This window comes from Neopelma chrysocephalum, unplaced genomic scaffold (assembly GCF_003984885.1).
Source record: "Neopelma chrysocephalum unplaced genomic scaffold, ASM398488v2 Primary Assembly neopelma1_24, whole genome shotgun sequence".
Lineage (NCBI taxonomy): Eukaryota > Metazoa > Chordata > Aves > Passeriformes > Pipridae > Neopelma > Neopelma chrysocephalum.
In genome coordinates, this window is record NW_020897693.1 from 42343629 (window position 1) to 42487807 (window position 144179).

A 144179-nucleotide genomic window follows, 5' to 3' on the forward strand; every position below is an offset into this window, starting at 1 on the left:
GCTCTTTGTGAACTGTGACCTTTTCTATCATCTCCTATTTGGTATGAAGAAGTCAAATCCCATTTTTTATTCAACTTTTGTGATAATTTCCATTTGTACTGCCAGAAAAATACTTTATTTTTCACTCCCTATTCACTGACTCACAAACCTATTTTAAGATAATCTCTCTAATTACTCTTTTAAAGTCTCTCTTGAGCATAAAACACCCCAAAAAACCTATTTCACAATTCAACTACTCCTTATAGTGTTGAAGGAGCTAAGCAGGGGGACTTATAGTTTTTCATACTAGAGTATCAATTAGCAGGCTCTGCTCCAGTAAGAAGAGAGGGAAATGGTCTTATTTCATTTGGAGTATGATGACCACATGACTATGACATGGGGTATAATGACCACTGATTCCACATGACCACTCTGGGGGAAATGCTAAAAGAATGATTCACTCTGCTCCTTCCCACCAGTTGTGCAAGATGCTGAAGTTATCACCTTTGAGGGAATTGTAAACCTTGACATCACAGCCCACAAGCAGAAACATCCTGGGAAGAAAAGGCTTCCATTCCATATATGCCATTCAGCTTCAAGTAAAACTAGGGAAGGAGCACTGCCCCCTTTCAGAGTAGACCTTTAGAGGCAAAAGGGCTTTTTCCAAGGAGAATGAGAAATGTGTTGCCCATGCAGCATTGTCTGAAAAGCATGAGACCAGAGTACACTTGTATTGTCAAGGTATTTGTTTCTGTCCTCTTCTGGCCTCAAGTGCATGTAAACATAGCAACCAATAAAAATTTGTACTCCAATGAATTTTTTTTCTGGATTTTTATAGCATGTCATTCCAATGGACCTTCTATTGCTCCTTCATTTTCAATTCTGTAAGATAAACAAAAAGAGATTTACTATGTCTATGGGATTTCACCACCCAGGCAGGCAGTCACTCAGTGCTTGTGAGGCTCATTATAGTATTTACTCAGTTTGGTCCTTGTTTGAGCTTTAACTGATATTTTGGCATGATCCTGGGTCATTTTATAATGAAATTCTTTGTTCACGAGGCTTTTGAGAAACAGTGGAAAATGAAGCTAAAAGAAGCAAAAGAGGAATCATTAGGAAATATTCAGTGAATCTCTGTTTAGCTAGATTTGTTTTGATTTTTTTTTTTTTTACCACAGAAATCTTATTTCTGCAATGGCATATTTACCCTGTAACCAAATGGCTGGATTCACCAAACAGTACTCATAACTAGTGGTGCTTTGAAAGTTTTACTAGCTAATAGTATTTCTGGTGAAAGGCATAGAAACTGATTTTCTTTAAGTCTGCAGTTTTAGGAATTCTAGTTTTCTAAATTGCTTTTCTAAGTTGTTTCTGTTATTTTGCTGAGGCCCTTGCATATGTTTCAGATCAGTTCCAGATCAAACTGTCTCATTTTTGGACATACAAGGAAATTAATAAACTCTCTATTTCCTTGGTGCAACTGAGAATTCTTGCCCTCAGCCCTTACAACATGTGGTTCAATGGCTGAGTCAGAGAGCCGGCCCATGTTTAGCTTATATTTAATTTACTTTCCTTCTGTAATAGCACAGGGAATGCAAGAGATAGGGATGTAGATGGAAAAGCAACAGGCATTCAGAGTTTTTATTTAAGATAGCTGATTTTTTTTTTAAGTTTGGAATTGTTGATATCATCCAACTTATTTAAAAGTTATGAGAGGACTTTCATATGACTTACTTTCCATTTACAACCCTCCCAGACTACGAAAAATCCTCTACACCAAACAGCTTGCAAGATGGAAAATTAAATTGTTCGAAATTGGTTCTGTCAAGGAGAAGGAATCCTGATACTGCTTTCTCACTTTCACATCCATATGCACATGTGGGCCTCAGCAGGGTTGTAGGTGGGGTAGCAGCAACACTGGGAAATCTGCATCTCAAGCTTGACCTACTGCCATCTGCTGTTTTGGGGAGGAACCTGATTCTTCCATCTGAACTGCTTCATCAGGGTCAGCTTGACCACTTTCTGGACTTTCACAACACATTTACAACAGTACAGCTATAGATTTGTTTAGGTCTTAAGGCAAATGTCCAGGATTGCAGACTGTCTCTCACAGAAGAGAATAGATAGTGCTCTGTTTATGGCACTTTGTTCTTGAATGAGAGTTGAACAAAGGGCAATGTAAATGCATTGTATGTGACTGAATGTCACAGACCCTGCAGAGATTTAGAAAGAATGGCTGTATTCCTATATCAGACAGAAATTGTGGATTTCTATTTCCTTTTTCAGAGCATTATTTAAATGCTATCTGCAGAACAGACAATCAATACATATCTATAGCTCCCATTGACTTCCACACAGCACGTAGGTATGCAAAATTTTAATGTAAATGTGATGTACTTGCCTAAAGGCTCACAGATTCACAAATGAGGACTAACAAGTTTCATGGAAAACATTAACAGACCTATAAGGAGTTACAGTTTTAAAAGACTAAAAACCTGATGTGTCCCTTTGACACAAGCTGCCCCAGCACTGCCTGTACTGGCACATCTTCAAAGAAATATAGCTGGCAAGAAAATTCACTTGACTGTGGATATAATAGCTATTGGCTAAGCCAGAAGTTTTCCCAAGGGTTCACGAGAAATTCTTTGCTTGAATTCTCAACCACCAAGGAGCTCCAGGTGTTACTGGAAATAACACATGCCAAGTGGGGTAGCAGTACCTGGTTCTCCAAGCAAGGAAGTCAAGTGCATTGGTCTTTTCCACAGTCTTATGGAATTCCTTTAACACACATAGACCTGAGATCTCCAGATGCAATTCCTTCCTTGCAAGGCAGTTGTGAAGGAGATACCTTAGCAAACTGGGGGGTACTGCAACCCTGCAGAAGAGAGGGACTTGAGAGATCCAGAACAGAAAATGACTCCAACCTAACAAGCTGTTGTAATAAACTTTTAACACATGATTTTATGTTAGCCAAGGGCAACTCATGGTGGGGTTTTTTTTCAAACTCTTTCTGATTTGGGGTTATTTATGGTTATTATTTCAATAGGTGCATTTCAAATAAATCAAGAGAGTTTACAGTAACTTTCAAGTGCAATATGTTGTTTTTCAAATATGATAGCTTGCTGCTTACAACATTCCCTGTTGATTCTAAAAAACCATGAAATTGCTGGATGTCAGGTCAGACTGTTTGGAAATACAAAACATAAGCACTGCTCAGATAACTTCCATCCCCACTTATGGCTGACTGTAGGCAGTGCTGGGTCAGGTTTCCTGTGACTTCAGCAACGGCATTGCTGCCTCTGAGCACTTCAGAAATGCCTTCTCAGCTAGGGCCTTGACACTAAAAGTAGCAGAGATAGATGATTAATGAAGGCATAGAGAGACCTGGCTGTCAAAATCTATGCAAAATGGAGGCAAAAGCTTGCAAAGTTAATGCAGTCTAGTTTTAATTGTCAATATGCTTACAGATGCTGTATGCCCAATATTCCAGTACAGTAGGGGTAGATGCTACTGTTTCAGTTAACAAAAGAAATCATCAAGGATCAAAATCCCTATCCTTAAGATTTTAGCTAGTTACCTGCAGGTGTTATTCTGGTGGAGGACAAGGCAAGGCTAGTTATCCCCTGATAACACAGGGGCACAACACATGGACAGTCCACTCTATGTGCTGGCTCAAAGTTTTCTTTCCTTTGGGTCAGTATGTCTTAAGTGCGAGGAGTATCGGGATGTTGGAGTGTGGCCAAGGGTTCCTTGTCTTCTTCAGAGAGATTTTACTCTCTCACCCCTCTTCTTTCCATGTTGCTCCAGAAAACATGAAGGCTCAGCAGTCTGCTGGTGTTATCTTGGCCCAGGGTGATTTGTTTTCCTCTTGGTAGAATTTCAGTTTCAGCCAGAGCTGATTCAGGATATCTACAGCTGGGCCACTGTGTTGCCTTTGGTTTTATGGCAGACTTTCCAAACATCTGTAAACCTTTCACTTTTTCTGTTAAATCATCATGTTCTTGCTATACTCCCCCTAGCTCCACCATGGAGCTAAAATTACTGAGCAAATCAGCTCAACAGTCCTGTTCTCTTCCAAGTCTTTAAACCCCTTTCCAAAACCCATATAAATCTCCAACAAAGTCTTTGGATTTAACTGCTTATTTGAGAAATCACTGGTCTGCCTTTTAAAACTTCTTTTTTGAGTGGTTTTTCTTATTTGCAGTTGCAGGGAAGTTACAAAAGCATAGCTGGGACCCATCTTCTCAGCTGAAATAATTTTTCTACCCTCAAAGAACTGCTTTTAGGAACTGAGCAAACTTGCACTATTTTCCATAAGAAAATCTCACAGTTCTGATAAGGAGATAATTAAGAATTTTTACAAAGGTTTCTATTTCAGATACTTACTACTAAACAGCAAAACTGGAGTTGTTCCTGGGTTTCATTTTCCAGAACTGGGCAGAGCGGGAGGGAAGCAATGAGGCAATATGAACAGTTTCCTATTTACTCTTATTCTTGCCTTCCCTCTAACATGTCTCAAGTAGCACACAGTTAACTGCTCCCCTAAGCCTCACCACTCCCAAAGCAGGGGAGCAGTGACTGGGCAAGCTGTATTAGTAGCTGTGGATGAAAAGACTTGTAGCTTGGCAGCCCAGTGCTGTGCAACGCTGAAATCCTTGGCTTGGCTCCGACAGCAGAGGTTTGCCCCTTCAAGCAGTGCTGAAACAATTGATTTTATTTTCCTGGGAGATAAAATGAGCTAGACAGGTATAGGTGACTCAGATTTTCCATGGAGCATTGCTGGGTTTCTGTCTTTAAACTCTGGAGACAAGGGGTTGATTATAGAGAAAATATTTTTCATTAAGCAAGTCTTTGGGTCTGTGTGAATAGGTTGGCTAGAGGTTGGGGTTTTTTTGCCCATAGGACAGGGAAAAGATCTGTGCTTGCTCACATGAAAGGCTCTATTGTCTTTCACTGCAAATACACACACTATGGTTTTCTCTCAGCCGTATGACCTGTCAGGGCTCTCCCAAACCAAACCACAATGGGAGAAGGATTTAGCAGCTCTGACCCAGTCTATGCAGAAGCCACAGCCCTCCAGCAGTGCCAGGGAGCCCCAGGCTTGCTCAGGGGATTGTTTAATTCCAGCTTTTCCTAGGGAGGAGAGCAGAGCTGAGGCTGGAAACCTCAGAGGTGGAGTTGGGGCGGGAGGGAGTGGCGCTCAGCTCAGGCTGTGTTTGAGGAGAGCCCTCCAGCTCTTGATGCTGAGAGGACACTGCGAAGGGAGCCTAACCAGAGCTCCTGGCAGTTCATTAGCACCATCAAAGTGTTCTACCCATTCATTAAATTGCATTATCCATAGTGAACCTCACATGAGGATGGGGTTTCTGTGTACTGGGTGTCTGTGCAGAGGTGCTACCAGAGGGGGCTGCAGGGTGGCCTCTGTGAGAAGAGGTCAGGGCTGTCCTGTGTTGAAAAGGGCCAGTTCCAGATGGCTCTAGCAGACCCACCACAGAATACACCTGAGCCCCTCAGCCAAGATGGTGGCACCTCTGGGAAAGCATATTTGAGAAAAGGGGAAAAAACATTGTGTGGCAGCTCTGAGAGAGAGAACTCAAAAAACAAGTGAGAGAAGCAGCCCCACAGACAGTCAGGTCAATGCAGAAGGAAGCGAAGGAGGTGCTCCAGGTGCTGGAGCACAGATTCCCCTGCAGTCCCTGGAGAAGACCCTGGTGAGGCAGGATGTTCCCCTGCAGCCCATGGACAACTGTGGTGGAGCAGAAACCCACACCGCTTGCTGCCCTGGAGGGGCATGAGAGCAAGTGGATGGGTCCTAGAAGGAAGCTGCAGCTTATGGAGAGCCAGCTCTGGAGACAGTCCTGGCAGTAACTGCAGCCCCATGGAGACGAGTCCATGCTGGACCAGTCTGCTCATGATAGATTGTATCCTGTAGGAAAGACCCATGCCCGAGCATTCATGGACTGTTGGATATGGAAGAGACATCATGCTGGAGCAGGGGAAGACTGGGAGGAAGGAGCAGCAGACACAAAGCTTTGTAAACTGACTGCAATTCCCATACCCTCATGCCCCCTTTCCTCTGCTACTCAGAGGAAGTAAAGGAGTTGGAGTGAAATTGAGCCTGGGAAGAAGGAAGCAGATTGGGGGGAAGGTGTTTTTAATTATATCTTTGTTTATTACTATCCTACTCTATTTTTAATTGCCAATTAATTAATTAAATTTAATACTGCAACACAGCTCTCCATCACATGGTGCTGCTGGTAACACTGGCTTCTGCCTACTCAGCACTCAGGAACGTGTCCAAGTCACCTTTCTGTACCCTCAACATCAGCTTAACGGTGAGAAACCTCTTGGAAGCACTGATCAGCCTGAGCTTGCTGAAGCAAGTGGAGGTGAACAGGATCAGCTGGCAGGTGGACAATGGAGACATGACCCCCAAACAAAACTCTCTGTTTGGGTTTTGCCAAATCCTGTTCTCCTAGGGATCCCATGCTTTACTGTGCATGCACAAGACTATTAAGGATGATAATCTGAACTAAGATATTCAACTTTCATAGACACAAAAGCTAAATTCTTGCTCTACCAGAAAAGTTTGGCCCCTTATTCTGGAGCAACAATTGAGGAATGAGGAACGGAGCGAGGGTTGGAGTAACAATTGAGGAATGAGAAATGGAGCGAGGGTTGGAGCTGGTAGGAGGCAGTTGCCAAGCTGGAAGAAAGAGGTTTATTCTTTACCAAGGAGCATCCACCACCTAGGAGAGGGAAAGTTTAATAGGTCTATGTCTCTGTTTTCCTTCTTACCCATTGAGCCCTGGAAGGTGAAGGAGACTTCTGCTGGGATTCACAGTGGAATGAAAAGGAAGGAAAGGATGGTTTTTCAGCTGAAAGGGATAGATTTGGGGTTTGTGAGCTGAGAGCTGAAGATGGGAATGGGAAGCATTGGGAGTTTCTCAGCCAGCAATAGGAAGCTGTATCTGCATACAAAAAACCCTGACAGCAGTGATAAGTGCATGGAAAATGTCTGTTGAAGATCCCATAGCTGCCTCTTTGGCCTGAGTAATTTTGTAAAAGTGGTCTACTCATGTTTGTACCCAACTGTCTGTTTTGAAGTAAAGAAAAACTTGACATAATATTTATTTATTTATTAATTCAGTATCAGATCAATTCTAGTCCCATCTTACAAAGAAATTCCTGGGGTGCACACAAGCTTTCTTCTCTGCACTGGAGGGTACAAGTGCTCTGGCCTAGTCTTCCCTAGCAGTTGGGTTGACAATTTTCCCCATGAAGAGCATGTTGTGGGTGGTTTTGTCAATAATCATGATCAGGAAGGGCCTGTTGAAATGGATGCGAGGTGGAGGAGGAAACGGTAGAGAGAATGGTGTTATTTCTAGCATGGTCACTGCAGAAGCCTCTGTGCCATTCTCTCTAACATCGACCGTGGCCTTGTGAATTGCCTGGAAGGAAAGCAAAAATTATTATGTAGGTAGACAAGACAGGGAACCAGCCGGGGAAAAAATTGCTTGCCTTAACACTGTGAGAAGGTAATCTTTAAAAGAAATCACAGAAATAAATGTAGAACTTGTGTGAAAAAATACTAACATCCAGCCCTTCCAAGACAAGCAAAGTCTGCTCTGAGTTCAGGGAGAATTCTCTTCAACACTCTGTTGGAGTCAAACTTGGCTGCTTGCAAAGACTGAGCAACATAGAGGATATTTATTGTTCTGTTGTTTCTCAGAGTAAGATTTTGTCCTTAGTATTGAACATGGAATTAAGTTTTCATTTTGCATCAATTTCTGTGTATGCAAAAAAAATTCTTTACTGCAAAGGCACAATAGTGACAAGCTTTATAGTTTTTCTTTCTGTAACATAGCCCACAGATAAGACTTTACAGGGCTTTCTATGGGAAGTATAGCAAATTCATATTTAGGAATTCACGTGATCTTATTTTATTGTCTTTGGTCAGCCCTCTGCTTTCTTCCTTCATTGTCCATAGCACATCTAAAATTTCCTCTCATGAGTCCCTGCTACTCTTCCTCTATTTACCTGTCCTGTATCTATAATCTAGATGTCCATATGTAGACATTATTCATTATGAGGAATTACCAAGTCATTAAACAATATATACTGGAAGGACCTGTAGAGGCCATTGAATGCAACACTGTGTCACCTCTCACACTAGATACACTGTATCTAATCCAGTCAGGATTTGAATATTTCCAAGGATGGAAATTTCACAGACTCTCTAAGTAACCCATACTAGTTTTTGATCACCTTCGTGGTGAATTTTTTTACATATCTGATCAGAATGTCCTATTTTCTATCTTGTGTGTGTTGCCCCTTGTCATATCACTGTGCAAGATTGTGTATCCACCTTCTCTGCACCCTCCTAACAGGTATCTGTAGCCAGTGCCAAGAACCCCCTCTTCACCTTCCTTTCTTTGGACTGAGCAACTCTAGGTCTTCCAGCCTCTCCTCATACATCCAGTGCTCCAGCCACATAGCCATCCTACTCACCCTCCACTGGACTCACTCTGCTCCCATGTGTTCACATGTCCCTTGTGTTGGGGAGCCCCAAACTGGATGTTTAGTACTCCAGAGGTAGTTTCACAAGTGCAGAATAGAGGGGAAGGATCACTTCCCTCAGGACACAAAGCATATATCCCGTAGGACACTGGAGAAATAATTTTGTTTATCTGTATATTCGTTTCTTGTTTGTGAAATGGGGTTATCCTGGTGCCACAAGTCTGTTGTCCATATAAATTCTGAAGTGCTCAGATAACAAAAGCTATATACATAATACCATCTCTGTTTGCATACTTACTTTGGAAACCTTCAGAAGGGTTTCTTCTGCCACTCCAGAGAGGTCAGCCTGGTCACTGAACACCTCTGTCATACCCATTTTCTCAAACAAGCTCTTAACATCATAGGAGCCAGAGACAGAGAATTTTGGAAGGTCCAGGTAGATTTTTCTTTCCAAAAATAAATGAAAAATGTGAGTTTGTTATTGCAAGATTCCTTGATGCGATAGCTGTGGCAGGTATACACCCATCCCAAATACCTGTCGAGCTAAGGCTTGGCTTCCTAAGAGCGAGATAAATCCCATGTTAGAGAAGCAGAAACCGAGGTACCTATCCCACCAACCACAGCCTGATCAGTGGTGCAGGGACAGAGTTATAGTTTAGGAAAGCGACTGGCTGGAAAGTATCATCCAGACTGAAGAAAAATAAATTGTATTTTCTTTTGAACTGGATTCTTCCTACTGAAGGCAAGTTCCTGAGGGCAATGTACCCATGTGCAGGATCCTCACAACTGGTAGCACTCTCACTGCTGTGACTGAGGGGGCTGAGGAGAGGGTTGCCTTTAGTTATGAAATCACGATACCTTGCCTGAGTTAAAGAAACTAAGCAATGCTTGTTCCTTAAAGCTGTGCTTAGCAATTCATTGTCACATCCTAAGCTTTACCTTTCCCAGATGAGTAGTTTTGGCCTGTTCAATATTTAAGCAAGGCCACAATTAAAATATTACCTTTTTTTAAGTGATTCCATCCAGTTGGACACTGTTTCTTTCAGTAGAGCATCTTCCACCTGTTTCATTTTCCCTTCTTCAGGCAGGACAAACAATGAAGTAACATTTCCTGTGTATGGAATTTCTACTACCCAGCAAGACAAATTTTCATCCCTGTGAATATTAAAGGCTTTCTCTTGATGCATCATTTTGACCTTAACAGAATTGTTGGCATCCAAGAAGAAGTCACGATCTCTCGTGTTCAAATTGTTGAAAGGTTTTTCCCAGGAACCTTTTGACAATAGAATGAGTACAGAATTCAAAAAAGAGACTAATAAAGGCATGTAACATTAGTTGATGCTTAAAATGTTGTAATTTAACAGTAGAGGCAGCAACAAGCCTATCTCAGTTTAAGGATGCTTTGGAAAGAAACTTTACATCCTTTCAATGGTTTTAATAAAAATCACACAAGAAAATATAGGTGGAGGGTTGCCATAGAAAAGAGATGAGCCTCTACCTGTTAAAGCAATGGTAAATTTTTCACGGACTCCAACCTTGCAAGTGTCATCCATGTTTGACCATGTTTTGCATAGCCAGTTGAAAGGCACAGAAACCTGTGGTTTTCAACACATGATCATAAGTTCCCAAGCTCGTATTTTCTGAATATTTTCAGCTCTGAACCTGGCTTAAAATTGATATGACATTAATCAGTTCTTTTATTTTTTTCTTTTTTTTCCTCATATAGAAAATGATTTTTCATACCTGGCTTTCAAATATTTAGCTATATAATTTAAAAATAGAAAGATGTGTTTTAAATTAAATGATAGGATAGGTTCACAATTTGAAAAAAATTACTTTTCTTAGAACTTCCAGAGCTTATGTGTATAACTGCTACTCATGTTTGTCACTCACCTTTAAAGAAAATGTAGTTAACAAGAACCATCATGGTGGCCGGATCAAGACTCTTAACTAAATCAACAATTTTGCCATGTGTTTTTCTTTCCAGGTACTTATTGATTTCCTTTATAGCCTCTGGAGAATTTTGAAAGTTACTAGAAATAGCTTCAGAATAATAAAAATTTGTGACATCATCCAAAAATTTTTCAAGAAGTTTCAGTCGATTGTCTATGAACAGGGCATTGCCCATGTTCAACTGGACTTCTCGATGAGGGTCATTCAGCAGCTGCAGGACATGCTGAAATCCTTCATGTATCTCCTGCTCCTCCATCTCTGTCTGCTTGAAGAAAAGGCCTTTGTGTAGCTCTCTGAGTGTGTTTGATCTGGCCCCCAGGGACAGCATTGCAAAGGCAGTGGAGATGCTCAAAGGAGAGAAGAAAATGTTCTTGTTGCCTGCCTCCTCTCTGACCTGCTTGTAAAACCTAAATGCAAAGTTAGCATTGCTGGAGGCTATCTTGACATGAGGCAGGTTTTCTCCTTCAGCCTGGGACTGGTCTTCTGGGGAATGGAGTATTTGTTGCTCCTGCTGCTGACCCTGGACTTGAAGTCCAAGAAGTAACAAACACAAATACAATGCAGACTTCATTGTCCTTCTGAAGAGTTCTGTTAAGAAAGAACAGAGCAACTTTTAGATCTAGAGAATTTTTTCTTTCCTACATAAAATGTTTTTGTGTTCTAGATACTGAGTTTCGGATGCCAGTTGTTAAAATTACTTTTCTATTTAGAAATACCCTTCTACTTGGTCTCCTGGATAGTCTATGTCTAGTAATTTCTCTTAGTTTGTGACCAATGAGCAAAGGAAGAATGATAGTAATGTGGCATTGCCAGGGAAGAATCAATCTTGTGTAGGCTTTTATGAGGTATTATGTGTGAAGTAGTTCTTGCCTCTGACCAGCATGGCCTCAGTGCACTCCCTAACTGCCTTGGGGTGCATGACTGAGTTCATCTGTGGGCACCCATGTATGTGGTAAGCACTTTGGCAGAGGGACCAACTTTTGCTGATATGTTTCTCTACTACCCATGGTCTTGTTATGACTTTAGTTTTCAAACACTGCAGAGATACAGTTAGTTATAGCTGTGAATAAAATCCACCTCAATGCTCATCCCTTAAACTCTTCATGTCTTTCTGCCTCTTTCATAGCAGCTCTGACTCAAGACCTATATTATTATTTCAAGATATTACCTTCAATGTATCAGCAAATCGAGGATAAATTGAAAAAGTTTATTGGCTCTCTGTGTTGCACATAAACTATCCATAAGGCTGCAAAGCCCAAGACTCGAGAGCTTAGGAAGAGCTACAGTGGAATCTGCCTTGTTGTGAATGTGTAATTTGATGACATTTTCTCTTCCTTTAACTGACTTAAGCAAATTCTACACAACCCCACAGTCTCTCTTCTGCCCTTTTCAGGGAAAGAACCATGAAATATACTGGAGAAGAATGTTCTCCATAGAGTTCCTCACCTAAATTATCTCAAATGACAGAAACTCAAATCCATGAAGTAGGCAGTGGCCTGCAGGGAAATAGAGATGGTCTGAATATTGTTCATAGCAGATATATACTCATCCTGGAGCATGGGATTCTGCCCCCAAATCTGCCTCAGGCTGTGTGTCTAATGCCAGGTTTAGGTCTTGTATCAAAGTTTTCATGGGGAGTTGTTAATTCCAGGTTCCCCCTTTCCTGGCTGCCCATTATGAAACACTGGAGATACAAGCTGTGGAAGGGTTGAGTATGGGAGTTGTCCTCAGCATGTGTAAAATTCTGGATAAAAACATCAGCTTGGGAAAAAAAGCATTCTAAATACTGGTAATTCATTTTGGTCTGGTAAGCACTCTTTTCCCCCAATCTGCTTTTGAGATTGATTGATTTATCCTTCCGGCCTCTTGACTGCAAGTCACCTGGTCTTTAAGCACACTAGAGAGAAATGATGCAACTATCTTTAGCCCTGTATCAGCCTAGAATAGTCAGAACACTGAGATTACAACTAAATTTACTTCTTTAGGCATCTTGGTATTGACTGTTGAGTATTCATGTCCCAATCATCCTGTCACTATAGCTATGAGATAGATCACTAAATGAATCCTGCTTCAAACATCCTGAACATGCTTTCAGACTTCAAAATAATTTCCAATTACTGTACGAAATAAATTAATCTCAGAATTAAATACTGCGCATTAAATAGCAGGGATCACACACAACATAAATTCAAAGACTTCTAACAAAGTACAATATGGTACTTACCATGCTGGACCGACCTTTCACAGTGCTTCCTATTCTTGATTTGCTTTTAATATTAAGTTCATGTCCACTGGTAAATATTAAACAGGGCAAATAAGATTTATTTGCAAAGCAAAGGTTGAGTAAGCTATTTTTTTTCTGAATATCAATCACTGTAAGTCCTTTGTTTCCCGTTACACAGGCAGAATGATGCCAGCACCTAGGGCTCTAAAGGGAGAGAAAGACCATGGACTTTGTTACTCTTGGGCTTGAACTGAACTGTCGGTAAAAGAGCTTTGCAAGATGGTTAATGTGTCACTGACAGCTCATCTCAAATTATACTGATGTATTTTCCATAATATCTTCCCAGATGAAGATATTGGTGTTATAGACCTACTTGACACTACCAAAGCTTTTCAAAATAGCTGTTATAAGTTTTATAAAAATCACTTCAATAAAATAGGGGAAAAGATTAATAATAGTAGGTAGACTGCAAGGCCAGAATTTTGCTCTCAAATTGAATCGTAGCTTGAATTTCTTTTTCCATCAAACTCAAGTAGTTAAGACTGCAGATCAAACCCCTTAATAAGGTGCAACAGTACAAGAACTTAGACATGACACATGTAACTCCCAGAATTAAAATAAATGATAGAAAATGAAAAGTGGTGTGCCCTCCTGAGTGTCAGTGAGGTTAAAACCCAGCCCGACCAGCACCTTAGCCTGGCTGGTGGCTTTGGAGACCAGGGCCAGCAGAGCAAAGGCAGCAGAGATTCTGACCAGGGAGAAGAAAACACTCTTGCCAGTTTCTTGGGCAGTCAGTGTGTGTTCCTGAGGACTATCCATTTGCAGGACCCAAAAGAATCTCCGCTGTGGGGTTGCTGCTCCTGTGGTGCTTAGTTTTCTTACACTACTTGTGGCCACTGGACTGTTGACAGTCAGGGACAACAGGCTCACACGCAGGAAAGGAGCATTGCATGTATTATGCATTTATGTATAAAGAAAAAGCAGAATCAATTCAAAGTTTCTTGATCTAATTGTAAGTAGATTTCATATCTGGGTACCATTCCGGAAACAACTCCTAAATTCATCCATCTGGCCCTTTGAGAACCTCTATAGCTTTATCAGATTATAGCAACATTTGTCTTTCTGACTCGCCAGTAAAATAACTTCTAAAAATTTTTAGCAATCAAAAAATATGAGTTTGCCTTTAGTCTGGCACTGTCTTTGAGATTAAATTAATCACCTGGGATCTGGTTATATCTGTCTGACTCCACACTAGTTTGGCAGTGGTATTACTGCAGCCATGGTCTGCTGTATTTAACATCACTGTCAGATTTGAGGAGTGAGGAGCTATGCACTTTATCACCTCCATCTCTGCCTGCCTCTGCACAGTTGGAAGGACAGCTGCGTGACATTGGCTTTGGGTGCTGAGTCTTTCTCAAGAAGGGGTCCACCTGCCAAGGGAGAATCTCCAATGGCCTTTTTCTGCCAGTTCATTCCAGTTTGAAGTGTAAGGCTGCACCTAGCAAGCAGCTAGGTCTCTGAACTAGTGACATACTTTCTGGATCGTAGCAAAAAGCTTGGTTTCAATATTTTTAAGGAATGGATATAGATGATGGACAGTGCCTATGCTTTCACAGTAAGTTCTATCACATTTTAAATTGCCTTTGAGTTCATTTATATTACAATGTAGTAGAATTAAACTTGTGCTTCATGATAGTTTCTATGTGCTCATCAGTGAAATGTTAAAGGTATCTACATCATCACAGCATTGCTGTATCATCTGAGGACCAGCATAAATTCCTAATGAGGAGCAACCTTTTGAAAATAAGCATGCACAGTTACTGTGACAACAAATGCACAGGACTATTTAGAAGAAACCACCAAAACGCATCTATGCTAAGGACATGGGAGTTTCAGACGCATGCCACCATCTGTGATTCTTCCAAACAAGTGCTAAGCATGCTTTTGGAGTTAGCACAAGCCAGGGGGTATTTCCAATAAGCAGCTTGGATGACTTGCAGGATTAGAGTTAAGCAATGTGGATATAAGCAGTGATGAGCCATTTGACCTCATGGTCAGAGAACAGATCTTGGAGCACTTTATTTACTAACATAGATGTAAACTCCGGAAATATGATTAATCTCAATGTTTGTTTTATTCCTTCCAGGTATTCGTACCCTATTGCTTCTGAACTTCTATTTGGAGAAACTTCTATTTACAAGAAATACATTCTCAAGTCTATAACACAATTTTAGTAATACTTTTTGTGTATTTAGCTGACTAGAGTATTCCCCAGCTCTAATTTAGCCACTGCTTCCACTTAGGATGTTTAGGTAGCATTTCTTACTTAAAGGGGGACTCAAAGAAGCCAAGACATTGTGGATGGATGCCACCAGCTGTGAATGTCATAAAGGGGAGTATAGCAAAAGACTTGACCCTCAAAGGAAGCGCCTAGGCATGGTCTGAAAGTGACTGACTCTCCCAAGGTGTGGTTTGCAGCTATGCCTTCCTTTTACTGGAAACCCTACCAATGTCAGAAGCTAGAGTTGCTTCAGCTGTTACCTACTCAACAGTGTATTTTGCAGAGAATTCGTTTGGATTTATCCACCAAACCCATTCTCCATCTGTGGAAGGGCAGGCCTGTATTTCCATCTTCCTGGCAAAAATCCTTGCCAGAATTTCAGGTCCGATGCTAGCTCTCTTTTTGCAAGGGTTGGCCTGACCAGCCTGGAGTTTAGGATGTTGGAGGTGTGAGACTGTCTGCCTTCAGGAAAGGGGTACGTCTGACCATGAATGTTCCCGAATATCCTGTACTCAAGGCAGATTCTCTAACTGCACAGACTGGTGTGGGTAGGTAACAGTTACCTTGGAGAGATTGAACTCTAGAGAGTAGCTCCTTCTTTGGTACTAATTGCCCTATTATCAAATTGACCTCATGACACTATCGACTCAAATTTCTGATTAAAAAAATTAAATTCCTGTTCACCTGTTTCATTATATTTAAAGAAATTGAATCAGGTCCAACACACTGAGAAGAGTGGTTTTTTAACCTCAGTCCATGCTGCTATACCCCTGAGCAGTGTTAAATGTGTTTATCACTCTTAAGCATCTGCGTTTGATCCCACAGGATGGAACAGGGAGGGAGTCAAGCTGACATCACACCAGACTGGCTGTGTTTCTGTCAGCATCCATCTCTTGTCTTGCTCAATATCTTCTCAAGTGCCAAGTCTTGGATTTGGATTTTGACACTGCCTTGGATTCATAAGGCTGCGTTAGGAAAGGTGTGTCAAATTGACACAGACATCCTCAGAGAGGGGAGAAATCATTTTCTCGTGGAAATAGAACATGACTTTTTTCATCAATAACATTCACAGGGAAGAGAAGAACTAAAGTATTCCTGAGTGGACTATGTTTGTATTTTAAATTTCCACGTCAGCCCTTCAGCACCAGGGCCTGGTGAGAACCAGCAGCAGCTGGAGCAAACCTCAGCACTTTCTTTCCTTCCTACCCACAAATCAGACATGGCCTCTTAATTCATACTTTATTTATTTACAGTGTTTTAAACTGATTGTCTCGGCTGAATATTACCTTGCTTTTCAAACACAGCACTTATCACTAAAAGGCTGATTTACAAAATTCTTCATAATTCACTAACAGATGTATGTCAGTTGTTACTTTCTACAGAAGGAGAAAGCAAGAACAGTGTTTTTAAGAAAGACACACTCTTACCTGACTTCTTTGGAAAAAGAAAATTGTTAGTAGCTGTTTTGATATAATTTTAAACACAAGGAATGATAATTTTATAAAATACAATTCAAATCAATCAGACCAGTCACTGACCAGTCATTTTTCAGTTGGATTTACAATTTTTCCCATGAAGAGGATGCTCTGAGTATATTGATCAACAATCAACAGCAAAAATGGACGGCTGAACTTAATAACAGGAGGAACAGAATGAGGAAGAAAATCTATGCCAGTGACTGCCGCAGCCTCTGTGCCATTCTCATGAACCTTCAACAGGGCCTTGTGAGCAGCCTACAATAAAATACAGCAAGAATTAATGTATGTGGAGGATGCGCTGTGAAATGATTCAAAGTAACACTAAGTTAATTCAACTACTACCTTTCACAAAAACTGCTGGTGGGCCAGGAACCAGGAAGGAGGGCACTACAGCTCATGGTGGGTTTTTCAGCAATGGTGTCTCAATAAGCAAGTATTCTCACATTCAGTGTTCCTCACCACAAGCATATACAACACAGACCTTACCCACTGCACACCTTGTGGAATTAACTGAATACTCAAGCAAATTCACAAGGAATGACAGTTTCAAAGGGAAAGGAAGTCAGGCTCCAGAACCACTCTGTATGTATTGCTAACAGCACATGCAATACAGTTTAGCCAGTAGACTACAACCTTGATACCAATTTTTTTATTAAATTATTTTTGAGTATTTTTAATATTTTTCTTTTGCTAGCCCCAAGATGTTAGAACATTGTAAGTGCTACTTTCAGAATGGCTGTAAGAATACTAGTCTTTGTCTTCACATTATGTTCAGTAAATGGGATGTTTTCCTCAAGTCTGGTCCATCTTACATTATTAGCATTCATCAGAGCCTTCGATAGTAACATCAGTTTTTAAATCCTTTAAAATTATACAATGAATCTTGGAAAAAGGCTGCTTTTTCTGGTAGATATGCTGATACAAGACATCCCCAACAGTTATCCATGGACACTTCTTTCACATGCAGAAAATGCACTGTGTTCTGTTTCCGGTAAAGTGCTAAACCCACCTCTCCACCCCCCGGTCACCTTTGCTTGTCAGACAAAAGATAGATCTTATCTCCACATCCTGGAGAAGTCTGAGAGAGTTTACAGTGACTTTATCAGCTAAATGTTCTATTCCTGAGTATCAGCCAGCCCTAGCAATAAGTAAAATTTCACAACTTAGCTTAGGGTAAAGCACTCAGGTGTTAAGGAATCCAGAGGCTATTGTTTCTACTGACAAACTTACTTTTGAAACCTTCACATCAAGATTTCCTGTGATTCCAGACAGATCAGCCTGATCAGAAAACACATCAGTTACACCCAGATTCATTAAGATCTTCTTTAAGTCATAGGTGCCCGAAACTGACAGTTTTGGAATATGCACTTCTATCCTCCTGTTAATTCAAAATAAAATTATGGTAGTTATTGCAATCAAAGCATGCCTTGGACTGAAGATTCCCAACTTGTTGGTGGTTCTTCTGTGCTAAAATGTTAGTCTTTCAATCTAAAAGAGATGGCAAGAAAAAGAAGATGGGAAGATGATAGTCTGGAGCATAAGGAAAGTATGGAAGGAGAAAAATATCAGTTGGGCTTTCTTGTATGATTCTGCAACACAGTCACACGGTAAGACAACAAGCAGTGGTGCTGCCAGCATTTTTGGGACTAAATTTGCATTCCTTTTATAACCTTGATGGTTTTTCTTTTGGAATTCACTCTCCATTCCCTCTGAGGGATCTGGCTGCTCTGCATTATGTTAATGTGCTTAAGACAAGAGAAATGAAGACACTTAATATCAACTAGAAAATATATGGGGAAAAAAATTTAATTTTCCACCTCACAGACCTCTTCCCTTACCACAAGGTAATGTTGATTCTAATTTCTGCTGAAAGTATCAAATCATCAAATCACTTGGTCTGACCCTTTACACTTATTCCATTGCTTAAACCTCCCATTAACAGTACAGGCTTGTAACTGTAAAACCTGATCATAGTATTCAGACTTTGGACTCTGACTACCTCGAATCATCAAATCAAAATTCTATATTTACCGTCTTTGAAGTGATTTTTCCCATTTAGACACTGTGTCTTTTGTCAGGCCACGTTCCAACAGTTTCATTTTTCCTTCACTGGGCAGGATAAACAGTGCTGCAACATCTCCCTTGTAAGGAATCTGCACCACCTCGCAAGACAACTTCCTGTCAGAGTATGCTTTATAAAATCCATCTCGAGTCATCATCTTCACTTCAACTGAGGTCTTCGCATTCACATGGAAATAATCCTTGCGGGTCCCCCTAATACTGAAAGGATTTTCCCAGTAGGCTTAAAACCAAAAGAGAAATAATGCAATTGAATACTTACTTCAAGGAGGATATCTTAGTAAAGTCTAGACTAACGTACACTAGATAAACCCGTATCTGAACATTTACTTGAAGATAAAACGTGTTACGAGTTTACTAAAGGTCTTGTTCCCTGTCATCTTTGCTGTACTATGTTCAGCAACAACTAAATATCTCAGGTTAAATTTTGTAGGGACTTGTACAACACCTTTCTAAGTCAGATGAATTACATGAAGTAACTTCCTCATATTACCTTATGTTTTATTTGAAGCAAATGAAAGCTGACCAGGATCCAATGAGTTACTGTCTGTTTTCAGAATATTGCTTGTAAAGCAAGTTTCACAGCAGATGTCTGCCCTTTAAAAGGTAACATGTTAAGCTCCTTACATGCTTTTTCATGTTCCTCATGTTGTAGCACTAAGGAAAAGCTTAAATGCCAGAGCAACCCGAACTTTTGGTCCTGAACATAACTGCATTATGGTAAATGGAACAGGGCTTCCAGGTCTTTGATCTTCAAAGTGGTTTTCTCTTGATGTTTATTGAACTGAATTTTCTATGATATTTTATTTTGTATTAAAACAGATCACTCGCGAAACAAATAGACAGGGATTACAGCTTGCCATTCTGTAAGTATGTTCTTTTTAATATTGACTAGAAATAAACTAAATTTGAAAAATAAATAATGGAATGTTAACTCCACAGTATTCTGATTGCTTTATAACCTTTCCTCATTGCCCTCCAGAAAAGAAATATACTCTGGTACGGTACTCAGACTAGGCGCCTGAGACTAGGGCATCCAAATTTAATTTAAGAACTTGAAATAAAATCTGTTTTGCTGAAAGTTCATCTATTTCTAAACATTCTTTTCTGAGTGGAAATTCCATGTGCGTCCTGCATGCTGCTACAAATGGATATAACATCTAAGAAGTTAATCATTGCCAAAGTAATGCATTCACAAATACCTCTTGGAATATATATAATGTGATGACAAGTTGTAAAACATTTAGACTTCAACTCTAGAGGTACCTACCCATTTTAGACAAGGACTGTAAATAAATTAAATTTTTTTATAATTTTTGTTAATTAGCATTTTTAGAATTTAGTTTTCTACTTCATACAGCATGTGAAAAGATTTTAATTTTAAAAATAATAAGTAGTTGAAGTCTGATGGAAAAATTTAACTATGCATGAATCTGTTGTGCTCTGGCAATTCCCTTTATTGAAGATTGCAAATAAATGGACTTTTATTCTTAGAAGTCTAGGCATATGGTAGAAAAACTTAGGCATGGAAGACATTTCAAAGTGTGAGAACTTTCAATATTTTTTCATGATAGCCTCCTCTAAACACTTGCCTTTCTTTTAAAAATTATTCAAAAATAATTTGGCATATTTGTTTTAGTGCGGGTGAAGCAGGTGCTGCAGTAAGTAGCATCTATGTAACTTACCTTTAAAATAAATATAGTTAACAATTACCATTAGGGTGTTTGGATCAAGTTCTTCAAGTATTTGCTTTATATTCCCATGGGTTTTATTCTTTACATGATCATTGATCTCTTTTTTAGCTTCAGTGGAATTCTGGAAGTTACTAGAAACAACTTTTCCTCTGTACAGCTTTTTGATGTCCTTCAGAAATGTTTTCAGTGGCTTCAGGTGATTGTCCATGAACAGGGTGTTCCCCATACTCAGCTGCACCTGGTTGCCAGGGCGGTTCAGCAAGAGGAGGAGATGACGAAAGCCATCATGTATCTCCTCCTCCCGAGTGTGGGTGAGGTTAAAGGCCAGTCCTTCCAGCACCTGAGCCTGGCTGGTGGCTCTGGAGCCCAGGGCCAGAAGGGCAAAGGCAGCAGAGATGCTGACTGGGGAAAAGAAAATGTTCTTGCCAGGTTCTTGGATGGTTGCTTGCCTGTAAAACCGAAAGGCAAAGTCTGTGTTGCTGGGGACTATCCGCTGGCAGGACTCAAGAGGATCTCCCTCATGGGAATGTTGCTCCTGGGGTTCAGTTGCATTGGGCTGGTCACTGTGGTGGTCAGTCTCAGTCAGGCTGTGAACACTGAGGTGAAGCAAGGCCACCAGAAAGCAGAGTGGGAGGGTGGCCTTCATCTTTCTTCACAGCTACTGCATGGACAAAGAGTAAAATGGTCTTGGATGCTGGAGGTCAGCTGTACTGACATCTCATCTTTTGTTTCTATCTGCTACTGCCTTCAACTGGTAATCACTGTTATCTCCTGACCTGCTCCTTTGCTATGGAAGCGTTTTTTTAAATCATTTGCTTCTGAGTTTATCTGTAATTCCTATCCATTCTGTTGCCACCTACTTCAGTTCTGCTTTACTCCAGCTACAAAAGTTCCTTGTTACTGGAGAAAGAAACGGGGAGAAAGAAAGAAACAAGTGACTATTAAAGAAAAATAAGAGTTAGAGAGGGAGAACAAGAGAAAAGGCTTTTTTTTTCTTTTGTCTCTGTGTAAATCCATTTTATAGCAAGGCAGCACAACAGAAGCATTGTGATTAATTCTTTTATGTTCATCTCTTAAGAACTCTTGGGATTATTATGTTATTTGGGATTGAATGAGGCTTATGTTAAATGACGGTTCAATGTCAATGGAAAACAATATGAGATTGCAGCATTCAAAAGTGATATTTTCTCTTTTTCCTGACTCATTTAAGCATACAAACTGACTAATCATGAGAGCTGGTAAAATTTTTCTGCTTCAATACCTGATTAGGTTAAAATATGTTTGCTTACTTTAAATGACCACTCATGTAACATGTTCCAGATGGGGGATACACACAGGAAGGAACACATCTGGTCATGGGACGGTGAGGTCACTGGTGTGGGCTTGGCCTCTCCTGTCTTTCCAAGCTTGGTATCAGCAGGAAAGTCTCCTTTTGTAAGGTAAATGGGCCTATAGCCAGAGTAGTGCTCAGCAGTGAGGTGGGATCATGGCATCTTGGACATTTGGAGTGACTGGGCCTGATTTTTTGTTTGTTTGCTTACTGCTTTCTCTTTTACCAGTTAGACCCAGAACATGCTGGGATGATTTGTAGTATCTAAGATGCTTAACGTGTCAGAAAACAGGTAAGAGCTATTTCCATTAAAAAGATTGTACCAATGACAAGAAAAGTAACTCCAAATAGCCTTCACCTAATGTACTACTTGAAACGGAACAGCTGCAGGGCAGATGATCGTGAGTTACCTGCTCACCCCTGAATCAGTGGTAAAGGCACTCAAAGCCATGGGTTCAGCAGAGCAGATGAGAGGTTTACTGGTACTTTCCCCACCCTATGTCAGCACTCTGACCACTAAAGTTTGGGTGAAAAGGAGCCAGCTTGTCCTTCTGCAGCTTTGCTCTATGTGATCTGAGTAAATTGGGATTTACAGGGGAAGCTGGCATAGCAAAATCAACTTGTGAATTCTGTTTGGACCACTGTGGTGCAAGTCATTTACTCCTTCACTTCAGTTTTGGTTATCTGGTTGTAAGCTTTAGGGAAAATTAGTAAAGGTAAATAAGATTGACAGTTAAGAAGTCATAATACTTCCCCATTGTTATTTAAACAGATTTCTTCTAGATGTTTTTGAGCTATTTGGGAAAAATAGCAGTTATACTTGTGGAGCTGTTATAATATATCCCCAGAATTTACTATTCAATATTTCTCGAAATTAAGTTCACTTGTCATTTGAGTGCTTAGAAACCAGGTTTCATCCTTGAAAGCAGATGTGCTTTATGACTCACTTAGCTAAAGGCCAGATAGCTGCATCAAAATCATTAAGTTAAAGATAACTGGGTACTTACATTACATTCAGAAGGCTCTTGCTCTCATAGGTGTTGTGCTGTTTCTTGCTGCTTTAGTCATACTGCTCTTTTCCTCTGTTAAACATTAAATGGCTTCAAATACATATTACCTAGAAGCACAAAGGTGAATGCTGACGAAGCTAGTTTTCTTGGATGTTATATGCATCTGTCCACATTTCCTCACTCCAAACAGAGAGCAAAGACCATGGGGCCTAGCTGGTCAGTAGAGTGGAGTGTTACATCCAAAAGAGTAAGCAAATATTTATTGGAAATGAAATTTTGGTGCCAAGAGCAGCTACTTTGCCCTATATGCTACCTGAGATGGATATAACTGTTCATCTGGAGACACAATTTTGCCCAGCACTAAGCTCTGAAGACCAGGGTGAGGGAGCTGCAAGGAGCACTTGTGCTCAGCCATGCGCTACCCAAACTACTGGACTCCACTTATGTGTCAACATGTCTTTTATTTCTGCACAGCAGAGACCCCACTGGTCACCATTCAGAAGCCAGTGAGTTGTCTTGGCCTCATAAACATTTACACTTCTGTTAAACATTACATGCATTAAAAAATAGTTATCTGAAGACACAGATAAATGCTGATGTAGACATGCAGAGAAGGTAGAAGTCAGTGATCGCAGGGCCAGCTGGCTTTTATGTTTGCTGTCCCCAACATGCATAATTGCCATCTGCAAACACACTTTGAAGAGGAGAGGTCCATGGCCATGGGCAGTCATACTACCGCATACACCTTTCTAGCTTATTGCCAGCTAGTGAGACAAATGCTAAAACATCTCGTGAGGTGTGTTATGGCCTGCACCGGGGCTTTAGTTTTTTGATCATGCAGCTTGGGGATCTGTTACAACATGCTAAACCAAGCTAACTTCTTCTTTTATGGAAAGAGCAGAAAAGGTAATTGATGTGAAACTTGTTTTTTCTCCCCAAATGAACTTGGCAGCAGTTCAGAAACAGTCTCACACTCTGAGGCTTTCTTTGAGCCTTGGTTTAGTCGCAACAGAAGAGGAAGCCTGGGCAGTGGAGTCCACTGTGCAGCTGCAGGGCCAGCTGAAGTGGAAAGTAACAGGAGAGAGACTCAGTGCTGTAAAGAATTATATGCAAGGGTTGGGGCTGATCCTGGATTCCCTGCATGACTCTGAGGTGAACAAAAACATGCTTCAATACAGTGAGAAAACTGTGTCAGAGACACAAACACAAATGTTTTTGCTGTTCAGACATTCATCTGTATTAGTCTCTTGTTGAAAGTCAACATGGATCGATTCTGAAACTCTTTAAAAATCTGCCTCTCTTTGCTTCATTTATCTTATTTCTCAAGAGGTGGTGGCTTGAAGAAGAGGTTCATTGTCCTACCAGGGAGGTCAGCGGAGGTTCTACAAGCCAACAGCTGGTCCACCACAGGGCCTGTTTCTGGAGAGAGTAACCTGCAAAAGGTGCTTAGCAGTGTACTTTGTTTTACACCCTAGTTCCTTCCTAAACATGTGACTGTACTGGTGCTATTTGACTCCAGCACTTCTGTTACAAGCTGCCTAGCTCCTTTCATCAGCAAATGCTCAGCATGCCTTGCAGGCAGCCCTGGCCATGCCCCCTGAATGCATCATTCTATAGAAACATTTTCTAGGACTGTTACAAAATTCCTCTTGTTTTGGACACTGAAAGAAAATCAGTAGCACTGCCTCAAAGCAGCAAAGTGTCAGTCTTGGCTGGGGAAGGACCTGGACCAAATGTTTGCAGAGCAGTCACAGCCACCCCACTCCAGATCTATAAGATGCACATTATAAAACATATTTCTAGTACAGATGTATTGGCTGCCCCAAGGCTGTCTTCATGTTCCATTCAAAAAGATGGTATATGTATTGCCAAAATTCACCACTGCTTACTCTGGCACCAAACTCTAGCTGAGAGGATGCAGTCATTGTTGGGGAGTTGGGGGTGGTGGCTCTGGAGCAGACTCAGTGTTAGGTTGAAGAACTTACCTAAAGTATGTCTTGAAGATATACTTGGTTGCAGTCAGGTTTTCCCATTAATTTCCGTTCTTACAACAGGACTGAAAGGTCTGCCTGCCCCTGACCTTCAATTCAGCAAGGGAAGGAAAATGCATGGAAGGTAAGCCATGGTCAGCCTTGTAGTGGTTCACATAAGAATTTTCCCTGCATTTATTTTCCTAAAAATACCTTTTTTAACTCTCTTATACCATTTGACAGAGCCCACTGCTCATTTATACTGTAGATGGAGATTAATGAGGAGCTTGTTACTCTAATGAGTTTTTAATAATTTGCATAATATGAGAGGTAAACATATCCATTTCAAGCAATGGTAATAGAAGCTGCAGATGATGAATGGCATTGTCAAATTACTCAGAAGAAACACAGATCTATGATTCCCATTTAATCTATGGAAAACTGGGGTTCATATGTCACTCAAACATAATGTAGCAGAAGTTCAGTATTTGACTGCCACTAAAACCATTACTTCAGGATAAAAATTTGGTATTTCATAATTTGAAAGTGTATTCAAGATTTTCCTTAGTTTTCTTTTAATAGTTACCTATGTAAAGACACTCCCAACTAGAGGAGTGCAGTGAGAAACACAACTCGGTTATAAAGAGGTGTTCAAAATAGTTGTGTTACCATTTCCATATTACTAAGCCTTGGAAATAATAGCTCAGCTCTAAAGCCTCAGGAAAGAAAGGAGATATTTCCTTTCCATGTATTGTATTTATTGATTTCAAGGAAAACTGTAGAATTTATGTACTAAATACACAGTTTTCTGTATCATGTGGAAAGCGAACTCCTCAAACCAGAACGGCTGGAAACAGATTTTCTAAATCCATGTTTATGAACCAAACCAAAAATGTCTTAGTAATCATCTGTACTTCATGACTACATTTGGCAGATGTTTGAAAGAAATGTTAAGGTGTTTGATATTTGCTGGCCAAGTTATGTTTTTATGCAGGACCCCAGCTGTTACTAAAAGAGCGTAATTTTAAAACTCTAACTTTAAAAATCCTAGTTATGCTAGCAGAACGTTTGTCCATGAAAAAGTGTTACTGATCCTAAGCAGTTGTTATTTAATCTTTTTTTTTTTTTTTTAAGTAGGAATGATTGGTTTAAAAGAGGCTTTTTAAAAACAGCAACCTAAAATCTTACGTAAGACATGCACACACAGGCTCTGGATGCACTAAATGTCTCTCACTGGCTTGTTTCATTTTTCTCTAAAGGAACACAATTTTGCTCTTAGTTCTAATATAAACACAGTTCATGTGCAAGGTCATTCTGATCTGGTGTATTGTGTTTATACTTCCAAGGCAGAAAACCATGTGAATTTTCATAATCAATATTAAAGAAAACTCTAGCCTCATGTTTTCACTTGGTTAGGACTGTAAGCATTGCTGATTTCTGTAAGCAGTTACACAGTGGCTATTTAATGAGCCATGCCTAACAAAGTAATAAGGTTTAATTAGCCCAGCTTAATCTGACAGTATGCTGCTGGCACATTATTTGTTTGTACAGCTGGCTAGTGATGCATGTATGCATATAAAATAAAGGTCATTCCTTGAAGTTTTTCTTTGTTTTTCAAATATTGTGTAGTTGAATTTCATGTTGTCTTCTCATACAGACTCTGCTTCTCCCATACAATGTAAAAACAGGTCTCGGTCAATAAGATTAACATATTCTTCATTTTGAATTTTGATAGAGGCTACTTTCAAGTTTAGCATTGGCAATGCCTATACGAATTTCATATTTCTGTTGCTTGATCATGGCAAAAATTTGGGTCACACGAGAAACCAAAACCTGTGTGGACAAGATCCTAATCTTGTATTACCTCCAACATGTACCACTGTTTCAGGGTGCAAAAGCTCCAAGTAAAGCACATAGATAGACTGCTTAAGGCAGGATTAGATCTACACAGAGATAGTAATTGATTAATGTTTATAGCATCTTCATTTATACTTTAAAAATAAGATTGTTTTGTTCACATGTCAATGTCCACCATGCCTTACATGGATTTTCAAACCTGAAACTATGAGCCAAGGTTTCCTTTTTTTCTGTTCTTTGTTTTCTGGTTTGTTTTTTTTTACTACAGAGAGCAACTTACAGTTGCAATCAATGATAACCACTAAATATTGAGAGGACAAGAACTAAATCTATATTCATCAGCCCTGGCTAGTGCACTCTCTGTGTTCTTCCCAGCAAAATTCAGCAGGTCTTTGTGAAAGTCCTGTAAAGAAAGTGGGGGAAGTTCATAGGAACGGAGACTGGATGGCAGAAGTGTAAAGGGAAGTCCCTGATGCAGTGACTCCTGGAGCGATTGCATCTGAGGAAACCCAGAGCAGTGACTCTCAATCTACTTAGTGGAGAGCAGAGCACTGGAAATGCCAGAAAGAGACTGAAGTGGAAAAGCAAGAGAGAGGCAGTCTGTGCTTCTCTAACAAAACACATGCATCCACTCAATAATAAAATCTTGTTCAACTTCTGTCCAGCCATGTTATCCAATGGTTTCTTGGAGCAACCTTATAATCAATATGGCAGAGAAACATTAAAACTTTGGGATCATAATCAGTCATTAAAACATTATATTTCTAAATACTGTCCTCTATACAACATATTTTGCTTTTCAGGAGAACATAGCCAACAAGTGTGCCAGTATGTTTTCCCCACAGGTTTGAACTGCATAGCTGCTTTCCAGGAGATGTGTAGGTAATTTCCAGCTCTCGAACTGTACTATTTAGTGGAGTGTCCAGTTAGTATGTGGGAGTGAAACCTAATCACACAATGGAGTTGTTATTTGCTGGCTGTCATTTACAAGAAAGCGAGGAATCGAACTGACATCTGAGTGAGAAAGCATCATGAAAATCACCCATCTCTGCACAGAAAGCCATCAATATTTGTCACAGAGGTTAACTTTATGCTAGTTCAGATCTATGAACTCGAAGTCCAGTGTGAAAACAATGAGGGGAAAAAAGGGGTTTTAATTAATGTCTTTGAAGTAGTTTCTAAAGAAAGATTGGAACACCCCTAAAATCCACAGAGTGCCAAAAATAATTCTTTGTTTTTGCCCACAGAAATGAGATACAAGGCTTAGGTCTCAGTGGTTAGTTCAGCGTTGCCAAACTCCATGAATACTGAAGTGTTTAGAGAGGCTGTTTTCCCTTTAAACTTCTTCTGACCTTTCATCATCTTCCCCCACCCAAATTCCATCTCCATCCAAAGCACACATATCACATCCAACTGGAGTGCCTTGAAAAGAAAATGGAGTTGGATTTCTTGGGGGATCAGGGGAAGAACATTTGGGGAATCAGTCAGTAAAAAAGAAACTAGATAAACGTAGTCTTTACTGTTAAAAAACAGAAATAGAGGACTTATGTGACCACTTTTACTGCCTCTAAACAAATTTGTTCTTTTCATTTTCCTGTGTTAAATTAAAATGTATATCTGTAGTGCCTTCATCTGTACAGCAATACAACTACAAAAAAGATACTTTTTTTAAAGAAACAAGTACTAAAACTACCTGTGTTTACCCCAGCTGTGCTTTTGTCCTCTGTCTTTTTCCTGATTTCTTTTTTTTAGTAAAGAAAGTGAATTATTTAAGGAACCGCCACGTTATATTATCCAAAAACTGGCCAAAAAGTGAGTCATCTTAGATTGGAATAGCTCTGAGTTTCATTTATGATTCATAGGACTGTATTGAATGAGTTGGATGACTGAACTAAACATTGGGTTTAAATCTAGCATACCAGATCTACATAACTGAAAAGAGAGAGGTAGTCATCATCTCAGTGAGCTTGGAAGGGAGCAGTCTTTGAGCAGATACTGGGGCCGCAATTAGAACAGATGTAAATATGTCTCAGGAAAGAAACTCCTTTTGCTGCGATGCTCTACAATTTCTACATGGCTTGGTGCAGAGAGAGCCTCATACTCCCAAAATAAGGAAGAAGGAGCAAGAAGTGACTGTGTCACATCAGCTGCCGTCTCCTACACGTGAGCTTGCCTTGGGGAAGAAAGATCACAAGCCAATCCCAAAGACTCAAGGACATGCAAGAGTCAAAAACTTGAAGACTTATATATCCACCAAAGTACCTAAACAAAAGACTATGCAAATAAATCCTTCTGGACAAAATGTCCAGCACACAGCTGGATAAACATGTCATGAAGCAGGTGCCCAATTGGCTCACTGGTTGAGCACAGAGGGTAATACTGATTGGGGTAACATCAGATCAGTGACCTGTCACCAGTGGGGTTCCACGAGGCTCCATCTGTGCTCTTCAACATCTTCATAAATGACTTGGACATAGGACTGAAAGGGATACTAAGCAAATTTGCAGATGACACAAAACCCAGAGGAGCTGTTGACTCCCTCGAAGACAGGGAGGACCTGCAGAAAGACCTTGACAAATGAGAGGACTGGGTATATTCTTGTTCTGTGAAAGTGCCACATAAAATAACACAGGTAGTCAAGATGAGAATCTGCCAGTGATGTCACTGCACTGGCTAGTATGGCATACTCCCCAGGAGGAAGCAATGGCATGAGCACTACCCCTTTAGACTCCATCCCCTGTGACCTTAAGTTTAAAGATTGTCTCACCAAACTGGCCTGCTGTCAAAAATTCTCTTGCTCATTTTAGACAGGCTAAAATCATTAAAGTACAACCTATTGACATAAAAGCCAAAACCTTCTCGATGGTATCAACCATGAAGCCAGACATTGATCTGCACTGTGTGCCTGCTTCTGGCTGTCCCCATTTCTCTGACCAGTAGGATAGATAAGAAGATTACTTGGGCGCTCATATTTTTCACCTGCCTCATCAGGGCATCATAGTCTTCTTCGATCCTGGCCTTTTCTTACCTTGAGGTATCATTTGTATCCATGTGAAAAAGAGTAGGAGTCCATGTTCTTGACAAGCTGGGGTACCCTCTCTACAACATCATGAATCTTAGCCCCTACTAGGTAGCATACTCCTTGTCAGGCTGGCAGGTGGGTACCTCAGTGCCCCTTAATAGAGAGTCACCCACTATGATCACTCAAAGTTTCTTTTTATGGTAACCACTGTGCAGTGCTGGTGCAGGTTCTCCTTGTTGGCCTTGCCTGTGCACATCTAAAGCCTTTGAAGCATATCTGTTTTTGGTCTTGGATGATGGAGAGTGGACATTGGATTGGAGCCCTGCTTTTCTGGGTTATCAGGATCCAAGGCGACTCAAGCTCAGTGGTATCCATTGTAGGTGTACAGTTCTGAAGCCATGCTATCTATCTCTGTTTCAGCCCCTCTGATATTGATACTGATACTGATATTGATACTGATACTGGCTCTTGAAATTCATCCACCTACCACAACAGGTCATCAACCTGTGCACGCTTTGTGCAGGTAGCCTTTTCTCCAGTGGAAGTATCTGGACATCACTGCAAGCTACCACCTGTACTGACATCTCCTTCCGTACCAGTTCCATCTAGGTGGAAGCAACAGCCTTTTCAGTGGCTGTATAAATAGACACACTGGGTTTTGCTCTGAGGCGAGTGCCCACCATTATGGCAGAGACCTGAAGCACTTAGCACTTACTTGAGCTGTGGGTCTACTTGAAGATTTCAGCACCCTCTCCGCACACCTTGCCTTCAACTGCTGCGCCACATCCTTCTGATGCACCATGCCCTGTTTGCTGTGCTCCCTAGAGCCATTTAAATGTCCTGCGGATGCTCCTGGCAATGCCCCCTCCTTGCCAGATTGGCTTGATAGAGGTTCCAGGTCCTGATGGGGCTCTGAACTGCTGCTTCAGGGTCCCTGAGCACACGTGATTATGCTGCTTATTTTCTTTGATTTACTTCAAGCATGCTATTTCCCTCTCTGCCCCAATACTTGTTCCTTCTTTATGATCTTAAACATTACTCAAAGTTGCTGCTGGTTTTCTTCTAGTGTCTGTTGAACTTCACATAGTTTGTAAATGGCAGTTAAATCTACCTCCACCATGGATTAATCTGGGTTTCAGAGCTTCTCATTTATGTTTTTAGCCTTTGTTCTGCTTCTAGTTCCTAGTTATGACAACGAATACAGTTTACTGCTATTTCTGCACTGCTTGTTTTCCTTTTCTCCTTATTTCAGAGAGCTGCTCAGTGTGTGCTGTTCCAAAGCTTCTGCCATGTTGGCAATTCTTCCTTTCTGGCTGTTAAGCTAAAACAGCCTTCACAGAAGATTTCACCCCTACATAACAGATTTCCCTTAGCGTCCGCATAGGCTGCAGCTCCTGCATGTGTATGGTTGCATGCATTGCCATATCAGATTTGTGTGTAGGCACCAATGCAGGTTGGGTTAGAAGGTGTCCTTTGCACTTTATCCCTCATGCGGTTCATCAGACCGGCTCCATTCTCCAGCAATGTCACTGCATTGAAGTGGCCCATCAAAGTACTTGCATGCAGCAGCAGCAACTCTGGAAGAGCTAGGATGAAAGTCATTCCTTGGCTGCACTGAGGCTTCTTGGTTACAAAATTCACAGTCAGAGAGCCAACCAAGAAACAAAAATCCAGGAAAGAAGAAGCAAAAAACCAGCAGATTGAAAGAAGAAACACTGTCTTGAGCAAACCATGATTGCAATGGATTTGTGACAACCTTAATGCCGACAGTTTTGGGGGGGTTGTGCAATCCTTCTGTGCTTATTATTTACTATAAAAATTTGTTGCATTTTTCAAGTGAGGGGCATGACCAGATTTTTGCCAAATTAGAAAGAAAACCAAGGCAATTCATGTATGGTTCCTACTCCCATCTGAAGATGATTCCCTACCATGATATTTTTCAATTGTCCAGTTCTTAAATCAGCTTGATTTTTCTCTACCCACTTTCACATGCGTTAAGCAACAAGGTTACCTCTCAAAGTGAGATGTGGTCGGTAAAATACCATCTGGATATTTTTTTCCTACTAACAGACGAAGACTATTGATCTGAGGTCCGTGAGGAACAACAAACATAGTCTCTTGATATTTGCCTACAAAATCATTTGTCATTGCAAAGTTGGACTTTGGCAACTAGTCCTGAGTTAGCCCTGAGATTTGCAAAGAACTTTTAAATTGTCTTCTTTAGAATCAGTTTATCTGTATTAGACCAAGTCCTAATATGTCCAGAGATATAAAGCTAACTGTTTGTTACTAAATACTGAACATAATAAATATAGTTATGAGTAAGAAACTTTTGTCATTGGTTTATGTGATTTTCAGGAGGACTTTGAATGTCAAGTGTTACGTCTGCAGATAGACATGGAATGTTTTTTCTATTCCTTATTGATATTCTTACAGCAACAATTAATTTATATTGATAGCATTAACTTAATGTCAAAGAAAATAAAAAACAAAACAAAAAAATTGTATTTTAGAAATATTCACCATAATTTTTAAATTATATTTTTCACAGATATCTTAAGAAACTAAGATCTAAAAAGTTGCCATTTATATTTTTTCCACCAGTTCGAGTTATATAAAAAAAGACTTAATCTATAATCTAAATACTCTCATTGCCTTTCTATATTTTAGTAAGATGTGCTAAGGATGTTGACTAAAAAACTAAAAAAAAATACTAAAATAATTTTAAATATTTACTGCTTTGTGTTTCTTTCCTTTCATAACCATGTAACTATCTAGTGTAGTTGGAGTCAGGAAACCTTAGGTGGAAAGGTACAAATATCAATTCATGATCTGTTTTTACTCTATAATAATAATAATCCACTGCTAACATTTAGAAAGGTGACTTCTCAAATATTTTCTGATTTTTTTATGTGTGTTTATGATAGCTTAAAGCAGGTTAACAGTCCCTAGGAAAGCTCTGCTCTCCCTACTGAGGAAATACAAACTCTCTGGAGCTATAATTTTTCATTCTTGTCACAGTCTGACAAGTCTATCTGGAAAGTGTGATAGAGAAGGCAGCATTAGTAGAAGAAAAGAGAAATGACAGTGACAACAAATCCATAAAAAGAAAACTGGTCCTATGTCATGGACTGCTCCATCAGACTTTTATCTCAAGGCATTGGCAATAGCTATATTAGCAAGATAAAACAGAAATCTCTGTGCTGCTATGGCTTCCTTCTCTAGTAGAATAAACATTATCTGTAAAGCAAAAGCAACCTTCTTATCTCCATGAAGAAGGCTACCACTGAGGCGGAGACAGAAGAAGGCAAGCTAAAACAGCTACGTTCATCAACTCTTTACACTGGTGTGTCCTCCAGTGTCCCAGTCACTGATCCCGCAGTTTCATGCCATACTTCGTTATAAAACCTGAAGAAATTAATGAAAATTCACTCCAATATTAAGGGGATCTGTATTTAAGAATAGTCATCAAAGGTTAGTGGATTAAACAGACAGGTCTTACACCTTGTACCTTCTTTTCCCTCTTTCCCTTCTCCTCCTCTCACAGGCAGAAGCTGTGATTGTACAGCAACAGCTACATCATCTGGAGACTTTGAAAAATCTGAATATCCCACAGGAGCATGTCAGAAAAGACATCCTACAAAACCGGTGAAAAGTTACTTGTATTTCATTAACACTACAAGCTATACTCAGCTGTAGGCTGGAGCAAATGTGACTTTTGGACAAGGAAAAATTGTTTTTATGTTTTAAGGGGTGATCATGTTTATAAGGGTAATGGTTGAAAGATGAGCACTACTACATAGTGGTATGCATACATAAGTGTTTCACGAGATCACAGGAATTTAGCCAGCGATGTGCAGAAGTCTTGTCAATCAGTCATTTTTCCTAGGGTTTACAATTTTCCCAACGAAGAGGACAGTGTGGGTGAGTTTATCCAGAATCACCAGGAGAAAGGGCCTGTTGAATCTGACTCGAGGCGGACGAGGAAAATCACCAGATCTCCAGGTAACCTCCTTCACTGTGACCCCTGTTGCTTCAGTGCCATTCTCATGAACATTCAGCACGGCTTTGTGAATCACCTGCAAGGAACAAAGCAAAAGAACCTCCAGCTGACAACACAGCCAGAAGAGAGCAGTTTGTCACCCTCTTCACTCTTGGCAAAGGGAAACCTGCCTGGAGCGAGATCCAGCAGCAGCAGCCTCTGGGAAGGTCATCACCAGTTGCTCCCCTCCCCAGGGCAGTGCAAACAGCCATCAATGCATGTGCAGAGAGTAACCCTCAAACTGCAGGCAGCCAAGGAGCAGTCAAGATGACTGATGGCAAGAAACTCTGGAAGGAAAGAAACCTGGTAATTTAGCCTAGACTCAATTTTGTCTTTGGCAGCTTCATGTATTATTGTGAATTTACCCTGTCATCTAGCTGAAAAAAATAACTTTTTGAGAACACTAGAAGGAGAGGGATAACAGCCTTTTGCCCTCTGTAGGAGGAATTAGAGGAAATTTTACCAAAGCTAATGTGCTACATTTAGATAATTTTGTTTAGTAGCCAAAAGAACATTTAATTATATGTATGTCTTCTTCCTTGTCCTGGAACCATGCATTTCTCCAGGTTTATGAATGATAGGGCTTGCTTTGCCTCCAGACTGGCAGCTGCTGATGATTGAGCGATGCTTCAGAGAGACTAGGATAAGCTTTTCGTGGAATATTAACGCCAGGTTCCTCGGAACAGACAAATATTGTGGTTGCTTTCACATGCTTACTTACTTTTGAAAGCATCAGTCCAGGCTCCTCAGTAATCCCAGACAGATCAGCTTGGTCAGTGAACAGATCGATCATACCCATTTGTTTGACTATCCTTTTCACATCATAGGTACCAGAAATAGAAAATTTTGGAATGTGCAGATGTATTTTTCTGTAACAAACAACACAAATAGGGACAAATTTTCATCTAGGTAACAATCCTCAATGGCTTCAGTATATTGACACTCTAACTAAATAGTCTTCTTTCAGGGTCCAGATACCAGTTACGATCAGGTTAGCTACTTAATGTGGAGGGTTGGAGCAGAATGAGCCTGTTAACTGCTGCCTTCACGGTGGGATTCAAGGAGTGGGGGGGAAGACACAGCTGTGCCAACTCAATGACAGACAGAGCTACTACTGCCAAGTAGGAGTGTTTTTTCAAAAGATCATATCTAGCTACCCTAAGGCTGTTCAAATATACAACAGGGCCTGGGCCACCACAGAAATAGCTGCAGTAATGGTGAATTAGTCTGCTTTTACACACAATGCCCACAACATACTAACATCCAATAGGTTCTCTATCGTAGTTTCCCAATGCTTGTATGAAACAAGCTTCTGTTAACTTCATCATGTTGCTAAGTAACTTTTGGTTGAACCAGGAACTTAACCCAAGATAGATCCCCAGTTCAATGCCCTATTTTTTCACTAGTCATAGCTCTTTTTCATTTTCCAACTAAGAAAAGAGAAGTCCACACAGAGGAACCGTAAGTGTACAGAGTTCAGCAGAATAACCTGGCCTTTATCGTTTTGTCTTGGTGAGATAAACACTACTAATCTGTGGCGTGGTCACCTCTTACCTTAACAAAAAAAATCTTACCTGTCTTGGAGGAACTTTTCCCATTTAGATACAGTCTTTTTCAAGAGAGCATCTTCCACCTGCTTCATCTTCCCTTCATCAGGCAAAATAAATAATGCCGCAACATCTCCTTTGTAAGATATCTGAACCAGCCAACAGGACAGCTCTTCATCAAAGTAATTTCTGTAGTAACCCTTTCGATACATCATGTCAACTTTTACAGATGTTTTCTGATCCACAAAAAAATCCTCCTGTCTTGTATATAATGTACTGAAGGGTTTCTCCCACTGAGCTTATAACAAAAAGAAAATTTATTCAGTGGAATACAAAGAGGAATGGTCACAGTGAATAAAACAGGATCCAGTCCCACAGCCTTCCTTCAATTAGAGCAAATTTTTTTTCATGTTACTGCATCCTCAGATGTTATAGCATTGTATCTTTTTTTTTTTAAGTGCTTAGAGACAATTACAGACATAATACTGAAAGCACTGTCTTTCACTAGAGCATGAGTCTGTGATCACATTAAAGAATTTACAAAACTCAAGAAAGATACTTGTATTAAAAATTCACTAAACATTATTACTGTCAACAAACATACATGGGTTTATAGCAATACTTTCAAGATACTGAAAATGATTTCCTCAATTTAAAATATTTAAACTCCAGTTTTTTTCTCTTAAGTTTTCATTCCCTGCAATAAGCATTAAATATCTAAGCTACAACCTTTGCACCCTTTGATATTTCTTACCTCTAAAGAAGACATAGTTAACGAGGACCATTGCAGTGAGAGGATCAAGATTTTCCACTAACTTAACAATTTTCCCATTTGTCTTTTCCTCAATATAACTGTTGATCTGATTCTCAGCGCCAACAGAGTTGTTAAAGTCAGAAGAAAAGACTTCAGATTCATAAAAGTGTTTGACATCATCCAAGAACTTCTGTACTGGTTTTAGAGTTTCTTCTATAAAAAGGGCATTTCCCAGGCTCAGCTGGAACTCGCTGTCTGAACGGTTCAGCATGTGGAGGAGTTGGCAAAAATTGTCATGGATTTCCAACTCCTGAGTCTTTTTCAGGTTAAAGGTAAGCCCTTCCAGAATCTGTGTCAGTGTCACTGACTTGGCACCGAGTGCCAGCATTGCAAAGGAAGCAGAGATGCTTATGGGTGAAAAGAAAATATTTTGATCCATTGCTTCGGACGCAACCAACTTGTAAAATGAAAATGCAAAGTCAGTATTGCTGAAAACTAGTTTGACAAAGGTTTTGTTCTTAACTGGATAAGCTCCTTCCCACTGAGAACTATGTCCTGGATAATATGTCCCTTTAGTGCCATCCTGCTTACTGCGGTAGGGAGGGCGCTGATGACACTGGGCAACAGTATACAAAGCAGCCAGTAATAAACACAAGGAGAAGGTGGGCTTCATTTTCCTTTTAGCTGTTTCTGGAAAAGAAATAGATGTACAAAATATGGCATGGAAATTAATCTGTTCATGCTTCGGCAAAGTAAAATGAGGCTCTCAGAACATACTTTGTTTTCTGAAGTCCCACACACTTATAATTCACATTCCTGATGCATGTCAGTGTTTCCTAGAAAGAATATGACTGCTAATACACTATACATAGCCTAGTTCTCTCTCAAAAGAGGTAATTTTAAACTTCTAAAAGTTTATTAAATTTATTGTTAGCATATTAGTAGTCCTAGGCTAAGACTGTTTTTTTAAAAAAATTTGCAAATAACTGGAAGCTTATGATGTTTTCCCCAGAGTAACTGGTAGGAGTTGGTTTTGTACTCAGTACTGCAGGATGGTTACTGCAGCCCTGTTAGCCTTCCTCAATTCATCAAATAATTAGAAAATGAAATCTGTGTTAAACAAAAATGTGACATAAACATAGATCATACTGTCTAGCACGAAAATTTCAAAATACTCTTACAGTTTCTTCAAAGATGAAACACTAGATCAATGTGGTAAGAAAGTCTATAGGCATCTGTATTGTTTCCACACCAAATTTTTATTTAATTATGTGAAGTGCCTTCTCACTATCTGTTCTCTCTGGCCTTTGAAATGTTTCGACTTTTCCATAACAGTTATATCCCCTTCTTTAGGTGTACAAAGGTGCCCTTCCCAGGCAAAAATGTAACTCCCCAAAAATAAAATGTCCAAATAATCCAAGGGAAAACTAGAAGGGTACTTACAGTGCTACGAAAAAGATCTTGATGCATCCATCTAGTCTTGTCTGCTCCTTCTTCTCTTCAGTGCCATTGAACAGCATTACACAGAGCACTCCCATTAATCATTAATTAGTTCAAACAAAAATTGCCAGTGAGGATGCACAACAAGCAGTAATGACATGGATATTTTGGACAATTTGTCCAAACCAAACACATGCCAACGTTGCTGGGTGAGGGGGTTATGGACAAGAGGGAACAGAGCAAGAACTGTATCTCCTGTTGCTTCCATGCTTGAGGATTGACAGGAGAAGCCTGCTGTTTTGGATGTCTGGCAGGAGAGCCACAGCCATACCTTTCGTGGCTGGAGCTGAAAGCTGTGATGTTGTGTGAAGACCACTCCTTGCCTGGGTCCAGCTGAGCCAGCACAGCTCACGAGGGAGTGCACTGTCCCTGCCAGAGTGTCCTCTTCACTTCATCCTGGGAACTGTAGCCTCTCTGTCAGGATTTCAAAACAGGGTTTGGATTTAGAAAGCCCTTTTGCCTCACTGTATACCTCAGTCACAACCTTTGACACCTTGTTTAATAGTTTCAGGGCTTTTCTTATGGAGGGTAGACTGGTGATTGGTGAATGGTCTCTAGATTTCTAACAAAAATAACATGTGACATTACCAGTCTAGTAGGATATTTACAGTCAATACAGTTGTTTACTCATTGTTGTTGGTCTTCACCTGTGGCTGAGTATTTGGGGAATTGGTGAAGAGTTTTCCCTTGGTTTTTTAGAAAATATACAACAAAACAACCACTGCTAAGAAACAGCATTTTTGACGGCTCCAGAGACTGACTGTAAAGGGAAATGTGGTCAGTGAATACCTTGTTTCCTTGGGTTAGTATCATATGCAACTGAAATGGACATCAGGAGGACTCAAAGCAGGCCAATTCACCTTTCATCCAGAAGGTCTTAAAAAAGACGTACTGGTATCACTGGATGATATTCAGGGTTGAACGTAATATATAGACAAATCACAGAATATGGACAAATCACAGAAGGAGAAACTAAGGCAGGAAATTAACTTCTTAAACCGATACATACTCTCCTCCATTGAGTAGGATGGTTTTGGTGTTCCACTTAGCACTTATAGTGTCATTCCCATCAGGTAGATATAATATATGCAATGTGCATCCCTTTCATTCCACATTACCAGCAATCCAAAATGTTGATGGCCACCATCAGATTTTGAAGTGAGGTTAAGATCCATAATCCATAAATCACTGAACCATTGCCCAGTAATTACAACTCGATTATGAACTGTCAAAGTAGCTAGAAATCCATGTGGTCACTGACCTATTATAGCTTACAGAACAGTGAATAAGATTTACAAGATGGAAAACAGGAACTTGAGTATTTCCAGTTTAGCAAGCTCTGCAAACATACCAATAATCCTTAATCTTCATTAGCAGAGATCAACTTGTTTATTAGCAGTGAGGCAGAAAGGACATAAATGAAGGGATGGCCTGAAGGATGACTGCTTTCTGACTGGAGAGGCATGCAACACCCCACACTTGCAATGAAATGCTGTAGTATCTCTTCTCTTTAAAGAATAACATAGATATACACAACCTCTGCTGGGAATACAAGTTCTTTCTACTTTGTTCATTAGTCCTTGTTATTTTCGTCGGTTTTTAACCAAAGGTATATTTATCAGCCTCAGGGATTCTGGAAGCAGTTCCATTTCAAGATACCTTTTGCTGCTATCTAAAACCACATAAAACAAGAAAAAATTATGTTGCTTGCAATAGCAAAAACATATTTATTAAGGTCTATAGCTTTGAGAGCATCATGGAACTATGATTTACAGATTGACTACATCATGGGATAGCAATTCAGTGATGCCATATTGCCCAGCAAATAGCTAATCCATTGAAAGGATTTAATTTTCCAGGTTCCACCTAATTCCTTCCTTATCCTCCAAGACAGACAACACTTATTCTTTTCTGTTTTCTGGGGTTTCTTGCCTTTATAGCTTTAAATTTTATTTCATTTTCTTACATAATATTCCACCTGGCTAAGATATTGGGGAGAATAAAAAAAAAATTAAAATAAATCAAATTAACTAATTATAAATCACAACATGCCAAGAAGATGGAGGGTACCTTCTCAGCAATGTTAAACTATTGGGTTTTAATACTGACAACCCTTACAAATGTTCCTAGAATTATGCCAATTAACCATGTTGACAACAAGTTCCATCACACTTAACAGTAGGTTGGGAAGACAAATGTTATCATTCCAAACATTCTTCCCTCTTCTTTCTTCTTCCTTCAGATTTACATGCTGAGCACAATAGTATGAAATATATAGTGTGAAGTGGTATGAAATATGATGTACAATATTCATTGGGTCACTCGGAGTCATCTGTCCCAGCTGTGTCCCCTCCCAACTCCTTGGGCACCCCCAGCCCACCCACTGGTGGGGTGGGGTGAGAAGGAGAAAAGGCCTTGGCTCTGTGTAAGTGCTGCTCAGCAAGAACTAAAACATCTCTGTATTATCAACACTGTTTTCAACACAAATCCAAAACATAGCCCCATTCCAGCTGCTATGAAGAAAATTAACTGTATTCCAGGCAAAACTTAGAAGATGCTTCTCATTTTCCATTAACTCTAGACTCCAATTTAATTTGCGTTTCTCCCTCCTGGAACCCAGAAATGCTCATCCTTTCATGAAGGTTTTGCTTCATTTGTTTTCAAGAATTTAATTCCTCACGTAAAATCCTGATAATTTAATTTTAAATATAAAAATTGAAGTAAAGTGAACACAAGATATATTGTAAACCAAAAGGATTTTATTTTGTGGATGTGGCCTGCTCATATGTTTGGATTGTTACTTACTGCTGAACCATGTGCAGGAGAATGTCATCTGGCAAATGCGCTTATCAAATACAAACTTCAAAAGGAATACAGTGTAAATTATGAAGATACTTTGTAAAAGACATAGATACATGTAAACACACACACACACACAGCTGTAAGTACCCATGGTGTTGGAAAAAGATCAACTAGTATGATGTGTTGATCTAATAATACATGCACAAGCCTGGCAGACAGGAAACTTGGGTTGCCCTCTGAGGACAATTCAAGTAGAAGAAGAAACACAGGCCCTAGGAGTTGTTTTTTAATATGATAACGGATTGCACAAAATGTGGAATCGTTAATAATTCTAGTCATATGACCAGTGTGTGAATGGTTCTGCTGAAGATAATCATTTAATCATTGTCTTTGCTAAATCAGAACCTGTGGCAATAATAATTAATGCTTAGTGATTTGAATTGAAAAAAAAAAAGGAAGAAATGCTCTCTCAAATTAATTGTGATATTTTGATAACAACAGTAACCTCAAAACATTTTTAAGAGCTTTGATGGATTGCAAATTTGCAGATTTTATATGCAATTGTTTTGAACCATTTTTTTACTAAAGGCTAGTAAAATGAGGATTTTTTTCCATTCTGATATGAAGTAATGTAAAATAGCATATTCTATTCTGATGGCAGATTCTCTGAAAGAGTTAATGTCTCTCAACCTTGGCGTTTACAGCCTAATCAATTTATTTCTTTGCCTTACTTTTAATATACTATTTTTTTCCTTTCATTTACACCTGATAGTGATTCTCAGGTGTAAAATATTTTTACATCACTTAATATCAGACTGGAAAAAAATTCAAATTGCACTTGTTCCTCATACACAGACAGCCCTTTCTGTGGAGACTACCAGTGTAATGGAAGGACATAACACTTTGCTTTCTGCAGCCTGTAATAGGGATTTTCTCATTTATCCTTCTGTTATTATAGGACCACATGTGGATGGTCCAGAGATTTAGACTGTGGCATGGTGATTTGCTATTGATTTTCTCTTTTTTCTACCCCAGTAATTTTTAATATTTAATTTGCCTCCTTCCCCACTACTGAGCTGATCTGTGTACCTGCTACCCACCATGACACCAAACCCTCACTTCTGTGTGGCAGCAGTCAGTTCAAGTGCAGCATTTCACCAAACCTGCAGCTAAAACTTAACAAGAAAATCGAAGCTCCTACCAACAGAGTAATAACAATCCAGAAAGCTGCTGTTCTTCCTGGTTTCAAAATTAGATAGAATTGGTCATGTCCATTGCTTTATTTTACCAGGAGATGGTGGCACAGGGCTCCTTTTCCTATAATCCCCAGAACTCAAGGCTCCATGCTTAACAGTTCTACCTGCAGAAAATGGTGTAGGAGAATCACACTAAAAGCTTGGCTTCTTGCAAGAATCTTACCACTCATAACTGGTAAATGGAAATAATAACATTTTACTAGCAGAATTTGCCCTGTGGACCTTTTTCTCTTGGTGTAAAAGAACCCTTTCTATGCAAACAACATTTTGAGTGACAACTTCACCAGAGAATAAAAGTTGTCATTTTGAAATTAAGTTGTCTACCAGAGAAATCTCTTGGTATTACTAAATAAATTTAAATTGATGCCTTACATTCTTTATTTCTGTGATGTAGATGTGGTCAATTAAGCACTAAGAAAATGCCTTCTGTAGATATTTTGGAATTATACTTGAAGGTTTTTGCTTCCAAAGCCAGATAGAAAGTATTAGGGCTAAATTTTGCAAGGTGTTATCATTTTCTACTGGTTGATAGATTAATATTGGTGGCCTCAGTGAAGAAGCAGAAGGACGATCAACTAGCAGAGTGAATATATTCAATAAAATTAAATTTATTATATGATTCCATTGCTCATATCCCTTTTCTTAAACAAGTCTTTGATACTGTGAGATTTTAGAATGTAAGATTTCGAGGATTCTGAGAGGTCACTGAGACAGTTTAATGCAGCAATTCTCTTCCCTGTTTCAATGGAGGCAAAAGAAGAGACTGTGTGGTTGCCCTTAGCCTCTGCAGATCATAATCTGGCAGGTCGGCACAATTCTATTTCCATCAATGACTTGCATTAGCATGCCTCCACAGGACACTTTGGGATCTAGGCTGTACCTACATGAGCTTTCTCTCATGATTGCTGCACCATCTTTCACAACCTGACAATCTAGAAATGTACAGAAGTATTAGAGCATATTTGCTTCGGTTTGATGCCTCTCTTTGGTCACTCTTGACACAACTGAGAATGTCAGGGCTATGAAACACAGCACAATGACAGGCATGGGCATGAGGTAGTAATCTCTGCCCAGGGCAACTGCGACATAATATGCCTTCAAATTTCACTCATAGGATTTACCCAAGGGACACAGCTCAGACTTGAAAGATAGAGGAACAGAAAATAAATTCTAGTATCTGTCCCTTGAAGATGTGACTTATGGTATGGTTTTTCTGATGGCTAGAGAATCTGCATCTGTGAGAACAGCAAACCTAACAGTATTCATATGCATTAGGACTTTTCATTACTTCTTTCACCTCCTCTGTGCACAGATGTTTTCTCCTGCTCTGAGGTTGTTTCCTGGCTGCAACCAAAGTTGTTATGATGACTAGAACATTTAGGTTGGACTCAATGATCTTGGAGCTCTTTTCCAACCTGGTTCTACGATTGTGTTGTCTTATTCTATGTTGTCTTTTCCTTTCAAACATTTTTCTTGATCAGAGCATCTTCCATGTAGTCTGTTTTTTCTACATGAAACACGGTGAACAATATAGTAACTTTTCCTTAGTAAGATGGTTGCCAAAGTCAGACAAAGTCTTCTTCAGACCTTCCATATGAGCATCATATTGCTGTTAACAGTTTTCCAACCTCAAAGGATATGTTCTTGTTTAGTTAAGTAATAAGAATTTTGTTTCCAGATGGCTTATGGAAAAGAAACTGAACGCAATACACATAAGAGAAACAAAGGCTCATTTGTATAAATAAGGTTAAGTCACTTGTAATAAATTCATCTCCAGGGGTGGGATTGAACTGAAAAGGCACTTTCATCATAGAAATTCTTTTTTTCAACAAGCCAGCAAACTCATTTGCAGCAGCATCAGTGTTTAGCTGACTCTGTGTAACCAGGATATTAATCATAATCAATGATATCTACATGAAATGGATGAATTATAGTTTTCTTTAAATCTGTTAGTCTGAGGAAAGAGCAATTACCAAATTATTTAAAAATGGATTCAGTGTTATACCTGGGACTGGGAACTTAATGAAGGATATTTGCAGATCAGTCTTTGCTGGCTAACAGTTTAAAGGGAATGAATGATATTATACATATGCTCAGTTTAAATCTAATGAAAGCAGCCCCCTGCTGCTTTCATGGGGTAAGAGCAGACGTGCAGTATCCAACAATGTAGTACGGATGGGTAAGATATGGAGGGTGTGTTACAGGACTCAGAGATACATAGCCCACGGCAGTCTTCATGCTCCTTTCCCTCTTGATAATTTGCACTTGTTCTAGCTTCCACTGCAGTGCATATTTAGAGTTTTCAGTGAAATATCTGCATTTTAGAATGTTCGTGTTTCTCTTGCGCTTTTTCTTTGCTTGGAAATCCTAGTGCCTCTGTGCTTTGGAGGCAAGAATTTAATGCTGGATTAGGGCTTAACACTGCTATGAGGGGGTTTTTTTACCACTAAAAGCTATGAAGACTCATGTCAAAGATAAGCAGCTGGGTTGTGAGGCACTGAGACTGCCTTGTATCAGCCTACAGGTATTCCTGGTTCCCAGAACACAGATTCAAAAACCACCCTGCCTAGGAACTATCACAATCATCTGGTTCTTAAGAGCTTAGTGATTGTCTGCCTGAAATGAGTGTGAGTAAAGAGAAAAAGCCTGAACCTTTTGTTTTACTGAATCTACTGACAGGATCAGAATAGGGTTGGCTTACACCTAGGTAAATTCCTGTTTCGTTAAAGTAGTAGCAGTGATCAAGGGCTGAGCAGATGACACAGCTATGGGGAGAGGACTGCTGTGCCCATTCAAGGGCAAATTCTTCAGATACCAAGGCTGAGACTCAAATTGCATAGCCAGGAATAAGAAAGGAAAGTCCAAAGTAGTGGTAGCAGCTGAAAAACAGGGCTTATGTGAGCAACTGGTTCTTCTGTTACTATCCAAATGCTTTATGCCTTTTGGCATTAAATCAGCTCCTCTCCTTACTGATGAAATGCATTGAACTACATACTACATTAACCCTGCCATCCTACTGCTTCATGTTTTGTAACAACATTCTACTTAGACTCTGTCACAGGGCAAAGCAAACAGAGAGTTACTGACAGAAGCTATCTCATCATCAAGTCAAGTCACAGTGGACCATAAACAAGGTCAGATAGAACAAACTTACAGTCTCCCACATGGCTCATAGGCTGCCAGGAAAAGTCTGTCCCTCAGGTCTGCTGAGGCACAGCTAGGCTGCCTTTCAGGGACCCAGCCTAGTGAATCTGTTTTCATTCACAGAGCTTATCAGCTGAGATATGCTCTGTTTCCTCAGAGCATATGTCTTTTTCCTATGAGCTTCGCATAAGCATGTCAGTCAGGTCAGGACTAACAGACCCACAGCAGGTCATTTCTCTTGGATGTTTATGGTAGGGGGTCACATACTTCACTGTAAGCTTTATTATCCCCTTCTGCTGACTGTCACTGTAGAAAGTCAAGTGGATTACACTTTTAGGTTATAAAAATGGTCTAGTTCTGTTTCAGGGCTTAGTTTGGATCCTGCTGCCCCATAGGCTGAAAAATGCATGAGTGACAACTGTAGAGGAATACTGAAGAATGTTAATAAAATCACTTACAGATGAATGAGAGACGCCATAAAATACATGTGTTTGGCACAGATAGAATGAATACACAGTCCATAAATGAAAATTAAAGCCATTTATGTCTACCAGAATCCTTCCTTTCCTTCTCTACCTTTAACAATTCTAGTAGCATGAAGAGGAACTTTCCCTGTAACATAAAGACACACAACAGCTACATGAACAATTAATACAAGGCAGACTAAGACAGATTTCTTGGAATTAGGACAAAATACCCTATCTCCACACAAAAACTTTGCAGAATTGTCCGGTTCCTAACGAATATCGTTAGAACAATGCTGAGAGTAATGCCAGTGTCAGTCCAGGCTCTATAGATCTCTATACTGTGAACTATAGGCATTTTTCTGGTTTCAGTGTATGTATAGCACAAGACTAATTAGTTTCCTGTTCCCTCGACATCCCTCCCTTCAAGAGAGATTTGGGGTGATCCCTCTTCCCACCACAGGTCCCTGCCACAACTCAGGCCAACCTGCTGGTCTGGAGCATGAAGTTGTCAACCGGAGGACAACTGTGGTAATGCCCCAGATTGTGGTAGATAACTCCCAAACCAGCATTCAAATGCCTCATTTGATACTTTTGCCAGGAGCAGTCAGTCTCCACAGTCCAATGTGGAAACTTCCAATGCAGCTGTTGTCCTGCTGTTCCTTTCCCCTGCTCTCAAAAGTAAAGCCTGAGAGGTAGATGGGGCAGGAAGTTGCTCCATGTGTTATTTCCTAAATATATTTCCATGGGATTTTTCTTAACTTCTTTCCCTTTAGCAACAGGCCAAGAACCTGTTTTTCTGCCACTGCACCCTGATAAAAATCTCATTACTCAGATAAAAATCTCACCATCCTACCTTCTAGTCAGTTCTGGTGCACAGATTTATTGGGATGGGATCTCGTGGGAACTGCTCCCAGCACTTGTTGAGTTTGTATGGCCATTGTAGAGCAGGCTGCCTCACACCACAGCAAGTTATCATTGATCTCAACTCTGTAAAAGCCGCTGCTTTGCACAGAGGTGTGGTCTCTCCCAGTCCGCTGAGTGATGGCATCTTGTCCCAGAAGAAGCAATAGCTCAGGGCTTCCACCGAGTTCTTGGTACTTGGTGCAAATGGACTCATACACAGCAGCAATCTCCAAGTCTCCCTCAGTCAGAAACATAGTCCTCCACACACCAAACCCATGCTTCAAGCACTGATGGGCCTCAGTAAAGCACCTTTATGTAGGGTGGACCAAGTTTGGGAAAACAAGTCAGAAGGCCAGAGAGATGTGGGGGGAGAGCTTTGATTTGGGGTTTGCGTTGCCTTTGCAGTGCTCACAGCACATTGCCAGGATCACTGTGGAAATGAGCAAGCACATTCAGAAACATCACCTTCCTAGAGACAGGGACTCAACTCCACTTGCAAAAAATGTATCCAGGATCAATATGCAATGACACAAGTTAAAGCAGTGCAGTGAGAGAACAGCTGTCAAAGTTAGCCTCTCCTTGAGGCAGCAGCTGTGTGATAAATGTTTTGTTATACAGAGTTTAGCCTCAGTACTCCACAGCAGTAAGAGTGGTGATCTACAGACCCACAACAGAAAGGAAGTGTTCATGTCTTTCTTGAAAACAGGTTTTACCCAAATAGGCACAAAAAAGAGAATGTAAAGAATCTCAATTTCCATATGAGAATAGTTTTACTCCTTTAACAGACTTTAAAACATATTTTACAGACATAAAACATATTTTACAGACGTCCTGATATGTTAATAAGAGTGACTGAGGGGTTTTGTTGATTTCAAAAGCTTTATAGAATGATAGCAAGAGACTGGAGTAATTCCTTAAGTGATGGATTTGAATTGCAATGTTTATTTTATTTATCAGCCATAACAATAATTCGTGAATGACATTTGTCACAGGACAATTCTTTGACAGTTTATGCTATGCCTAATGTCACTGTCTCAAAGTTTTTTGCTGATTTTTTGAACTGCAAAGAGACACGTTGAGAGCTACAGCAGAATAAGCCTATTGTTTCAGGGATTTTTCTCTTTTTTTTGTCAATGATTTCTTAAGAGCTCCTAGGCAAAGAGTTGGAACGTGAGAAAGAATAGGTTGATTGAGGATAAACAGCCTAGGCAGCAAAGAGCAATGTAAAGAAGAAAGGACTTTGTAGGGACTAGCTCAGGTGAATACTGGTCATCATCATGTGCTGGAGAAGACATAGTAGCATTACAAGACTTGTTACCTGTTGGGATAAAAGTTTTGGTGAGTAGTAAAACTCCTTAGCAGAGAGAATTCACTTTGAAAAATAACAACATACTTTAAAAAAGTTATCTTTCAAGGAAAATTTGGAAAACATATTAATAACTTCAACTGTGTTTTGACCCTGGCTGGATGCCAAGTGCCCACCAAAGCCGCTCTATCACTTCCTTCCTCAAGTGGACAGGGGATAGAAAATATGATTAAAGTTTCATTAGTTGACATAAGGACAGGGAAAGATTACTGTCAAAGGAAAAACAGAGTTGTGTTGGATTCCAAATTTTTGGATATGAGAAAAAGAAAACTACTAGGTTTAAACAAAAGCCTTGGGCTGACAGAGCCTGGGAAAAAACCTCCATCTAGAGTCCAGACAAGGATTTATTGATGTCACGGGTTTGGAATGTCCTGCCCAAGCCTGGAGAAACCATGCCCTGATCTCATCAAACCTGTGCAGAAAAACTTTCATGTTTTATCTCTCCCTTTGTGTTACCTGCTCCCCCCATGTAATCCCCCTAAGATAAGATGGGTTTTTGCCTATGATGTAAGTGCTAAGACCCAAAAGTTGGTAATTTAGGATTTCCCCTTTACCTCATCCCTATAAAGTCCCTAATTGTAATAGTTCTGGCCCCCAATGAATATGTAACCCCCCTGTTGAATATGTAGACCCTAAAGCCTTTAAATATGAACTTGTAAGTCCAATAAAGCATTCCAGCTTCTTGCCTCCACTGGGATCGTCTAAGCATTATTGACCTCTGCAGACTTCACTTGGAGAAATTAAATTAATTTATTAGCAATCAAAAACACAGCAGGATAATGAGAAGTAAACCAAATCTTAAAACCACCTTCCCCCTACCCATCCCTCTTTCCCAGACACTACCTTCTCCCCCACAGCAGTGCAAGGAGATGGGGAACAGGAGTTGTGGTCAGTTCATCACAGTTTCTGCTGCTGCTCCCTCCTCAGGGAGTCCTACCCCTGTTCCAGTATGGGGTCTCTCCCATAGGCAATAGTCCTCCACAAATTTCTCCAGTGTGAGTCCTTCCCATGGACTACAGTTCCTCATGAATTGCTACAGGATGGGTCCCTTCCATGGGGTGCAGTCCTTCAGAAACAGGTTGTTCCATCGTAGGTCCCCCACAGGGTCACAAGTCCTACCAGCAAACCTGCTCTAGCATGGGTTCCTCTCTCCATGGAGTGACAGATCCTGCCAGGAACCTGCTCCAGTGTGGGTTTCCCATGGATCACAGCCTCCTTTGGACATCCACCTCTTACACAGGCTGCAGGTAGATCACTGCATCCCTCCAGGGTTTGCATGAGCACAGCTGCCTCACCAGGGTTTTCTGGATTCCCCAGAACAGGGGAATCTCTGCTCTGGCACCTGGATCACCTCCTCCCTCTCATTCTGCACTGACCTGGCTGTCTGCAGGGCTGTTTCTTTCACTTATTCTCACTCTGCTCTTCTCTGGCTGCAATTACTTCTGCAAAATAACTTTTTTTCCTTCTTAAATATGTTATTACAGAAGCATTACTATCATCTCTGATGGGCTTCGCATTGGCTGGTGCCAACTCCGTCCTGGATCCGGCTGGCATTGGCTCTGTTGGACGTGAGGGAAGCTTCTACCAGCTTCTCAGAGGAGCCACTCCTGTAGCCCCACCCGCAACCACAACCTTGCCATGCAAACCCAATACAAACACTCAACTGGGGAAAATGTTACATTTAAAAAACATTACTTGATGAGATTTTTTTCATAATTTTTTGCTTATTAATTTGACAAGGAATTCCTGATTTACTTCTGAATATTCCTCAGTCAGAGAGGACAACAAGCCCGTGTATGTGAACACTGTACCCATTACAATTCGTGCCCAACACCAATATGCCAAATAACTCAGCAATTACTTTTTAGTAGGATCAACAATTTTCCCAAAGAAAAGTGTAGTGCTAGTTTGCTTGTCTTGTACCAACAAAACGAAGGGCCTGTTGAATGTGATGGTAACAGAAGGATACAGAACTCTGGTAGAGATTATAGCAGTGGCTCCTGCAGCTTCAGTTCCAGCCTCATCAACTTCCAGCAGGGCCTTGTGAATTGCCTACAGGGAAAAGAAGAAAACACTGTGGTTTATATATGGCACAGGAAGAGGGAGGTAAAATAAATTCTCTTCTTATGGAATATTTAGGAGAAGAAAGCAGTGATAAATCCAATGGATGAAATTTTCTTTTATGGTAAATCTCCAGTGGTCTGAAACAGGAGTGTTTTCTATGTCAGGACTGAACAAGGAGAGCCAAAAATAAACAGGGACATATTGTAAGTACATTCTCACTAGTGCTGAGTAGAGGGAGATAATAACAGCCCATGCACAAACTAGTTTATTTTCTTAGATGGTTTGGACTTCCAATAGCAACACTTTCTCTTATTCCAAGGTTAATGAAAGACTGCTATTTAAATGCTACTGCAGGGTTAGTATTTGTCATCTTTAACATTAAATCATAGCTTAAACTGACATAGTGAAATTCTGCTTCTGCAAATTGAAAATCTCCTGGAAACTGAAAATATTAAAAAATTAGGTACTAATCAACACAAAGATCATAATATACTCCTCATTTACAGTTTACTTGACACAATATCATATAAAATATTATATTCCAGTGCCAAGAAATCATTTAAAGTTGTTCAACTTTTCCATGTACTTAATATCCAGCTTTTTAATAGCAATATTAAAGCAATACAAAAGTGATCCAGAAGATTCTTTCTGTAGAAAAGCAAAATTACTAAGCAAGCCCCTAGGTTTCATTGTGAGTTTTACTTATAACTTCAACAATAAAAGGAGGGGAAGAAAGTCTTTAAAAACCCCAGACACAATTGACCAAAACAACCAACCACCACCCCATCACTAGCACTTACTTGTGAAACCTGGAGATTATGGCTGCCACTAATTCCCGACAGATCAGCATTACCTGAGAACACTTCAGTAATGCCCATTTTCTCAAACAGGTTTTTAACATCGTAAGACCCACTAATAGAAAACTTTGGTAACTGCAGATTTAATCTCCTGTTGATCAAAGAAAACAAAACAACAGTGAGGTATTCCGGGCCTATTTCAGCCAGCAGGATGGATAGTATGCAATTCAGCCACACTTGAAAGAATTCTTTTGATTGCAGACTTGTTTGATGGCAGCATTTGTATTCCTTGAGCAATCTTGGCATCCAGAGAGATGCTCCATCTTCTTGTTTCTACATTCTCCATTTGATTTTTGCGAAAAGAAACAAATTTCTTCATTCCCACTCATTCATCCCAGTGCCACATACACAACTAGCAGAGTTTTTGACCAGAGAGTTACAGAGAATAAGCAGACTGACTGTGGAAAGCCTAAAATAAGGGAAAAGGAGGATAAAATCTATCATGATAAAATTCATGGTGAAGCAAATGAATTGCGTTGGCACCATGAAAGAGGCGGTATGGTAGTCAAAAGGCAGCCAAGCAAGTCTTGAGGCAATTGTTACAATGCTGTGACCCCTTCTGTCTGGTCAGAGAGCCTGCAGTTTCTTAGTAGTTATGCTCTGCTCTGACTCATTTGGGGAATTGCTTATTTATGAAATCAGGACATTATACCCAGTAGGAGATGATGTGAAATTAGCACTTCCTTTTAAAAACAGTGAATTGTTCTCAAATATAGTAATCCATCTACCTAGAGTTACCTGGGCATAAGTCTGTTATTCCATTTACAAAGAGTTTCCTTGGAGAGAGCATCTTCCACTTGCTTCATCTTTCCATCATCAGGCAGAATGAGCAATGCTCGTGCAGTGCCCTGGTAAGGCAGCTCTATCACCTCGCAGGAGAGATCCTGGTCGTAGTAAGTGTTAGAGATACTGTCATGCTGCATCATGTTGACTCTAACAGATGCATTTGTGTTCACAAAAAAATCATCCTCATATGTACGCAAAGGATCAAAAGACTTTTCCCAGGCAGCTAATGGGGGAAAAGAGAAGATATTGCCCTCAAATGTGATAATCATAAGAAATGGCTCTTCTGAATTAGGCCAAATTAAATGTAGGACAATGGAGGGCTATTTATGGGAGAATATGATCACTGAATAATTTCAACCTCCTGCATAACACACAATAAAGCAATTTTAGCTGTGCAGTAAGCTCAGCATAGTAAGTATGAATAAATCCTGTCTTGCTGAAAACCAACAAAAGGCTGATGAGGACCAATTGAGAGTCCTTCTACTGTAGCAGTATGTAATGCCTTTTATACCATTTAAATACAATGACTTAAACATTCAGCCACAGGACCTTCTTCTCATGCCTTTCCTATTAGGCTATGCCCCTACAAAAGCTGACTGCACTCAGCCTGGTGAGGAATTCATCACCAGGATAAAGGGTCTTAACGTTTGAGCAAGGCTCCAGAGACACAGGCCCTCAAAATACTCTGTCCCAAATTTTCGTGCAATGCACCTAGTGGATCTACCATAAAACTGGGGACCCTATGCAAGAGTATCAGTCTACCAAGTTTGACGGGCATGCACAGTCAGTATAGAGATCTTGGAAATATCTTTAGTCATTATGCCCTCAGACCAGTGAGACTATGTGCAGTGGATCCCTGTCTATGAGAGGTCCACTAGAGAGGGACTTCTCTGTCTACAGCTTTCAGGCAAACTGGGTCATGATTAAGCAATCAGTATTTCTCAACAATCAGATACCCTGCTCTTGGCCAGATCTAATCTCTACTTTGAAGGTTCTGCACACTATCCTAAATAGTCACTCTGGTAACAAATCATCAGGAGTTCCGTAAATTTTTATTTTGCATCAAACCCATCTATTGGAATATTATGTTAAATATCTTACCTTTGAAATAAATGTAGTTAACTAGAACTAGTACAGTACTTGGTTCAAGATGATCAACTAATTCAGTAATTTTCCCATTGGTTTTCTCCTCTACGTATTTATTGATTTGCCTCTTAGTTTCTTCTGGTTTATGGAAATTGCTATTAAAAAAATCTGCATCATAAAATTGTTTGGCATTTTGTAAAAATGACTCCTGTGGTTCATACCCAGTAGCTGTAAAAATGGCATTCCCTATATTTAATGTGATATTAGCATCAGCACAGTTCAGTACTGATAAAACTTTGTGAAAACTGTCATGTATATCACGTATGCGAGCCTCAGTCAGATCGTCAAAGCCCAGTCCTCCAAAAATCTGAGACAGGGTGGTTGACTTAGCACCAACAGCCAGCATGGCAAATGCAGTGGAGATGCTTATGGGAGAAAAGAAAACATTTTCATCAGCTTCTTTTGATATAGCCTGTTTGTAAAATCTAAATACAAAATCTGCATAGTTAGAGCCTTGCTTGTCACAGTTATGTGTTAATAAATTTTCTGTTCCATCTTGCAGATTAGTATTGTTGACTTCATGGCAAATAACTTCACGGTGGCAATGGGTTACAGCACAAAGAACAGCAAGGAGTAAACACAGGTGCAGGATACACTTCATCTTCTTTTGAAATTATTCTGTCACAAAATAAACAGTCATTAAATAAGCAGATGGTAATGATGTGCTTGGTAGTAAGGAATAATAAATAGTTTGTTATCATAAATATTACATAGTGCAACTGCAGATATCTAATATACATATGATATTTAAAATTCTCATGGGTACAATGTCAAATTTAATTAATAAATTCATCCAAGTTATAGATTAAAATGTCAGCATAATAAACCATCATATTTCATTGTAACTGGCCTGAAAAGGTAATACTTTTCTTCATTGCAATACATTGGCTATGAAAACACAGAGCTAAAGTCCACAATAATCTCAATTAACAATTACATTATTTTCCTATGATTGTTGTCTCATTATAGGGTACATCTAAACAAACAAGTTCCATGAGGGAAGATGGGGTGTGGGTTTCAAAGACATCAAATACTCCACAGCATCTGCCCAAAAGCAATTTAATAAATGTGAGGAAATGTGAGGCTTTTTGCTACTTGCTGGAAGTGGGGTAAATTCCCTCACTTCCACCAGAGCAGCAGCATAGAGGCAGACAGCTATCACAGACCATCTGGTGCTTGTTAAATTCACACCTCTGTTTACCTCACGGCCCTGTTTACTTACTCACATGGCCAGTCATTGGCCACAGCTGGTGGTGGAAGAAAGGCATGAACTTCAAGGCAAAATTCAAGGCAAAAGCCTGGAGCATCCCGTGACATGACAGCACTGCACACAGAAGTGGGCACAAAGACATGTGGGAAGCAGCAGGTTTGCATCAGAAAATGAGGTGCATGTTTCCAGTGAAGGAACCTTTCTTTTTTAGGGGGCTGCAACAAGTGTTTGTAATTTGTTAAATGATGTTTTGCCCCTCACCAATGGGTTAACTTGCATGGGATGTGGGAAAGACCTGGATCCAAGAGGAAGAGGACCATTGATCCCATTTGGAAATCAAAGGATATAGATTAATTTCTTTGGAGGTGGCAAGTTTCTTTGTCATGCTTGTTCTCCTAATGCTGATGTAATATCCTTCATGTGAGCCCCTGCTCTCCACAGGAGCTTGGACAAGTCTCTGGTTAACTGAATTCAGTTCCCTGCTGTTCTGGAGGCATCTCATACAAACCCTATTCAGAACTGTAACAAGCTATCAATGAAAATGAGATTTTTGCTCTTGTAGCTTCTGCATGAAAATATTTCTAGAACTTTTCTACCGTTATGGCTTCTCTTCTGGTTTCCAGTCAATGCAGCCTGTTTGTAGCCTTTTCTTCCAGGAACATATTTTCCTGTGTCCTGCCCAGGTAAAGTTGTCTTGGTCCTACACTCATTCCCAGATGTGAAAGATGATTGTATTTACTATCCAAACAACATTTAGATGGGGTTTCTGAGGGCAGCCCAAGTTCAAGGATTTTGTTTTATTTTTTTATTGATGATCTTTCTTGTTTTTACAGCAAATGTATACACTAGCTGTGTGTTCTCATATTTGCTTAGATCTGAGTATGCTGAGTGTGCCTGAGAGAAGACAGGGTCTACTGCAGTGATCTGCAGTAACAAGTGGTAACACTAAATTTGAATTTCCTTAAACCAAAAGATGGAGTATGGCTCTAGGTGGGAATATGATTCAGCTATTTGCATCTCTTTTAAGCAGAACTCTCCCTGTTCTTCACAGCCAAAAAAACCCCCAAAACCAAAACCCAAACAAACCTTATGTGGAAAAATGAAGTAATAATGTAGTACACAGAGTGTTCAAAAAATACTTGATGTTTTACATCTTGTAGGCTGTTTTTCTCTAGATATTTGAGATATTGAACACTCAAATGAGAAGATAATTTTTATCTGTCCATGTTCACTTCCTGTGTCCATACAGAACTTAGCCTGAATTTCAAAGAATTTCTGAAGCAAAGAGTATGGCTTAGGGTTTTTTTCTGCAGCAAGCTTATATTAGGCATGTCTCTGTTATAGCTTCTAGTATAACAGATCAGTTAAAAAACTTTTGTTAGTGTCAGAGCTCTCTATAGAAATCTGAAACAAGTGCTTCTACCAGAAGCTGGAAAACACTGAATATTGTCATCAAGTTTTCCTCCCATACTTTTCCCTTTAGAGATGAAATCACATTAATTTCAACATTTTGAGATTAGAAAATTTCAGACACAAATATTTTTGTTAACACTTCAAAGCTGAAGAAATTGGAAAGGCTTTACTAAATCTGGCAGTACTTTTTATGCAAATTGGAAATTCAGAAAATAATTCTCTTCCAGACCACATATTAGTTTGTCTATGGGAATAAAAGGGGCAATTAAATTTAAATTGTGGCCTTCCACCCGCCCCCCGTTACACTCACCCCTGTCTAATTAGAAAGCCTGGCCTTAGCAATTCAGTTATTGTTTTTTAAATTAAGTCACTTGAAAGAGTTTATAAATTGTACCTGGTTGTTCAGTCAATAGTGGGATTATACTAATTTTGAGTCACTGTGAAGACTGTTCCAACCTAAAAGGCGATTACATCAGTATTCTGTTTTGACAACTACTTAATAAGTCCCCATGACTTCAAAGGTTATTTTAGTTTGATTTCAGGCTAAGCATATTCCCCCAGAACAGCAGGTCCCACTGGTCCCTTGCATGTCTGCTTGATTAATCTTCCATTGCAACATCTGCATAGAACCAAATCACAAGCAGACAAATGAAATTAACCTAATATTAAAATTTCACCGACCACAGAAATCATTGTTTGCAAGTCTCCAAGAAAAGTGCGTGTGTAGTACTTACGAAATCAGAAGCCTCGTTGCGTTCAGCTGACCATGTTGTTCCCCACACTGTTACTTATACTAGTACATCATCTTCTGCTTAATTAGTGCTGTTAAACATTAAACAGATCTGATAAAAATTAGAGCCAACCAAAAAAAAGGAGGAAACAAAGTAAATATTGACGAAACAGGTTTGCGAGGATCATCTCTATTATTCAGCCAAAGAAGCTGACAATCTTCCGCCATTTGAAGAGTAGCTGTGACATCCTCTCTGTTGCCTTTGACCATGCGGAGCAGATGAGGGCAAACATTGTGTAATTAGGAGCCTACTGGAAACCAGGAGGTTGTACCTGGAACCACTGGAAACAGACAGCGACTCTTGGTGCCAGAAGTCAGACTCTCTGTGCTGTGATGAAGTATGCATGGAGCTGACAGCCATGTATCACATCAGCTTGGTGCTCTTCCAAAGTCTATCCAGAGCGAAATCTTCTGCCTGATCCTCAGCCTGTGTATGGATGACAAGCTAATTGCCCGTACCTTCTCTCTCTGTCTGTAGCTGCATACCACTGAGAGGATATGTGATAGACATATTTCCCTGATGGATTTCCTAGTCTGGCTGATGTGGTCCCTTCATCTATCTCAGTACTGTGTGGATCTCAGTTACTGCCTCAGGCAGGTGGCGGGAATACAAGGAGCAAGCTGTTTACTCCCACACGTGCACATACTGCATGTGAGCAGTTCTCTTTGCCCTCTCACACACTTCTAAATTGTTCAAATGAAAACAAGTACTGCTTGTTTCTATTAACTTTTTCGAATAGGAATTAAGTGCTGATGAATCAAGCTGACTGATTTTTTCCAGTTAACAACAAAGACCATGATTGAGTGGTGACACGAAATACATTTCCCCATTTGGGACGAGTCTTTCCTTTGTACTTGTTTACTCACATGTGTAATTTTGTCATTATAAACATAGATAAACATGGAGACAGGACATAGATAAACCTTGTCTGGACACTCCCCTTCTTTGTTTTCCTCTTTATTTCTTCACTCCAAACCCCCCACCCCCCAACTCCCCTCCCCTTTCCTTTTTACTTGTTCCTTCTAATTCTCTCTGTAAAGGTCACAAACACAGAGATTATGTTACTCATCAAAGCCTAGGTGACTGACAGATCACGGTGGTCAAGGATGAACTGTGTTACAAAATGGTTATAAGCCTCTTGTTTTCTCTTTCATTTGTGATGCCTTGTAATTACTGTTTTGTTTTTAATAATGCTAAGCTAAAATTTAACAAGGCATTTCCCTAGCATTTCATTATAGAAGCAGCAATAAGGTGCTACAGCAGCTTGAAACTAAAATGATGAGGACATGCACGCATGCCAGGTGCACCACGCACTGCCACGAGCCATTACAATCCCAACTGTCTACTGACCACAATTTCAACTCTAAAACTAAGTCATGAAACCACGTTAACCAGCTTCGTACTGATCTTTTATATACTGAACTAGATCTTTCACTCTATTATTTATTTTTAATAGGAATAAAAGTACAGAATACTGAAATAACCAAACAGATGGGTTTTATTCCTTCTGATAATTAAAATCACGACGAAGTCTACATTGCCCAAGTCCATGTTACTGCTGCGCATTTCATGTAGGTCAGTTTCGATACCACACCCCAACTCATATTTTGACATCTTTAGAAGAAATAGACCCATATAATAGTTCATGCATTCGCTAACATCCTGCAAACATCTTCCTGACTATTGGTTTTGTTTTGAACAGACCATTCTGAAACAGGTTTAAAGAGTTCTTAATTAACCAATGACTGGTATATTCGTGGCAACAGAACCACTCAACTTGTCCAGTGTTCAAAGGAAATTAGAGATTTTTTGTCAATTTAGCAACAATAATAGCTGTTCTGGGATTACAGCTCACAGACACACAGGTTACTTCAAATATAAAAAAATCTTTATCTCTATATACCTATTATAAGTTACACAAAGATTTGCAAGTGTAAGGTATATAGATCACAAGTATATTAACCTAGCAGCAATGTGAAGGAAATGGAGTATGGAATTAGGAAGAAAATGGACATTGCCTTCCCTTCCATTCCCTCACTGATAGTTTTGAGTTACGCAGAAGTCTTTGGGAAGGATCAGGCAGTCAGAGTGCAGGGAGAATGTTAAGATTGAAGATATATGCATGTCTGGTGAACTATGATTTTTCTAGTCTGGATGACATATACAGTGAAGAATAAAGGTGCAATCTGCACACAGTGGTTATCCCATCCTCTCAATACTTATTGAAGAATCTCTTCCACTGTGCTGTCAGAAAGAAAAAATTCAATGGTTTAGAAGGGGACTGTGAAATGAGGATGAAATATAGTCTATATACAGTGAAAAAAAACATTCACAAGAAGAAGGAAATTCTGCTCATGGAACTTTTTTTTTCATCTGAATTAGTATTACTCATATGAACTAAGTAGAGAGCAGGGACAAGAGTTTTTAAAAAAATTACTATACCAATGGCAATCACCGATAGCGAACACTCATCATTTTTCAGTTTCAATGCCAGTTGCAAATTATACAGTAAATGTAGCAGGTGTGTTACATGTATGGTGCACCAACAACTGAATCTCCTACTGCTGCTTCAGTGTGTGCAGGTTGGCAGGTATGACACAAGACCTATAGAAGACTTGAGACCTCCTGTAAAAGGAGCAGGAGAGTAGACAGGTTGCTTTAGCATAAATACCCGTTATGTAGGCCCCAGAATCTTTCAAAAGAAGGCCTGTTTTTCATTATTTCTACATGTAACATCTTTACTGTGGACTTTCTTTTCAGACTTGAATGTTTCTGCAATATTAATATTAGTAACGAAAGAGCTTACTGAGATTTAATATCTTGATGATTTCCAGCAGAGGTACTGTGAAAAAATATTTTTTTACTCTGTTTTATTTTCCTTCTAACCCCCAAAATAGATGAAAAAGTACTCTTATTGACTTTATAGATCTCCAATATATTTTCCATTGCCCAAGTACTTTTCAAGATACTGAAATGATTTCAGATTGGGATGGACTACCCGATGAGAGAACCAATGGACTGAAATTTAAGGATAGATGGCTATCTCTGCTAAGCAGCTCAGTTTTGACCTTGGGAACATCACTAACACTGATAGGCTTCAGTTTCCTCATCTGTAAAATAAAAATGACACATCAAACTTTGTCATTGAGATTAGATGGCATGAAAATAAAAAGTTACTTTCAATGACCTTTAGCATCGCTTTAGTTCTTATTGAGGTTAATGAAGACAGGATAATTTTTTATCGGTTTGATTCCACGGCACCTCCCTTGGTAACAGTGATACACAATTTGAAAATCTGTGGTCTGCAGGATGCAGCTTTATACAGCTTCAAAGTGAAAATGGAAATGTTCCTGAATTGCAAGCTTCCATAAACAGTCCTCTGTACTTTACAGAAAGTGTCTTCTTTCCTGATATGCTTAGCAGTTTTATTCAAGGGATGGTAGTTACCCAGGTACAGTACAGCATGGGGAGAGGTAATTAAGCACACATAAATTGCAAGTATTAATAATCTGTATGCACCATACAACACTGCACAATCCAATCCTTTTACAAAATTTTTCTTTCATGACTAGAAGATGCAAATATCTGTTGCCAGTACCTACAACACAAGAACTTTGTACAGGGAAATAGAGAAGGATAAGACCATTGTGCTAACTGAATTTTTTTTTCACCTTTTGATTTGACCCAAGCATATGCCAGCAGGGATTGCTTCACCTGAGCCCCTTCCTCTACTGCCCATCCAGTACTGTGCTTTTAAAACCATATTATTTACCTATGATAAGGCCTGAATCCTGCTCTGGCTGTGTATGCTAAGAAATGAAGGATGATCAGCCTTAGTGGGTAGGTATAAGCAGCAAAGAAGCTAAGTTTCCATAGAGTGAACCTGTGACTGAGCTGGGAAGGGAAGTAGAAACTCCCAAGTCCCAACCCAATGCTGTGTAACTACTGGCCTGTCCTTTCCTAATAATGTTCTTGCGTTAAAGAAATAAAGAAATTAATCAATTAATTATGGGTTTCCTACAGCAATATAGTACTTAAAATTTTAATAAATATGTGTCTATACAACATGAAAATGTAGTTAACAAGAACCATCCCAATGAGTAATTCAAGACTTAAGCAACTAACATTATTCTGAAAGCCTTCATTAAAAAGTTCTTCCTCACCTTCCCATTTGATCCACTGACCCTGCTATCTGGGACCATCTCATCTGAATTGCTTTCTTTACCTCCTTTGTACTCCTGAGCGATACTTAATCAAGTGTCTACCTTTAATTGCACAGCTGATCAAATAAGGTTGATCAAAGTGGATTGAAGTAAACAATAATGACATTATTCTGTGACTCAGAAGCTCACCTGCCCAAGCATACCATATGGATTTTGGTTAATGCTCAAAGAAAGGACCCAGAAAGTGGTCTTGCAAGCAAAAGAGTCAATTTACCTTTTTTATTACACCTTGTCAGTCTCCCTACTCATACAGAACAGCTCTGTTGAAAATGAGGGTACAAACACAGGAATCCACCAGGGAACAAGAGCAGAAGGAAGGCAGGTTTCAATTTTGTTTTGAATGGATATAGAGTAGATCAAATTTCGCTGTGGTCACTAGTTTTAATTACATTGGGAGAAGATTTAGCTCAACATCACATAACTTTAAAAAATCCTACTCTAGATCAATATTCAGACAAGTTCAACAAAGTCATTTTTCTCTGTCATCAACCATTATACAAGCATCTCAAATCTCTTAGTTTTAACAGAAAATTTTTGGAATTGTAACTATTTCGATACAGATGAAGACTTCCCTACCCCAAACCTGTTGATACCCTGTCTAATGTTGGATCCTACGTACTGTTATCTCCTCTGATATCCTTTTCCTGCCTTTCTTCACATCACCCGCAGTCACTTGCAGACCACTATCATCTTGGCACACCATTCCTCTACTCCTGCTTCCTCCATCAGCTTTGAGAGCAATGGCAAATAGAGCCTGTTGAAGAATCATAAAGGAAAGCATTCCCAAAGGAGTCACAGCAAGCCCCTTCAACAAAAGTCAACCTCTGGGGACCAGGGAAAGGCCAGATGGTTTTCACTAAATACCCAGGTGTCTTCTTCCATAGAGCAGCAGAGCATTAAGGCACTCCTAAGGCTGGGGTCAGCAAGAATGGGGCTCAGCTGTAGAGAGCAAAAAGGTTAATCAGGTCACAAGAACTTCTAGGTGACAATGTCCTGCTCTCAGGTTCATTGATCAGCCAGTGAGAGTATTTTTTTCCCCTGATGATGCAATGTTTTTAAATTAATGCCTTTGGTAGAACTTAGGTGGGTGGGGATTATGAAAACCAGTTTGAACTGGTCTCTGGCCTTTGTGAATGCTCCGGCTCTCATACTAATGGTGATTGAATTAATCTCTTAACAAACACGTTTGTTTTTCTAATTCGCCTCCACACACATAATTACTAAAGCTCCAAACCCAACACCCCAATATTACAGCACAGATGACACTTCACATCCCCTGATCTTCGGAAATCTCTGAACTATTGGGATCCTTCCTGAAGTAAGTTCTGAAGCACAGGTTTCCTCACCAGAAACAGAATCCTGCAAGTCAGGACTATGTCTAAGAGGATTCACTGTCTCTAAAGCAGGAAATTTTTTACCAACTTGTTCTAAATATATTTTCCTTCATGGCTTAATGTAAAAGCAATTATTTTTATTACTGGTCCATAGGCATTCAGTGCTAAGTATGCCTAAATCAAAGCTAAGAAATCCTTAAATCCTTTGAGCTCGAGATCCCTACTTACCTTTAATGGTAGTAGGCTTATAACTGACCTACAACTTCATCATTCTATTACTTACAACAGTGCTTCACAAATGCTCAAGATTTTTCTTCATTTGAGATACTTTCCCAGGTTGCACAAATACCCAGATTCTTCCTGCAGTCCTTAATGTTCCCCTTTGAAATCCTTTCTCAGAAAAACTTCTTGGAAGTTATCTGAGAGAGCAATTTCCATGTAAGAAAGCAGAGTCAGAGAAATCAGAATATTTTCATGAATATGTTTGCTTTGTTAACATTTTGAAAGAGAAATAATGAAAATGTTCCATGTTATTTTTATTTTATAAGTTGCTATTAAGTGGTCAATTTTCCTATCATTTAACAATAAAATGGAAAAAAATTCAAAACCATTTTCAGGAAATTTGTTGAGATTTTAAGGTCATTTATTGGATATGAAGATAATACAGATAAGGAACTGTGGACATTATTTAGAGTCTACTGTAGAAAAAGTCTGACTTGAGAGAAAATAATTGTTTACATAAAAGTTTAGATCAAGCATTCAATTCTTCAAGTCAGGATGGAAAAACTTCTGTATCAGCTGTAGATGACCTGAACAATGAGGAAGTAATTATTTTGCCACTCACAGTTTTATTCTCATTTGCCTTTTTTTGTGAAATAAAAATTGATTTATCATACACTCTAAGGTCATATATATAGAGGAAAACCAGTTTAGAACTGGTATACTGAGAGCTAATTCACATTAAAAAAAATAATTTTATTCAAAGAAGTTTGGTATGAAACTGATCGGAAAAAGAGACTAGTAATGAGATATTCCCATTCAAAAAATATACATGTATTTGATAGAGAAATAAAAGAACAAAACCTAGAAACATTAAATAAGAGATATGATAGATCTTGTTAGAGTCTTTGTGAAGGTATGTTGGTAAATAGCAAGGCATTCATGTGATTGTAAAAAGTATAATCAATGGTTGTTAAAAGACCAAAACTGCAAATAAGCAGGCAAATGCAAATTCACCTACTTCAATCATTCAAAGAAGTGATAAAAAGACCCTTGTAATCTCTCAAAAAAACCACACATTTTTTTTATAATGAATGCTCCTAAAGTACTGAGTCAGGTAAATTCACTAAGATTTTTAGTTATTCCCTACTGAACCATTGAGCTGATAGAAGTGTTGCTGTTAATTGAGGAAATAAAAATGCCCTTAAATGCCAGCCCTAAATTGTTGTCTTAGACACCCTCAGGCACAGAAAAAGGAAACAAACACTTAGGCTTTGGCTCTGAATTGAGCCTATAGATGCACAGTAGTATACATATATAGTATATATACAGATACTTCATCCTATAAGCCAGATAAAATGGGTACCCTTAGCTTAGATCAAAGACTCATCTAGTTCAGTATCCAATGCTGCACATCGCACACACAGTGTAGGCGTATCACCATACATGAGCATACTGATTTTCCCTTTCTCTTTTCTCCTTTCATCGTTATCTCACACTGCTTGGTTTATTTTTCATCAGCACTGAGCATGGAGATGACATATTCAGTCGCCTACCCAGGATCACTACAAAGTATCTACCCTGAGTGGTAATGACTAACTTGAGGCCACCATGCTGAGTATAAACCAAGGGCTTATTTCCTCGTCAAAAAAAAAAGGGAAAAGCCAGTTGCCGATACCATCCAAGGAATCTTTCTGCTGCGCCTTTTTCAACCAGACTTGTCTATCTCGCATTGGCCTCTTTAGCCACCAGGGAGCCTGTAGCAAATGTGGGAAGAGTCCTTCCCAAATCTTCGTTCGTGAAGCCTAGCCATGATTTCCTTGTATTCTTTGCCTTATGTTTCCTGGCAGTGATTTTCCTCTGATATTTTCCTCTGACATCAGCCAGTCAATGTGTACTGTGAAATCATTTCCAATGAAAAAGGTGAAACCAGTGGGAAAATGTGTCACCTCACAATTTATTAAAGTCCCACATCATCTCTGACTTCTCTGAATAATGCATGCCTGAACTCATTGCTTATTAAGGGTCTTCCTCCCCCACTAGCTTACAGGGTTTTTTAGGTCCTTCCCTGGGGAATATTATATGTTTTTAGAAGTATGTGACATATATCAATCAAACCATTATAATACATGGACAGATCAACTCTTTCAAAGAATTCTTTGGCAAAGGATCTTGGATCCTGCTGGAAAAGACATAAAAATATTTCTGTAAATACATTAGCAATAAGAAATAGCTAAGAAGAACCTCCATCCTTTACTACATGTGAGAGGGAACATTGTGACAATGGATGAGGAAAAGGCTGAGGCACTTTATGCCTTCTTTGTCTCAGTTGTTGATAGTAAGACCAGTTGATCTCAGGCTACCCAGACCCCTGAGCTGCAAGACAGGGATGGGGAGCAGAACAAAGTCCCCACAACCAAAGGGAAGATGGTCAGCAACCTGCTACACCACTTAGAAACACACACGTCTATGGGGCTGGATGGAATCCACCCAAGGATACTGAGGGAGCTGGTGGAAGAGCTCACCAAACCCCTTTCAGTCATTTATCAGCAGTTCTGGTGAACCAGGGAGGTCCCAGACAACTGAAGGTTGGCAAATATGATGCTCATCTACAGGAAGGTCCAGAAGAAGGATCTGGGACAGTACAGGATAGTCAGCGTGACCTCAATGCTGGGGAATGTTATGGAGCAGATCATCATGTGTGCCGTGACACAGCATGCAACTGGGTGATCAGGCCCAGCCAGCGTGGGTTTATGAAAGGCGGGTCCTGCTTGACCAACCTGACCTCTTTCTGTGACAAGGTGACCAGCTGAGTGAATGAGGGAATGGCTGTGGATATTGTCTACCTGGACTTTAGTAAAACCTTTAACACTGTCTCCCTAAGCATCAAGTCAAAACAACTCCGTGCAGTGCTACAGACTTGGGGCAGAGTGGCTGGAAAGATGCCCAGTGGAAAAGAACCTGGGATGCTAGCCAACACCCAGCTGAACATGAGTCAGCAGTGTGCCCAGGTGGCCAAGAAGGCCAGTGGCATCCTGGCTTGTATCAGAAATAGTGTGGCCAGCAGGACCAGGGCAGTGATCCTGCCCCTGTACTCGGGACTGGCGAGGCTGCACCTCAAATCCTGTGTTCATTTTTGGGCCCCTCATTACAAGATGGAAATTGAGTTGCTGGAACTTGTCCAGAGAAGGGCACTGAAGCTGGCGAAGGGTCTAGAGAGTAAGTCAGATGAGGAACAGCTGAGGGAGCTGGGGTTATTTAGCCTGGGGAAAAGGAGGCTGAGGGGAGACCTTATTGCACTCTACGACTACCTGAAAGGAGGAAAGAGGTTGTAGCAAGATGGGGTCAGTCTCTTCTTGAAAGTAGCAAGTGATAGGACAAGAGGAAATGATCCCAAGTTGCTCCTGGGGAGGTTGAAATTGGATATTAGGAAACATTTCTTCATTGAACGGGTTGTCAAACACTGCAACAGGCTGCCATGGGAAGTGATGGAGTCACCATCTCTGGCTGTATTTAAAAGGTATGTGGATGTGTCACATAGGAACATGGTTTAGTGGTGCACTTGACAGATCTGGGCTAAGGGTTGGAGTTGACCTTAAAGGTCTTTTCCAGCCTAAAATATTCTATGTTTCTATGATGGTCCTTCAATATTTTGTCATACTTATTCATAATACGTAACTACAAATTCTGCATTTTCCCAAAAAGCAAAGTTGAACTAACTGTTCTGCAATTCACTGCATGTTCACTTACATCTTTTTGAAAAAACTGAACACCACAACTGTCACTTCTTATTACTCTGGTACTGTTGCATCAAAGTGGAAAGCTTAACATTTTTCTTTTTGAGATGGCTAAGGTCTCTTGCACACATAATAAACAGTCTTGGCAATTTGTTGTTACCTGCTCTTTGATTACTTTTTTTTCCCCTGAAAACTCTTCTATTTTTAGTTCAACTTATAATAACTGCTCAGACTGTAAAGGAAGCACATGTGCAATGAATTGAGCTTTCCTGTTTTGCCAGTGCCCCCCTTGAGCACTTCTTCTACACTTTGAACATCCACTGGCCCCTCAGGCTCTCTGAAATGATGTCTTTGAAAAAGAATATATTATCATGTGACATGACTTCTGCAAGTTTCTTTTCCTCAAAGTTGCCCTTGTCCTTTCTTATTACAGTTTTAGATTTGATGTTGTGGGATTGTTCTTTTTTCAAGGGGGCATTCACTGGTCTGATAATGGCTTCCATTTTGTGAAATTTTTCTTCTTAATTCTAATTTAGTTTTTTTGTGCAACTATGCCTTTTTTTTTCCTTTTCAAGTTAGAGTTTCTTGGATTTACTTCAAAATGGATTGCAGTACGTTTTTACAGGAAAGTAAGCTGCAACATCTGGTTAAGTCAGAAAATTATTTGTAACCTAGCAAGATCTGCAGTGTCTCTATATTGATGTAAAATGCAAATAACTGTAAGAACCTGTAGAAAAATACCCTCAGTCAAGGTTTGCTATGGATCCAGTGATGTAGGCAAATTTAGTACACTTAATTTTCAGTTTGGGAAACACTACATTTATTTTTTCTTATTGCCTTATTTGAATGCTACAGAAATGACTTTTTCTTCACTGTGATTTTAATTTGGAAGTGGTTTCCTCTACAGAAAGCTGACAGCTTCTAAGCACTTTTCTTGTTTCCCTGTCATAATTTATTATAAAAAAGGTGTAATCTAGACAGCCTGTAAGTTGTTTATGGAATAACAGGAAACACAGTTCAAAACACATGCCAAGACTGATAACATATCTATTACAGAATCACAGAATACACTGAGTTGGGAGGGACCCACAAGGATCATTGAGTCCAACTCCTGGCCCTGCACAGGACCATGCCCGTGAATCACACCATGTGCCTGAGAGTATCATCCAAATGCTTCTGGAACTCTGTCAGGCTTGTTGGTGTGACTACTTCCCTGGGGAGCCTGTTCCAGTGCCCAACCACCCTCTGGGTGAAGAACCTTTTTCTAACACCCAACCTTAACCTCCCTTGACACAAATTCAGGCCATTCCCTCGGTTTTGTCAAGGGAGTCAAGAGAGAACTATTTAGAAGAGAGATGAGAGACACACAGAAGCTACACACTTGATAGAGTAGAAGCAGCATGCTCTCTATAGGCTTTGAAATAAACATCTCTGCATCAAAGGAATGCCCAACCTTCCCAAAGTCTTCTGCCTACTGCCCAGGCTAGAGACAGAGGGCTTTTTGAAACTCATTACTGGCATTACTACTACTGTGCCAATCTAATGTATATGAACAGTAAACTAATAACTGGTTGTTGACATCTGTCAAAAAAAACAGCTTGAACCATACTTAAGTCTTAACTCTGAGCTACAGAAGTAAAATAGCAAAATTAGAAACTTTTAAATGTCATATTTATTCACTGATGTTGTTCTACCATAGTACATTTGTCTGCATATTTCAAGGCTGTACAAAGACTGGTGTTAATGCTTAATACCTATTAACAGACTAACCTATTTTAGTCAATAATTTACCCCTCCTGCAACCAGAGATCAGATATATACCATGAACATGAGCAAAGAAATAAAATAATGATAGATTTTGTGAAAACCAGAAGAAAAAACATAGATAAGAAGGTAAACCAGGAGAAAAAAAAGCATGTTCATTATGAATATGACTTTGAGTATTGTGTATCTTAATAGTGAAAACAGCTCTTTATAATATTGTGGCTATACTAACCATGAAGCAGATGAGAAAGAGAGTACCAATGTTGTAGTACTGGACAGTCTGAGAACAGAAGGGGTTATATCAAGAGACACGGCAAGTGTCACTGATGGGATATAGGTGTTACTGGTAGGGTGCTTGATCCTACAAACAATACTGGAATGGTGCTTACTACCATGGGTAATCTCCCAGGTACCGACAGTAATGGTACAGATACTGGCAGCAGAAGGAGATGGCTTCTGTTTCCTGCTGCTTAGGGACTTCTAGAAGCTAGTTTAGATGCAGGCATAGGCTAGAAGTAGTCTTCTGACTGCTCTGAGCTGTATATCTGATTCATGAAAGTTGGGTCCCAGGGAATGAACTGCAGATCAGATCTACCTCTTCTTTGCTTAGACCAAGTTCTTAGAACCTCTAAATTTTGCCCTGGAATGAGTCTGGACTGTACATTTCACAGAAACAGTGGGCAGGCCAGTATATATCTGCAGGGGGAAAACACACCTTCTTTGAGACCCCTTTGCAGCAGCCAAGCTGGGACAACAGCTGAAAAGCAATTAGACTCACTGGACAACAATGGTACTATGCAAGGTAGTAAGCATTATGCATGGTAAGGTCTATGCTAGTTACAAACTTCATGTTGGTAGGAGAAGGGACACAACTAATAAAGTGACATAGCTTGTACCCATTTGTCAGTCAACACAAAAAAAATGTGAGAAGGCAGCCATGAGAGAAGAAGCAGATGTACACAACTCTCTCCACCCACATGCTCTTCAGCTTCCCTGCTAGAAGATGTATCTATGCTATCAGTATCACACAGGCCTACTTTGTCCCAGAGCTAATGAAAGTTCTGCCTGAATGCAACCTTCTTTAAAAAAAAAAAAGCAAGGCCCAAACAAACATGCAACTATGATAACTTAAATTGATGAAGAGTCTCATCTACAAAAAACAATGAATAACATCAGTTGAGAGGCAGAGAGCCCCTCTGCAGCCATGCCATACTCATCAGGTCAAATACTTGATTTAAGAGTGGTGATCACCACACACACAATATGTACGTTAACTTAATCTCTTTTCAGAGGGTTCACAATTTTTCCCATGAAAAGTATATTGTTCTCAATAGTTATGACCATTAGGAATGGCTTGTTGAGTTTAATGGTAACTGGAACGGACATAGGCACTATTTCCATGCCTGTGGCAGCTGCTGCTTCGGTGCCAGTCTCATCCACCTTTATCACAGCCTTATGAATAGCCTGTGAAGAAACAGACATGTACAAGTCAAGGGGGTACAAAAATAGTCACCTAAATAAGAATGTGACCTAAAAGTGCCTGAAGTTATTGGTAAGAAACAAGCATCAGATGGACAGATGTGAGTCCACTGCATAAAGACAGCAAAGCGGAAAAAGAATCACCAAGCTACATGCAGCATAGCTTTCTGGTCCCAGAGAGGAAAAGTTTGTTTCCAGTGGAGGTACATGTCCCCGCTAGTGAAAACATTTGCTTTGTTTCTTTTCTTATTCCCTGCACCCAGTCATGGAGATCTGTACAGCTAGACCAAATGTTAAGAGAGCAAGACCATATTTAATTGTCTATTAAAAGTTCATATAGCTGAAAAAATAATATGCAGACTAGCACAATTGATAGAATTCTGAGAACATGTTTTCTGTGTTCCTTCATGTCTTGGAAATAATGGTAGCAAAGGAGAAGGTCCAGAAATGGAGGGCTAGAGCAGAGAAACCTCTAAGTTTTACCTTGCAAAGTCAAGACATTGACAGATCCTGGTTTACTGACATCCTCCTGAGGTCATGAGGGCAGTTGTTTTCTTCATATTAGACAATTAAAGTTGCACTGATTGTCAGTTTTAACTCTAGGTTCAGTGAGGTATGACCTGTCTCTAGCTTTTACCTTGGCCTGACACTAATGAGAGATTTGTTCATAGGCTTGAAGCCAAGTGTTTATACTAACTGCATTTTCCTTTCCCCTAAACAATTTAAAAGCAAGCAGTGTTTTTCCTCTCCCCTCCCCTCCATAAAACACAAGTGGTGACACATCCTATAGCTCCATACTTGCCCACAATCAGGCTAAAGAAGACAAACATAAACAGAAGCAGCAATGTAGTGACTGTAACAGCACACTGCAGGAAGGTACCAAAGTGTGGATAGATGGTGATTTGGTCATGTCTGTTTTATAAGGTTGCCCCCAGGTAGATCGAAATAGCCTTCTAGGTTAAAAAATTACAGACTTGTAACCTGCTCCAACCCAATTGCACTTACAGTGCATGGACAAAATACTCTGTATGCCAACAACTACCTTTTCATGTGAAGCCAAGCCTTTTTACATGAGTTTTGCATCACAAATAGTTGTACAGAAAGTGATGCAAGTATCAGTAACCACAGGCCCATAAAACAAAAAGCAGTATGACTTACCTGGGAAATTCTGTGTTGGGGCTGTCCCGTGATCCCAGAGAGGTCAGCCTTATCAGTGAACAGATCCATAATGCCCATTTTATATAAGATATTTTTTAGGTCATATGTCCCATAAAGAGTGAATTTTGGAAGATACAAATTTACTGAGCTGCCAGAAAAGAAGTACAAAAATGTAGTGAAACATTTGATCACATATCACAGAATAACATAGACTCACAAGGGAAACTGATTTTGCTTTCTCCCTCATGACATTTTGCCTGCAGGCTCTCTCTAGCCCACAAAGAAGATGTACACTGACACTAATTTGAGGAGAAGAAAAGGAGATTTATAACAATGTTGGAAGGCTGGTTGAGAGGATAAGGCTGTAGTTGCTGGCTCTCAGTCTGCAGTAACCCTACTCATGAACAGTGAAATTGACCCAGTGATTCAGCACAATACAACTGTACCTCCCTAAGATTCTTCATCTAACATTTTCAGAAGTTAAGTGATCTTTTGTGCAATCTGCTGGAAGCATCTTCATCATTACCCATTACCAAGGATGCAGAGCATTCGCCTTGTGAAAAAGAGATTCCTTTAGGTGTCTCAGACTGAGCACAAAAAAAATCCAACACATGCGAGTTCACTGGTTACTTTTAGGAAAAAAAAAAACAAACAAAAAACTCCGTTGGCTGGCCTTGTGTATTTATCATATAAATCAGGACAGAGAAAACAAAAATATATGCCAAGGAAGCAGGACAATGATAAATAGTGATAGAATGGATGACAAAGTAAAAAGCAAAAGCACACTGACAGAATATAGATAGTCAACAGATAATTATTTTTCTGTATCAAGCCTAATGTCTGACACTGAATTTTAAGTGACTAGTTTGCTGTTTTACATAAATAACCCAAAGCTCTATACTTCTGACTCATTTCTTCCTTACTTTTTCCATACAGATCTAACGATTTCTTTTCAGGGGTTAAACACAACATTTGCAGCCAGAAGCAGCATAATGAGACAGAGGTTAGAGATAGTGCTGACATTAGGTACTGTTTTCTGGTGAGAAACCAGGACAACTCTCCAGGGCTCTAGGTCAGGGAGTTGTGGAACACTTAACCAAGCTAGCCAAAGAGCAAGACATCCAGCAGACAGGTGGAAAGGGCCCATACCTGAAGTGTTGCACAGCATCTAATGCCAAGTCTGGCTGGTACCCAGAAATGAAAGTGCTACAGGATTGATAACTGATTGCTGATCTCTTAGTTCTCCCTAATTTCAGTCTGTGCTGATTGCTGTCCCAAATGATGATGCAATTATCATTGAATCATCTATCTTACTGTTGTGTAAAGACATTCCTTCACAAGCCCCTACTTTCTTTCAATATGGAGGAAAGAGAAGGCCACAGCAACAACGTAACCAGGAAGGAAGCACTGGGATGCACTTTTCAGAAGTGAAAGTGATGCTTTCTCCACAGTTCAGCCATTAAATAGTTCTCAGCTGCCTGTACTGGTGAAACTTTGGCACTATCCCCTGTTTGGCAGCCAACAGTAATGAAAAATGTCCCTCACAACACTTCTGCAACTCATATCAGTTTGCAGACACAGAAACAGGGACAAACATAGCTTGCCCACAGCCCTTGAATCATTCCATATACTACTTCAAGTCCATTTATTAAGACCTCCCAGAGACTCTGAATAACAGCAGAGGCAATCAATTACTTTGAAAACTAGAGGTAAAAGGAGGAGTTCGTGTCATCAGTTTGCAGGAAAGAATGGTCATCATGAAAAATTTTATTTAATGTCTTTCTTGGTAATTTTAAAGGCAATTGTGTTTCTTTGACAAAAATTATACATATGTAACTTGATTGACCATCTTATTTTTCCTATAGTCAAAAAATATGTAGCTGCTTCCAGAAGTTTCAAAACTGTGAAGATGCACAGAGAATTAATTTTTTTTTTCCTAGTCCTTTTTTTTTCCAAATAAAAAAAAAAATTAGATTTTTTTTATGAGATTTAACAGTGAATCAGAGTTAGGAGCATGACACTGGTTTTGGGTTTCTGTATTAGGATGCAATTTCTCTTTTGAATAAGGATCATCCAAAATAAGTTTTTCAAATGAGTATGTGTGAAGGTCACTAACTTGATACATCAAATTCATAAGTGAGCACAAGGGCTTGATACTATAAACATGTTTTGCCTATGCTTGTACAACGCATTTTGTCCCATGAAAGGCTAGTACCATACAGAACACTAAATGTAAGGAGTATAAAATTACTTTTAGAAAGCATGAACCCTTTCTGCCTTTGAGGCTCAAGTGTAGCTTGTTCCAATTTTGCCTTCCTAAGACCTCAGAGAGCCTGAGTATAATGGCTCTGCAACGTGCTTTGCCCTCATAATTGCCGAATGGAAGTTGCTATTTCAGCATTAACTGTGCAATTATTGTTAATTTTGATAGGTAGAAAAGAAGCAAGAGACAAGAAAAAAAGCTGAAGTGGTAGGAATTTACTTCTAAATAGAAGACGACAGAAGACCTCCCCCAAAAATATGAGTAGAGGTCTAAGTCCAAAACCAGGGGCCTATTGAGAGTTGAATATGGGAAAAAAATTGTAGAAATGGAAAAAGTCCTAAAGCTGTGAAGGTTTTCAGTTCATGCAGTACTGAATGTGAAAACACAGTGATACCAGAGAGCCAGATTCAACTTTGGTCAGTGAGAATACTTCTGCAGATAAAACAGAACTAAAAATGGTGTTCTGATTCTGTGTCATAGCCCAGCACATTTGTTTCCTTGCCTACCATCTGAACCAAGAACTTCAGAATTTTACCTTTTTGTGACTAATGACCTCCACCTTGACATACGTTCACAAGACAATCTTTTCTCCAGCTTCCTCATTTTTCCTTTATCAGGCAGAATAAAAAATGCTGAAGCGCCTCCTTTGTAATCCATTTGCACCACAGTGGAAGACAACTGGTCATCATAGCCGTGCTTGAACAGGCCCATTCCAAACATCATCGGGACTTCAACAGCCTTGTTCCCATCCACAAAGAATTTGCTCATCTTAGTGTATTGTGGATCAAAAGGTTTTTCCCATTCAGCTTGAAATAGAAGAGATTGAGTTAGAGGATATTTTGAGGACATGAAACCATAGGACATATCACCACAGGACACATTCTTAGGTGACAGAAACTGGTACTGTTGGATCAGCTTCAAAGACAAAACCAGTTTGCAATGATCACTTGATCTTACTGAATACTCGGAATAATTTAATAGCAACACACAAGAGGTAGAATGCGATGTAAAAAAACTCTCTCAGATTTTACAGCGGGCTGCAATATCCTTCATTTAGATGACATATCAAGAGTTCTAACTTGCACTTTTCTGCCATGACAACAGTTTTAAGGAGTTTGTAAAGCCCCTGTTCTTTCTCTGAGCTCTGAAGAATATTCTCCCCTTTCCTTATTCCCAGATCAAAATAGGCTTGAAAAGGGTGATATGAGGGATGAATTCTCCAGAGAAATTAAGGAATTTGGGTTACTTTCAGAGACAAGGTGTTTATATCTCACATTAGCTGATAATGTATAGAGTCACGAGGAACTTAATTCTACCAGAGTGCTGAGTTAAAAAACAAAACAACAACAGAAATTTTTCCACTGCATCCTCACAATATTAAATTTTCCAAGGCTCCTCACCTAGTCATAGTGAAACAAACTCTCCACCTCAGAACTCCAAAAGATCCTTAACCTCAGTGGAGAAAAATTTCTATGCCAAATTCCACCTATCCATATCATTCATTTCAGAGGCTGAGCAGATTTTTAAAAAGGGTGGGGGTTTTTGGAAAGGTTTCTTTGTTGTTTTTATTTTTAAGAAATGTTGTTGGTCTGCAGTAAATTTTGCCTCCTAGAGCAAAACGAACATTTTATCAAATTTATTAGGCAAAACTAGAGCTGTGATGCTTAGTAAAGTAGCTGCCACCAAGAAAACAATGAAACAAGATGCAACCACTTTTTACTTCTGACTTCTATTTGAACATTGATTATTAGGCAGCTTGTTACAAATGAAATAATTGTCTTCTGCTGTTTCCACCATCTGACATAGCCTGCACTTAGTATTTGGAAAAAGTGAAATGGGAATTTAGGGCATGTCTTGGGCTCTGAAAGTATAGATTGACAACTGGCAATACTCTGAAGAGGGAAAAGTTGCTACTTTTATGTTTCTTCATTAACAGTGACTTCTGTCATCAGATATATAACAGGCAGGACTTCTACCTTATTGTGCCTAAGGGAAAAAATAAAGCAGAATGAATAACAGAAACATGAATGACACAAGTCCTGAAACATTTAAACAACCTTTATCCAGTGCTCAACTCAGGGAAAACACCCACTGCTTTCACAAAGAACTTTGCTTGATTGAAAACTGAGTAGGATATTAGAACTGCTATTCTGGAATTCAGGAGAGCAGACTTTGGTCTCTTCAGCAATATCCTTGGTAGAGTACCACGGGATAAAGTCATGGAGGGAAGAGACGTCCAAGAAAGCTGTATTGCCAAACAACTCCATGCAGCACTACAGGCTGGGGGAAGAGTGGCTGGAAAGTGGCCCAGAAGAAAAGGGTCTGGGAGTGCTGGTTGACAGCTGCTGAACATAAGCCAGAAGTGTGCCCAGGTGGCCAAGAAGGCCAGTGGCATCATCAGTAGAGTGGTCAGCAGGACCACGACAGTGATTGTTCCCCTGTACTTGGCACTGGTGAGGCTGCAGCTCAAATCCTGAGCCCCTCTCTACACAAAGCATATTCATTTTTAGGTCCCTCTCTACACAAAGCATATTGAGGTGCTGGAGCATGTCCAGAGAAGGACAATGGAGTTTGTGAATGGTCTAGAGAGTAAGTCAGGTGAGGAACAGCTGAGGGAGCTAAACAGCTGCTTAGCCTGAAGGAGGCTGAGAGGGGACCTTATTGCTCTCTACAACTACCTGGAAGGAGGTTGAAGTGAGAGTTGGTCTCTTCTCACAGGCAACTAGCAATAGGACAAGAGGAAATGCCCTCAAGCTGTACCAGGGGAGGTTCGGGTTGGGCAGCAGGAAGAATTTCTTCACTGAAAGGGTTGTCAGAAATTTGAACGTGATGCCCAGAGACATGGTGGAGTCACCATCCCTGGAGGTGTTCAAGAAATGACTGGACGTGGCATTTAGTGCTGTGATTTAGTTGACATGGTGGTGTTCAGTCAAAGGTTGGACTCAGTCTTGGAGTTCTTTTCCAACCTTAATGATTCCATGATTCTATGATTCTATTAATATTCAAGGATAACCTCCACCAAGCACAGGAGTGATCTGTCCTAACAAAGAGGAAGTCAGGCAAAATAGCCAGGAGGACTGTGTGGCTGAACAAGGAGCTACTGGGTGAAATCAAACACAAACAGGTAGCCTACAGAGGTGGAAACAAGGACAGGTAACCTGGGAAGTATACAAAGAGATTTTCTGAGTATCCAGGGATTAGGTTAAGAAAGTTAAAGGTGTGATAGAATTAAATCTGGTCAGGGACATCAAGGGCAACAAGAAAAGCTTCTATAAGCATGATGATGACAAAAGGAAGACTAGGAAAAATCTGAGCCCCCTCCAGAAGGAAAAAGGAAGCCTGGTTACCTGTAATGTGGAGAAGGCTGAGGTACTCAATGACATTTTTTACCTCAGTCTTCACTGGCAAGTGCTGCAGCCACACCACCCAGGTCACAGAAGGCAAAAGCAGGGACTGAGAGAATGAAGAACTGACCACTAGAGGAGAAGATGAGGTTGAAGACCATCTAAGGAACCTGAAGATGCGCATGTTCATGGGACCTGATGAATGCATCTGCAGATCCTGAGGGAACTGGTGGATGAGGTGGCTAAGCCATTATCTGTCATATTTGAGAAGTTATGGCAGTTCAGTGAAATTCCCACTGACTGGAAAAGGGGAAAATAGCTCTCATTTTTAAAAAGTGAAAAAAAAGATCCAGGGAACTACTAGTCTGTCTCACCTCTTTGTGTGGCAAGATCACAGAGCAGATCCTCCTGGAAACTATGCTAAGACAGGTGGAAAATTAGGAGGTGACTAGTGACAGACAAAATGACTTCACTAAGAGCAAGTTGTGCTAAAGGAAGAGTAATTGATGTCATCTAACTGGAGCTGTGCAAAGCATTTGACACTGTTTCACATGACATCCTTGTCTCTAAACTGGAGATTTGGATTTGACAGATGGTCCATTTGGTGGATAAGCAATTGCCTGGATGGTTGCATTTGAAGGGTTGTGGTCAATGGCTTGTTCTCCAAGAGGAGACCAGTCATAAGTGGCATTCCTCAGGGTTGGATTAGGACCAGTGTTGTTCAACATCTTTGTTGGCAACACGAGCAGTGGGATTGAGAGCAGCCTCAGTAAGTTTGCTGATGACACCAAGATGTGTGATGCAGTCAGCATGCTGTAAGGAAGGGATGTCCTCCAGAGAGAAGGTATGCCGTCCAAGGGGAGCATGACAGGCTTGAGAGGTGGCCCCATTGGAACCTGATGAAGCTCAACAAGGCTAAGTGCAAGGTCCTGTATGTGGGTTGGGGTAGTCCCAACCACAAATACAGGCGGGGCAGAGAATGGATCAAGTTGAAAGCGGACCTGAGGAGAAGGACTTGGGAGTGTTGCTTGATGAGAAGCTCAGCATGACTCAGTAATGTGCACTTGCAACCCAGAAAGCCAGCTGTGTCCTGGGCTATGTCAAAAGGAGTGTGGCCAGCAGGTCGAGAGACGGGATTTTCCCCTCTACTTCACTCTGGTGAGATCCCACCCAGAGTACTTCATTAAGCTCTGGGGTGTCCAACATAAGAAGGATGTGGACTTGCTGGAGCAAGTCCAGAGAAGGGGCCATGAAGATGATCAGACAGCAGGAACACCTCTCCTATGAAAACAGGCTGAGAGAGTTGGGGTTGTTTAGCGTGGGGGAGAGAAGGCTCAGGGGAGACCTTAAAGCCCCTTCCAGTACATAAAGGGGGCCTACAGATAGGGAATGACTTTTTACATAGGCAAATAGTGATAGGACACAAGGGACTGACTTTAAACTGAAAGAGAGCAGATTTAGATTTAGATTAGATATAAGGAAGAAATTCTTCACTGTGAGGGTGGTGAGACACAGGAACAGGTTGCCCAAAGAAATTGTGGATGCCCCATCTCTAGAAGTGTTCAAGGCCAGGTCTTTGAGCAACCTCGTGTAGTGGAAGAGGGCTACAACCATGGTAGGAGAGTTGGAACTAGATGACCATTAAGGTCCCTTCTAACCCAAACTGTGACTATCATTTAACACACAGATTAGACAGAGATGGTATTCACTAATACTTTCCTCCTGTTTCAAAGGAGAATTTATTCTTATGCTCACCTCTATCTTAGGGATCTACCTTCTAGGGATGACACCTTTGTCAAATGCTTCACAGTGCTCAAGTGGGAAAAAGAACTTTGAGGTAGTCTTTGTTGTGATCAGCTTGACAAGAGCATGATAAGGGACTGGTGTAATATAGTGGGATAACATGCCCACTGGCTCAGAGACAGAAAAATGTTGCCAGGCTTTTGTCCTTAGGGAAGGACTTCTGTACTACAGTACACCACAAAAAAAAGAGGAAGGAGAGTCACCAGTACTGTGCAAGGATGGTTGCAATGCAGAGTGGAAAAGAGCCTAGAAGTATGGACTGGTTATAGAGCTAACTGAGCTTTAGGTCCTCTCCAGATTAATCCCAGCCTCTAGAACCTTAACCTACTCTTGATTTCAAGATAAAAATTGTTATATTATTGCTATTAATGCTATTCTTTAATCTATTTTCTTTAAAATCGAAGAGCTAAAACTGAAACTCCACCATATTTGGAGAAGGTAGGAAATCATTTCAGTAATAAAATGAACATCTAATTTAAAAAAACCCACATTTTTAGAACACATAAAAGTTAACTGTAATACAAAGTTATTTTTAATAAAAGTTTCTCAGGCTTTTGTCCCAATCATGCTACTAAATTTATTGCTCATTCTTCGAACAGCTTTCGGTAAAAGAAAGGGGGTTTTGCCTGTTTTGAAAGATGTGCCTGTTGCTCAATAAAAGCCTAAATGAAAACATTATTTGAGTCAAACAAGTATGTTTTCAAGAGAATTAAAAAACATCAGTCATCTATAATTCAATCAGCTCCATTTAACTGCAGCCAAATCTTCAGAGATTAATATAAGGAGCTGAGACATAGATGAAAAACAACAGAAAACCCCCCCAAAAATATAGCTCTTAATTGCTTGCAGGGGAACCCTCATATTGGAGTGTGCAAGCATCCAGGTTAACAGTTTTAAAAGAATAGGTTTTCCTTTTGAAAAGAATCGCATTTCTAATATGTCATCTCCATTTAAATTAAAAAGCTTAATGGTAATTTTATCAGATAGATTATAGGATATTATTTTTCTAAGTACAATTGCTTTGTTTTCAGCATACAAGTAAGAGAGAGAAGGTTTGAAAGAAGATGCAATATCTGTTATTAGACCACTGATTGAGCCTTACAGCCTTGATCCTCGTCTTCTCATTAGATCAGCAGTCTGAAAAGCTCTGGGAAGATCTGTTGAGTGTATCTAAGCAGACTGCACAAGTTAATTAAGAAAAACAAGCTTATTGTCAATAGGCTTGTATCTGATACTGGTGGGTCCATCTTCACTGGAAAATATTAGAATCTGCAAATCAAAAAAAAAAGGGTGAAACCTATGCCTCTAGACACATCAGGACTACAGACATACGATCGGCAAAGGCATAGTTAGTAAAAAAATAGGGAGAACATGAGTGTGAAACCAAAGTTGTTGACTGTTTAGTTTTGGATACATGAACATACACAGTAACAGCAAAACTAAGGAGTAAACATACTTCTTTTTGGTAAGATGCTACGTTTTACTTTAACAGCATTTTTTAAATTTAACTCCTAACTTGCTGAACAAAACACCAGCTGAAGTCCACAGAACTGGATTTCAAATTAATTCCTAGACAGCAAAGCATTTAAGAAAGTGCTTGAATCCCACTAGATTGTATAGGATTAGGAAAGCATCTTATCTTTCCTAACTAGAGGTGCCTTCCTCAGCATATATTTCACTAAATCTTCAGAAGGAAAGAAGTTTATATATTAAAAAATATGGGAAAATTTGCCATGCATTTTGCTAGGAATTATCATCACTGTCAGGCAGAACATAATTTTCGAAAGCTTTGTTTGTAACTAAGTGTGAGTGAGGACCAAAGGGAAAACAAGATATGAGTCCATCTGCAAAACCATATTGCAAAAAAGGTGATGAAGTCCAAGACTGACCTGAGGAAATAAATTACGAAGAAGAAGAATATGATATGTGTATCTTACCGTTAAAATAAATATAGCTAATGAGGAGAATTTCAGTAAGTGGATCAAGGTTATTTACAAGGTCCTTGATTTTTCCATTGGTTCTTTCTGCTACATATTTGTTGACTTTCTGCTGGGCTTGATCAGCGTTCTTGAAGTTCATAGGATAAGCTTCTCCTTCATAGAAGTTTCTGAGATCACTTAAAAATTTTTCTTGTGGCTTCAGTCGGTCAAGCACAAACAGAACATTTCCCATATTCAACTGTAAGCCCCCATTCTTTCTGTTCACCATTTGCATGAGTTGACGATAACCTTCATGTATGTCATTTTCAGAAATCTCACGTGGGTTAAAGCAAAGGACCTTAAGAATCTGTGTCAGGGTGTCTGATCTGGCACCCAGAGTCAGCATTGCAAAGGCAGTAGAGATGCTCAAAGGAGAGAAGAAAACATTCCGATTGTTTTCATAAGAAGAAATCTCTTTGTAGAAACAACATGCAAATCGACAAACACTGTTGCTTACACTTTGCCATGGCATGTTTCGGTTTCCTTGGGCTCTTTGATTTTGGTTTCTTACCCCTTGGTGATTAGGCTCATAGCAATAACTGTTGGAATTAATTCCAACAAGTAAAAGACACAGGAAAAACAACTTCTTCATGTTTCTGTGACTCTGTAATAGAAGAAAAATTGCATTTGGCTTACAAATCTTTTCACCTTGTGTTTAGCAATACACCAATTCCTTCACTATAAAAAGTTAGCTTAGTACCAGTGATTCCAAGACATTTGAATTGAGGGGTACCAGCTTTCTATTTCAAGGAAGTAGACTGTGGAAAATTACTCAACCTACTGAAGAGGTTATGAAATAATAAAAATCAAAGTCAAAGAGGGATGAGGTAATACCAAAGATGCCCTCATTAAAGTTAGTCTACAATTCCTTTGAAACTGTTTTTTTCCGATGTTCTCTTTTCAATGTGGCTGTAAGTGATAAAGAGCTGTGAGTCAAAAGTACAGGTCTATAGAGCAAAAAGTAAAAATTTAACTGATGAAAAATCAAAGCAGAATTAAAACACAATATTCCTCCATTGTGAAAATTAAAATATCATACATTTTTGAATGGGCTCCATATAAACCCATATGCAGGCACTAAAGAGAAAGTAAATGCACCTGTTAATGAGGAGCTGATGAACATTAACAGTGATTTCATAAAGGCTGAACAATTGAGCACCATTAAGAGAAGCCAATATCTACATAAATAACAAAAGAGAGAAATAGCAATTAGGATGTTATCAAGACCATGGAAATACAGTGCTGTTTATTAAGAAAGGGAAAATGCGTATGTACATAGAACAAACAGCAAATGGAAATACCATGCCTGCAGCATGGAAACCATTCATTCCACATCTGTGGCAATACTTTTACCTCTAGAAATTAATACTGTATCACAAGTGGTTCAATATCTTGCAACAGAGAGAAAGAAGTAAAGATGTGAAATATTTGGAAATCCAGAATACTCACTTGTGGTATATGATCATTTCACCTACAGAATCTTTTATAAAACAAAGTACTCTTTAGGAGAAAAATATCTTAGGTTTCTGAATTGCCCTGAGAAATGCAGACTGCCTTGTAAATTCATTGAATTCCAATCAGCTCCCACCATGGCCCCACATTTGTATTCTCCACTTTCCAGCATCTTGTTCTCTAAAACCCAGTGAACCAAGAATGCTGATCTCTGCTTTAATAATGTATGCCCTAAATGTCCCTTAATTCACAGTCTTTGAATATCATGGTCATAGAAATACTACTATCACTAGGAAGGGCCTGAACCCCATGACAAACCACTTTCAGGCAGTGCACTTTTGTATCTAGAACATGTTTAAATTTAAGCTCCTTGATTTGTTTGTGACTTTTTCCACCATCACTCTAATTCTTTTAGCCACAGTTTCTTTTTTTTTGGGAGCCTCTAGACACTTTAGAGAGCAGTCCTTAAGTCCCCATTTTCATTTCATTTCATGCCTTACATTTGTTATTATCATCAATTTACTTCATTTAAAACACTTAGGAATGTAGATTTCCTAAGGAGAGTTATGCCATATAAACAAGCCTATCTCACAGAGGACTTATTTTTTTTATTTTAAAAAACCAAAATCATAGTAAAACAGTACAAGAAGCTTTAAACCAGAATACGACAATGTTTCGATTGATTATTCAAAAACTGTTGTCCTATTGTCACACAGAAAAAAAAAAATCATTACTTACAGTAAAGTTAAAAGTGTCCTGTTGTATTCACCAGGTCTGCACAGGTCCTTGCTCAGTTGTTTATGCTGCCGCACACAAAGCAGGGTATCCTCTAGTAAAGGTTAAGATCATCTAAGGGCTGTGACTCATGCATTATAATTTTAGAGATTAGTATGATGTCGAAACTAGTTTTACTGGACACTTAATTTTACTGAATGTGTTTCACACGTGACTTTTTATTATTCATGACTATACGATCACCCTGTTAGATTCAAACCCATTTTCCTCAAACTGAACCCGCTGTTTCTTCATATCAAACATTCATACACTTTTCAGTTGCCCCAATCTATTTTATGAACAAGAGAGTCATAACGTGATTTCTAGTGACTATAGCATTGCTACCACTAAGGCAGGAGGACAAGACTTGATGCACCAGGACAATCTGAATTTTTGTGACCTAGCTTGCTTTGTCTCCTGTATAATCCATGGCTAGTATTGATTTTCTCCAGTTGAAGCCAGTGATGATTCTAAGAGGTGCAGGGCTCAAAACACTGTTTTGATGTATTAGCAAGTGCTGCTGTATGTGCACCTGACTATCCACTCCCAGACGGGGAATCCACTGGCAGCAAGAGCTGTGATATCGACTCCTGGGCCACTCACATGGCCCTGTGCCCAGGGAAGAAGAATGCGGCTGGGATGCCATTGAATGCAGGTGATCCCAGTTACAAGCATGGCCTGGGGACAGGGGGTGGAAGCCTAGGAACAAGGGTGTTAAATAGAGCAAGTCTTTAGATCAACTTACTATCTTGTGATCTGGGTTGTGGGGAGCAGTCCCCTCTGATCCTGTGCCAAGTTCAGCTGGGTCAAAGCAGACAGCAGATATCCCGTGCTCAGGTGTGCATCCTGGGTGCAGAAGGACAGAAGCACTGAAGAAGGGAACTCTGAAGACCACATAGTTCAACCCCGTGTTCAAAGCAGAGTCATTTAAAGTGAGTTGCTCAGGACGGTGTCCAGCTGGATTTTGTCTTCCTTGTTTGACAACATTGACACTGAAACAGGTTTTCTCTACGTTTAAATGGAACTTTATTTTAATTTGTGCTCACTGCCCCTTGTCTTGTCACTGGATCCCACTGAGCACAGGCTACCTCTTACTTTACTCATCAAAAATCAAGTGTTTATGCACACTTAAAATTTACACAGGCCTTTTATTATCTGGGCTAAACATTTCCAGCTCTCTCAACCTCTCCTCATATGTCAGATGCTGCAATTCTTCAGTCACCATTGTGGCACTTTACTGGAGTCACTCCAGTATGTCCGTGTCCTTCTTGCATTGTGGAGCCCAGCACTGGATGCAGGACTCCTGATCGGAGCACCAGGAATGAATAGAGAGGAAGAATCACTTGCCTTGACCTGCTAGCAATGCACTTAATGCAGCTTAAGTACATGGAATTACAGAATCATAGAATAATGGAATGATTTTGGTTGGTAGGAACCTTAAAGATCATCAAGTTTCAATCCTCCTGCCATGGACGGGGACACCTTCTACTAAACCAGGTTACTGAATGCCCCATCCAACCTGGCCTTGAACACTTCCAGGGATGGGGCATCCACAACTTCTCTGGGCAACCTGTTTCAGTGTCTGACTACCGTCATAGTGAACAATTTCTTCCTTATATCTAATCTAAATCTACTCTCTTTCTGTTTAAAGCCTAGATATATCACTACATGCCCTTGTAAAAAGTCCCTCTCCTGGTCTCCTGTAGGACCCTTTTAGGAACTAGAAGGCCACAATAAGGTCACTCCAGACCCTTCTCTTCCCAAGGCTGAAAAACCCCAGCTGTTCTAAGGTGTCTTCACAGGAGAGATGAGAGATACTCATTTTTGTGGCCCTCTTCTTCACTATTCTGTTTGCTGGGGACCCCAGAGCTGGATGCAACACTCCAGGTGAGATCTCACAAGCGCAGAGCAGAGGGGATGAATCCCCTCCCTGAACCTGCTGGCCCCACTGCTTTTGATGCAGCCCAGTATAAATTGACTTTCTGGGCTGCAAGTGCACTTTACTGGCTCATGTCCAGCCTCTCATCCACTGCCTCTTATGCACCAGCACCCCCAAGTCCTTCTCAGCAGGGCTGCTCTCACTCTGTTTATCCCCCAGCCTGGATTGATACCAGGGGTTGCCCTGACCCAGTGTAGCACCTTGCAATTGGCCTTGTTGGACCTCATGAGTTTCCCATGGGCCCACTTCTCAAGCTTATCCAGTTCCTTTTGGATGGCATCTGTGCTTCAGGTGTGGCAACTACACCACTCATCTTGGTATCATTGTCTGCGTTTCCTGCAAGATCTTACTGCTGGCTCATGGTCAACTTGGTGTCCACCAGGAGCCTCAGATTCCCAAGCACAGCATCTCACTTTCTAAAACTAGGGTAATATTTTCTCTCATTTTCCCTTCAAAATGTAAACATTTTTTGGGAAGGATCAACCCTTACTATACACAAAATAGAGTGCTGATCTCAATGCTGTTTCTAAAGACAATTGAAGCACTAACCACAACAATAACTCAGCAGCATTTTGTGTGAGGCAAAGATGCAACCAGTGAAAGTCGGTGATTACAACCTACCAAACAACTCAACAGATTGCAAAAAAACCCCTCTTAAACAAGTTGCTTTTGAGGTAAAACTTGAGAAATAGAAGACTTTGAGACAGGATACCGGACTTGCACATAGTACATTCTTCACACATACCACTCATCTGAAGGAATACTTGAGATACTCTTTTCACTGCTTCTTGTACAAATAAGAGCTGAGAATCTCACTTAGAGCTAACTTTTAATAATGGGCTGTAGTTTTCATGGTATATAAAAACTGATTTCTGATGAAGGAAGGAAGCCCAATTAAATACAGACGCCATGCTAATGACAAGGTGAAGGATGAATGACTAAGACAGATTTGAACACACCTAGACCACACCTCAGCACACTTGTAGGAGAAAGCCTGCTGCTAAACATGGAAAAGCCTGCCCTATGATTTGAAAGAAAGCAGAGAAAATCAATTCAGGATCAATTTCTATGAATAAAGTGAATCTCTGGAGACTAATATTTGAATCTCTGGAGACTAATATTAAAGAAAGTCCAAATTTTTCTTTCATGTGTTACCAGTATGAGAGAAAGGAAGGTGAAGGAAAGGGTAACAGGTCTAGAAACAGCTGTATAATTTCTGTATTTGATGAAAAATATTCAACAAGCATAAACAATGATGTATATCATAAGCAGAATACTGATTTACAGATAATTCAGCCATTTTGTTTAGTTTTGAAGATTGGGATATTCCAGAGCAACCTTGCATACGTTGAAGATACGATACGGGTAGTGAACAGAAAATTTCCTCACCTACTCTGGGGACTTTTCTAAAAGTTCCCACAGCTCTTACACATCTAGCACTGAATTGTTTATAGGTGTTTAAGCCTCAGCTGGCAAAATTTAATGTAAATGCATCTACTTTGAGCAAAGAGGTTGAAAGAGGTTTGTTGATACAAGGTTCCTCTCTTTGCTATATATAAATAACCACTGATGGCACAAGCAGGGAGTTCTACAGAACAAACAAGGCCTCAGAGCCTCTCCTTTTCCTGTGCTAAACCACAGATACCAGGTGTGTATATACCTTCAAAGAGATGGAAGAATTTCTTAATTTGTTGCCCCATTGAAACTAAAGCACTTCCTCATAACCATAATTAAAAAGGGAGGTAACAGAGACTGGAAAACAAATTTATATTAAGTTGTTCTCTTCTGGACCTAACAATACTTTCTCCTGAAAATATAATAGAGGAGAGTGTGCAACCTATGTAAACCGTAAGGTGTGATCCATCTGATTATGGAGCTTCTGTTTCCTTACAATAATTAAAATATGATCTTTTATAAATAGTGCAGATCTTGAAGAATTTCTCAAAAATTATTGCATAGTAAGTAGGGCACTGTTAGAGATGACCTATAGAGATAGTATGCACTCCAAGGCATCTCTGTTTAGTTATGAGACTTTTCTCAATTCCTTTAATCACAGGAATTCCTGCCAGTAAATCTATTACACTACACAACAAACAGGTTGAATAATTCACCAAACTATCAAAGACTAGGATAGTTTAGAGTTGTCTGGAATGTCAATGGTTTCTGTTCCCAAAACTTTGAAACATTCCTCCAACTGAGAGCCTCACCCTGATAGCATTCGTTTGGGCTAGATTCTCACAAGCCTGCAATGTTTGAGTCCAGTAAAAGGGACTTGCCTATTTTAAGCTCCACTAAAAAGAAATTATAGGGAAACAAAAACCAAATAAATGACAAACACCACCTCCCACCCCCAAAAGGTTGAAATGTTCTCTTCCTTCAATGTCTCTTTTTTTTTCCCCCAAAGATCTTTCTCAAGCTCTCAATCCTCTCTTTCATCAGTCAGTGAAACAGACAATAACCCCTACATGTATGTCCTCAGCATCTTAGTCAATGATTCCCCTAACTTTCAATCTCCTTTTTCTCCACAGTCAGCAGATTAAAAGTCACATTTCACCTACATTCACTCTTCAAGGACCTGTTGCTATACATAAACAAGTAAACACACTTTACTCTTCAACATTTCCTGGATACACTTAGTGATACCCTACCTGTCACTGGAAAGGCATGGCTGTATGTAGAGAGATGCAACTCTCTTGTAACACAACTACAAGGTTTTCTTGAATTAGGTCACTATCAGCAAACCCAGCAGTGTTTTGTCAGAAAACAAAACACTTTATTTCAGGAGCAAGGCAGAAGTGGCTGTGGCTTGGCAGCTCTTTTCCCTCCTGCCCAGCTCTCCAGCTTTTCTTCCCTGGGAAGAAAGTAGGGAGGGATCCCACACAACTTCTCTAGCCATCTCTTTCGCAGAGGATTCAACAGAGCTATACAGTATAGAATCATAGAATGGTTTGGGTTGGAAGGGACCTCAAAGATCATTTAGTCCAACCCCTGTGCTGTGGACAAAGGCATCTTCCACCATCCAGTTCCTCAAAGCCCCATCCACTATGGTCTTGAACACTTTCAGGGATGGGGCATCTGCAATTTCTCTGGGCAATCTGTTCCACTGCTTCACCATTCTCCCAGCAAAGAACTTCTTCCTAATATCTAATCTAAAACTACTCTCTTTTAGTTTGAATCCATTACTCCTTTCATCTCACTTCATGCTCTTGCTCTGTCTCTCCTGTAGGTTCCCTTCAGGTACTTGAAGGCTGGAATTAGGCCACCCCAAAGCCTTCTCTTCTCCCGCGTGAACAGTCCCAATTCTCTCAGCCTTTCCTCATATGAGAGGAGCTCCATCCCTCTAATCATCTTGGTGTCCCTCCTTTGGACTCACTCCAACAGGCTGATGTCCCTCCTGTGCAAGGAACCCAGAGATGAGTACAAAATTTCCCCTTTTCCAGTCATGTGGGACTTCCCCTGACTGCCATGACTATTCTAATATTACAGAAACTGGCTTGGCAACTACATCAGCCAATTCCTTCAGGAGTCCCTGAATCCTCTATTCCCTGAGTCCTTTATCCCCTTTTGGCTGTTTTTGCCCTCCTAGCCAGAAGTAAGGGTGCCAGGAAAGGAGGCAAGAGTAAGGAAGAAATGCTGGATAGAATAGGCCTCTTCTACATAATACCTCTCCTATAAAGTCAGAGACCAAATCTCACTTCCCTGCACACAACCATCCCCTGAATGTCCTTCCAGTCTTCTTGTGCCCCTTTAAATCCCCCACCCAGTACTACAAGGCCTCCAAGCACCAAACTCACTCCAGTTGCTACCTCCTCAAAAGACTCACCACCAAGTCTCCTTCAGCTCCACTGACACCTTTTGCCCTCACCTTCAGCTCCTCCTTTAGGATCAATGTTACACAAAGTGAAGAGCGAGAGGTGAGGACAAGATATAAGTAGCAGTTTGTTTCAAGAGAGCTGAAGAACCACCACATTGAAGACCTGGTATTGGTTTACTTGTCATCGCTTCTTCTCAAAGCCCATAGAACTATTTCTTCCATGAAATGAGCTCCCACCTCAGCACATCCTTCAGTTAAATATGACTTTCCTGCTAAAAAAAAAAAAATAAAGCCAAAACTAACTCCTTTCCCTTTTTCTTCGCAAGAGCTCTGTGAAACACTGTTCCACACTTCATTGGCAATTTTAACAGCTTGCTCTTATAAATTTTCTTTGATCTGCCTTTGGTGAAATTTTACAACTTTTAAGTTTCTATCTGCTGAGAAAATTCACATAACACTGTTTACCTCTTAGTTTCAACAATCTCACTGTCCCGAAACACTAATACCTTGATAGCAGATACAAAGGTAGGTGGTTTTTCACTTTCAGTCCTTATCACTAGCTCTTGACATTTTAAATAAGCAAAAACACTACAGGGAAAATCCCCAAAACACACTACAGAGAAAATATTCAAAGTGAGATTCACAGCCAACCACAAAAAGTCTCAGTATTAAATTGATAATTGATAAACCACATATAGACAACTATCCCAAGAATATCTTGATTCCTTTTTCTTACTTCCTCTCTCCAGCTTTGATTTCCCTTCTGAATGGCTTTCTCAAAATGCACAAAACTAAAGAGTTTTGTGTCCTGCTAGTCAGACTAGTGGCAATTTGAAGTGTAGTACTCTTTGATTACATTAGAAACATATTACTGGGAAAAAAGTGTTTACTCAGGCACTAGACACTAGCACATTTTTCATCAATAAATCTTGAGGCATTTCAGATGAAAGAAACTTCAACAGCTGTTTTTTAAAGAACATGTAAAAAGCAGCTTACTCTGACAGCACAAACAACAGAAACCAGGGAAAAGAATGACAGTCATAATAAGAGTTGTTTTTTTTTTTTTGACAAAATCAAGTTCTGAAAAATTTGGTTAATCATTGAGTGTCAACTATCTAAATACTTTGGAAACAGTTGTAAGAATTTAGTTACCAACTCTTGCCATGGGATGGAAATGTGAGAGATTAACCTGAACTGTAGCGTAATACTTTCTGGAACTAATTCTGCTAGACATGCAGAGACACCTCAGAGATTACAAGCTGATGAGGGCAAGTAAGAAGCTGTGTCTCACAAAGAAAGAAGTACTGTTCTCCATGTAGGACTGAAACATGAAAAGAAGACTTTTCACTGTGGGAACAAAGGGAAAATAAAACTAAGAAAAGAGCTGTGAGAAAGTAGGGCTGAAATGCAAACTTTCCCACCTGGGGAATTAACCCTAGAGATTGCTAATGCTGTGCAGCATCACTTCATTATGCCAGAACTGAAAGAAAGACAGCCGAGGCAGTGACATGATGCTGAAGCTGTGCAGGCCTCTAGACTTCAGGCTAATTGTGCTGATGTGTCTGTGCTACTACTCAAATATGACAATTGAGCTGTACACAGTATGTTCCTTGCCATATACTCACATGCCTTATTTGGAACAAACTTGGGTGTCTAGTATGACATCACATTGCACAAATTGTAGACAAACACCAACTCTCTCACTCCCAAAACCTTTCTGAATAGAGTTCAACACATAGAAAAGCTCAGGGAAAGAGATTTGTGAATGAACTGAGAGTAGGCCTATGTAGACATTCCAATATTGCCCTAAGGGAAGTTGTGTGGTCCAGCATTCATCTTGTAGACAGCATCTCACTTGCTGTGTCTTAGATATGCATTGAGAATCCAGAGTAGTACCAGAATGGGAGTTCAAATCAGAAAGACATATCCTGTGTCAGAGTATCACGCTTCACAACTTCACTGCTTTTGATACCTGACCTAGGTCATCCAGGTCCCCTTAGAAATCTCTACAAACAGCTGTTTTGCACAGACTAGACATACTCTGGTAAGTAAGCAAATCTGGCAAGACTAGCTCATGATGCCTCCTATGACAACCAACCCAGGGCAATGCAGATGTTACATTATGAAGAAAAGCAAAAATGTAATTGATTATATAACTTTGGAAGAATTTACAAACCACAGCAGTTGTATAGCATAGTAAGGTCCTTGTCCTTTCTGACTACTAATTCAAAGGATTTTTTCATAGAAGCACTAGACAATTTTGCACCAGGAGATGAATTACTGATAATTAGAAAATGAAGAGGTCACTGCTCATTGTAAATTGGATCCTGGTGCACAGACCCATGTGATGATTAAAAATCTAAAATCACAACTAAAAACTTTGGGGAGTAGAAATCACAGAAGTGAAATTCAAAGTTTGCAGCCACAAACTAATGCACAGGGAGGAAATGTGTGAACTACAGGTACGGATAAATAAACTGAGGGGGAAAAGCGTGCTCCTTCCTGAAAGCAGGGTCTGTAAAAGTATGTAATACTTCTTGCTCTCCAGTCTCAGGGCAATGAGCTCATTGGAAAGGGAAATGAAACAAAACAACTGAGCAAAAACTTAAGCATATGTCATTGAGAAAGACTCTGTGGAATGTAGATTATATCTGAGAGGTGACCTCTCAATAGGACATACTGTGGACTTAAAAGAACATACTTCTTAACAAGGCATACTTTTTACTTCGCAAAAAGCAACTTCTTCCCTTTCAGAAGGTTGCAGTTGAAGATTTATTCACACTGGTTGGAAAAATACTGTGGGTTTTTTTCCAAAGTATTATTTTCACTTCTGTGAAATAGCCTTAGGGTGAAATATTAGTTACACATGCAGTTGTGCTACTGGTCCATTACACCAACTTCATCAAGAGACATGCGGTTTCCATCTATACTGTTGCAACTATTTGCAGTTATATTCAGAAGACTGAACTCCATTATATGAACTCTGACAGACTGAAATGTTGAATTCTGATCTGGACTTTGCACTGTTTAGCAACAAATAAGCAAATGAGCAAAATGGGATTTGTTAGGTGCAGATTTTTAATTTAGCAGAAAACAAACAATCTGAATGCCTTTAACGTCTTTAAACTGTAGCCAAGGGAACTTTAGGCCTGCACAATTCTAAAGAAATTAAATTGTTTATTTGGGATGCTGGGTGAATTTGTCACTTGACCATCTTGAAAATCACACTTCTAAAAGAAATTAATGATCATAATGGGCACATGTTCAATGGTGTATGGAGATCATCATCCGAGGACAGACAAATATGCTGAGGCAATGTTGACAATAGCAAAGAAAATGAGCTCTAGGACAATAAACAATGGGAATCAATAGTAATGATATTGGAAAGAGGGAACTTCACGTCCAGAAGACAAAGGGCCTCAGAGATTCACTGAACTTGGTTAGGCAGGGGAACTAGTAAACTCATGCTGGGTGGCTGAATCTGTTTGCAGAATCACTGCATAGCTAGTATGTCTGAGGTGGGGAAAAAAGGTCTGTAGGTACAATTGTACCTATAATGGTTTAACTGAATGGACACAGAAAATGTGGGGTGTATCACCAAACAAGTAATGTGAGTTATAACTGTGGTACTAAATCAGAAGGGAATTGCCTCATCATTGCCATTGTACGCACACTAGATGATACATGCTCCAAATGATTCAGCTCAATTATTCCCCAAATGTTTGGGGTTTTTTGGCAACAATCTATGAAAATCTTCAAAAGCTAAATATGTGGAAGCAGAGCGATCATAACTGCATTGACACTGGGCATGGAAAAGCTGATTGACTTAGGATGTTCTGTAGAGACATGATGGCAGATCAGCAGCACAGTGCAGCTGCTGTGCTTACCACTGCACTGCTGGAAAGAGGATTCAGTATCCTTTCTCTGTGCTCCACAAACAGTATACCCCTTTTCAGATCCTGTATGCATAGGCACCACCTCATCTTGCTGGGCACCTTCCACTGTCACCTCCTCTGTCTGCCAAGAATGTGCCTGAGCAGAGCAGCAAGTGAACTCTCTGATGGAGTGGTGTTTGGGACAAACCCTCTTTCCACAGATAATACTAACATGTGGGGGTACCGGAAACGTGAATTCACTAGGAGAAATTCTGAAGTTTTAGAAGAGGAGAGACATACCTTCTAGAGGAAGAAAACAAAAAGAAAATCAAGTAAATTTTTTCGTCAGACCATAACAAGATCAAAACCTACCAGCGACACACGTCCCTTCTTCCCCTTCAATCAAGTACAAGCCAGTCATTGAAGAATGTATATACTATAGATTGATGTATATATGTATTTTAAAAGTTGCTTAATAATGGGCTGTGGCATGAAAGGAAAAAAAAAGCAATGGTTGCTCAAGAGCTGTTAAGTGAAGACACTGCCACAGCTACTAAAGCAGGAGGCACTTTGGCAAGAGCAGAACAGAAAAAAAGATAAAGGAACTCAGATTTTGGACTTTCCTGCTGGTGGCTGCCGCTTCTTGGAGAGGTTCTCATCCAAGAAACCTAATGACAACAGAAGCCCTCCCTCCTCCTTGATTTCAGCAGGGTCTGGATTGGGTCTCTGCTGCAGCTCCTGCTGCCCTCCACCAGGCTGCCCCACTGTCTGCAGGGCAAACTGTGGAATCACAAACAGTTCATGCAATGGCAAAATGATGTCAAGACTACAATTTGCCTCAGTTTTTCACTGCCTGGCGCAATCTCAAGACATTATGTCCGAATACCTGCAAGGCTGTGTCAGCCCACTTTTGCTGTTGAAGGACAAAAACTGAAGTCAGCAGTCAGAACACCAACTGTTACAGGATTTTCAAAGCTTTTCAAGGGAATCCAATCGCAATCTCTGGGAGTTTCCATCGTATATCATAAGCTTTATTTACAGTTTTGCCCATTGCAATAGTTCCCTGAGCCTATGGGAATTAGAACAGGTTACTGCAAGATAAGCAAGGCAGGAAGTTTGTAGGCACCAGATACTCTCTGATAAGCTCCTGTATATATGTCCAAGTCCTGCAGTAAAAACACACTAATCTACTTTTCTTTCATTTAGGAGCAGGGTAACAGTGGTCACTCAGGCAAATATAAATATGACAGTGTCCAGTGAGGTGGTTCTCACACTCCAGTGCAAGCAATACAACACAGAAAAAAAACAGACAGCAGCTCCTCCTTTTGTAGTGAGATCAGTTCCAAGATTACTGGCTTAGTTTTTACAAGCTCCTTGAGAAAATGGACTGTATGTTACACATAAAAAGGTATGGTGATGCTATTCTTCACATCAAGTCATGATTAATACAGATTTCTAAATAACTCCAAATACTAAAAGGCACGTTTTGTTCTTGTCCTCTGTCAGTTTTAAAGTACTTATCCAATGCGTTTGGAAGCTTAATGGGATTCCCTTCATAGTTCCTCTAAAAATACCCTTCCAAATTTTGTGCTTTTCTAAAAGAAACCCTGGTCTTGCCAAAGTACATATTCTCCAGATAGAGCAACCATTGTCAGATGTCTCTGCAGTTTGGCTCAATGATTAACGTTGATGGGAAAGGCATAAGGTAATATTCTCAGAAATGCAATAATGTTTTCAGAGCCTATGTCCCATTTTCAAAAGTAAATAATGTTCTAAGGTTTTTCAAAGGTATTTAGTGTTTGAGGTATTTTGGTATTTGAGTTTTCATCAGCTCACAGGCAGACTTGTAACTAGTTTGAGCACTTTAGAAGCAAAGGGCAGTCTTTTTTATACTCATAAACATTTTCAAAACCCCAGTCCTTGAAAACTGCAGTTCCAATGCTCTAAAAAAACTGGATTCACAAATATGAAAATATTTTTATTGTGATTTTTCTGTAATTTTTCAGAAATAAACGAGAACAAAAAAAAAAGAGAAGGAAATCTAAATCTACAAATACAGTTCAATAATTAGATACCCACAGATCACAGGGTTTAATAACTAAGCGATAGTTACAGATATTTCAGCACTAACAACTATAGGTATGGATTTAATTGGCTTTCTTTTACTATATTGTATAGTTTCTGCTCTCCCGTTTGATGAACCAAACATTATTGGACAAGTGTTATAAATGTATGTTAAATGAAAACAAAGTGAAACCATTGAAAAGGTGAGTGGCAGCAAGTTAGAGTGAATAACAGAAAAACAGGGTAAAAGGTAGGAGAGGAGACAAATAGAAAACAATGGGCTTTTGAAAAGTAAGTTAAATATGTTAGCCACTTCATACAGTTTTATATCTATACAAAATGACAAAAAACTCTTCATAGTCCTGTTATTTTCTTTTAAAAAATCTATTGCAGAACTTGTAAAAGGAGATAAAAAGATCATCCTCTGTTTTAGAGGCAGAAGTTTCTCCAAATCTCTCATTAATGCATGAAGTATAATATTATCTACGTTATTTGTCTTCTTACAATAACTGAATAAATCAGTGTCTCTAACTTGTGTAGAAAAATATTCAGTAAAAAGTCAATATAAAATACTATTTTACTAAAATCTCTTCCTAAAATACTCCTGGTAGATATTTCACCTCACAAAGGAGTTTCATAATAACAAATACACAACACTATACACAAATACAAATATGCTTTTCCTCTTACTAAGACGATACTGAGTACTGGGTTTCAAAGTACTACCCTTCTAAGCTCCCTTTCTCTTTGTGTACAGCCTTTTGCTATGGCAAATGCATACCACACAAACAAGTTGCTAAGAGATAATACAGATTGTGAAATTAAAGTACATAGCAGCAACTTCTCTTGGATGCCCATGTAATCTTACTCCCATTGAGTATAATGTATTTTGCACCTCAACGGATGTGTGGCAAAGACCTTACATGTACCATAAAAGAAGCCATTGGGTGGAGTAAGTTACATGCTGTAAATCCACACCCTGACTTGCCTCATGGTACTTTGTTCATGAAGGTATCCCTTGGGTTGCCTGGAGATGGATATGCTTTCCCTCTTCAAAGAAAACAAGGAAACTGTACCTTATGAAAGATGAAATGAAATGTTTACAGAAAGTGGAAGACACTTCACTTGCAAATAACTGAAAAGTTAAAAGCCATATGCGAAAATTTAGCTCTAGGCAGACAGTTACTTATAACTCACTTATAACAATATATTCTCTTCCCTTTTTTGTGAAATTGAAAACCAATTTTAATTTCTTCTAATGAAAATCCACAGTCTGATTTTCAAAAGTAAACGTTTCATTTTGAAATGGTTGTGGACTCAAAAGTTACTTGTATGAAAACAGACTGACATATATGAGGCCCATGACACTGACTCCCCAAAAAATGAAACAAAATTATACCCTGAATGACCATGGACTAACTTCTGTAGTAAATCCAGCTTATGATACTGGCACTCTGTTAACTAGACAAACTATAAAATTTTTCATTTTTCTTATGGTTTATACACATATTTATCACATAAATGAGTCAAAGACTCGTACTGAGAGGGTATTTTTCATTTGCTTGGGATTTGGGGAATTGTTTATGGTTTTTTACTAAACTCCATGGTTCTAAAAAAGGCTCTGTTTTCCGAACATAGTTTTATTTGTAAGTGAAAGATTATGAAATTAACACTGTTAATGTTAACACAGCATAGATGTTCTTGCATCTGTGTTGAACTTACCTGCAGTCATGTTTTGTTGATACACACAGCTTAAGTTATATTTAGTTGATACTTAGTAATAAAAGCATATCAGAATAAAAGATCAAAATCCAGTGGCCAGCCTTTTGACATGTGACCCTTTAGATAGCTTTTACCCTTGGGACAGCAACTACCTCATCTCAGTAAGTGCTGGAGGAATCATCTTAAATTTTGAAGCATATTTTTAGGTAGAAATAAGAGTAGAATCACAGAAAGAAACCACTCCAAATGGTTTTGGACTACTGCGCTACTATGTTTCACCTACTCTTCTTACACAATAGATATATATATCTCAGATCAAAGACATACCCTGTAGAGTATTACACCAATTAGTAGCTTACAGGAGGAGGAAGTCAGAGGGAAAAAAAAAGTAAGAGGGAGCAGAGAGAGATTAGCAGAAAAGTAAAAGAGTGTTTATTTGAATGCCTGAATCTTCCAGCCCACATGGTCTTAACCTGGCTGACTAACTACATCACTACCTTCACTTGCTGACTTGAATTTTTTTCCATGCAAATTAGTTTTGTAGGTTCCAAGAACTCTCTCATTTTGTGTTGGAATTTTGTGGCTTGAAAAGTGAACAAATGTCTGGTCATTCAGGAAACTTTATGATACAACAAGGTAAAGCACAATAACCACTTTGAACTACATGGAGATTCACAGTATGGAAGGCCAAAGAGAACAATGCCTGCCGTGACCTCAACAATCATCCACTTTGTGTCAATGCAAGGGCATAAAGCAACAAGCACAGAGCCAAGTCCAAGATCTACAGTTAGACAGGCAGTCCCTACATATAGGGTTTGGCTCGAACTCCCTCCCAATGCCAGAGTGATAGACACACCCACATCAATGACTGGAGAGAGATTTACTTAAGTGAGGCATGCAGGGCCAGTACAGCAGGATAGAACACAGCGCCATACAAAATACACCCTGCCATACAAAACTCTGTAACTATTTGAAGAAGTTCCTATTAACCTCTTGCTTCATCCTCTGTACCACCCTGAAGGAATGTGTTTATGGCAGAAGTTAACAGGCCTGCCTACACCCTTGTCATGGGGGAAGGCACAGCCCAAAGAGCGTGAAAAGAGGTCAAGCCACAAGATAAAGCCCACAACAGAAACAAATGGCTAAAATACATGCCAATGCCAGCTTCAAAGGAGTTAAAGCAATGTAAGGCACAAACAACATGAGGCCCAAAGATAACATCTGATGTAGCAAATGCCCATAACTTAACTGTTGGCATTATGGTGACAGATGAAGTGCACCATATGCTTCTTAACATGCAAAGGAGTGCACAGTTGTCACTGATTATTCCAGTGACAACTCCAGATCAATAGGACTTGGGTGAAGACTGATATATACCTGGACAGCTGGGAAAACAGTGCTTCCTCTTCCTGTGTGTTCCAACCTCCACCTGCTTTTATAGCATGATTTGTCTTGATCTCCATCATATACTTCCTCATCACTTCCCTTTTACAATGTGTAACTTCTCACTCTCCCTCAGATTATTCCCTCACTTGAGCTTGCTTTGACCACTCCCATTATAAAAGTATCCCACTTGAGCCAATTTACTCCATCTTCTTTTCAATCTGGAGCTCTTTGAACACAACCTTTATAGTTTCTACCTGGGGCTTCTCTCCTTGTGTGGTTCTTTCTTTTTGCAACTGAAGCTGTTTTTACCAGAATATTTAATAATTCTTCTGTAGCCCAAGAGGTACATCAGTAACCTGTGATTTATGGGAAAGGAAGGAAGAAGTCTGTGTACAACATATACATTCTAGTTGATGTTACACAGTTGTTATAAAACTCTTGAATCATGGAAGACCTCATTATATGGGGAATCCACCATTTGTTTACAAAGGCTTCATCACATCTCTCCCAGACAAAGCACAATAATGGGTTGTTATAACTTTAATGATAACCTGTTCAGAGAGCTCTGGCACAATTAGTTGGATGAAGTCTAAAGAAATCAGCTGAATAACTACTCTGCATGAAATGCAGAGCAGAGTAAAGGAAACCAGGCCTTGAAGGAAGGAAATCAGATTCAGAGGCTGGATAGAGTGACATTTATAATGAACAGGAAGCTTGGGCAGGAGTGATGTGTTCTGCATAGCCGCAGAAACTTAGCCCTAAATTAATACAAACTAAGGAAAATATAAGGAACAGGGCATCCAAAGGCTTGAGGGCAAAAGGCAGTCTTGTTCTTTTTAGATTTTTAGGACTTCCTCTAGTTTGTTTCTGACCTCCTTAATTATTCCTTCAGTACATCCCTCAAAGACAACATCCTGCAATGAAGTCTAGTTGAACATCTGGTTTTAGGCGAACTGATAGCTGAAGTTACAAACACTTGATCCTTCACAAAACAAATCCTTGAGGAATCTAGTCAATGCATCACCCTTCCATTTTAAAATCTTCAGTTAAACTTATGCAATACAGGTAATCTCCATAGTTCATTAGCCGGTTGAACTCCAAGGTTCAACATCTACAATGTCTTCCAGATGACTCAGTGTTCTAAAATCTTTTCCTACAGCATGTTTAAGTAAATTTGTTTTGGACAATAGCTCTCTTAAGAAACCAGTTCTCCTTCAGAGGGTCTCTTTCAGTGTACATAACATCTGTTGATATTAACTCTGTCTAACCATCCTCTGTTATTCTGTTTGTGTCATTACCTTTAAGAATTTCAGCCCCATAGGAATCCAGGGAAATCACAAGAAGAATATGATCACCACTTAGCTGAAAATAGAGCTTTTGATCTCAGTTATAGGGAGTTCATGATGTAACCCTTATCTTAAAAAACTTGTCTGGGACCTTATATAATCACTCCTTCAATTTCTGATGGGGATTTTAAAGAATACTGGCTTTGGTCTCTTTCATATCTGTGCCTCATTCTAGGGTTTTTCATCCACAAACAAAGGCAGCTACACTATTATTGAATCTCATGTCTGCCCCTTTTAGCTAAGCTGAAATGTTAGCCTGTCTCTCTGTCATCTCTTCATTGCCTAGTCTCCACATTGAGTTCAGTACAGTAAGATAAAAACTCTTAAATATTCTTCAAAAGGAATTTTCACTACTGCCTACTATGCTCGTATCAGAGAGGGTGCAGCTTTAGTTGGAAATGTCTGCACAGCCATGAGGACTTGACACTACTGGTAGACAGGGAAGAGCACACCACATCAGCTAAAACTAGCACAGAGTTTAAAACTGCCCTACCTTTACTCTCAGGAAACATGTGCCTGGATTCATAACCTACTTCTTTTCCTCGCATCTCCTTAACTAGACACAACCAGTCTAGTTCAAGGCCTGCAGATTTTTTTTATGTAACCTACCTACACTGTTGTCCATGCACACAAAAATTTACCCAAGTATACTACCAAGCCCTTGCCTGTTCCTGACAAATGTACTCCTTCAAGGGTTTTTTAAAAATGTCACACTGCCCTTCCCCACACATCACTCAACTCTCTCATCCTTTTAATTATATCAAATATAAACTCTTTATCTTCTTTTCAGAGTCTTGTCTAGTCTTTCTACTCCCTAAATCTCTCATTCAGTGTCTAAGGACAACTCTTGCCCTATTATTCCCACATAACACTTTCAAACAAGCACTTTAATGTATTCTCCCATCTTGACACCAATGTTTTGAGAACGTTTCCTGTAATTATTGACACAAACATTTAGCCATAAAGAAAATTAAAAAATGATTCTATAAATAAATTAGCAATGGAGAGCTTAGGAGAACCTCCATTCTTTATTGGATGTGGGGGAAAACAGGAATAAGGAAAAGGCTTGAGGCACTTTGTGCCTTCTTTGTCTCAGTTGTTGATAGTAAGACCAGTTGATCTCAGGCTACCCAGACCCCTGAGCTGCAAGACAGGGATGGGGAGCAGAACAAAGTCCCCACAACCAAAGGGAAGATGGTCAGCAACCTGCTACACCACTTAGAAACACACACGTCTATGGGGCTGGATGGAATCCACCCAAGGATACTGAGGGAGCTGGTGGAAGAGCTCACCAAACCCCTTTCAGTCATTTATCAGCAGTTCTGGCTGACCAGGGAGGTCCCAGACAACGAGAGATTGGTAAATGCGATGCCCATCTGCAAGAAGGTCCAGAAGAATGATCTGGGACAGTACAGGATAGTCAGCGTGACCTCAATGCTGGGGAAGGTTATGGAGCAGATCATCATGTGTGCCGTGACACAGCATGCAGTGGACAACTGAGTGATCAGGCCCAGCCAGCATGGGTTTACGAAAGGCAGGTCCTGCTTGACCAACCTGACCTCCTTCTCTGACAAGATGACCAGCTGAGTGAATAAGGGAATGGCTGTGGATATTTCCTACCTGGACTCTAGTAAAACCTTTGACACTGTCTCCCAGAGCACTCTCCTGGACAAATGGGGTGCTTGTGGTTTGGATGGGTATACTCTTCACTTGTTGAGAAACTATCGGGATGGCTGAGCTCAAAGAATTGCAGTGGTGAATAGAGTTAGATCCAGCTGATGGTCAGTTACAAGTGGCATTCCCCAGGGCTAAGTATTGGGGCCAGTATACTTCTCAATGATTTGGACAAGGGAATCTAGGGCACTCTCAGTCAGTTTGCAGATGATGTCAGGTTGGGCATAAGTGTTGATCATCTGGAGGAAAGGAAGGCTCTGCAGAGGGATCTGGACAGACTGGATTGATGGACCAAGACCAATGGTTTGAGGTTCAACAAGGCCAAGTGCTGAGTCACAACAATCCCCTGCAGTGCTACAGGCTGGGGGAGAGTGACTGAAAAGCTGCCTGAAGGAAAAGGACCTGGAGATGCTGGTTGACCACAGCTGAACATGAGCCAGAACAGGCCAAGAAGGCCAATGGCATCCTGGCCTGTATCAGAAATATTGTGGCCAGCAGGACCAGGGCAGTGACTGAAATGCTCTGCAGTGGTGTGGCCACATCTCAAATCCTGTGTTCAGTTTTTGGTCCCTCGTTACAAGAAAGATATTGAGGTGCTGGAGTGTGTCCAGAAAAGGGCAATGAAGCTGGTGAAGGGTCTGGAGCACAAGTCTTCCAAGGAGTGGCTGAGGGAGATAGGGGTCTTTAGCCTGGAGAAAAGGAGGCTGAGCGGGGACTTTATTGCTCTCTACAACTACCTGAAAGGTGGTGGTGGGGGTCATTCTTTTCTCCCAAATAACAAGCAATATGTCAAGAGGAAATGGCCTCAAGTTGCACCAGGGGAGGTTTAGATTGGATATTAGGAAAAATTTCTTCACTGAAAGGATTGTCAAGCATTGGAACAGGCTGTCCAGCAAAGTGGTGGCATTATCATCTCTGGATGTGCAGAGATGTGCAGATGTGGCACTTACGGACGTGGTTTAATGGTGTACTTGGCAATGTTAGGTTAATGGTTCAGCTTGATGATCTTAAGGGTCTTTTCTAACTTCAAAAATTCTATTATTTAGTTGTTCTTTTTTAGATCTTCCTTATACTTTCCTTTGTTATAATGCTACTATGGTAGAGAAGAGACATTATGCTGTTCATATATTTGCAATGTTCACTCTGTGAGAATGGTGCCAATCACGCTAGTCAGTAGTCTCATTGCTGCTGCTGCTCATCAGTCTACCAATGTTCATCTTTCCTCTTTTCTCTACTAAAACTGAAAGTTCCTAGGCACAGTTTTTTGTGTGTATTGGTGATTAGCAAAGTCAGAACCAAGAAATGATGAGATATCATTACACAGTACAAGATGCAGGGCCCGAGGAACAACTAATTTGAGCAAGTGTGCTAAACACATATGGCACAAGAACCATACTTGATTTCACTGAAGACAGAAAGGGAAATTACTGATACCAATATTGCAAGATGGCATCCTTAAGCACTCGAAAGCAGTAACAACATCCAGATGAGCAAGCATCTTTGTGATTCATTCCTACCTGCTTGTTGATAAAGAATATTACAGGCCGCTATTGTGATTATCACCTTCTCTGCCAAAGGTCAGTAAGAATTCCACCCTCACTTAAGCTTGACGGTGAGTGAAATATGGTCAAAAGAAACATGAATGTGACAAGTTCTTACACTGCTGCAGTTGACCACCAAAATGACCCTGACTTCTCTGCACATTCTCCTCCTCTGTGGTTTGCTAAATACTTTGTTCTTTCGTATATTATATTTTTACTTGTTTCTACATGAATGTACATGGGATGTCACAATATCCTTGTCCAACACAGTACTATCTTCTCAGATCTTTCCTAAGGCCCCACATTTTCCATCTACACGTGACAATGCTTGCTTAATACATGGTCTTACTGTATTGAGCTTCGTGTTTGCATTCCTTTCAGTTTTTGTTTTTCTAATTCATTTGAGAACCTGCCTAATAGTGGGTTACAAATTCACTGGGTCAGGTATTTTGCACCTCATTTGCTGGGTGCTTTGTTCAAATTCTATGCAAATGGTAAAAAGCTACCACCACCATAATACTAATAAATGCAAATTAAATGCCGTTCCAGGAACTATTCCCTCAGAATAATAAGTTAACATTTATGTAGTACTTCCACTCCATCCCACAGACTGCAAATACATTAGTTAATTAATTGAGGCCAAATAAGAATGCCCTAATTAGCCAAGCCCAGGTTGCTCTTAATGGTGATGGGGCTACCAACAAAATGAAGGCATTTGTGATTCCAAGAATGCACCCATTTCTGTTTCACTGGATGGAAGGAAAATATTTTATATGCATAGAATGGTTGGTCTTACGGCAGCACTAACTCCACACAGAATTGCAAAGAAGACAGGAAATTAACAGAATGAGTTTGTATCTTCATTCAGCAGCTGACAGCCACTACATGTGATCTATAGAAACAGTGTCTGAACAACATGGCAAAGTTCAGTTGTTTTAGTCTTTCATAAACAGAGGTACAACAGAGAGACAAACTATTGTATGTGGCACACATCATATATAGGTACTGAGTTGCAGTCACTATGGAACCATACATCATCCAGGATATACACTAATCCTATCCTATGCTTGGAAACTTACAGAAAACAGAGTAATTGTTTCTGCTGACCATGACCTAGCAATGACCATCTATGCCTTTATTTTTCAGGTACCTTTTATCTTAGTCAGTTAAGAGGCTGAACAGCCAACAAGCTAATGAGTCTTATCACTTTTAAGAAACCAGGCTCTTTACTTACAAAGCTGATTGCATCAAATCAGCTATATATAGCTAATTGGACTATATGCTATATCAAATACAAATCAAATTAATCATCTGCTTAGAGCACCACAGTCTCCGTAAGCAATATCCTCCATGGCAACAATGTGTCTTTGTCACTGTGCTACCTCCTGAGTGAGTCTAAGCCAATCTTATGTGGGATGTAACAACTGAAAATAAGGAATACTGCAAAAGATCAGAGAGAACAGGAGTGATTCAGTTCCAAATTTCTCACCGAAACAAATGCTACAGTTTGCATTAGAGAACAATATTTCCAATTGTGCTGTCATCACTTTATACACTATCCTCATGTTTGGTATATGCACAGTTACACAGGTGACAAGGAAGGTCATGCTACTATGCCACTGCAAAAAAAAGGTTTCCTCTGCAGAGACCTTTTTTCAGTGTCACAAACAAACTAACTCAGGACTGCCCATGCACTGTCAGCTATGTGCAAGCCTCCCATTTACAGCAACTTTACTCAAAAACCTTGATGTGGCACACACAGTAGCTGTATGTCTGCCCAGGGAAGGTATATGTGTGCACAAGTGGCTGACATATCTTGTGTCCTAACTCATCCATCATAGGTATACCCATGCAAAACTTTTGAATCCCAGGAGTACCAATATGACTAAGAACAAAGGGATAAATTCTGTGTTATGCCTTAGACTGTTGAAATTTAAGGAAAAAAATACCTAAAGCAATTATAACAACTTCTGAGTACCTCTTGCAGCCAGAGTGATCCTCTAGGATGATTAGGAGGCTTTTTTCACCTGTCACAACCTCAGAAAAGCTGTCATCCAAATGTTTCCCACTCCACTTTCCTTTGCTTCTTTCCAATATTTGCTTTTCTCCTCTGCCAGAGAACAGCTAACTGGAAGCTGAAAGCAAGCAATGTGTGCCTTGTCCAGGTTGCTCCAAATAATAAGAATTATACCCAAGAGTGCTATTTTTCAGGATCCTTACATATTACCTGCATTCTGTAATTTGATCTTCTTTCTGGTCTTTCAAATAGCAAAAGTATTCAGAGATTTAAGAAAAAAATCCAAGTCTTGCTGTCACTGGCTTCCAAAATTTCAAACTTTTCTGCTTAGTGCTATAACAATGTGTCATGATATGGAGGAAAAAAAAAAAAATGTTGTTAAGAAGAAGGAATCTTATTTTCATGTAGGTTGAAATTTTGCATCACATACATCAGGCAATACCATTTGAGAAACTTGCAATTCTCAGCATCTCCATTGCTGATATTATCATCAAAAGCCATGAAACAAGTCAAGGCTGGTGGTAAGAGCTATTCCTGTCACTAGTGAAGCACCATGCAGTTATCAAAACACCAAATCACTGCCATCACCAACTGATGTTTATCCTGGGCACACCAAAATTTTTTAAGCAAATAGACCCTCTGAGCTAGCCACCATGCACAAAATTAAGCTATATATTTTTCATGCATCTACTGAAAAGAAAATAATCTACTGAATACGCCCTGTCTATCAAAGAAGATGAACTGACTGAGTATAAACTCTATGCACCAGAGGTTCATTTGTGCATAAAAACAATTGAGTATTAATCTATCTGCAGTTTGTAAAGTATTCTCCTCTTTCTATGCTACTTCACCCTATTTATCATAATGTTTCACCTCTTCTCTATCTGTAGGGATAGTAGAAACTCAGTATATATTGGTGACAGTCTGTGAGAGAGAGCTATATTGGGAAACAACAGGAAGAGAGATGATCTGCTAGGCAGTTTCAACGGAAGTATTTTCCTTTTTCCTTGCTCTCAGTTCTTTCCTTCAGTAGGAGAAGATACTTGGCCACTTTGCCAACATCTTAGCATGTTCTCAAGGTCACTTTTGCTTCCCAGAGGATGAAAGGAGATGCAACTACTCCCAGCCACTATCAGGTGAAAGGATGATACTCAGCTCCAGCACTTGCAGATGGAGAATGCTGCAAGAACAGAGCTACATCAGTCTTCATTAGTGAAAAAGAGGTTTCCTATAATCATTTGATGCATGAACATGAAACTACAGGTGATAAAGGTGGCCTGAACAAAGAGAAAATCAGCAAGAAATCCCAGCAAAAAGCAGACTTTTAAAGATATGCTGGAGGATAAGAAGTTCACTCTTCTCTCACCACTCATTCCACTCACAGAATTTTGTGAAACCTGTATCTGATTTGGCAAGAGAGTTTAAACCACAACAGAATTGCAGAGACAATAACAAAGATGCTGATCACACACGTGTAGTTTGACTGCCATTTGGGTAACCACGCTGTCAAATATGAATGAACTAATAAGAGCTGGACTGTACATGAGGTATCCTGCTTGTCACCAACAGGTCTCTCAGTTTGCTCCTAACAGCCTACTGGGATTTAGTAACATGCGGTACCATTGCCAGACTGCTGCACTTCTGCTGTTTTTGAAGTCCAGGAGAGAAGGGATACACAGGGCATTGTAGAACGTCTATGCAGCTCTTATCAGTGCAATATCTTGCCTTATGATGCTCACAGGGAAAACTATGTTCTGGATACTCTGCTCTCCTACATCTTGCAACAAATGCTTATACTTAGGCACACCCATATTACCTACTGTTGCTCAGTTTTACTTAAGATCTGGCATCTGCCATGTAGTATGTAGGTATGTGAGTGTACCCGTATACACACACACAAGACACACATACATGCATACTTCCTATGAGTTCTGCTGAGTATTTTTGTGACATTTCCCTTCTTACTCTCTTTTGCATACACCACAGAAGGGACTTGCGGATATCCTGTTCAACAGGAACCTCTGGGTGGAGTAACACTGTCGGCAGCAGTACGTCCTGTTTTCTCTCCTCCTTTAGGCGTAGTCCCATGTCTGATTATCTACAAGACTTTATCGCTGCGACTCCTAAACTCTGGCATTGCTCATCTGCAGGTGACTTACATATCTGCAACTGTTGGCTCCTCAGTGTCCTGCTGCACAACCTTTCTAGCCAGAAGGCCAAGCACTGTTTGACCTTACCTCACCACTCAAGGAGCACTCGGAATCAGTGCATTGCTCCTTTGCTTCCTAGATATATTCACTGGGGGAAGGATATCTCTGGGGAGGGGCCAGCTCCTGGGATAGAGAAACTGTCCACCTGATGGCACAGTCATAGGCATGGTTGTTGGTGGTACCAAGAGACTGTGGTGATCAAAAAATCCCAAGAGCACTTTCTGCATGTCTGCCTTGGCACGTTCCTCCTCTCCAGGACTACCTGTTAGTATAACGTTCTACATGTCTCAGACTTGCTCAACAAGCCCTCCTTCCACTCTCATACACTTTTCCTTTACACTGGATCACAAAATGGTTGAGGTTGGAAGGTCACCATGTCCAACCTCCTTGTTCAAAAAGGGTCACCTAGAGAAGCTTGTCCAAGGACTATGTCCAAATAGCTTTTGAGTATCTCCAAATTATCTCCAATATCTACTTTAGAACTACCTTTTGATGAGATCCCCCTCAGAGCCAGTCTTCTGCAGACTGAACAATTGCAGCTCTCTCGGCCTCTCCTTATATGAGAGATGATCTACTCCCTCAGTCATCTTCATGGCCATTTGCTGGACATCTTCAACAGCTCCGGGTCTCCCTTGTACTAGGGAACCCAGAACTGGAGACTGTTGTACATGTGTGATCTCTCCAGTGCTGAGTAGCGGGGCAGAATAACCTTCCTTGACCTGCTGCTTCTCCCTCTCTGTCCTTCCTTGTTCCATGTGCTCTCTCTTATATGATCCCTCTTTCTCTCATTACGTTTTTTAAGGACATTTGTAGAACTAGCATGCTATCAAATGGTTACCTTGCTTTTTAAAGGACAGTAAATTCTTCACAAAACATGAGAATTTCATATGCAACAAGTAATTGGATCTCAAGTAACCAATTTTTCTTGATGCTAGGCGGTAAAAAGCTAACATAGAGTTTACTATGACTGTCCATCACAACAATTAATAAAACCAACCAGAAGCAAGATCACACTCCCAACAGAATTCTTCATATGAACAACTTCTTCCTCCTTTTCTATATTTGAAGTTCTTCATTGGCTTTATCAAACAAACAAATAGGTAACAATAATGATGCAATCTAATCCCTTTAGGAAACAATTGAATTTTTTTCTCAAAGATACAGACAGATAGAGTTCAGCATGAGAACAGCTATGTTTTTGGTAATGTCGTCTCCAGAACACTGAGTTATGCATTACAGACATCCACTTCCACAAATGATAACTAGAATTAACAGCATTTGACTGATTTCTAATGAATTTTTGGAGGTAATATAGATATTAGTTCCAAATAATTGTACACTCTAGTTATTACTGTACTACCACCGCAACAGTACCTAGGAGGGTCCTTATGCCAAATACAGGCATCGAAAAAGCAGTAACCTGTACCAGAAGTTGGTATGGGGTTACCTTGGTGTGAGGGTTTGACTAGATGACCTCAAGAGATTCCTTCCAACCCTAACTATTCTGTCATTCTGTGAAAAACCTTAGAAACAAGACTATGGGAGACGACAGGGTAAGAAGACAAAGTAATAAGATGACACGTCAGCAGTGCTGTTCTTAGTACTAGGCAAAGTATATCAATTCCTTAGTTTTAGTGCATATTTTTGGACTAGCAGATTATCTTAAAGCATCATGTACTACTTTTCTTTTACATATAAAATACCTTTTACATATAAAATTAATTAAAAAATGTTTACATTAAAAAAATGATATTATTAATCTCAGTTTGTTAAGTATCAGTGACATTTAAGCATAAGCACACAGTATGTGTAGCCACAGTCACTACAGCATGCATGGCAGTTTTCTACCCTAATTAATCCACAAGCTTTGCCAAGAAAGACTATAAGAAACAGAGTTTTAAAATAATATATAGAAAAGGGGGTGTTAAAGGAAATCAAATATAATTTAAGATTAAATAGATTAAGATTAGATCATAATTAGACAAAATTGTTTATGGAGATTATACATCAATAACAGAGCAGGTGTGTACCTAACAGCTAAGCTATGCAAAAGCATTTTGTGTGCTCACACCATGGGAACATTCAGAGCATGTCTAACACAAGATTTGTTTCACAACACAAACTTGTGTAGTTTTAAACATACCAGTAGAACCTTAGATCAGGCACAATTGTGTAAGAGGCTGTCAGATGAAGTACATTTTTGTGCTGCTGTAAGCAACTTCTGAATTGGAATTTACCATTACAAATTTCATCATTTCTTATTTTAAATTGTAACTAGCATAGCTCAAAAAATACTACTTATAGATTATACCTTAGAGCAATAGAGATATAAATAAACAAAATAAATGTTTAAAATGAAAAATTCAAGAAAACACTGCGTATGTGAAACCAGTTCACTTTCACCACAGTCATCAGATTTCTTTCAGAAAGACTGTAGATCTTTCATTTTTTCTCTGTATCCCTTATTTCTTTTTGCTCACCGAATGCAACAAATGAGTTTTGGGGATTTGTCCTTTTTTTCCTCTTTTTAGACAAATTAAATTTTTGAATATTTTCTCAGCTTGGAAGCATTAAAAAAACCCACCAAAATTAGGATAATAGAGAAAATAGAGAAAGTAAAAACTAATTTTAAAGGTTTAAGAACTGCAAGATTTGCAGAACAAGTGTTATAAAGTTACTACTCCCCCTTACCATCCTGATTTAGGAAAGCAGCCTTTCCTAAATCAGAAAAGCTTTTAAAAAATTCTTAAACATTTTAGAAAGTTCCAGAAGAATAAAACTAAAATGAAGAAAGGAACTGAGAAAAAAAAAAGGTGGCAGGGAAAAAGGGAAAGAATGGAAAATAAGCTCACATACTTTTGACAAGACTTGCCTTATTATGCTAAGTGACAAAAAGGAGAATATGAAGGAAACAAGATACCAAAATGCAGAAAATTCTAAATATTTGGAAAAATATTTTGTGAAACAAACTTACAGTCTATTATCTAACATTTTAAAAGAGAAACATCTTCAAAATTTATGTTTTCTTTTCTCCTCCAACATTTCGATCACACATATAAATACCTTCTGCCAGCATCTGAAAACTTTGCTTCTTGTGTTCCCTCTCTCTCCTTTACAGGTAAATGGACATAATCCTTTGCTAACTGCCAGTTCCATATAAACCTCTTGTTTTTATCCAGGTGAAACAAAGAAAACACAGAAAACAGTACTTTTGTGCAACAGGCCTTGGTGAAGCTTGGGTTTGAAACAATTATGATCAGATAACCAGTCTCTTGATCCCTAAAGGATCTTTACTAAGGTGTCATTTACAACTACCATAAACCTGACCCAAAAGCACGCAGACAGCCTTGAGCTACAAATCTAGCAGTGCTATAAGATATCCTGCTTCTCCAGATTTGCCCTGTGGCAGACACCTGGACAGCAAGTACACAGAGGCATTAAAGTACAGCTGAGACAGCATTATCTGAAGAGGCAAACACTTTGGTTACTCCTAAGAGTTTTCTAGATGGTATTTGGACTCTCAGGAGGCTCCCTTTTTTAATAATTTCTTTTGACTAAAGTGTCAAAGTGAAACCTCCCTAAGGGGTATCTTAGTACCAATCTCACGCCAACCTCCAAAACTGGTTGCCATAGCAGTTTCTGGCAAAGACCAGGGCTAAGTTCATCATCACTGTAACTCCATACACTCCTTTAAATATATATGCTTGTAATAACTCGACTGCTACTATCTGTATTAACCCCATGAACATAAATAATACTGCAAAAATGGTGCTGTGAGCATAATGCTTGAGCCAAGGGCACCATGAGCACCAAGAGTTCCCCTTCCATGTGTAAGGTGTGCATATGCACGATTAGTGTATAAAAATAATGTGAATACTCTGCAGAAGATTTAAAATGAAATTAATATCTAGTCTGGATAGCCCAGTTTGCATTTTCAGCCATGTAGAAAGAGAAGGAAGGTGGTACTTTTAGATACAGCCAGAAATTTTAAGAGCAGTATTCACACTCCATAGCAAAGATTAGGTGAGTGTGCCTTTGCCTGGAAATCAGCAGAGGCAAGAGAGAATCTTCTAGACCCTGCACAAGTCCATCCCTGCCTACACTCTTGCTCTTAATTCCTCCTATTCTTCATTTCCATTATTGTGCCAGTGCCTCTGGCACCACTGCTTCCTCGGAAACTCCCTCTGCCTCCACTTCCCATCAGCTCCTTGTACACCAAACTCCTTCTACCTCACAGACAGGGAAAGGCAGACACTCTCTTTTCATCTTAATCCCTTCTAAAGTGCACACCGCCTTTTACTGAGCTTGCCAATGCAATCAGAAATGGTGCTGCACAACTAATAAAAATAATTATCAGGCTTTGATGATCATCCAGGATGGTTTTTATGTGTTTTCTCTCTCCATTTGCACAGTGAGTCTCATGAGACTGAATTTAATTTTCTCTGCTTGCTGTGAGCATTTAAAAAATAGTCTCATCCATAAAAATATCCAAAGCCTTGCACTGAAGACCTGTTCTCATGTTTAAGCCCAGTTTCGCCCATGCAGGATTTTGTGCTGTGCAGTATCACAGCAGTAATTAAATTTGCACAAAATCCTTCATCCCAAAGAAACACAAACTGCCTTTAAAGTTTAAAAGCACTGAAATACAAGCTCCTGTTTACATGACTGGAAAGTTGTTCTCCCATCCTTAAAACCCCACCACAAAAGTAGGGATGAGGTTGGAAGTCAGTCTCAGGAGATGTGAAGTCACTGTCCATCACATTGTGGTGTCAGAACGAGCCAGACAGGAGTCCACGAGAACCCTGCCTGCCCAGATGCTCATCACCTCTGCCACATGAACGTGTGCTAGTGCCATCTACCATCCACCCAGGACACTACATCAACAAAGACAAGCGATTTTTTTGCCTCCCGACTTTGTAGCTCCAGAAACAAACCCCTTCTTCAACTTCCAATCCTCCACACCTGAACGAAGTCAGAATCACCTTCCAAGAGCTGTGAAACAACAACTCATCAGCTGAGGGATGTTGTCATTTTTAGCATCCTCACATCTGTGTTGTCTTTTTGGGGGATTTTTGAGTTACCTGGGGACAAACATAGCTCCTGAGCATCTCCCCTTTGACACCTAAGTTCCTCCAGGACAGTGTTCCCAGTGACATACACTGTGGCAGAGCTCCTAACACAGCCCTTTCAAGTATTTAAAAATAAAAGAGTATTCAAGCTAGAATGTAACTCAAACCCAACTTTCACATGCTGCTGGCTAAATCCTGTTTTCTCCGCTGACTTCCTTGGCCAAAGTGTAATATATTCACTATATATATTTAAATTAAAGGAACGGGAAAAAGGCAATTATTTTGCCTTTTTTTTTTTTAATTATACAACATGATGTGCTATTTCCCCTGGTAAGAAAATGTCCTCATTTAAATGTTCATAACTGGATAAATGTCTGTCCAAGTAATATTGACTCACTCCACTTCAAAGAAGCCTTTTTATAGTTTTATTTATGAGGCAAGAAGTTGGATGAGAGGTTTTTTTTACCCCAAAAATAATTAGTTATTTATCAGCCCTTCAGTTAATAAAATATAAAATTGTTTCAAGGTCCTGTGTTATTGTTCCAAGCTCTCCTAACAAAACACCTTTTTTTCATCCAATTACTGATGGCCTTTTACAAAATAACTACACTGAACTGGAATTCCCTTTGTGCTGGATAACAGAATCAAATCAATGATCACGATGAAAAAACCTACTTTCAAAGACGGCCAATGAAGATATTCAATTTTTGTCTTCTTAGCATTTGCTCCTGTTGCAAGAAATAACTTCAGCTATGTAACCCATACATAGGTTACAGTCTCTTATGGAAAAATCAATTCCAAAGAAAATGTGCTGTGATGTTGCCTGAAAGGAACCTGCAGTGACAAGACCTCGTAGAAGCAAAGAGACAGAGGGAAAAAGGATTCCCTGATTGTTATCAGAGTGGAGGCAACACCTGAGAGGACAGGGAGGTAGCTGACTGATCTGGGACTACCCCCTTGCTCCCTAATACAGCCCTGTTTTGCAAAGTAAGGAGCCAATCTGTCCAGTCACCAGGGCTGGGATTCCCCATGAAAAACTTGGCCACATGGTTGGCAAGGGAGGGGCGGAGAATGAGGCAAGAGTTCTGTCAGAATCACTCCTCCACAGCTCAGTGTGGGATGTGCCTTCCAAGATACAGAGCCATTCTCCAAAGTATCAAATGCCCTGAGCCAAAATCAGCCCAATTAAAAAGAGCTGGCAATTTAATGGATGAAACTCTTCGCCAACTGGTATTTAAGCAGCTGAAATGAAAGATTTAGTGTGATTGTATTCCCTCTTGCAAGAAAAAACAAACCACCCTACCAATGAAATAAACAAACACAGATCTTCTCTCTGTGCAAGGCAAAGTGTCTAGAGAGAACAAGAAGATTTGCACTCACAAAATCAGGACCAGATCCAAACCCACTGATTGCCTTGGCATTTCTGCTTAGGTCTGAATAGCTCAAAATCAGGTCAAAATCCCTTAAGACACATTGGCAGATAAATTGTTTTAACCAGAAATCCCACTAGCACAATATAACACAGTATGTGAATACTATTTTCCCGTTCACAATTTTTGCTGTCATCTAGTTACCATAAATAAAGGAATTTTATTATTATTTCAATTAATCATTTATTCAGTGTATTCTTTACACATGTTCTGAAACCAAACCAAGCTGATTTGTGCCATCTACTGGTAAAGCAAGGATTTCCAACTCCTAAATACTTTACTACAGAGCTAGTTTATTTTAAATTTGCTTCTTTTTTTTATTCAGTCTCCACAAATGTGTTACTTCTTTGCAAGCAATCTCATATATGCCTTATCTGATAAAGAAGATTCTGTTCACATTATCTGAAGGTGATCAATATCATCATGTAGGACAAATTAATTCATCGACAGCTTTAATTAGAGTTATAATGTTATGATTTTATTGAAAAATCTCAAAGGCACATTTTTAAGCTAAAACCTTCATCCATTAAGGCTGGATACAGGCTAAGACCTATTTCTTAGCTTGCACTATCTTTCTGCTTATGAATTGCAGTGTTCATGTTGTGACAACTGCAGGTATGCTCTTTCACATCTGAGTTACAAGTGTGAACCACTGTTCTAAACTGAGGTGTTCTTGGCAGAATTGAGGTGGGATGTCCCTTTTGTACACGGAACTGGTAAGATCTCACACTGCCATACTGCGGTTAAATCTTGCTATTCGTCTGAAAGGCTGAACTCAAACTGTGACCAGCTTGCTTGGAGAAGGGCATCCCTGGAGAATGGAGATGTCCTTACAGGAGAAAAACCCCAAAAGACCTAACTTGAACAGTGCAGTAGAATGAATAAATGAGACATGAGATCTCCTGCATCAAGGGATTGAAGTGAAGGAGAGAGAAGAGTTTTTTTCAGTTTCAGGACAGTGTTGGTGAAAGAAGAAATGGGCGTCAGCTGGCCATGAATATATTTAGGTTGGAAATTAGAAGGCTTCTAACCATCAGAAGAAAAAGGTTCTGTGACAGCCAGCCAAGGGGAGCGGTGGGGTCAAACAATCTAACTAGTTTTAAGATAGGCCTTGGTAACTTAATGAAAGGGATTATGAAACATGGATGTCTATAACATTAGAAAACTGGACTTGATGACCCGGACAATCCCTTCTAGTCCTCTGTTCCCACATTTCCCAGAATGTTCCTCTGCTTTGACTTCAACATGGTGCCCAAATTCTGACAGCAATAGATTTAGTTGCCTGTCAGGAGGCTCCAAATTATGGAAGAGTTCTGTTGATCCCAAACCCTCTCATTAGTTGGGATATGATTTGGTAGGAGTGGCCAATTGCCTTTTGTCTCTAAATCCTATGGTGCATTTGTCAGATCTGCCTTCTAAAGCTTTTAAACACAGTTTATATTCATTTTTATTGTAGGCTGCAGGCAACTGGTGAATTAAAGGTGAATTAAGCAAAACCAGCCATTTTTAAGTACAATAGCCAAGGGATCAACTAAGATGTAATTATCTGTCATATTTAGCAAAAATCACTGTGATAAAAAAAAAAGAGGTGGGAAAGTCACTGGAAGTACTATTTGCAATGTAAGTAACTTGGTAAAAGATAATTATTTATTTCTAAATGACCTCATGTTGCTTCTAATTTGGAATATGCTTTAATATAAATTGGACTCTAAAAATGGGTCAGAAACATGACCCAGTATCTGCACAAATTGGATACTTGCTTTAAATAAAAATGATGTGCTGTTTAAAAAGGGGGAGACTTGGCTGAGCCCCCAAAATTCCAGCTGTAATGCACAGAACCAGCAAACACTGGTTGACTTGGGAATAAAAGAAAAATGCTTGAAGTCTCTCAAACTGAGCACTCAAAATTATATGTCTCTTTTGAAAATTCAGTTCTGAAGTAAACATGCAATTAAGTCCATCAGCTGATACCGTTAAGAGCAACCCTCTGCCTTTCTCTCTCTGGTTGCCATTTCACCCTCTCCAGCTGCTACAGAGACAATTTGAGTATAATAAAGTAGCAGTGCTGTGCTCAGGAAGTGATATGGATGTGTGTTTGCCTGTGAGTCTGTGCACAAAGAGCAGAGGAAATGCAACACGTGCAGCTCCCCGGGCACCTTGCTGGAATTCTGCATCTCCTGCTGTCTGTGACTAAGCACATAGTGAAAGGTTTTTATGAGAATCATCTGAGAATTGTTTCATTTTGTTTCTCTGAAGTAGGAAAACGTCAACATTCTTGAACTACTTCATTCAGATGTCCAAGTGAATCATATTTAAATCGGAAATATGGAAATACAAGAAAGCCAGCCTAATACACTTTCAAATTATATTTAGCTGATCTCCCCCTTTTTGGAAGGATTTGCTGTTTGGAAACACTTACTCTGGCTGGACTCTGTTTGACAGCCAGAACATATAGGAAGAACGATCAATCAGGCATCTCATGAAAACATTCCTCCAATGTGTCCAGCTGTACTTTTCCATACAGAGTGGAATAATTTGGGATAGAAGAAAACCGGCTCTAGATGAGGTCCTCTGGCACTAACTCTCACATGGGTATGTAAACTTAATGCTTACCTGAGTAAAGCGAGTGGTGTCAAGAAAGTCCCACTGAGCTTAGTGGTAAAATTAGTACAAGCAGAACTTGGATCATAACGCTACCTTCTTCCCCAAGGGTGAAGGGGAAGGGTGAAGGGTGAATGCCATCACCACAGCTGCCTCAGGGCAATAAAAGGAAGGAATACATTAATGCCAGCCTGGTCTTAGCCTCTGGGGAACTTTGGGAAACATTGCAGATATGTCTTTCTCTTTTTGATGAATTAATTCTTCCCTCCATTACACAAACTGCAAAAAGCTTCAAACTCGCAGCATTCCTTCCTGCTGGGTTTGTACTTCCAGCCCTTCAGACTTAACAAAAGAAGTGCTGGTGGGAAATATAATGTAGGCAACAACCAGGTTGTAAGAATGCTCCCAAATGGGTTTTCAAAAAGGTTCTGCAGCTCTGTTTTCCTCCATCAGTGGAGGGGTACAGTATGCTATTACCATATAGCCATTGATTATATATGGTATGCCCTGCAGGAAGATCTACACTTTTCACATTGGACTATTTCATTTTCTAAATGACAGGTAAAAGTTTCCACTGATGTTCTGCTTCTTCAGATGCCCCCCCCCCGAAAAAATCAGAATCTACTACTGTTAGTGTGGATTGCTGATGGATATTTTAGATGGCATGAATCTGAACTGCTGCTTGCTTGATTGATTTTTTTAGATGATGTCATGGATCACCTTCTGTAAAGCATCAACAGGATCTTAAAAAAAACCTAAACACCATTATTTAGGAATTAATAAAATCTTTATTCCACCTTGCTCCCTACTTCTCATCCTTAAAAAATAAGCAAAAGACAATCAAGTGAGGAAATGAGACCACACTGCAGCATGCTCAAATATAAATACAAACACCTGTGAAACTACTTCAAGACTGAGCCTAATAAGCCACAATGATAAGATTCTGGTCTTCCTGATGGCAGCAGAAGCTGTGCCTCTCCCTTAAAAATGTTCATCATTCAAGCATAGGATGTCTGATACCCATCACTACACACTGAACCTTTTCTCACTTGACTGATAGCTGATTCTCCTCTTCTTCCTCTTTCAGGAATTGGTTCTTTCTCTACTAAGCATTCTGTAGCATGATTTTTTAATTGAAAATATGTTTGGCAATGAAAAATACTTCTTCCATTTAAAAGTACTTTTCATATTGGACTTTGTGACATTAGCATCCAAACACTTTATGATGTCATTCTCATCTTCATCTGATTTTTCTTCCACAGCTTAGATGTTGCTGATACTGTGTGGTTTTCTTGGTCTTTAGTACAACAGTGACCCAGAAGACTGATCATGCTACTTGCATAATGGGTTGTGGTAGAGATGTTTGCATGTATGTGGATCTTATGATTTGCAAAATTAATAAAAGAAACATACAGCTGTGATCTCCCTATATTTTGAATGTAATAATTTTGACTTAAGCCAAGGTAATTGCTACTTAATAAACCACTAGTTTCATTCCCACGCTATGACCACAGTAACAGCAGCTTCCTACTTCATTGTTTGCTTGCATTTTTTACTTCCATGAAATTGCAAAAACTGGCAAATGTGCATATTGGGTCTTTTTCTTTATTGGTTCTGAAGGAAACTCAAGATTTTCATTTTATAGATAGTTTTCTGACGTCTTAGATGTTAACTTTGAATTTCTTTATTCCACTACTAAATAAGATTTTATCACTAATTCAATAACATTGCTTTTCACTTCAGATATTAAGACCCTGTAATCTTGGGGCACAGGCAAAGGATCAAAAACAATGGGGTTATTCCAGTTAAACGCCTTATCACTCAGCTATCCTACCTGATCTTGTGCTTCTAACCCTTTGCCTATGAGGGGGAACAGCATGGTAGCTTGAATCTCATCAATAGAAATCCTGGATGTTTGCTTTTGCAGCTCTTTGTCTTGAAAGAAAATCACAGGTTCTGGAAAATTACAAAATGAGAAGATAGACTATAAAGAGAATGCTGCAATGATAAAAACAGGTCAAACTGTTCAGTAGCATAAATACAGTGGGGTATGCCTATGGAGAGCACCCACCTCTTTCCAGGAGACACAAAATTCTTAATATAAGGGAAGCACCTTTCCACATGGTACACATTCTGCCCCTTTGCCGTCCTAGTTGTTGAGTGCATTTGCAGTCTTGTTTCAGAAAAAAACGCAACACATTTTGGAGCACAATATAGATGCTAATGTACATACAAACATTATGAAATATTCACTGCATAATGTCAGTACTCCCGATGGGACCAGGGTATTTTGGAGATAGCTTCATGGGCAAACCTCTCTTTTCACACTTACTTAATCTAGACAACATCGGAAGCATTTCTGCATGCAGAGAGGAAAACACTCTCAATAGTAGCTCCACAGATGCCAGTTAAAAAATTTCCTTGAGTATATTCCATCTAACAGGAACGATCTGTACTTTTAAGTATATAAAGCAGCTGGTTTATATCTACATGAAGCAACAGTGACGGTGAGTGAGTGGAAGTCAATGGATTTCTGTCAGTGAGAGGTTTACTTGATGGCACCTTCTATGCCTTTAATATGGACCTGAAAGTTAATGAAATTCATTAGCCTTACATGTTCTCGAGACATGATTTAAGCCATGGACAGAAACCAAGATGGAGTGTGAAGGTGTGATGAGGCTGTTCATCACATGGAGCAGCAGAGTGCCACTTCTAAATCCATGGTGAATCAAAAAAATGCATTGGGTTAGATGGACCTACTGAAGAGCTGAGTCAAAACTTCCAGATCAGGCTCCAGATAATTAATTCCTAGTAATTTGGCTTGGCAGGCATTGTTGATCTCCAGCCAAATACACGAGTAACAGTAATTCATTGAAGGGGAGAAGGGGAGGGTGTTAAGATTCCTAATTACTTGGAGAAAGTGTTTTTATGTTGTGATTGCAGATTTACATAATGTTCAGCCAGCAACAAAGCAGAAAGCATTGGTACTGAAGTGCACTATTTAGAACAATCTACTGAGCTGCAATCACCTCCCCCTGCAACCACTGTAGCTACACAGTGTTTGCAACCACCAGTTCAAAGCACTTCCATCTAGACAGGCTGCAAAACCAGATACAGTGGTGGCTGGGTTCTCTTCAATGTGTTTCGCCACAGGAAAAATTTTGGTGCTTCACACTTCTGTTGCCTCTTAAGGAACAAAAATTCGCACCTCACAAAAGCATACTCAGTCTGAGCCAAAATACTTCAGTGATAATACTGATATCTTCACTCAGGCCAGTGGTGAGGAAGATAAAATGGTAATCCAAAGCTTACCGGGGAGTCTACCTGCTCCAAATGGAGGAATTTTATTGACAGCATCACTTAAAACAACATCACATTACACAATTACTTTCTTGAACTTATACACTGATGAATGGAAAATATGACAGATCTGCTTTCTACCTGCAACATGTCTAAAACACATAAAAAGTCAATGGGGAACTGTCTTTGTTTTTGCACATGAAAAGTTAACAGCAGGAATATATGAACTGTAAAAATACTGACACAGCATTATTTACCTTCACTCAACTTGAAATCCATGTTTGAAAGATGCTGTGATTTCTGTCCAAAACCCCATTTTTAAGGAAAGCTGGAGGGTTTTTCCATTTATTTCCCATTTTCTCCCATATGTACATGCATTTTGACACCAGACATAGTCCCTTTTTCCAGCATATGGACAAAATTAAAAAAAGGTAGAAATGCTTCCAAATATTGCTATTGATATGTTAAATCTGACAATACTTGATGGGACTTTGGGGCAAAATTCCATTCACAGTTTCACCCAAGAAGCTACTTTTACCTTTGGAGACATTATGGAAGTATAACTCAAACTTTGGGAACAAGTTAACAGTGAAAATCTACTTGGGGGCATCCTTTCCTTGGTATTCAAGACTTCTTAGGGTTTCAGGAAGATCTTGTATGATATAGTAGTTAGACAAATGACACAAAAAGTATCTGCCATGATGGAAGACACAGGATAGCAGGTTTTTTATGATGGTGTTTTTCAGTAGGCTATCGTTAACAGAAACTATGCAAAATTTGTTACCTGTCACCCTCATTTTCTTCATTCTTAAAAATCCAGTGCCAGAAAACACAAGAAATATTGCTCTGTACAGAAAGAAATCTGTTCTGGAACTTCTGTCTAATTCAGATTTTGTGCCTCCACAGCAATTCCACCTTCCCTTATATACAACTTAGGGCTATTTCCATTAGGTCACTTGTTTTGAGATCTAATTTACATGTGTTTCTAAGGAGCAGACAGCCATGGAGTGACTGTTTTGTGTAATGACAAGTAACAGCACCGAGCAGAGCAGTGGTTGCCAGCAGGAAATGCAAGTTGACAGGCTTGTACAAATGGCAGCACTTAAAAGAGATGAGCAGTTAGCTTTGCATTTGCATTCCCTGTGCCAAGAAGGGGAAGGCAAAGTGTTTCCTGAATAGTGTATGAAACGCAACTGCTCTCCTCTTGCTAGACAGGTGTAGTGCCATCAGGCTCAATTCTGTCTGCACTGGCCAGATAGAAAGAATCTCTCTTGGCATGCCTGGTGCACCTCCTGCAGTCATGGCTAGCTATGCTAATAGTCATGGGGAACATCTGGCTTGCCACTGTAGAAGTAAGAGAAAAGGTGAAGGACCATACTGAGGTCTCAAGCCAGCATCTACCCCATCAGTGTCATATATCCTAACCAAACAAGTAAGGGGCACAGGACATAAATTTTGGGTGAATACAGAGCTTTTACAGATGCACTAAGAAAATATGGTGCACAAGTGAAAAATGGAAAGACAAAGGGCAGCATGGATTTCTGGCACATGCAATTTTTCTTTCAACTGTAAGTGGATCTATATGCTTTGAGAGACTTATGTGGGGTTTGGAACCAAATAGATAAATATAAAACAAATGAGCATATGCAGAAATGAAAGGTATGTCAAAAGAAATTGCTTTCAGAGAAATATGTAGATCAGAAGCCCATCAGCAGCCTTCCTGCATTAGAGATCCAGAGGCCACTTAGTAGCTGCCAACAAAATGGTTGGTGGGAGTTTGCCAAAGAGAGCCACATGCTGTTGCTGGAAAAAATCTCTCACAACTGAATTTGGCATATATGTCTGGGACTGCCAGAGAGCAAGAGAGACTAGCTAAACTGCACACTTTTCATTGACCACAACTAGTATGAATACATTTAAAATCAGGAATGTGAGTGCAAGCTACTAGCAGCCCTGCACTTCCTCTTTATGCACGTTTGTCTGCAGTTTAAGCACTATGAAGGTAGCACCCAAGGAAATGAACTGAGAGACAGACAGCATACTGAACTCAGGTCAACAAGCCAGGTGACAGAACAATGCCAGATCATCATCCTCCCTTTTTTGAGAAGCACGTGTTTCAGCTGGAAACCAGCAAACAGGGATAAGAACATGCAATTCTTGCTGTTTGAGAGCAGAATATTTTCACTGCTAGTATCAAAAGAGGACATCAACTGATAACTCAGACTTGGAGCCTCTGGTCATCATGGGTTTCCAAAGACACAGACATGTTTTCAGACATAGGCACGTGTCAGCCATCATCTAAACTTGTTCTTAGTTAAGGGGCAGCCAGAGTACAGATGTCAACACAGGTTCGAAGCATGGACTGTGCATGAACTGTGCAATAGTTTGAAATAACCCATTTTTAAATGTCTGAAATACCAAGAATGTTTTACATTCCTCACTTTTATTCCTTTGGTATATGAAAGAACTGTCTCCACAGTAGACACAGGTGGTATTTCTGTAGCAGCTGCTCTTTTCAAATTCCCTAACATGGGTGGAAATAAGCATATCCAAAACACTTTTCAAATAAGCAACACAATAGTTTCAATTATAATGAAGACTTGTAACATGATGCCTGAACACAGAGGTTTATTGAGAATCCCATTATATAGATATTGCTCTAGACTTAAAATCCTTGAAATACACATAGTCAATCCTAGATTATTTAAACAGAAGAACAGAAGACTATAGATTAGGTCATTAGGGGGAAAATAAAACAAAGACCACCTATCTGAAGTGTATGTACAACATTTTCAAAAGAACGGAATAGGAAAAATCTTTCTGGCTCTGTCTCACAAGCAAAGCAAATTGAAAATGTAACAGGATATTCCATTTCTTACACTTGTCATGATACTTTGCATGCTGACACAGTAGAATATGGTAATTTCTCTGCCTAGACAGAACAACTTCCACTATTTCTGACAGCAAACAGTCATTTCAGATTACCATCTCAAGAACATCAATCTCCAAAACAAGTATTCATGCATGACATTCAATCAGCATTACCCATTTTTCTTGCAGAATGTTCCAGACATGACTTTCAGGTCCCAGCTCTTCCTGTTGGAAAAAGCTGAAGTTTCTTTTACCTTCTGAAAAGAAATTGCTCCAGTATAGATTTGTAGGTTCTGGAAATAATCTTAAAAGAGTCTTGAATGTACTTTACTGTTTCTTTAAACTGTACTCACAAGAAGTGCCAAGTCCTTGCTCAGAAATTGCAAAAAAATGCACTCAAAGAAGGCTATAAGCAACTGTTCCAGGAACCATACAGATCCAAGTACACTGTAATACTTCCAAATTACAAAATTATTGTCATGCAGTTTTACTCATGTTCTCACTTAAAGGCCAGCTTAACAATCAAGATTCAGGGGGTTCTTGGCCTTAAGATTGTCTTTAAAAGTCTCTAAAAACTAACTTCATTTCAGATGATTTCTATTACCAGTTGTTTTGAATGATTACCATGAAATGAGGTGCCACATGGATACCAGAGGGTGCTTTAGTACAATTACATGCCTAATAATCCATATGTTTTGCTAAGCTTGCTGAAGGTCGGAAAGTAGATATCAAAATGAGCCCATATTTATCCTTTAAAAGTTTCCAGGGCATTTTTTCTTCTAACTGTGTAGATATTACCACTAAAATATATCTGCTGTAATATTTGATATAAAGGGGGACAGATATACAAGAAACAGTGGAATTTTGTTAAAACCACAAATGGTAAAGGCCAGTCACAGTACAATAGGCAATGACTTTTAGTTATCACAGTGCTGAAGGAAACACTCACACTGATGATCTCGGTCTGAATTAAAATACCCAGATCTATAAAATGCAATTTGCATTCTGTTAAGCATGCTGTTCTCATCTGGATCTTTCTAGGCTGGCTTAATTGCCTGGCTGAGGAATTCAGTGTGATATTTCCCAGACCCATGCTAAGGGACTTTCTACCCCATAAGCACTTCTATGGCTGAATTGCAAAAATTGAGCAGAGACCCTTCTCAGCCAAGCGCTCACATACGTGCTCTAGTGTTACCAATACTACTAGAACTTCTGTTTATACTACGCCTTAGGTTTAAGCTAGAAAAAAGATTTGGAAGTAAGAACTTAGAAAAGAAAATCTTTGCATCAGTGATTAAAGATCTTTAAATCCTTAAAAAGCAAAAAAATAAGAATGGTAATAACTGCATTTTTCATCTTTAAAGCATGTCATAATGCCAACATTTTTAGCTGCTGAAATGGCAGGTATAGAAGACAAATAAATAATAATGCTGATAATTAAAACAGTGTAAAATCACAGAATCAGAGAATATGCTGAATTGGATGGGACCCACAAGAACAGGGAGCTGAAAGCAATTTCAGTCAGTAAGTTACTTTAGCAAATCATGACTAGAAGTCAGAAGTTTCCACAAACTTATGCAGAACTTGTTATTTAGTCTCCTCTGTTTTGGTGCTTGTTTGCAACATAGCTAATTAGAACAGTAGGAAAATTTACTAGATTTAAGCTGTGATAAATTTTCTTTCTAGACCAAGCAATGAATCCTACTTGGCACAACAGAAAAGAGAAGAAAACTTGGTGGGCTGAGCACCAACTAATTAGGTGATGATTAGGAACAATTTCTCATATAAACTCTTAAGTTTCATTGATACTTGATATAACAATGTTTACCCAGACATTAAACTTTATTAAACAGACATTAAACTTTATTAAACAGAAGTAATAGGGGTAAAAGGGAGGGAAGTGAGATTCAAAACAAGATAGACTTAAGTATGGTGAGAGATGTACCTATCCGATAAAAACAAACCAACAGTATTATTTACAGATTGCAAGATTAATATTATAAAAGTATACTAAACACTTCAAAGGAACTCCGCAATTAAATCACCCACATACAAAGGAAATTCAAACAGAATTTTTGTCATTTACCAAGTGTATTACACAAATAGCTGAGACCCCTGGTGGCCTACTGAGACCCCTGGTGGCCTAGTGGTTAGCATGCAGGACTCTCACTGCTGCGACCCGGGTTCGATTCCTCAGTCTCCAGGGCAGATGGAGCCCGTTAGCCCTGTGAGGCCATCCATCTATGAGAAGGTCACTCTAAACAAACCTACGTCCTGAGGACCTCACTGCCATTGTCCAAGCTTGCTTGGCCCCGGCAGATGAACCTTAGGATTAAAGGGTGGGCTCAGTTCAGCGCATGCTGTGTCTCACCTAAAAAATCCATTGCGCAGGCTGGAAAGGTAAAAGACCTTTCCCAAAATCTTCGTTTGCGAAGACTGGCCATTATATTATTATTACACAAATAGCTAAGCACAACATGGGCAGAATAAAATGAAACTCTTAAAATTGATCTGCCTGCAGGCTATTGCAAATGGGCCAGTCTCACCTTTCTGCAGGTTCTATTGCAGTCCTGGCCCATACTTTGTCTTATCCCTAGCAATTATTCAGTTTCAGTGCACATCAGATCATATCACTAATCTGATTTAAAACACTTCTTAATTTTCAGTTAAATTTCAGATGGATGAGCAACTTTTCTATAGCCTGATGAGTGCTAGAACTGATGTAAAGGAGGAGGCAGAAGCACATGGCCAGGGTCAAGTTGGGCACACGTGTTACTGGCAGCTTGGCCTTACATCAGCCCAAGCTATTTATGAACCTGTGAGTGTGTGAGAGCAAAGTGGCTACCATGAAAGGCCAGACAGGTGTGAAATCAGGAAGATCAATTCAAAATCAGTTTTAATTGTTCTTAATTACTTCTGAACAAATATATTTTATGCTACTGAAATACTGACAAGTGTTTACCTGTTACTGTATTACAGGAGTTTTGAGACTGAGTCAAGGTTTTCAAACACTCAAATGCTTTACACAAAAGCAGGGGCCTTGAAGTCCTGATGATGTCCTTACATAAGCCAGCTCCCCACTCTACCTGCCTGCTTTACATTTCTTCATTTCTTCACACAGCCTTGCAAAATCATTAATAAACTACTACTTATTCACTTTGAAGAGGGAAATAGTTTCTAATGAGACATTTGCAGCAAAGCAGCCATCTTCTGCTGAAAACGGCTCTCAGATTGGAGACAAAGCTATTGCAATTTGCAACATCTGGCTTTAAGAATATTGGGGTTTAATATGTTATTTAATATATATTACTTAAAGTTCATGTAAGACATGAACCACTAGTAGAAGACAACGTAATTCTATGTATGTCAACGGAAAACAAATAACATAGAAAAGGATAAGCACTATTCCAAAGGGAAGGTTTTGGTAAGCAACTAGAGAAAAAGCCCAGAAAATTAAGATTAACTTCATGTACAACTCTGAATAAAAAGGGAAGCAAATTCAAAAGACAACCAGATAGGAAGAAAAAAATATCATCAGTGGAAGACCTGCCAACAACAAACATCTGAGTCATTAGCAACAAATCATCCACTGCAACTTGCATCACTGAGATCCAGCTAGATGACATTTCAAGCTTTGTACTAACCAATGATTTTCCACCCCACACAGGCAGGACAAACCATCTCCCAACACTATCTTCTCCACAAACATCACATTTGAAAAGATAGGTCCCTTATGTAAGACTAATACCACTGGATTAATTTACTAAGCAATAGAAACAAATCAAATGTAAAGTCACATAAAAAAAATAACCTAAAGGTGAGTCCAGTAGTACTTCAATAGGGATACTAAAGAAAGATCTATCATTCTGGGCAAGTTCAATACACATATTATCAAACAAAGATGTCTACACTGCGAATTCAACTCTCTCCCTCTTACGTTCTGAAGCCACCTCTAGTCCTGCTCACAGGGCCTATCACATAGTTTTTGCCAGTGATGTATCTCAAGCACAGGTTTTATAGGCTTTTAAAATATTATGATAGAGACCAAGATGCAAAGATGTTGGATGAGAAGGGACCACAAGAGATCTATTTTAACTCCTAGCTATGAAAAAGTAGTGTATCATTGTATGTATCAATGTGTATAAAAATCTAAAAGGTGGGTGCCAAGAGGATGGAGCCAGGCTCTTCTTGATGGTGCCAACCCATAGAACAAGAGGCAATGGGCAGAAACTGGTGCACAGGAAGTCCCACCTGAACACGAGGAAGAAATTCTTTATTGTGCGAGAGACCACACACTGAAATAAATTGCCCAGAGAAGCTGAGGAGTCTCCCTCACTGGAGATATTCATCCTGTGCTCAGGGATGACCCTGCTTGATCAGGGAGGTTGGACCAGATGACCCACTTCTCTTCCAACCTAAGCAATTCTGTGATTCTCTGAGTAAACTTAGACTTTCCCTGACACTCATGGGTCCTTAAAAATTCTAATGATGAAGATTCTACAATCCCACAAAATCTCACCTCTCCAACTGCTAAAGTATCCTGCAAAAAGACTTTTATACTATTTAACATGGATATATTTTGCCCATGTCAACTGATTACCTTTGGCCATATCTCAGCCTACACTGGTAACAGTTTACTGTTGGCCTTCTTGTCAAAAAGAAATTTAAAAATTACAACATCTTTCATAATGGTTCTCTTTCTTAGGCTAGCATAGGGTAAGATTTTAGATTAGACCTTTAATTTCTTTTATTTTCACCTCTGGGCAACACAAAATTTTTCTAGTCATTGTCAGAGAATAATGTTCCACACTGGACAGTAATCCAGATGAGGTTTCCTGAATGCCAAATTAGGAAAATAAGTATTTCCTACTCCTATACCTTTTTGCTAAATTTATTCCAGAGTTGGTTTTGGTCCTTTTTCAAAGACATCACTTACTTGGTGTAAATATAAGCTGTGAACCAGTAAACTCAAAATCCCTCTCAAGGTCTCTCATGTTCTACTGTGGCCTTTCCTGTTAGGCTTCCCATTAGATCGCTGTGTTGGATTTTCACTGTCCTAAATGTAAGATTTTGTACTGTTCTTACTCAGGTTCAGCGTATCCCTTTCAAGCTGTTTCTTCAAATGATGAGAATTACTTGTCATTAGGTTGTTGCTTTCTCCTGGTTTTCTTGACTGTGTGTCACTTTCATCATGGTGAAATCCAAACCCATAAAATCTGATTTTTCTCACCGTTCTTGGGAGTGACTGCATTAATAGATGGCACTAAGGAAGCAACTCTTGTCTAGTAAGAAACATTCAAGATCCTAATTCAGATAAATATTTATGGACTTTGTCACTTTGTAAAACTCATTTCAAGGAAACCAACACACTACAGACACGACAAAGAGTGCAGGACACTCATTCTTAACTTAGTTTAAAGGACAGAAATATAGAATACACACAGCAAAGAGCTGATGATTTGGTGAATTATTATTATTGTGTATTAACTACATCTCCTCATCACCCACGAAGGTGCCTGCCAGCTGAAGACAAACCCTTATATCAAAAGCTAATGGGAGAGATCAAGAGCTAAACCAGACAAAATAAAATACAATTCCTCAAAATGCATAATTTAATTTGCAGCTCAAGCCAAGGAAATTGTCCCATCAGACTCCAGAGAAGCTGTTAAGTACTCTGTCTATGGCACTCACAAGTAGATATGTACCTAATGGATTGCAATTTTTTATGCAGTTGAATGTAGCAGTACGAAGAAGTCTTGAGGCAAGCACTGTGAATCCAACCCATCTCTTTCCTTACCTATTATACCAAAGTAACAAGTCTAGTGGCAGTTAGGTCTTGAAACATCCAACATGCCCATCAAAAAAGATGTTCCTTCATCCTTCAAATGCACAATAGCAAAAGAAACACAGAAGAAAGTATTCCTTGATATGATGGTCCAAACCTTTCATTAATGACCAAGCTTTTAGGAAAGGTAGCTCTAGACCATAGTCAGAGTCTCTTAAGTGATATTAAATTTCATAGAGCACAACCTGAATCCAAGGCCAGGAGCTGTAAATTACATTTTAGTGAAAACGTGGTTTTATCTTTTCCTATAAAAGTACCCAGGGTTCAGTACATATAGCTCAGTCTAAAATGCTGCTCAAAGACCTGGGAAAGACTGGCAGTCCAGGTAGTCCTCTTAGAGTGAATGGACTTCTTCAGTTTGAAGACATCTAATGATAAATATAAATAAACACCCATCACTTCCAAGATCATATGGGCTGCTTGTCTTTCCAGATTTCTATATTTGCTGTGAAACTATAGGTTTATTTAGAAGCTCAACTGCACAAAATGCTACAGGACGCTCTATGAACAGCAAAATTTATCATAAAAAACATCTCAACCGTCCTCCTTTCTCTTCACTGGCCACATTAGTTTGCTTCATCGAAGTTCAAAGTCTTCATCTTTTACCTTGAAAATACTCAACAAAATAGATAATCTATACAGGAAAGTACAGCAAGGTCACATCCTACATGGGTTGAACATTTGACTCAGAGGATCCTGCAGAACAGACAGGTGAAAAGGAAAAGGACAGAGAGACACAGTACCGAAAATTTAAAAGAAGAGGACAAAGAAGATGAGCAATAAGCTTTGGTCTGGAAAAACCTATGAAAGGAATTGGTGAAAACTGGGATTGCTTCATCTTCAAAAGAAGGTGAACAAGCAAAAACACAATAAAGTATCAGATTTTCAAGACCTTCATGTCATGTTTTGTAACACGAGAAAAAAGTATTTCAATAAAATAAAAAAAAATTAAAAAATTATTAAACCCAATATGAATATTTTTTTTCTTAAATGGGACATTCAAATGCAGTAAAAAGAAATGTCTGTGTATGACATTTGGGGATGACTGAAGAATGACTAATTTGAGAACTCTTTCCTACAGAAGAATAATGAGACTGAGAAGTTAGATGAAAAAGCAGCTATGTATTTATGCAGGTAGCAACAGTTCCTAACACAATAAAAACCGTGTGAAGAGCTTATCAGACAATGTGCATCAGACCTTAAACAATCTGTTAAGTACTAACAGATAAAGTCTAGTGACAGTGAAGAAAGTGCCATTTCTGCCCACTGCAGGGTGTTCCCCTTATTCTCTGAAACATCTGGAACTCAGTGCTCTTGGATCCATCCCCCTGGACCTAAAAATCTGAGTCAGTATGGCAACTCCTAATATCATGAAAAGACAGAATCATAAAAATGTAACACCAAGTTACAAACACAGTTAACTGAGCTTTGCAGAAAAGCTCAAGATTTTACTTGTAAAGAGTACCTGCGCTTCCTTCTGGCCATGTTCAGAGAGAATCCTCCTACATATTTCTTTCCAATATTGTAACTCTTGAAAGGTTCCTTCCATCCAACTCAAGGGGATTTTCTGATATTGCAGATAGTCATCCAAACACTGAGATACATTTATACTAGAAAAAGACCTTAAGTGAGGATCAAAACATTGAGTTTCCCAAATTCATTATAATATAATCCTATCTATTCAATTCAAAGGCAACTTGCCCCAAAAAGACTTTACAACAAAACAAGCAGATCTTGATTAATTTTGAGGACAATTTTGATGGAAAAAAGCTATTGGAACAGGGAGGGGGAAATGTACTGTCATTAAAATTTAGCAAATTAATAATACACATTCTGTTTATTAAAAATAATTGTAGGGCTTGTTGTACTAAAAAAAAAAAAGGTGATGTGGGATATTGCATGTATAGTTTACAATTCATTCTTATCCATATGAAGTTCATTTCCAAATTCACTTTGATACTATGTCTGAACTAGAAAGAACAGAGGTTAAATAGGAATGAAACAGGAAATGGAACAACAAATAAAAGTTCTGAAACAAAACCCAATATTTTCTGTAATCTGGTCACTAATGGCTTTATGCAGCAGAAACACTACACATAGAAGGAGGGATATGGAAGGCAGCAGACTGTTGTGTATCCAAATCCTGCCAACCTACTCGGCAGAAAGCTGGCTGGTGTCCAAAGGTCTAACTAGGAAATACAAAAACACAGTTCTAAGAAACCAACCCTTTCAAGCTCCCTGATCCACATTGCTGAGTTCTTCTTTTGGACTTTTTTTTTTCCTGAAGAAACAGCTGCAGAAACATACTTTTTTAATAATTCAGAAGTTTACCCCAAAACTGGATTAGAAATGACATATCTGCTTAATCTTGGCCCAGAAAGCTTAGGGCAGATTCTTTATAGACGTTTCTGGCTACAACTCATGCCCCCACAAACACACAGTGCTCATGCATGGTCTCTTGGCTGCCTTTACATATAACCATCTGTTAGGCAGAGTCGCCCATTCACAAGCAGTTCCAGCCTGTTTCACAATCGTTTCAAACTCGAGTGAATGCTGGCTCAGATACACAATTGTGCTGTTGCCACTCGCAGGAAATATCTTTTGCCTGACTGTAATGTCAATCACACTGATCTCACATATTTCTGTAGATTTTATCACATATAACAGAACTTAAAGCCAAAATGAGCAATGAGTGGCTAATGGGAAACTGCTTTGTAGGCACTTGTAGCTCTGATGTTTTATAGTAGAAGCTGCTTAGTAATTTAAGGAAATTAGGCAAAGAAGTGGCTCCAAGAGTTGCTGACTGACAGGCAATGACACTCATCTAATCCCACCTTTAGCAACATTAGATTTTAAGCTTAAATAATTTGATCTCACATGGTTATAAGCAACCTGAGAACAAGACATGAGCTGTGTGATTGTTGACATAAGACCTTAAAACACAAGTTGCGTGCACATCTTAATGGAGGTTTAGGAAATACAAATCAAAACTGAAAGACCCAAGTGAGACCTACAACAATATTTCAGTCAAACTTGATGGCAAATCTGTGAACGAGACTAGTGTTTCCTATTCTTTCAAATACAGGCAGATGTTGCACCAAATTTGACAGTGGTGCTAAAAAACACCTCATAGTTAACATTTACGTCTTCACTAAACTTTCTCCGGTAAGTTGTTTCTTAAACAAGAGAGGACAGATGTCTGATAAACATAAAGCAGATCTTTCCACAGAATAAAAAGTGAAAGATTTTTTATCATTTCTCTGGGACAGATCATTCTTCCTTATTTTTGGTAAGGCAAAACTTGCAGTGTAAGTTAATACTTTAACTAGACCAAGCGGCATAGCTGGAAAAAATGGATATGTTTTCAGTACAACTGCTGAATACTTTTGTGATCTGCCTGTAGCACATGCCAATAGTCACCAGCTGAGGTTACACTAGCTCTTTTTTAAGCCTGTGATTTTGGAGGCTCACTATTGCCAGGGCTTGCCCAAACTTGGAAAAGTATTTGGGCATATGTCTGAAAACTCAGAGCACATTATGCATGAAAATCCCACTATCTTAAGATGAAAAAGAAAACAGTTAAGCAGATGTTCAAGGTAGCAATTTCACTCAGATAACTGATTCTGGCAGAGGCCGGAGACCCAAGATGCTCCATCAGTCTATTTCATTCTTACAGCAGTCCCAACTGCCTGTAAATCCTACCTGTCTCCACAGTAGGCAATGGTAGAATCTTTCTGTGGGACATCTCATCTGTTACTTCGTCCTACCCACTCTCTAGGACAACCTGCCTGCTCAACACTGCTCTCTAGTGTCTTTGCAAAATCAGATAGGGAACACAGAGGACAAACTTGAGGTTGTCTTCCCAGTTGTCACCAAGTCTGACTTCAGTACATTCCTATCAGTGAAAAGGGGGGTGATCAGTGATTTTGGCCTCAAGCCCTGCCTTCAGACCACTCTTAAAAGTAGGTGAAGACATAGCCACCACATTTTGCTGGACTGGGGCCAAATCACTCAGTACTTTGCAGGAATATCCAGACCCTGAATCAATTTAGAAAATTACCTTGAACTCAAAAAACAGACTGCTTAATGCATCTTGAAATATGGACCATTCTTTAGGTTATTTGGTGACATGGAAGTCAGTACTGTCATGTCTGATGTCAGAACAGTCATAAGTCATGCCAGTTAAAGAGTAGAAGCCTACAGTGCCCCAGCTGCCAAAACTCAGATTATTTTTTTTATTGAAAACAACTTCACATCTTTCAGTTGAATATACTAATAAGCATCCACTCCAATTCATTAGAAAAATGTAAAGTTCCTAATTGCACACATCAGTTTGACATTAATTTTTACTGGAGTTTTTCCCCATCTACAATATAGTCAGTCTATTCATCCAAAAGAACTGCACATTTTGGAGTTTGTCATCTGACTTCTTGTAAACTTCTCATTTGGCACTAAATGCAATGACCATGTTGATTAGACCAACTGTATGACATGGGGGTGGAGTTGCTGTCAACTCATTACAAAAATATATAAGGCCTCACTTTTAATTACTCACTTAGTAACAGATTAGTTCTTATTGCCTGCCAACAGCATGACCTCTCTCTCTTTCAAGGTCAACATAAATCAAAAAAAATCAGATGAGCTTGAACTTGTCATTTATTCACTTCTAACCTTTCATAAGAAAATCTGTTTAACCAAAAAAAAAAAAAAGAGCAAGTGTCCGTTCAATAAAGAGACTATTATTAGGGCTAAAGAGCCAAATTTCCTGTTGTGTTGTCTTTTGTTTTTTTTTTTCTTTTCTGAATAGCCTCAAGTAATATGCCAGGAAAAGGGCCTTGATACTGTTTTCTTTGTGGAATAAAAAGAAATCAGCATTAGGAACATGAGATTGCTTACAGGTTTCAAATACCAGTACGAATAAGGGTTTCCTGGTTCCATGCTTTAAGGATTAACTGTATTAAGCACTACAAAATGACATTTGTCTTGTTTACTTTAGCTGTCTTGATCTGACAAACCTCTGCAAGCCTTATAAATATGGGTTGAATGTGACTTTTCCAAGATTGCTGTTGAATAATTAAAAATATACAAAATGCATCATTTCACTTTCAAGGGAAATCCTAAATAGATAAACATTTTTAAATACAGTGAAATGGTACTGCTTTGATGATTAGTTATGATTTATGAATATGAAAGTCTTAGCTGCACCTGTCTGTGTCAGTAAAAATTCCTTCAAGGTTTTGCTGTCACTTTGATGTTCTAGCACCTAGATTTTGATTAATTATAAAATTATCTTTGTGGACCTTCTGGCCACAAAGAATGTGCTTTACTGGCCATATGCCACAGACTGTTTTTGCAAAGACCTGTGTGTTTATGCAAGTGCCCAGTCAGTTCAGATGGAGGGCAGGTGCCCAAAGGCCTGGACCTCATGACTTTTTTGTATTGCCATAAATATTTTCATTAGTTTTGTCTATTTTTTTTTTTGACAGAAATCCTTACTTTGCCATATTCCATAACATACACACTCCACACTCTGCTAAAGTTGTGCCTTATACTGTTCAAGCTTATTTCCAGTCCCCATAAAGGAAAAAGCCACATCAACAGAAGTATAGGCACACAAGCATCCAGCACTCTTTACATGCCCCAAGTCTGGAAACACATTTGATTAACACACACAATTCAGTCCTTCCTCACAGGACTCAGATTGTTGGGCCAGTGGATGTCCATGAAGCTACAAGGAGAAACCAGAGCCGTTTCTCAAGCCTTGGTGCCATTCTTCATCCACAAGACTCTGAAGGAAAAATCTGCCTCTGTCTACCAAAGAACATCTTTAAGGCAAGTAACATTGGATGATGTAGTTTAAATGGTAGAGTTGATGTAAAGTTACATAGATAACTAATTATAATAATAAGTAAAGAATACAGATTATATGCAAAAAACGTTAAGGGATACACTCATATTTGTCTTCTGAGATATGCTAACAATTACTAAGGGGCGATACTTTCCAAACACAGACATCTTCAACTCTCATGTTCACATGTCAAAGTATTAGTAAGATACCTGACTAATTCAATCGTCCCTATATTTCTGCAGCATGATTTGCAGGTTAATTGTAGTGGGAAAATTATAATGACAAATATATAGACAAAGCACTATACATTATTCATTATGCAATAAAAACATCAAATGCATCGCCATGACTTATTGCAGTGCAATGTGTATGGCGTTTTTGGCCAGATGAGACACCAGATGTTTCCTTTCCTTTAGATTTGAAAGTTCGTGTGCAGCAGAAGTCAGGTCCTGAGAGTAGGGGTAAGGTTCAGTGTTCAAAGTTAAATGTGCAAATATTGACAAATAAGAAAATGTTAGATCTATACGAATAATTTTCAGTGTAAGTCTTATCTTTTTTCCTGTTCACCCCCTTAGAAGAATGAGCCAACTGCTGAGGAAGACTGTACGGAAAGACTTGATTAGGGTTTTGTCTTTTACTGCTCTCTTCTCACTTTTCCTACATTAAAGTAAATTGTATTTAATTTTTAAAACATAATAGGATAAATCACGTCAGAAGTGACTATAGAATGCACTACAAGTAAGATTATACTGCTTTTACATAGACATTGCTTTTATAAAAAAAAGAGGGGGGAGAGGGAAGATGAAACACTTTATTTTAAAATATCAAAGACATATCTGCTCTCTAAATGCATTTTTCACATGAGCAGAGAAGTATGAGCAAGGTATTACATAGATACAAACCTGTCCTTTAAGCTCCTGGGTCTTTGTCTGTATCTCCAAATGACATGTAAAAAGAATGCAGGCTCAGATTTAGGCAGAAATAGCTGCAAGAACAAGGTGTCAGTGCAGAAAGTACAAATAAGTTGTGAAGGCGTTTGCTGCCAGCAGAGTGGACAACACACTCAAATCATCACTGAACCACAAGACGTGGCAAGAACATTGCTGAAGCTTTCACTGGAAATAAAACACATTCCCCTTTTTATTTACTTCTTCTGAAACAGGTGGCCAGACTCCAGCAAGGTGGCAGCTTTTGACTGGTACACTCCCACATTTCAACAAAATTGGCAGTAGCCATCAGTCCTCCCACTAGCTCCACAGACTTTTCACTGAAAATTCAGCAATACTCAAGGGCAACCTCCAAACCTGGGCCAGCCCCAGCAGGTGCAGACGGACTATAAAACTCTGCAACATGTATGGATCTCACCTTTCCTTCCTGCAAAATCTGCCAGCCTCCCAGGAAAGAGGCAGAACAAATCTTACACAATCCAAGATTTTACAGTTCTGGAGGGGGTCAAGGGGGTATAAATGCAGCTAGACCCTGGTGTATTGTTTAAATTTTAAAGAGATAGTTCAGCAGGATTTACTGTCTTACAAGTGCCTACATACATGCTTCCCAAAAGGTTTGGATCTGGACATGGGGAGCAGAAGAGGCTGGCTGAGTATTATTTTCTTTTTGACTCCATTTACCTATCCTGAACTATAACAACATTAAAGGTTGGAAACAGAACAGACCATAGTAGAGACTGTATTAATACTGCACTCTGCTGTATGTTATCTGCTATACGTCCTTTTTATAGTTTCTCTGCAACTCTGTTTAACCTCATGGAGTAGTTTGAACTGTCTTTTGTATCATACCTGTCATATACAAAAAAAGTCATTGAACACACTTGTGCTTGCTTCTTTAGGTATACAGAAAGTTTCTCTGTCCACCAAATGGATGTCAATAGATATTAGATTAAAGAATTCTGCAAAGCAAACAACAAACAAAGCCCGACTCATCAGAGTAACAGAATAACAATATAGGGATTGTCCTCTATTAACCACACTCTCATCTGTAAAAAGGTGTCTTTGAGCTTCTTCCTACACGGAGACTGTCTCTTCATTGTCTGTATCACAGGTTTTCTGCAGCAAATATTCAGATGAAGTGGTACTTTTCAAGTTAAGATAAAGGGTTGATTTTTATTTCCATTGCCGTTTCATTGGAAAGAGAACCTTAAAAAGAAGGAAGAAAAAATACAAATAATAATTTTAAAAAAGTTAATGCACTCAAAAGCAAAGCAGCACCTGTAAGCACTAGATGGCAGCACAGCAAATGGTATTTCTTCTTCCAGTAATGGGAATCGTTGAAAAACAGAGGGATTTCAAAATCAAAGTACTATTCTAAAATTATATTACAAAAATTTGGAAATAAATGGACTAATAATACAAAAGGAGAGAAGAAGAAACAACATCAGTTCTCCCTTCCTTAAGAGTAATGCTTTACAGCCTCTTCCCAAAACAGCATGGCAGCGCTATTGCTCAACTACAAAGCTCCAAAATATACCCTGGGCACATATTTGCTTTCCTCAGCGACCATACATCACCTCCAGATAATGTCTGCCCCAGGCTGCTTTTTGATTGATCTGGACAACGTGGATGTCTATAATCTATCAGCTCTGCCTTCATGAGAAGAAGTTGTTCCATACACAGGAGACTGGGAGGAAGTTGGTGGGCGTCTACAAACCTAGCCGTGAAGACATAAACTGCACAAATCATCTGTGACTGGACCACAAGGAGCTTCTTTTTTTACTTATTTATTGTGTAATCCCCAGCCTTGCAATTCCTTTTCTTTTCCTCCCCTGACCATTCAATATATTTCTTGTGATCTCATGTACTCAAGCAACATGCCAGGATTTTTCAGAAACACGTGGAGTGTTTATCCTTAAGAGCATGACACGTCAGTCCTGGCCCTGACTTAAAAACAGACTCCTTTGAAAGCAATCCTGAACTTCAGCCTCATCCTTTGAGAAGTGCATGAGCACACACACTCATGCATTCAGACACACATGCATAATCTTTTGGCTGGCCTTCAGTTTATCAAATTAATTCCTCTATTCCTGACCTTGTTGTGATTCTTGCTTGGTGTTGCAGAGGGTCACAGAGCAAATGTAACTGCAAAAGAATCTTGCGAAACTGAATGTCTGAGCAACTGAACAGTGAATGTAACTCAATGTCAGTAAATGCAGTGCAGGTGAGGAGGAGGGAACAGCTACTTACAGATTTTTAAATATGGACACAAGCCTGTCGTAAAAGGTTCTCTGAAATCATTCGCATCCTGCTTAGCAACAGTCAAAATACAAAAAGGAACAGGAAAAGAAAACAAAATAAAAAAGGAAAATAATAGAAAAATATTAGTAAAAATCATCATGAGCAATCCATCTATGTCGGATGACAACAGAAGATACAGCAAAATCAGAAAGTGTACAATGTTTACAGTGATGAGCAAGTATAAGAAACTCTTTCCATTTGTTGAAAGATCAATTAGACTATGGAAACCTGACAATTGGAAGATAGAATAAGCAGCTTTAAAATCATGACTGATATAAAGCATACAAATAGAAATTGATTATTCTACATTCCTCATCATCTTGGAATCAGTGGGAATCTATGTAATTACCAAGTATCAGGCTTAAAGTGAATAAACATATATACTTTTTCTCATAGTAATCAGCTCTAGTGTGGAACTCATTGCCATAGAACACCGTGAGAAATCAGAAAAGGATTTTAAAAGGATTAGACAACTTCATGGAAGACAGATCCAACCATGACTGTGTAACATGATGGCCCAAATACATGATGGGCCATCACATGAAGTTTATAAATCATCAGTTACCAGATGCAAGGAATGTCTACTAAGAAAGGACTACTCTAAAAATCCCACTCTTAATAGTTTCCTTAAGTAACAAGAACAAGATCCTGACCCAGACAGACTGATATTTCCACTCAATGAAGCGGTCCTTGAATGCCATGCTAGAGAAAACTCTACTTCTATTGCATATAAATTCTACAAATTAAAGATTATAAATGTGTGTCAAAAAAAAAACAACCAAAAAAAACCACACCACAAAACCAACCAATCAACAACAACAACAAAAAAAAAAAGCCAGCAAGCCAAAACACTGAGATTTGCACTAAAGCATCTTCCTTCTCTTTCGTGAACACTTGAGTCAGTCTAAAGATATCACTATTAGACATGAACATCCAGAGACTTAGTCAAGGGCTGATGAAAGCATTCAGTCAAATACTGGTCTTACTAAAGCCACTGAATTTTTTTATATATATATTCAGTATACATTTGAGGCCAAACCAAAAATTTTTTAGTTCCTAAAATCCACAATTACAACATACAGTTTGCCCAATCACTAAGGAAAAATTCACCTTTTTTCACTATTCTATAGGCTCTTTGCTCCCTTGTGATTTGGCCTGTTTCTCCAGTTTGAATTCCAGTTGGGAACTTGCTCCAGAGCATTCAAAACTCTTTGAAAATTAAAATACCTGAAAGAAACACATCCAGATGACTAGTTTCACAGTTTATTGTCCCTGTGCCACCACGGTTAATGATTATCAGGGAAATTGCTTTCTTTTTCAGGCTGTTTCCATCAGCAAACAAGGCTTACAGGTTTATATTTTTCCCATGTGTCCCACTCTTGCAAATTTCATGAAGAATGGTGCCAGGACAGAGGCAGTTGATTAATGTTTTCACAAACAGAGAGGATGCAGAATGAGTGGAAACATAATCTTAAATGGCAGAGAATCATACACAGGATCACTGTAAGAAACCTGCTCACAGAACTCCCTGTTCTCGCAATGCACTCACCACGCGTAGAATTTTGAAGTAAGAGAGTTAATACATAGGAGATTAGCTGTATTTCAGGGAGGAGACAAGCTGTGGTACACCATTAATTGTTCTGAAGACTAGAAGAGACTACAGTGATAATCAGGATAATCCCCTGTCCACAAAAGGGAAGCAGCCTTTCCTGGATTAACTCATGCCTTTGAGTCCAACTTCTATGGCTGAGTTACAAACATGATTTTAAGAAAAGAATCCGAATTTTATTTTCAGATTTTCAGTAGTGAGGAACTTGTTAGGCTGTTCCAACATTTAATTGACACTAAATATGTGGATCTTGCTACATTGTTATCAGACAGACAGAAGAAGGAGTTTGGACCCTCATTTGGGTTTTCTTGTATGTTTGTAAGTATACTTAATTTCTTGTTTAATGAAAACTGTGGGCTGAACTTGTTTTCTGAGTTGAAAACCTAACTCTCAACCCTTCCAATAATCCTTGTAGATTCTCTTTGAACTCTGTCCATTTTTTTCTTTTTTTTTTTTCAGTTGAAGATGTCAAAATTTGACCTCATGATCCTCATGTGATACAGCAGGTACCAAATATGGTACCAAATAGCTTCCACATAGTTAGTTAATATCCTCTACTCTGTACAGAGTTCTTCTTGTTAGGAGTTACTCTATCCATAGACAAACGAAGCAGTTTCCAGACTGCTGGAGGAGACAAAAAACAGTAGCCTTACAAATTTTACTACAATAAGGCCTTGAAGAATCATTTCTGTTACTTCTACTACTGTCAAAGAAGGAATCATAGGTGTCATGTGGCAAGAACAGCTGGAACAATGGCAGCCTCCAGCAGCTACTGCTGCCATACCTCCCTTACCCTCTTCACCCCTCCCCTCCTTCCCCCTCCTCCCTGTTTAAGGTCGCAAGAAAGGCAGCAAATCTCAACACTTCCAGCTAACTCTGTATCTCATATTCACTTTCTCCACATCTTTCCTGCTTTCCTCTGGCTGGCTTTAACTCAAGTTTGACCTAACCTTGAATCCCTGGATTGCCATTGCTCATTCTGCTGTCCTTTCTGATTCTGGGTCCTTTGGCTCCAGAATTTGCACCTGGGCTATCAGGATAAAAGCCACATTACATAGATGTGGCTGACATGCCCTTTTCCTAGACAGCTGAGTCTGCAATTTGCAAAAAGTAAACTTGTTTGCCTGTACCCAGGGCTGAAAAGCATCAAGACTGCAGCTGAATAATGGGGAACTGATACATGATGGAAAAGACAGAATGATATTTACTAATAATAAATGAATCTCATCTTCAAAATCAATTATAAAAGTATGAAGTAATATATTTTTAAATTATTAATATGCAAAGACACTAAGGTATGTATAGGTAAGTTATAATAATTTACCCAGTGAAAACTTGGTTAGAAACCTCTGATGAAATAAAGAAGTACTCCAGGGTTAGTTCTACTTATGGGGAGGAAAAGAAAAAGAAGAATAAGAGAAAGTAAAACATTTGGAAATCAGACACCACCATCTAGCAAACAGTTGGGAAATATTTTCAAAGATAATCTAATGCAGGTATCTACATATCAAGAAATGTTTCCTTGCAAGATGCAGCTGAACCAGTGGTAGGAAGAGGGAGTTTTGGTGCTGCACCCCTGCTTTGGGTATGACGCTGTCCATGCAGCACCGAACACGGGTGGAAAACACCGCAGTCATCTTAGCTGCCATTCCCCCCAAAAAATCTGCCAGGATGCACTGAAGAGGAGCATTTTCACTCAACAATGTAGCTATGTGTTCAGTGAATCTCGTTGCAACCAAAAGCAGAGAAACACGATCTTGTAGGCATCTGAATCCAAGGCCCCACTGCCCACAAGGATGCAAAGAGGTTTATGTTGAATGTTCTGGTTTTGGATTAACTCTGATTTCAAATGTAAGTACATCTAATGCACCTCATGTGACTCAGTGCATAAGGGTTCCTCCCAGTTTTGACCCAATTGTTATTGGAGAACTAGTTTTTCAAGCTGTGAAATCCACTTTATAGCAAGGCCTTAAAATCTTGGCAATGCCTTTGAATGACAAACGCAGGCCTGCTCTGAAACACATTTCAGCTATGTGACCCTGATTTAAGTTAAAATTCATAGACTGTTAATTAGCATGTGGAACAGGAAGTTTCTAAATAGCTCACCAGGTATGTATTTGGCAGGCAGTACACCAACACTTGAAGTGTGGTTAAAAAAACCCACTCTTTTTACATCACTGAAAGTTTAATAAATATTTATTTCTTCAGGGACCTCCTATGTTAATGAAACCTGTCTGCTCTTGCTTGAATCTTTAAAACTCATGTGTTAAATAGTAACGCTGAGGTAGTGTCTCTGAAATTGCACCACTAACAGCACAGCAAATACAGAGCATAAGTGTTTTTTCTGTCTATTTAACAGTTTTATGTGTCTGTTAAGTGCTTGTTTTCTGTTTTGTTAATCATTCCAGCTCCCATAATAATTAGACGAAAGAGGAAATCGCAATTTGAAATGCTACCGTTCCTCTGGTTCTCTATATCTGAAAGGAGGAAGTAGGATTAGATGGCTTTCTCAAATGCTTTTTTCTTTTCCTAATCATGTCAAAATCACATTTTTGTGCACATTAAATAGTCAAATAGCCCATCAAAATACTGTGTTATTTGTTTAGCAATAGGAAGCAATTCCATTTACTATATTAGATAATAGTCAATGGCCTGAACTAATTTTTTTTTAATCAATTTTCTATCATTTTCTAAGACCTTTTGCTCCGTTCTCAAAACTTGTTCAACTACTGGTTGCACAGCTTACAGTTCTGTAAGTTAGCTTTCCAGCCCTGGAATGACACACTGCATGACAGTACTGCCAGGCAGCCTGATGCCACACATACCAAAGTGCCTTTGGTGACAAGTGTCACATGCTGAGAAAGAGAAAACTCACGAAGACTTATTCTGAAAGGAGCCCTGTTCAGACCACTCTCTTTGCAGCAGACTTACTCTCTGTCTAACTCACTCCCAACTTCAATTCATGCTTTAACTGGATTATGAATTTGTGCTCCATGTTTCAAGTCACTGCCTACATATTTTATGTCACTGATTAAGCTAGATAACCTCCTGAGGCCCCTTCTCAGCTTCCCCATGGGTGCTGCTGAAAGAAAGCCTACAGAAGCTTGGCACTGTGGTTATTCCATGTGGTTCATGATCAATTGTATTTGTTCTTGTCATTGTGAGAGCATGGAGATACATTCATCAGTACATAGAAAATGTAGAAGTCTGTTTCCATATAAAACTGACCCAGTGAGAGGTGACATGGCTGAGCTCAGGGGAGTTAAAATACTATTTTACTCTCATTCCGAGTCTCAGCTTTGTGCTACACTACTGCTTCTTTGAACAAAGCTTCCATGCAGCAGTGGATTCCAGGAGATCTGGAAATCCAGCCTTTGCAAAGCCATATTGACTACAAAATAACTCAAATTCCTATAGTCCTTTGAGGGATTTAAAATATTGGAGATGCAGCTTCATTTATATGGCCTTCTCTCCAAATGAAACCTGGAAGAAATACTCAACACTTACTCCCTGCTCCATAAGAAATGTTTCACTTGCAGTTGTAAGGCTCTTGAGGCAGCTAAAGTGACAGTGCAAGACATTCTGGGAGTGTCAATGGAGAATAAGATACTGAAAATAGCCATTAATGGGAGTTTTTGTACTAAAGTCATACATTCCTGATTCTTGGCTACATCAGCTTCAAGGGTGGTGGTACCTCACGTTCTCTGAGCAGAGAACTGCACTTCTAGTCTGGACAAATGCATGAGCCTGGAGGGCAAGGGAGATGGTGGTGATGGTGATGTTCAGATTGCTGGAAACCTAGGTTCTCAATGCTTATCATGTACTGATATTGCTACTCAAATGCTACATTCTATTATATCTGGAAGTATGCTGTCAGTGTAAAGTTTCAGCTGAAAGCTTGGCTGTCTGTTTTTTTCTGAATTTTCAGCTTCATATCCTAAGAGCATGTCTCTTAATTTATTCAGGCTAGAAGTACATCTGTTCAGTGTTTGGCATATGAAATATTAGGAAGTATGCACTGTAGAAATATCCAGAAAAAGCTATCAACCTACATACGAAAAAGAATTAAATTGAAATTAAAGAACTACTTTCACCTCTCAGATCTATCTGGCAGATCTTTTCACTATTACTCTCTTGTCCAGTACATACATTCCCATGATGCCAAATAGGTTTTTATGTACAAAAAGGCAGTAAAAAGAGAGTGGTGAGATCCACCCAGGAAACACAGTGTTGATGCCAATGATCAGTTGGCACAGAATGAAAGAGAAGGAAAATAAAATACTTTTATGAGGTTCACCATGCAGATGGAAGAAAACACCTTAGCACACATCTCAAAAAAGGACAAAGTAGAGTATCTAATTCTGCATTGCAACATACAAATTTCCATTTATTATAATGATTTTTCTTTTATAATGAAAAAACATCTAAATCTTGCAATCCATTTTCATTGCTACATTTCCACTAAAAATAGGCTGATATATGGTTGTGCTATAGAGTCACTTTTTAAGAGGACCACCAGTTCTTCCTTATCGAAAGCCTCTAGTTATTGACTTACAAATATAAGATTTTTTTTCCTGAATTAGCAGGTGAGCTGAAACCTCTGTCTGTAATACTATTTGCAGATTGATAGTATTACTACAGAAACTAGAATTAGCTGCAAACAGCTTGAATGCTAAGCAGCAAGACCTTTTTTATTGAATATGCATTTCTGTGTATGTATTTCTAATCGCTGTTTTCATCTTTGGTATTTTCCTGAGTGAGGGATAAAATGTACATCTCGTATCAGAATCTTTTTGAACTTCAGAAAGATGCACTAAGTTCTGAACTTCTACATGTAAACCTACTTTTATGTTTTACTGTGGAGTCAGAACCATCAAAGAGCAGAAGCTTGTTGTCTTAATTCTTTATTTGGCTGATTCAAAAGAAATCTCTGAAGAGTAGCTGAATTTATAAGATTTTATGATTCAAAATCTTGGTGAAATCTCACAAAGTTTTTACAGAATTTCAGTATCAGCAAACACAATCTCAAAATTTAGTCTATGTCCTGTGACTAAAAATTTTGGCTAATAAAGCACAGTCATTAGGTTTTCAATGGGATATAAAAGATAATGTGATCAGCCACCCTATATTTACTTAAGAGATGCTGGTATGATCTAAGTACTAGAAGAGTATTTTATTAGTTTTTTATCTATTTCCTTGACAGTAAATAGCAGCTTTGGTTGCCTTGCAGCATAAAGAACTTAAATGGGCATAAGAACTATTCTCTGATTTCCCTTTATACATGTATTAACACCCTTCAGAGCAAACTGCTGGCATCTAGGGAAAGCAGATGCACTCTGTAAGACAAATGGAAAGCAAAGACCATGAAAGAGGTGCAGCAATAACTGCAGTTCACATCGTGATCCCATCAGGAGCTGTAGGTGCCTACAAATAGAAGAATAAATCTCGTTCTGAAAATTGTGTGAAGTACTTCAACTCCCATTTACCTCATAGCAGAAGTACATCGCTTACCGTACTTTTGGTTCAACAAGTTCTATTGAGTCACCATGGAAAGGGCTGATATAGAATGTGTCCTTTTTAGGTTTCAGTTAGGGTGCAGAGCAGTGGTCCACAGCCTGAAGAGGACGCCACCATCTCAGATTCATCACAGAATCACAGAATATGTTGAGTTGGAAGGGACCCACAAGGATCATCGAGTCAAGCTCTTAAGCGAGACACACCATGCGCCCAAGAGTATTGTCCAAATGCTTCTTGAGCTCTGTCGGGGTTGGTGGTGTGACCACTTCCCTGGGGAGCCTGTTCCAGTGCCCAACCACCCTCTGGGTGAAGAACCTTTTTCTAATATCCGACCTAAACCTTCCCTGACACAACTTCAGCCATTCCCTGGGGTCCTGTCACTGGTCACCACAGAGGAGATCAGTGCCTGCCCCTCTTCTTTCCCTCACAAGGAAGCTGTAGACTGCAATTAGGTCTCCCTTCAGTCTCCTCTTCTCCAGGCTAAACAGACCAAGTGACCCCAGCTGCTCCTCATACAGCTTCCCCTCGAGGCCCTTCATCATCTTTGTTGCCCTCCTTTGGACGGTCTCTAATAGCTTAATATCTTTCTTATATTGTGTTGCCCAAAACTGCTACACTATTCAAGGTGAGGCCACCCCAGTGCAGAGCAGAGCAGGACAATCCCCTCCCTCGACTGGCTGGCGATGCTTTGCCTGATGCCCCCCAGGACATGGTTGGCCCTCCTGGCTGCCAGGGTACTGCTGGCTCGTATTCAACTTGCCATCGACCAGGACCCCCAGGTCCTTTTCCGTGGCACTGCTTTCCAGTATCTCATTCCCCAGTCTGTATAAACATCCGGGGTTTCCCAATCCCAGGTGCAGAATCCGGCACTTTCCCTTGTTGAACTTCATATGTTTGGTGACTGCCCAGTCCTCTAATTTGTCGAGATCTCTCTGCAGGGCCTCCCTGCCTTCCAGGGAGTCAAGAGCTCCTCCAAGTTTTTTATCATACGCAAACTTGCTTAGTATCCCTTCCGGTCCTGCATCCAAGTCATTTATGAAGACGTTGAAGAGTGCAGGACCCCACTAGTGACAGATCGCCAGTCTGATGTTCCCCCATTCACTGTCACCCTTTGTGCTCAACTCATGAACCAATTGCTCACCCACTGTATGACGTGTTTATCCAGCTGTGTGCTGGATATTTTGTCCAGAAGGGTGCTGTGAGAGACAGTATCAAAGGCTTCACTGAAATCCAAGAAGATTATATCATCTGGCTTCCCTTGGTCAACTAGGTGGGTTGCCTTGTAATATTATAACATACATTTTAGATTTTTCACTGTAGCACATTTTGTGACTAAAATGTGATCCACAGCAAGTCCTAGAGCTGTAGAAATGAAGAATTCTCTGAGACTTACAGTGAAGTAGGAAGACCAAGGGAATCTCTGAAATCAAGTAAACATGGACTTTTAAAGATGACCTTCAACTCTTATCACTATAGGGGCACACAATACAGGAATAAGAGTTGCCAAAGACTCCAAGGACACTACAGACAGTGAGACAGCTCTACATAACATCTCCATGTGCTCACTCATCTGCACTGGCATCATACATAAGACAAAATTAGGACTGCAGCTTTCTTCTGCTTCATATTGTACAAAAGGTTATGCAGACACCTGAGAAAGTAGCCAATCTTGTAAATCGTAAAGACAAAGAATTCGGTCTGTTCTCTGGTTCCTGTATTCAGTCCAAATGATTTCATTCAGATTTTAAACAAGTACAAATGTCTGTTTGGGCAGAGATCTTTGCAAACAGGTATCCAACAATAAAAGCAGGGACCATGTGGGTCTGTAATACTAAACGAAAAGGGATGGTATCAATAAAAGGGACAATATGGCTACACATTCTAACAATGACTACCACCAGTATCTAAATGGCATCTGACTAATTTTCTTTCTGTAATTTTAATAAATAAACCATTCTGATTCCTGAATGTTCTGTGAGGTAAATATCTGAGTATAGTGTTTTCAATTATGTGTTTTAGGAATGAATCAACCCGTCACATCTCTCTGAAATGGATGCTTTTCAAACTGAATGGGAAAATGGCAACCATCAATGCTGACATCTGAAAAATAAATATATAAATAAGTGAAGGGAAGAGAAGTAGTGAGCCTTTTAAGTTTCAGAGCCTTCAAAAATCACCTATGTGTCTCCACAGTAGATCACATTATATCCTCAATTTTCAATCAAAATCCCTTTTGACAACACAATGTAGCTTTTAGATTGACCAGCTAATCTATTATT

At 39.5% G+C, this 144179-nt stretch overlaps 5 protein-coding genes and 1 long non-coding RNA gene across 9 annotated transcripts; all 6 read right to left on the reverse strand.

The window, feature by feature from the left end:
- Positions 1-7097: 7097 nt before the first annotated feature.
- LOC113963102 (alpha-1-antitrypsin-like) lies at positions 7098-12914 on the reverse strand. 2 transcript variants are annotated; one of them, XM_027673905.1, is made up of 6 exons: positions 12677-12914; positions 11899-11948; positions 10393-11040; positions 9502-9772; positions 8798-8945; positions 7098-7430 (listed from the first exon to the last, which is right to left on the reverse strand). In XM_027673905.1, exons 3-6 carry the CDS (start codon positions 11021-11023, stop codon positions 7221-7223), a joined length of 1260 nt encoding a protein of 419 aa, XP_027529706.1. In that variant the 5' UTR covers positions 11024-11040; positions 11899-11948; positions 12677-12914; the 3' UTR covers positions 7098-7220. The 2 variants fall into 2 exon arrangements, with proteins under 2 accessions (XP_027529706.1, XP_027529705.1); XM_027673904.1 differs by lacking the exon at positions 11899-11948 and having other exon boundaries at positions 12677-12912.
- A 3270-nt stretch (positions 12915-16184) lies between these two features.
- On the reverse strand, positions 16185-22986 carry LOC113963098 (alpha-1-antitrypsin-like). 2 transcript variants are annotated; one of them, XM_027673894.1, is made up of 6 exons: positions 22862-22986; positions 22546-22655; positions 20200-20869; positions 18467-18737; positions 17666-17813; positions 16185-16690 (listed from the first exon to the last, which is right to left on the reverse strand). In XM_027673894.1, exons 3-6 carry the CDS (start codon positions 20852-20854, stop codon positions 16499-16501), a joined length of 1266 nt encoding a protein of 421 aa, XP_027529695.1. In that variant the 5' UTR covers positions 20855-20869; positions 22546-22655; positions 22862-22986; the 3' UTR covers positions 16185-16498. The 2 variants fall into 2 exon arrangements, with proteins under 2 accessions (XP_027529695.1, XP_027529696.1); XM_027673895.1 differs by lacking the exon at positions 22862-22986 and having other exon boundaries at positions 22546-22748.
- A 3637-nt stretch (positions 22987-26623) lies between these two features.
- On the reverse strand, positions 26624-42449 carry LOC113963103. Its single transcript, XR_003532641.1, has 3 exons — positions 42440-42449; positions 39621-39623; positions 26624-28023 (listed from the first exon to the last, which is right to left on the reverse strand). It is a non-coding gene; the product is annotated as an uncharacterized LOC113963103 (long non-coding RNA).
- LOC113963097 (alpha-1-antitrypsin-like) lies at positions 32834-37318 on the reverse strand. Its single transcript, XM_027673893.1, has 5 exons — positions 37184-37318; positions 35741-36430; positions 35014-35284; positions 34161-34308; positions 32834-33476 (listed from the first exon to the last, which is right to left on the reverse strand). The coding sequence occupies exons 2-5, from the start codon at positions 36411-36413 to the stop codon at positions 33270-33272; spliced, it is 1299 nt and encodes a 432-aa protein (XP_027529694.1). The 5' UTR covers positions 36414-36430; positions 37184-37318; the 3' UTR covers positions 32834-33269.
- A 4484-nt stretch (positions 42450-46933) lies between the features above and the next one.
- On the reverse strand, positions 46934-55516 carry LOC113963101 (serine protease inhibitor 2.1-like). 2 transcript variants are annotated; one of them, XM_027673902.1, is made up of 6 exons: positions 55389-55492; positions 53254-53916; positions 51987-52649; positions 50838-51108; positions 50043-50190; positions 46934-49230 (listed from the first exon to the last, which is right to left on the reverse strand). In XM_027673902.1, the coding sequence occupies exons 3-6, from the start codon at positions 52630-52632 to the stop codon at positions 49036-49038; spliced, it is 1260 nt and encodes a 419-aa protein (XP_027529703.1). In that variant the 5' UTR covers positions 52633-52649; positions 53254-53916; positions 55389-55492; the 3' UTR covers positions 46934-49035. The 2 variants fall into 2 exon arrangements, with proteins under 2 accessions (XP_027529703.1, XP_027529702.1); XM_027673901.1 differs by lacking the exon at positions 53254-53916 and having other exon boundaries at positions 55389-55516.
- A 12410-nt stretch (positions 55517-67926) lies between these two features.
- LOC113974934 (alpha-1-antiproteinase F-like) lies at positions 67927-94398 on the reverse strand. The gene is made up of 6 exons (XM_027698506.1): positions 94389-94398; positions 90903-90905; positions 78707-79396; positions 72158-72428; positions 69360-69507; positions 67927-68186 (listed from the first exon to the last, which is right to left on the reverse strand). The coding sequence occupies exons 1-6, from the start codon at positions 94396-94398 to the stop codon at positions 67998-68000; spliced, it is 1311 nt and encodes a 436-aa protein (XP_027554307.1). The 3' UTR covers positions 67927-67997.
- Between the last annotated feature and the right edge of the window lie 49781 nt (positions 94399-144179).

Bases quoted from the DNA above. Each gene is read 5' to 3' on its own strand.
- LOC113963097 (XM_027673893.1), bottom strand. From the start codon at position 36,413: ATGAAGCCCACCTTCTCCTTGTGTTTATTACTGGCTGCTTTGTATACT. The intron at 35,285-35,740 runs GTAAGAAATATC...TTTTGTTATAAG, and splicing joins TAACTATGTCTTCTTTAGAG to CTCAGTGGGAGAAACCCTTC. The intron at 33,477-34,160 runs GTAAGTAAGCAT...TGTTCCTTGCAG, and splicing joins CTGGACTGATGCTTTCAAAA to GTGATTCACAAAGCCGTGCT.
- LOC113963101 (XM_027673901.1), bottom strand. From the start codon at position 52,632: ATGAAGTGTATCCTGCACCTGTGTTTACTCCTTGCTGTTCTTTGTGCT. The intron at 51,109-51,986 runs GTAAGATATTTA...TTCCCCCATTAG, and splicing joins TAACTACATTTATTTCAAAG to CTGCCTGGGAAAAGTCTTTT. The intron at 49,231-50,042 runs GTAAGTGCTAGT...TTTTCCCTGTAG, and splicing joins ATAATCTCCAGGTTTCACAA to GCAATTCACAAGGCCCTGCT.
- LOC113974934 (XM_027698506.1), bottom strand. The intron at 69,508-72,157 runs GTAAAATTCTGA...CTTTTCTGGCAG, and splicing joins AGGTCATTAGTCACAAAAAG to CTCAGTAAATTTGTATCTTC. The intron at 68,187-69,359 runs GTAAGTCATACT...GTTTCTTCACAG, and splicing joins CCCAACACAGAATTTCCCAG to GCTATTCATAAGGCTGTGAT.
- LOC113963098 (XM_027673894.1), bottom strand. From the start codon at position 20,854: ATGAAGGCCACCCTCCCACTCTGCTTTCTGGTGGCCTTGCTTCACCTC. The intron at 17,814-18,466 runs GTAAATATAGAA...TTGAATTAACAG, and splicing joins GAAAAATCACTTCAAAGACG to GAGGATAGAAGTGCATATTC. The intron at 16,691-17,665 runs GTAAGTTTGTCA...ATTTTATTGTAG, and splicing joins TTGATGTGAAGGTTTCAAAA to GCTGCTCACAAGGCCCTGTT.
- LOC113963102 (XM_027673905.1), bottom strand. From the start codon at position 11,023: ATGAAGTCTGCATTGTATTTGTGTTTGTTACTTCTTGGACTTCAAGTC. The intron at 8,946-9,501 runs GTAATATTTTAA...ATTTTTGGAAAG, and splicing joins ATGGAATCACTTAAAAAAAG to AAAAATCTACCTGGACCTTC. The intron at 7,431-8,797 runs GTAAGTATGCAA...CTTTCCTTCCAG, and splicing joins CCCTTCTGAAGGTTTCCAAA to GCAATTCACAAGGCCACGGT.